We start from the raw sequence: 121,896 nt of genomic DNA on the forward strand, positions 1-121,896 counted from the left end.
ACTAATCTGAGGAGAAAGGTAACGCTAAATTCTTACCTATTGCTCATGTCAGAAGTAATAGAGGGAACCCAAGCAGATAAATGGCTCAGTCTGGCAATAACAGTCGTGTCAGATTCTGACAGTCTTAAGTGCTTTAGGATTTAATGAAGCTGTGACTTCAAATGTCATTCACAGAAGGTAAAAATCAGTGCTTGCCTTTCAATCATTCCCAGTAAAATACATCTCATGATGTATTAATAGAATATTGTGTTGTAGGTTTCATGTAAAGACTGAAGCAAAGTTGAAAGCATGTATTATCTTAGTTCAGGCTTTCCGCTAAACAGATGTCAACCTCTTTAGACACTAGTCTAGTATGTAGTGGTAGGTGGGCTGGCTTCCTATCAGAAGACTGATACCTACTTGTTTGACATCAACAGATGTCACATTTTAAACACGCAAAACTCTACTTTCGGCAAAAGAATTTATATAGCCTGTTAGCATGCTAAAGTATAACCAGGTTTGCTTTCCTATTGGGAAACTGAAATTTTGAAGTTAGAGAATGTTATCAAGTTGTCTACAAATCTTGCATTTCTATGATTGAATTTCACAGTGAAGATGGTAAGAATTGTTTTCTGGTATGGGTTTTTTTTGGTAACATGATGTTGATTTGGAGACGATTTTCACTTAGAAAAAGGTCTCTGAAAAATCTGACAGAAAAGCAATACATAAAGATATATAAAGAATATACTCAGCTTGGAGCTGAATATATTCACTGATATTGCTAAAGTTTCCATGAAAACTTTGTACAGGTTTGTTTAGTAGTAATAAGATATATATACCACACTACATGCAGCTTTGATTTAGAAGGAAAGGGATGTTTTTTTAAGAGGTGGTTTTAGAAAGCCTTTCAAATTGCTAGTCAGGATATTATTAGAGAAAGTAGTGTGCAGAATCAAGACTTCCATCTGCAGGTGTTTCTTTCTTCTTTCTATGTTTATACATATTTTTTTCACAGTATTGTATAAACTGATTTTTATTTTGCTCTTTTGTGTTGCATTGCTTATGAATATGTCTTCTTTTTCTTCCTTAAAGTGCAGATTTATCATTTTCCTCTCTCCCATTGTTATCATGGATAAACTTTCCTGACACTAAGTTAGGCCTCTATATAAAGCTGAGAACCAAAAAGCAGCATCTGCATACCTTGGGAAGGAGAGTTCTAGGGTAGTTCATAGAGGGGAAGATGCCAATGGCTTCCAGAGGTCCCACTGGGATGGGACCTGGGCAGCCCCTCATTTCTGACCCCCAGGCAGGATCTCACTCATACCATCAGCTTCAGCATGCCCATGCCACCCACCCACAGGTACAAAAAAATGTTCTCTGTGCAGAAGCCAAGCTGGCGCTGCAGTTTGCTACCCAGCACTGGAACACCCATGCACCTGAGCACATCCCCTTCCTTAGGGATATGGTTTAGTGGGGACTGCTAGCGTTAGGTCAGAGGTTGGACTCGATGATCTTGAGGTCTCTTCCAACCTAGAAATTCTGTGAAATTCCTCCACCCAGCTCTCTGGCCACTGGTGTGGCCACTGTCAGAATGGTTGCTGGCCCTATAGAAGATTATATGAGAAAATATGTATAGCCAACAACTTATATGTTGGGGCGCAGTTCATTTCAGTAAGTGCCTAAATCCATTAGCTCAGTCTTACCATGTAGACCCACAGTAAAGTGATTAAAAGGAGAAAAAAAGCCCTCATAAAATTACCAGCAGCCCAGAGAACTATATCCAGTATCTTTGTCTACTTGCAAACCCCATAACCTAGTAATTAAAAAGGTAAAGTATGGGCCATTAAATTCCTGCATTGCTGATGTAATTTGCTATGTTTCATTATGCAGTGTATTATTTTATGTCCCCCATTAAGCCAAATAGAGATCACATCTCTGAAAAGTAATGTAATTCCTCCTTAGCGTGATTGAGATTAGATACCAATTATAATCAGATATTAAGGATTAGCCACATAAAATTAAAGTATTATTCAGCTCCATAAAACCAGCAAAGAAAAGGTACTTTTTAGTGACAAAATGTAGGCCTTTATTCTAATCATTTCAGTTTGCTTTGCAAAGTTATACATTTTGTTTGAAATATGGAATGCAGGTCACCTATAGCATTGACGGCTGTATCAGAAGTTTTAAAATGACAGAATCACCTGTTGACCTGGATAACCCAACTTCGAGCTTCAACGTTGGAAAGTGCTTTGTCACTGCCCAGAAAGGAACATACTTCGATGGAACAGGCTTTGCCAAAACAGGTAGCAAACAGCAATTTTGCTGATAGGCAAAGAACAAAGGAAGAGGAGATGTTTTCAAAAATGTCTACTATTGCTACCTAACTCCTGTTGACTGGAGGCAAAGTGAGACCAGAATATGAAAATCCCACTTACAGTTTTTAATTATCTTGCCTAGGGATGGAATATATGACTTTCTAGCAAGGTCTCACTCAAAGTGCAGCCACCATAACTGTTTCTTACATGATTTCATATGAAATGGAGTGCGTTAATAATGCTAAGTTATACAAGGTAACTACCTTGCATTAATGGCAACGCATTGTGTGATTATTAGGAATAATGTAATTAAGTACCTTTCTTCATTTTATTACACTTTCCCTTTTCTCTCCAAGTTGGTGCATACAGAGTGGGAACAGATCTGCTAGTGGAATTTGAATTCCGCACAACACAGATGAATGGTGTGCTCCTAGGAGTAAGCAGCCAGAAAATGGATGGGCTTGGCATCGAATTAGTGGATGGAAAAGTAAGTAGAAAGCAGTTTTAACTCTTTGTAAATGTTCTTTTTTCAATATCATGACTTGCCACTTTCCATACATCCAGAGGTTCTTACACTTTTACAAACATATTCTAAAAGATTCTGTAACACTTGACTTTCCCAAAACTGCAACATCCATACTTAAATTTGAACAGGAAATGTTTTGAGGAAAGCCTTCATCATTAATAATACTAGTTTCCTATGTGTATCTTTTATTTCAGTCTGTTAAACCAGTCGGTATTCTATTATTATAAGGAGCTGTTTAGACAGTACATAGAAAGGGGATTCAAAAACTAAGACAAACAAGAAAAATAACAAACTCTACAACAGGTTTGCACATTTCCATTCTATTTATATGAGTGACATGATGCAGACCCTCCCTGAGACTATGCAGGAGGACAGCAATTGACACAATGTTATTAAATCAGAGCATTAGAGTGTGAAGTCTGAGTGTGTTGATTTTAAATACACAGACATAAAAAAAGAACTGTGTAACTGTTTTGAGAAATATCTCACTTTGATGTCATGCTTTTCAGGTGATGTTCCATGTTGACAATGGTGCAGGCCGATTCTCTGCTATCTATGAGCCTCATGCACCAAACAGATTGTGTGATGGGCAGTGGCACAAGGTTGTTGCAAACAAGATCAAACACCGTTTAGAGCTGACTGTAGATGACACACAAGTGGATGGTAACAGTCCAAACAGAGCCTCGACCTCAGCAGACACTAACGACCCTGTCTTTGTTGGAGGATATCCTGGTAAGCATTTAAGGCATAGGTAATGCTTTACTTGTGCTCTAGCAATGCTGCCTTGGTAATGTTGTAAATGCAATTAGGACTAGTATGCTGAAGTTGGTGGATAAGAATACCTAAGTTTGTATCACTTGGCATGGATGCTTGTTTCTGCACCCAGCTGCATTTCAGAATTAGAAGTTCTGCAGCACTACAGGATTCTCACCAGTCCCCCCTGCCCAGTCTCAAACAGAGATGCTGTCATAGAGGAGCAGGCAAACTTTCTGCCTTCTGCTGCTCACAATGCACACAGCCTCCCTGTTAAAACTTTCTCTTTTAATAACCAAAATAACAGTATTTGGCAACTTAAATTTACTGAAAGAAAACATACCCTTGAGGAGGCAAGGCACTGTGTGTACACGAGCATGTTAAATATGAGGAATTGAGGAATGTGGACAACAGCTTGCACAGAGTTGAGAGAACACCTTTTCCTGATGAATATTTTCACTGTAGAGCCTAGTGACCCTATAGAAACTACGAAAAAAGAAACTAATCAAAATTAGTTTCAGTAATACTCAGTAGTCTGGAAGTCCTTGAGATATCTTGTTTCTAGCAGAGGTAATTGAACAGGATTCATAACTGGGCTGAGCTCTTCAGCTAGCTTCATCTTTCACTATGCTGACAATGAATGCTAGTTGATCTGTTCAGAGGAAATCAACAGGCTTGTCTAATAGCAGTTTGCTTTCTGAAGACACAGATAAGGTTTTTGCAAACTGTCAATTCTGCTGTATTTACAATAAAGTTTCTCTCTAGTTGGCAATCAAAAGAATTAAGTAAATTTGCAATGTGTGTCTGTTCTAGAGCAAATACGGGAAGACTCCTCTTAAGTAAATTCCTACATGATTTTAGGAGATAGTGCCAGAGATTGAGCAAGGAGGTCAATTACTGGTTATCCATAGAAACCATTACTCATCTTCTGCTACCACCCTTCCCTATACAAGAATGTTCAAGGTTGCTTGAACTAGTGGAAACACATCCGATGTGAAACACTGCAATGCTGTGGCCAGCCAGTCCATACCAGCATAAAGTATTTCTGTAACCCTTAGTTGTATCAATCACACATATTTGTACTGGAGCGTATCCCTGTAGCCACTTTTTCACTTGGAAGAAAAGAGAGCGACAAGTTCAGCCATGAATTATGAATTTCAAAAAATTGAGATAAAGATTTTCAGTGTTCCAGTCAAACCAACCCTCACTTCTGTCACTGTCCATTCACAGTAGGATAGTCCCCTCCTTTGTTCACAACGGGTCTCCCTGCAGCCCTGATGATGTAGCAGAGCCATCCAGCCAGGGTGATAGCAAAGTCTTGTGGCTTTTTTTTTTTTTTTTTTTTCCTCTCGGTTGGAAACAGAAGTGACAAGAGTGCTGAGGTGCTAACAGGCTGACTTCCCACCCCTGCCATCAGAGTGATTCCAAGGAATGTTTATCAATATGATAACGAGAACTTAATATACATAATTTATACATACATATAAAGAGTATGCAAAAAGAAAGAAAGAAAAGGAAAGAAGAGTGTTTGAAAACTTCTTTATATGACAGCTGAAGCACATGGTTGAGGAAATGACTTTCTCAAGATACTAGGGCTAATGAATATTGCATCACTTTTGGCCTTTTTTTCCCCCCCCTTTTCCTCTGCTATGTTGTGGATAAATACCTTAGAAGTTGGCAGGATGAGCATGTAACTATCATACACCACTTGTAGGTAACAAACTGTCATTCGGCCATTTTGTTTCACTTACCTATTTTCCTGATTTATATAATTTACAATGGCAGTTTAAACATCCTCAGATTCTGCCACTGTCATTCTAGGACAGGAAAAAGAAGGAAGACTGGATTGTTACTATTACATTAAGGATTTATCATATTCGTTCATAATGTTTGTCAGTTTTTGAGAATATTAGATGATATAGAGCAAATAAAACACTATATATGTACATATATATCTCACTGGGGATATTTATTCTTTGGCAGGACTGTTGTAGAACAACCTGAAGTAGCAACTCAAACTTATCTAATTCCTTTTGCCTTTTTTTCCTCCCTCAGATGGTGTGACCCAATTTGGGCTGACCACTAATATCCGTTTTAAAGGATGTATTCGATTTCTGAAGCTCACCAAGGGTACCGCTAAAGCTCAAGAGATTAACTTTAGCAAAGCTTTGGAGCTGAAGGGTGTTCAACCAGTGTCATGTCCTGCAAACTAACTGTCATTCAGCTGATATGGGTCTGTTTGTATAAGCATCTCAGATTAAAAACAAAACAAAAATATATATATACACTGCATTCATAATAAAATGCCTTTATGCAATATTTGGGTAGTGTTTGTGGTATATTCAAATGGCTATTTCAAAGTACCTCCCAAACAGAATGCCAGAAGTAATCTTCTCCCTGTCTTTCATTAAGGGTGTAAAGAAATATTTTTTTCCTACCTCTTTCATTGTAGCTTGGAATGGAAGTGTTTCAGCATAATTCTGCTGAGTGAGACCATGCAGGATGTTCCTTTGCTGTGGAAATTACATTCATTTTCTGTTCTTAATACAGTGCACTTGCATACATACATACCTCTGTCCTTCACTAAAAAACAAAACAAACAAACAAAAAAACTTACTTCCAAAAAGCTTGCTGTGGTCACTCCCAAGATTCATTAGAAATTTTCTGTGATCATAATATTTCCTATGAAAATTGCACTGAGAAAATGTTAAGTTTTATGTATTCTATGTGGCTGCAGTCATGCTATGGCCTTGGAATTAAGTGCAGGGAAGGAAAATGTTTCTGCTTGCTTGGTTTATATGGCCTTACTATAGAAAAACATTGCACCTAAAATTTCTGCTGTGTTATATGAACAGCACTGAGTTTTAACAGAGACTATGAAGTAGAAGGATCCTCGAGATTCCTAGCATGGTACATATTGCTAATCTTTACTGTCATCTATTTAATCAAACCCTTAATATAAAAGCAGCTTCCAAAGTTAGACTCTAATGATCCATGCCGTCCATTTGTGAGATATTCTGAAAGCATCAGCCATCCCAGATCTCCCTTAAATAAAACTTAGAGAACTCGGTGAATAGCAGTTTAAACATCAGTAAGATGATAAAAGTTGCTTTCCTGATTCTCACTAAAATGCCAAATCCTGGTGATTTTCCCCTATATGTTTTAGAGGACTATGAAATCATCGCTGAAGTGAGGATTATCTTTTCAAATTGTCAAACTTTACTTTGCAAAGGTTGTGCTTGGACATGCAGAGAATACACTGTACAAATATAAAAACAACTACCTTCAGAAAAGACTGCAACAGCAGAAGAAAAACCTAGCAGTTTACACTCAGCAGTAAAACAACACAACCACACAATTAAAAGGAAAGTGATTTTTTGTTCCCCCCACAGTGAGCTTGAATATACTTTTTCAGAATTTCTGACATGCCTGGAAAAAGGATGCATACGATATTTGCAAAATTGTGCTGCCAGAGAGCAGTCCTGCAGGGGTGCTTTGTATTTTACAAACAACCTCTTTGGCATTCAATTTTTTCTCTAAACTGCCACAGGAGAAAACTTTAAACTGTGAAAGTACATTAAAGAGATGGTAATAAATGTGTTCATTGCCACTCCAATGATTTGGGGATTCTAACATTCATCAGATACACCTGGAAAAAAAAAATATCTAACTCCTGGGAAGCCCTGAAGTAATTGACTTCAGTAAGTATTTCTAGTTTTCACTTGCAGTTGGTCTTTTAATATTAACAAACAGTTAATGGTTGTGCAACTTTAATGGACATTTGATGTGTTCATTAAAGCATGCATTTGTCTCAGAAAAAGCCTAATTATGGGAAATGTACTGTATTACTATAACTTCTACCCTTTCCTATCATGACTAACAAACACACCATAAAACATGCATATGTTTATTTTATTATTTCTAATGTTCCTTGCATTTTGCCTACTCTCATGCATATAATGTTTCAGGACAGCTTGAAAAGCTTAAGAAAAATAGGTGATAACATTTCAAAAAGCTGAATAGTTCCAAAATTATTGTCAAATGTGAATAAATGAAGCTCCAAGACTTACTTGTGGAAGGTATTATTGGGATGAATTTCACACAAAGCCTTGACAAGCCATGCCATTTGGCCCACCACACACAGAGACATTTGCTAGTTTAAAGATTCCCCAGATGCTAGCTTCTATTCAGCATGTTGGATTTTTTTTTTAACATAAGCTTGCTTGCAAAGTATTATAAGTTTTTCAGACTTGAGGACACAAGGGAAATTCAGACAACTGAGACTAGAATGCCAGGAATTAATTCCACATCCTTCCTCAGAGGCAAGGAATTGCCACTGGTCTGCTCAGCCCTACATTTGCAATGGTCTTTCACATAAAGATGGCTTTGCCTTAGAAACAAATACTGGAGTTTCTGCATTAACGGAATGGGGGAGAAAAGGCCTTTATGTTCTGTGCTCTATTGAGTTATTTCTCCCTTGCATGGCCTGGGAGGAATGTGTGGGACAGAGCAAAAACAATGAAACAATGAACATTATTACTTTTCTTAAACTTTTGTGTGGAAAGAAGCAACCAGCTGCTGTTCTTGGCTAAAAGAAATAAATTCAATATGCTGAAACAACAGCTACTTTAGCAAATGGACAAGTTAAAATCAAATTGCAAAACTGCCTATTTTTTTTTTCATAGATCATTGAGTGGGTGCATCAAATACTGCTAGAAAAGCTTTTTGCCTTTAAAGATTCAGTAGACTATCTGGGAGTGATCCCAGCTGCCTACTATTACCTTTTGCTATACGACAGATTCATAGATTGGTAGGTTCCCAATAGAGACTCAAAATACCTGAAAACAGAAGATTTTGAGCCTCAGAGCTATATTCAAACTGCTAGATAGAGACTACATCAGTGTTGAATGTGCCAAAAGCAGTCATATCTTCCCAATTTAGCACTGTAATCTAACATACATCTATAAAATAGAAGTATTCAAAACCTTATTTAGGAGGATTTTTTTTGCATTTGGAAGTTTTTACTTATTTTTTTTTTTTTGTGCATGCATTAAATAGTTTTCACTGCTAAAGTTCAAAGCCAGAAAAAATTCACACAGGTGATTTTAAAATTGTATTTAAGATTAACCTTTTTGAGTGTGGTCACCTTGAGGCTTTTATGACAAAGATTCACTCTGCAAATGGGACAAATGTTTGTTCATCTCTAGCCTTAGCAAAACTGCTATGTATAAAAAAGTTGTACTTTCACTTTCAAATATACAAATACAAATATACAAATGTTTTGTAAAGAGCAATATACCTGTGCTTTCTACCTCATCACACTTTCTTCTCTTTATAGAAGTTCATGAAGAGTGAACTGTTTTGTTGTCATAGTATTGTTCTTTAGAGCACACAAGAAAAACTTAAAATACTTAAAAATACAAACCATTTTTCATTTGTTTTGACATAGAAAATATGAGGATGCCAATTCCAGCTTTCCCTTAATCAGACCAACAAGAAAAAGTGTATGCCACACATTTCGTGAGAACTGATCTACTGAAGGACCTACAAAAGATCACCATCCCCACACACATGACAGTTTCTAATCCTTTAAAGACTTTGCCATTTTCATCTGCCTAAGAGTTTATGAAAACCTATAAAACTCTTCTGAAAATATCCTATGCAATCAAGAAGATTATTTTCAGAAAATTGAATGAGGTGCTATAGCTGGACCACTGGATTTTTTAGTCTAATTTTTTTTTAAACTGCATTTTCCAATATCAAAACCCTAGCAGTTCTTCAGTCAACCATCAAGTCTTACAGTATACATATGAGCTGAACTTCTGGTGTAAGTATGTAAGAAACATCACCTTTACTGTCTCATGCTTCATAAACAGACACAAAACTATCCAGAATTTTCTATAGAATTTCTTAAATATACTGCTGATGTGTCACGCAGACCCCAAATTATTCAGTCTCTATATTGCCATGGTGTTATTCTTCATACTCAAGAGTATACATAATTTCTTCAGGTAGCTGAAATCCCAGATGATTCCTGACATTATGCATGTATTTTAACTCCAAAAATCAAACTTCTCCCATTTCAAGTTTAGTGGTCAATGTAGCATAAAATGACAGCACTTCAGGAACTTAAGTATCTAGTTTAAGCAAAGAAATAAAATTCTAGGGAGAAAAAAAAAAAAAAAAGAAATAAAAAGCTATATCAATCAGCTCTCTCATACCTCTCATGCTCCCACTGGGACCAACATCACAACCTGTAGTTCAAATCTAACACAGTCTCACAATTTTCACTTGGCTACAGAGTTATTTATGCTGAGGAGAACTGCATAAAACTTCCTTAATACTAGAGTCACTTTTTTTTCCCCTGTTTTTAGAAGGGATGTTTGAGTACAAAATTAAACCTGTGCTTTCTGCTTGCCGTTTAGTAGTTAAGACTTACTCTGCAATAATGATAATGAAAGTAGATGTCTGGCATTTGAAAGACTAACTTTTATGATGTATAGCATTGCAAAATATTCCACAAAGCTGAATAACCTGCTGTGCCATCTCCCCTTTTAATCATAATTTATTTTGACAACTTTGGTACTTCTAGTTGGCACGAGCAAGGCAGGATGACTGGCAGCTGAGGCCCTGGAGTCATCAATTTCCTGTGGTTTCCTTCATTAGGATTCTGTGCTACCATGTAACATGAATTTGATTTAACAGCCAAAGGCCTCATTCTTTCAGGAGTTTCACGTTAGTAGGAAGAGCTGGCCATGCGCGTGCCCAGGCCTGTGCATGGAGGGACCACAGGGTATGGAGTGATGCAGGCCCCGACGTCCCTCAAGGGCACAAAGAAGCGGAATAAATGAGGGCCTCTCCTCCACAGCTTTGAATGACTTGGGATTAGAGCCTTCATAGGCACTGGGATGCCTGGCAGGCCTAAGAGCACAGACTGATGTCCCTACAGTGATGCCAGTGTTTCTATCAGTTTACCCCACCTGTGGCTTCAGCAAGGATCTGAATGATACAAGTTGACTCTAATATTTCTTACGCACCATTTGTTCAGGCAACCCATCTATTTCCTTCCTCTTTTTAAAAACTTTATGTTAAACTCACATGAGGGAAAGTTATCACCCCTCTTTTTTCCTTGACTTTTTAGTTCTCTGCAAGGCAGAGAAAGATGTCCTACAGCTGAGGTGGGAGTCAATCATCAGCTGAAAGGAAATATTGCTGCTCAGAAACAAAAGATGCCATGTCAGTCTTTTGCTACTGATACCCAACCCATTTTTATTTCAAAAGGCCAAAGGAACTAATTCTAGTAAAACACAACAAGGTCTCATTTATCACCATATCAGCACATGAAGCACATGACATTTCCAGAGCTCTGCTGGCTCTGGGGCTTGTGAGCCCAGATGCTGAGGCTGATCTGTTCCTTCCACTCAACCAGCAGGGCTGCATGCCCAGAGCATGCTACGACCATGAGCAAGCAGCAAACCATGCTCACTCCAGGGGCAGCAGACCAACCCGCTTGCACTCTGGGTGTTTTACTTAATTTCATGTCACTCGTGAAAGCTTTCTGCCCAACAGGACTTGGTGGCCCTGCCACAATTCTCTATGGCACCCAATGTTAGTGTTACACTTTACTAAACACAGCAGAACCCCAGCTTAGAGAAAGACTTCCAAGTCCAAGTAATATCAAATGTTTTGATCCGTACAGAAATATCTGACCAAACAACTCACCTAAAATTCCCTAAATAGGTTCCTCAAGAAATTTCTAAGCTTCCCACAATGAAACAAATTCCCATCTCAGCAAACCTGAGATGCAAGCACAGCCACTTACATCTGTCACAGAACTGCAGCATCTTAAGAAATTAACCTTTCATACATATTCACTCAAGCACACTTCTTCCTGCTAATGGCTGTATTATTGCTACTATTCAGTCCATTTTGATAATATAGGCATTTTTTGCTCATTAAACTACAAATAGTTTAACCAAGGGGGTGAAGTTGGCTGGAATAGCCGATCAAACTGGTTGAGAATTCACTGATACTGAGGCAAGTAAAAAAAAACATATATAAAAAAATCAATGTGGCTTCTGACTGCTGCTACAAGTCTGCAGTTTTGTAGAAAATCTCAAAATAAAAAGGCCAGGGCATGGATAATACTACAGTGCATCTCTTCCAGGCCACAGTCACCTGGACAGAAGGGCCAGACAGAAAGTCCTCAGATGAAGATGAGAACTACTTGCTACAAGGGGTGGGTCTAAAGGAGAAAACCCACTTCCCACTTCACTATTGAAGGGAAAGATTACAACACACAAAACACTGAATTTGGATCTAGATAGGAGATTATACGTTCATACAGCTGTGTGGACAGTTCTGAGAGGGAAATAAGCAGGTCAGGAATGCCATTATAACAGGGCAGAGAAAAGGGTTGCTACAGCTGGGAGTACTTCAGCTGCAAATTTGCGCCAGAGCCAGATGCAAAATGGCTCACAGTGGTTTGTTTCTGGCTTTTCTCATGTAGATGACAGAAAGAAAAAGTGTACTATAAAATCCACTCAAAGTGTCTGTATATTCTCACTGTGTTGCTCACAGCTCCTGAAGATTACAGTTGTTCAACGACAAGCTAATGCTTATGGGTATACTTCAGTTTTTAAACAGTGTGCAGGGTTTGGTTTTATGGTGGTGGGTTTTTTTTGTTTGTTTTTACCAAATTATTATGGGCCAGAAAATTCAACACTGCTTTCAATTCAAAAATAAAAAATAAAAAAATAAAGAAAATTGTTGAAAATTCAACACTCTGTTTTATACAAATATTTATATGTATAAAGTGCCTGTCACCATATTGATAAACACTCTTTGGAACCACTCTGATGGCAGGGATAAGAACAGGAGTTGGCCTGTTGGTACCTCAGCACTTCTGTTCCCAACCAATTCAAAAAAAAAAAAGAAAAAAGCCACAAGACTGGGCTGCTTGGTGTCCATCCTACAGAGAGACCACCAAGACGATGAACAGAAGCCTGCGTCCAGACATTACGTTTCAAAATATAAACTAAAGGCAACAGCGCTGCCTTCCAGCTACGTTTAAGGATTGAGCAGTCCTTATTAACTAAAATTCAATAGAGCCACCTCAAACCTTGTAAGGCAGGGTTCAGAGAGGTACACCAACTGCATGTGCATCCGTATCAGTGCTCTAAGAACAAGTTTGCAAGGTGCTAATATATTCAGCGCAAGACTAAGGCAAGCACAGCCACAGCGATCTCACCTTAGCATACATTGTCCAGCAGGTATGTCATTTTAATCTTCTAGGTAGTTTCATGTATTTAACCAAAGTACCAGTGTGCTCTCAATTACCAGTGGGCATTGGCACATTGCATTTTTAAAGTGTCTGAAGTATTTTTCCATAAAAGACATAGGATGTTGCTGCTGCTTCGGATCTGTTAAAAGTACTAGAGCAAACAGAGAATTAAGTTTACCACTTAGCTGCCTTGTCCATGGACCATTTTCTGTCCACCTTCCCACTGAAACATTTTTGAAATAATTTTTCCTTGGGGAAAAAACAACAACCCACCTCACTAATTAATTTTTTTTTTTTTTTAATATATATCTTTACTGGCTTTTCTCTTTTCTGTGGTGATTTTGATTGAAAAAAGGTTGTTCCTCTGACTTTGTGGTGTGTGTGACATCTTTGTTACATGCTGTTTTGTGATATAAGAATAGACAATTTTGACTGCTACTTATTATTTTGCCCTAGTAATCTATAATTAATCACCTTAGTGATGACTTTTCTTTCTTTGTAGAAATACTACTTTTACTAATTTTTAAAATTATTAATTACAAAACAAAAAACTATTTGTCTATCTGCATTTTTCTACCACTTCATATGCAGCTGATTTGGGGCAAGCAAGAAAACAAAGTAAGATTTTTTCCCTACAGTCTTGAAAGATGGATGTATAGGCTTAGCTCTAGACCTAGAAACAGTCCTGTGGTAGAGAAAATCACTAACAGCTAGGGGGAGGAAATAAAAGCACACAGTAGAAAGGACTTGAAGAAGCCAAGGTTTCTGCTTTGATAGCAGCTGCCCCTACGAAACATCAGCGCGCACAGCCCTACTTGTGGGGAACATGGGAGAGGGGCTGGACAGTTTGCAAGCTTCCAGGGATTTTCAACTCACCCTTTTCAAATGTAGTGACTCCAGCTTTATGTAGGTTTCTCTCTTGTGAGCCAGTTTAAGACGACACAGCAGCACTTCGGTTTTGTTGCTGGTCAAATGCAAGCACACCTCAAGGTAAGGGCAATTTTACAATCTTGATTCATTTATCAAACCTGACAAGTACTGCATATTATGATTTCCATGTGACAGTTTGACTGTAAATTTACCCTCTGCAAGATCCTTTTATATGCATTCAAACTAATTTACCTCTTGCTGATCGAGTCCTACCTCCCTCGTAATTTTCTTAAATGCAGAGCCTAAATTGACTAAATCAAATGCATTTGCGCAAACTCAATAAACAGAGCCATTACCCACTGAAATAAGCAAGTCTCCTAAGAGCATCAAATGCTTCATTACAGTAGAAGAGTTGGCTCAAGAGCCCCACACCACTCCAGCTAACGACCATGTTTCTCTCTTCATTTCATTAGCCAGTCTGAGGCCTCCAATACTTTTTTTCCAGAAGCAGAAGTGCAAGAAGCATACATAACTTTATCAAGTACAGCAACCAAAGCAGCTAAAGCTCATTTTCCAGCATAATGAAAAGGAACCAGTGGAGAAAGATACATTTAAATATCCCTGCTAATGCATGCATTAGCTAAACCACAGTCATTCTTAAAGATCTCAACCACATAGTACACTGCCTCCATTTCGAGAGAAGGTCATAAAATTGTTGGAGCTCTGTGTCAGTACATGATGTTTACAGCAATGCAAATAGGGCTGAGTCACCTGACTATCTCAGCACCTCAAAAGGCATGTTGGTTTGCCATTGCAAAGTAACCTCTCAGAAACAAACACCCTGCCTTCAGCCACAAGTGCATTTGGGCCCTTAATGAATGATGCCCAACACAGGATCCACCTGACAAGGATGGAAATTTCTGTCACCTGCACCACAATCTACCCAAAATACTTATTAGTGTAAATTGATTGTCATGGCTTTGTAATTTAAATATCATTGTACCATTAGCAATGGAAGCTAATATCTAGTTAAGAAAACTAGTGTGGGTTCAAAAGTACTTTAAATTTCATGCTTATTGATAGTAATCTCTGAATAACACAAATACCAATAGTTTTTCTAACACAGGGAATGAAAATGCAGGGCAGTGCTGCTACACTAGGTGTTCTTGCTAGAATTCATTATGAGGGTACACCTGCAAATCCTGATGCAAAGAGGGGTTTAAGTAGCTATGTTAATTCTCAAAGTTTCAAACTAGAAACTATATTTCAACTATCCAGCTAACATGAAGGAGAAGAAAAAAAAAAAAAAAAAAAAAAGAAGAAAAAAAAAATGCTTTTACCAAAACTACTAACAAAATGCAAACATTTCTTGCTGATATGTATAAAATAAAATAAACTCAAATATATAACCAGAGCTGAAAGTCTTAAACTACCTTAAACTACCAAGCTAATTTTGGGAACAGACACATTTTTATGCAAATGATTAATAAATGTGGAATTTATGAAATGCTTATCTTTAAAATGCTTTAGAAATCCATTTTTCTATTAATAAGCAAAAGTAGTAATCTGGGCTTACTGCAAGTAGCATGCTATTGCAAACCCATAAAATCCAGGAAATTAAGTCATCCGACACATTAACTACACCATTCCTCTTCAGCTGTTTCTCCTTTGCCACTTCTGCCTTTAGTTTCCTATATGCTAATCTCCATCAAAAATTAGTAAGACACTGTTATGGTTTCTAACATAGCATGCTAAAGAATTATGTACAGATCTACCAAAAGCAGATTTTCCTTGTTCATGCCTGAGTAGCTCTGGTGTACCTTGGTCCTGAACAGTGGTAGCACTAATAAAGGAAGAGATCTTGTGACTCAGAAGTAATTATTTACTGCATGGGGTATCGATGCTCCCTAGCTCAGGTGTAAAGCACATGAAAGACCTACATGTATAAATTATCAGTGCTTTGCAACAACTATTAATTTTTTAATATTTCTGTTAAGGATTAATCCTTAATAGGAGAGGAACTGTAGGTTTGTAGGATGATAGCCAGCTGAGAACCTTGCAGCACAAGCTTAGAAACAACATCAGCAAGGCAAATCTTTTTTAAAAGTTTGGTGTGCATGGTCAATGTGTTGTACCTTATTTAACTGAGGTGTTTTATTTTTATTTTTTTTAATGGAAAAGGACATAGAAAAGGAAGGCAGGTGAGGGAAAAGAGTGTAAAGACAGTAGCACCACTGGGTGACAGCAGAGAAAACTAATATATATATACATATTTCTTTAAACAGCAGTCACCAAGAGACTTCTTACTGCTGTATTGAAATTTCAGATATCTAAAACACTACAATTAGGATCTTTAATACATCTTTTTTGTTTAATTTGCTTTTTAAGACTGCAGTTAAGATTTGCTATGGCTTGCCTGCCCAAAAAATGTGATGTGAATCCAGATGTAAGAGTTCAGGCTACTCAGCAAGGTTCTCAACTAGTAAACAAGGGAGAACAGGATTTATAAATACTATAAATAGAATTAAATTCCTGGACCTGAGTCCTGGTTTTGTGTTTTTGTTGTTTTGCTTTGCTTTCTCTTGTTGTTTTGCTTTGTGGTTGGTGTTTTTTTCAGACTTCTCAGAAAATGTACTTATTTTCTATGCTGAGCACTGGCTTTAATTTTTATAGTCTTTATATACAAACTATAGGACAGTACATAGCATAGTAGAATTTACCTGGTGGTATAGGTCCAGGATTAGTCACATCTTTCACAGCCCTCAGTCTAAGACTCAGTTCTGGATTTATCCCAGTTACAATTAGGCTTGCTTGGGCACTCAATTTATGTATCAATTTGGTGTATCCTGAGAAAATCAGTGAGGCAAATAACTAGTAAAGAGATACAGCAAGCTGCAGTGCTGTCACTGCTTAAGTTCCAGCACAGGAGTTGCGTCAAAACCCAGGTGCAGCTGGTCCATTGTTTCAGTAAAACTGATTGCAGTCATCAGCATCCCTCTGCCCCAACCCAGCTCATCCAGAACACAAGGTGTGCCACAGGTCTATAAAACAAAAATGTGCTGCAGTGGCCTAATTCCTTTATTTTCTCTGCAAGGGTGTATTAGATCACACAGCACTTTCTTTGCTGTGTACTGATACACTGCCAAGTTAAATATTGCTAACAGAGCATACACTCTGGCTGTGATACACACAAACAGCAGAAAATACTGTAGAAAGGTCTCCATGTGGACTATAGGTTGCTGTTTGGATTTGATGATCTTAAGGGGCTTTTCCAACCTAAATGATCCAAGGACTGTACAGAGACTCAGCTGCAGCCCCACACATGCACAGCATCCATATCACCTGTTCCTGCTGCTAGCAGTCCTGAATTGGAGGCAGCCCAGGTGTATCCCCAGAAATTGCAGTCTCCTTGAAGAGATGGCACAGGCAGAAATTCCCAGGGGATGGTCAGTTTGGGAGCAGTTTTGTACCATTTTTTCTTTCTGGACTGCTGCCAACACTGCCAGTGGCATACAGCTGTCAGTCACACAGGCTCTCCAAGCACATGGACAGCTTGTAGAAATCTAGTCTTACATTACACAGAGATGATATATAATCTCATAATTCTCTCCCTTACTGTGGCATGACAGCTGGCAAGCAAGTATCTCTAAAGAAGGCCCATGGCCATAACAAACCCTTTTATGCTTGTAGAGTACAAAGTGATGTTGGTTTAAAAAGCAAGATGAATTCAACCCAGTTCCATCCCTCTACTTCCTCATGCTCCTTCCCTCAAAATGGACATCCTCATCCATGGGAATTTACAAGAACTTATTTTAAAAAGGTGTGTCATCTTCATTTTTTCACAGCAGACTAGACATGCATTTATTTTCAAGTCTGTCTCCTGCTGATCGGGTTATAGTTAGTGCAATTTCAAACTAAAAAACAGAATTCATCAGTCACCACATTATCTTGAAGCCTATTTAATGGGACAAGTGCATGGAAGAGACAGCCATTGTAGCAACATAGATAAAATTACTCTATTGCTCAGAGAGCAACTGTATGGCTCTCAGGAACCACTGGTTGTTGTTTTTTTGTGTGTGTGTGTGTGGGGGGGGGTTGTTTGTTTGTTTTTGTGTTTGTTTGTGGGTTTTTTTTGATTGTTTGTTTTGTTTTGTTTTTACTTTTCTAGTTGGCTTCTCCCACTTCAAGGGAGATAGCTTACACCATGCTAAAATGACTCCTTTTGCCCTGCCCATTGAGACATTCTATTTTTTTCTCAGTTTCTGACTTTCCAGTTTCCTGTCCTCCCCCTGCCCTCTCTGTGCCTGCCCCAACAACATTCACCATGTTGTCTGCAAACCCAGCCTGAGTAAGCTGACAGAGAGCTACTGTCCCTTCAAAGCAACTGAGAAATTAGAGGAAGCACTGCAGAATCAGACACTGCAAACATATTTGAGGTAATTCACTCTGAGCAATACTCCAGCCAGCATTTTATTACTACATTTCTAAATTCCTTGCAGTTCACTATCAGACACACTATCCAATCTCTCTACTTTAAGGACTTGTTTAAAGTAATGCCAGCTGACATAGATGTAATTATTGTATGTACAGTACGTGTTAAGCTTGTCGTGGTGCTGCTTTCTCAGGAGGCTTCAGAAGACAGACCAGCATGGAGCTGTGCAGCCGGGCTTCTTGCTCAGTAGCTCTGTTTTTTCTTTTCCCCTGACAGCTATTGCTAGATGGTTCTCTTGTTGGTATTAGAAGATAGTATTAGAACTCTTCATATACTTATAAAATGGGATTAACACATTAACACAACAGCAGATAGGGTTATTTGTCAAACTTCGGTGTTGTAGCATAAACATGCATAACAGCTTATATGGAAGTAAAATTTATTACAAAGTTCTATGTGTATCCATAACCATGGAGACTACCAGGATAGTATCAACTACATTGAGAAGAGGCAAGCAGTTTGAATGCTGCAGAGCCTCCTCAATGGCTTTGACTTAGAGTATATTAAGTTTACTTACAGTCAAAGTAATTTATTATTATTATTATTATTAATATTTTTAATCTTTTCAATTCAACTTAATATCATATCAAAAACATCCACTACTGACACCCCTTCTTTGAAATGTTTCACGGTCAATTTTCAGTATGGTACTCAGTGGGATACAGTGAGAACCTCCATATTAAGAAAAAAAGGATCTATACATCTGCCCTGTTCCCCACTGGAGGTCAGTACACAGAATTAAAGGCTAACACAGCTTTCATATCTTCAACGAAATAGCAAATCCTTGTGTGAATGAATTCCAAATACTTTAATAGATTTTTTTTCTTAACTCCCCACCTTTTTCTTTTTCTTTTTTTTTTTTTATTTTTTTTTTTCCCCAGGAGCTGAAAGGTCCACAAAAGGTGCAGAATTGGCAGACAGGTAAATACCGTGTTCATGAGAGAAATTTTAAAAACCTGTAAAAATAATGTTGCTCTAAATCTTTTGCATTCATTTCTAAGCAGGTTAATGTCTGGGAATCTTTGCAGAATGAAGTTTTGGGTCTCAACATGCATCTCAGTTCTTTTTCGTGAACAGAAACTCAACCCTGCCTAAAGTGCAATTGCAGCACTTGCAGACCAAGTTACTGATAGAGCAATGTCATTAACAATGTCATCCTCTCTGTTATGGCTTCTTGATCCAGCCTAAGGATGAAGATTGGGAAAGTGTTACTAATATGCAACAAAGCACTATACAGCACACATTTCATAAGTCCTCCTTCTTTCACATGTATAAATGCTATTGACTGTGGAAGAACAGACTGATGACATTATTAAAAAATATTTTTGTTATTGGAGAACATGAATAATTTTCCCGTCAAAGACATCCTGACATATATAACACTAGTTCACTTCTGAGGCTGGGGCAAGCCAAGAAGGCCAAAACATCCTGGCTTGTATCAGAAATAGCATGGCCAGCAGGACCAAGTGATTGTCTATCCCCTGTGCTCAGCTCTGGTGAACCTGCACCTTGAGTACTGTGTTCAGCTTTGGGCCCCTCACTACAAGAAGGACACCAAGGCCTTGGAGTGTGTCCAGAGAAGGGCTACAAAGCTGGTGAAAGGCCTGGAACACAAGTCGTCTGAGGAGCAGCTGAGGGAACTGGGGTTGTTTAGTCTGGAGAAGAGGAAGCTCAGGGGAGACCTTATTGCTCTCTGAAACAACCTGGAAGGAGGTTCTAGAAGGGTGGGTGTTGGTCTCTTCTTCCAAGCAAAAAGCAATAGGACAAGAGGAAATGACCTCAAGTTATGCCAGGGGAGGTTTAGGTTGGATACTAGGAAAAATTTCTTCACTGAAAGGGTTGTGAGGCACTGGAACAGGCTGCCCACGGAAGTAGTTGAGCCACCATCCCTGCAGGTATTTAAAAGATGTGCAGATGTGGTGCTTAGGGACATGGTTTAGTGGTAGACTTGGCAGTGCTAGGTTAAGTGTTGGACTTGATTGTCTTTTGTCAAAACTAAATGATTCTATGATTCTAAGCATAAATTTTTCCCCTACTTTTTTTTTTTTTTTTTTTTTTTTTCCTACTGGCTTATAGTTGCTGTCCCCATCTTTACCGTAACCTTGGTAGTTCTCAGTGCCTTCACTGACTGGGTCTCTCCATCTTCTCTGAAGAACGTGGCCCAGGAGCCCTATAAGAACTGTGACTGTACCTAGGTCATGTTGCTCTCAAGAGCCTATGAGCTCAGCTTGGCTCTCTGTCACCACTTCCCAGTAGAGCTCATAATTTCTACCCACCTCTTCACTTCTTGGGCTGTGATACTTCACCGGTCCATTAGGACATGGGAATTGCTGCTTCCAATCAGACCCCATCTACTCCAAGCGTTCAGAGAGCAGCCACAGACATACTGGTGATACATTAGGTTCAAGGACACTTCAGTGCGCAGACCAGAGAATAATGGGTTCAGACATATTCCTGACAAGTACAGAATGGCTTATGAACATGCAGAAGAAGCTCTCTTTTGAAACTTCATCATCTCAGCATGTAGCATCCCCTCCCACAGACTGGCCTCACCTCACACTTTTTCCTAAGTAAAGGAAATCCTGTATTGAAGGCCTGTCTCCCAGAAGGAAAAAACAAACAAACAAAACCACTTTTGGGCTATACAAATACTTCAAATGAGTTTATGAAATCACAAGAAAACTTTCACCCATCTCTCCCAGCTGTTGTCATTACTCCCAGTGCTTTTAACCCAGAAGACCCCTTCTCAACAAAACAAATTACACCAGCCTCAAGCTCCTACAAGTCTCTTTGAATAGGCTATCTTGTTCAGCTTGCAGCAAACAAGATCCTACATCATGCTGCTGTCACTTCCAGCTGAAGAATGTAGCATTCAGTCCAAACCACATAACAAGCCAGTTGAAACTTCCCTTTGCTTGCTGCAACATCAGCCCCTTGTTATTTATATAAATATTCAATTTCAGATTTTGATAGATATTGATTTGACATTGTTCAGTTTCACCGAGCATTCCCCTCTGCACATGTTGTAAAACAAGGAACAGGGATGCTTCCAGTTTCATTTTGTATTACATTTCACAGCATATATCTTTTTCTAATTTTTTTCTGCCTACAAAACTGAGAAGTAATCTCATTTCCTACAGAGCTGAGCAAAGAGAATGAGAAACTCATTCTGCCACGCAGGCTATTCAAAGTGCACACTTCTGAACTGCAGGATAGGATTGGTGTCTGATCAATACAGGTGGGTGGTTTGTTGTTTGTTTGTTTGTTTTAATTTGCTTTTAATAGTTTTTGTTAGAATGTAAAATCCAAGCATCAAACTGTAGCTTTAGCAATAAAGGCACAGACCTTTTGAAAGAGTAACCACTTAAAAATGTGCTCATCTGTCTTTGAAAATTGCTTGCCCAGTTAGTTCTCTTCAGTTCCCTAAAATATTTCCAGTATAATATGAAAAGGAAGTGTTTTCCATATGCCAACTTTAGAAGCAAATTAATACAAAGCCCAGTCTTTCTTATGGATAATTTGAAGCAAATTATGCCTAATTACTGAAAATGGAATTAAAAAGAAAAAAAAGTGCTAGCTCATATAAGTTCAGTTGCTAAAAAGAATTAACTACCTGCTAACCAGTATCTCACTGTTTAAGTACCACATTGTTTAATGATCACATGGGATCATGCTCTTAGGGAAAAAAGAAAGAAAAAAAAAATAGTACGTTCATATGAAAACCTGGCCCATAAAAGTTAGAGCTGACCCATCTGTTCCTTAATAAACTTCAGTGAGACACCAGAGACAATTAGGCTGAATTCTGCTTACTTCACATTTTTCTGTTCTTCTGATATAAGATGGTTCAACTTGTTCTGTAAGGTTGTGTGTGTGTGGTTTTTTTTCCCCTTCAGAGGTAGCTAGGTAAACTCTGAGGACAGTCTGAAATGGAACAGCAAAAAGCTCTTCCTGGGGGAAGGGACACAAGAAAATGCTATATTAAGGTAAATTTGCAGGGACTTCTAGTTTATGAACAAACGCGGTACTTTTCTTCAAACTTCAAATTGCCCTCTGTCTTCTGAAATTTCTGCCCATCCCTGAGCTAAACCAGTTTTTATACACTAACCATAACTAAGGTACTGAAGACCTGGCCATTGCCATAACTTCTGAGATTAATGTTCTGTATAAAAAATCCAGCTTCTTTGTTCTCCCACCCCCTCACCAGAGACTAGACAGCAGGTGCATTGATGAGGATCAATTACACTAAAGCCAAAAGCAGATAAAAGTCACACTGAAACATGCTCAGACAAGGCATTCCTGACACAGTAAATACTTAAAAGTGATACAAAAGGTCAGAGGAGAAACACATTAATAACTTTAGAAAAGATCATTTGTACTTAAGCTATTTCATTCAGAAATGAACTGCATTTGTGAGAAGTGTGACACATGAAAAAGGATTTAAGAAAGACTGGGTAATTACAGAGGTTGTTTAACATTTCTAAGCAGGTCTTTGATGAGAATGAAGAGACAAATCTTAAGGGCACAAGGCTGCTGGTGGCTTGCAGTCACTGTAAGCCTGAATATATGGAGTGCCTGCAGAAACCTAGCTGCTGGGTTACAAATATAAAGCATACACTGCTGCCGTTCTTTGGGTCCACGTGGCACAGCTGCCTTTGAGGTCACGGGGATGCTGAAACAGCACAGGTATACTAGAAAGCAATAAAAAGGGGTAGAAGGAGGAAAAAAACTATGAGTTGGGAAAGAAAATACTTTCTGAACTGAAAGGACAAAAAAGTCGATTAGGATTCTAACAATATAAGAAGGGGAAATGTTGCATTTAATCAAGATTTTCTTTTAGTAGTAATTAATAATCAAATTGTCAGAAAGCAGAGGAACTGTGCTGGAACAAACCTTTGATGAGAAAACCAACAATCCAACAAGCCTCAGTTTCTGAAATGCCACTCAGAGGTACCCCATCAAAACAGGTGGCCTTCACAGGGACAGTTTCAGTGCAGTGCTGACCTTCCAGAGGCACTCTCTTTTAAAAAAGCAGGGAGAAAGCAGGTTTGCACTTCACTTTTGCTCATTTTGGTTCTTCAGCGAGCTCTCAGGGCCGTAGGGTCAGGGGTGCTGGCAAGTGTTTGTGTGCTTTCAAATGTGACCTGGAGCCCTGAAGGAGAGCTGCTGCAGATGAGAGCTGAGGACTGGCAATGCAAGGAGTGAGTGGTTTGAAACTTTCGCTGCATCTTCTGATGCAGCCTGTTAAGGAGACAAAAACCTCAGTCTCAAGAGGCACTGTGTTTCACACAACATTAAGCACAGAAATTACAAAGCCCTATTTAGGAAGCACAATTCCGCCTGCCTCGGTACACCAAAGCACACCTTGACATAAACTGTCGTGCTGCTAAGGTGCCAGGGTCCCAGCCACTTTATTTAAGTGAATCCCATGAGAGAATTGCTGTGCTTTTGTGAACTGGGAGCTGCTCCAGGACGGAGTCCATCAGAAACTGGCTGCAAAACTTAAAAGTAAAATATTTAAAAGGTAAAGAAAAGCAGAGCTGCCCACAGGTGAGAATCACATCCTTTGAGTAGCACACTACAGGGAAGGTGTTACAGGGCAATAGAAAGGTCTTACGGCTGCATTGACATGTCTGAAGCAAAATTTACATTTATATATATTTAAGACAGCATTCAAAGGCAAACTGCACAGGGATCTGGACACTCTTGAACTCCTTCTACCATGTACAAAATGCTACAATAGTGCAAAGGAGCAGGCCAACAATGCTGCTCCTACAAAATATATCCATAATCATGGCAGAAGCTTCAAAGCACAGGTCTTGACACTGCAGCACGGAAAAGATGAGCAGTCTAGGCACAGTGATTCCCCAAGGGTCTCGAGACAACCATGAAGCTTGTCACCAAGGCACTCCAACAGTGTCAGCACCTGCAACATCCCTGGCTCAGCTTGTGTGAGAAGCAGAGGTTCACATTCCAGGTGCTAGAAACCAACGGAGTCCACCTGAACTGCTCCACTTGTTCCTTAGCTAAAAATACATGAAGTTACCATCTCTGTGGTGGAGCTGATGTAGCAAGAAGCCTCATAGTGAGAGATCAAGTTAATGAATATGGAAGTCATTCTGTAAATGGGGTCAGGACAGTGGCCCTTGTTCTTAGAAGGGCAGACAATACTGTGAGCTATCGCTGAAACTGTTCCTATCTGTGACTTTTGAGACTAAATGGCCTAAAGGGTTAAAAACCTCATAAGCTGTGAAGAAAGATATGAGGAGAGGGGATCTGTTTTATGGTCTATACCTTTACAAACAAAAAGTAGACTAGGTAGTAAGTTAAAGACTGCACCACCAGTGGTAGCATTCTCTGGAATGCACCTTACAATATTACAAGAAGTGATACAGAAGGTCCCATGGCATCTGAGGAAATTTCTGGAACAGAAGGAAGAGAGGAAAAATTGTACAAGAAAAATATTTTTTACCTAAGTCCATAAAGAACCATGTTGCTACCACTTTCAAGGTTATGGGAAAATTTTAAATCAAAGGCACATGTAGAAGAGCATACTGGAGTGACATCACCTACAGAAAAGCTCCACAATTTCAAATAAAGGCAAGTGACAGAGTGGAGCAGAAGAGTGCCATTTAACAGGGGGGAGAGAGAGAGGGAAATATGACCAGAGGTCTTTAAATAAATATATATATATATATATATAATTATATACACACACACCTGGTTTTGATTAAGAATATTATTACTGTGGGGATATCAAAAAACGGGGTGGGGAGGGAAGGGAGCAGAGGGAGGACTAATATGCTGCAGAACGTAGTAATCATAGATACAAATTCCATACACGAGGGAGAGATGTGGATTTACAGAGAAATAACAGATAGCCTATGGACTCAAATCCTAGGCAGAGAAAGGAAGAACATGCTGTTCTGACCCAGCCATGAGCATACCACTGACTGTCACATACTGGAAGAGGCTTGGAGATCAGAGAAGCTGCAATTAAAAATAAAATTAAGAAAATTAACACTAGCTACTTACCAGCACCAGATGGTCGTCACCCACAAATTAAGAAGAATTCAAGTGACACAGCTGAATTGCTAGCTGTAGTAAACCTTTCCTGAAGAGCACAGTTCTGTAAGGTCATGACTCCCGAACCTGTTGGAGAGTTTTTGAGGAAGTCCATAGTACATGGATGAGAAAGATCTCCCCCCAAAAAATAGTCAACAAAAGTCTTAATTAAGAAATTAAGTTGCTGGAAGGGTGGAAGAAGATTGGAAGAAAAAGTTCTCACATGGATAAACATCTGTTTACGAAGTAAAAAAAGGTACAAACACACGGTCTCACTGCAGGCAGGTGTAATGCTCAGGTTCATGCCCTTCAACACAGCCACAACCAGTCTGGAGGTGGGAGTGAATAAGTGAAGCAATAAAGGTGGTTGCTAATATTGAATTACTGAAGGTTTTAAATAAACTACAGAGAACTCCAGATGGACCTCATGACACTGGTGACCTCAGGACTGACTAGTGAAAAAATGACAGATGAAATTCAGTGTTGGTAAGTTTTGCAATTAATAGGGGAAAAAAAAGGTCTTCAACAGCATACACAGTGATTGACTTTTAACTGTCCACCAGCAGACAGGAAAGATCACTGATTTAATACAAATAATAATAATGAAAAAGTCAACTTGGCGATTAAAAATGCACACACACACACACAAAATCATTAAGGTACAGAGAACAACAGAATTGCTATAAACCACTGCACACTCACCTTCTGAAAACGTGCAACTGGAAAGTACCTTTCTGATTTCCCCTAACTTGAAAGGACAGAGCAAAACAAGAAAAGGTTCGGACTAGAGCAGTGTAGATGACCAAATTTCTGGAATGGTTTCTGCACATAGGACAATGAAAAGAGCTGCAACTCTGACCAGAGAAAAGATAAAACCAAGAAGGCCTAAGAAACTGTAAGAGACATTACAAAGTTGAACACGTAGGACTGTTTACTGTGTGAGGAAGTCCCTTCCAAAGGGACAACACACAGTTAACTGAAAAACTTATTTCCACAGGATGTGGTGAATGCCATCAGCTTGCAGGGGTTCAAAAGCAATTAAACACACTTTTTGCATATTGCTAATGGGCTTTATAAAAATTGGGAGGGCTAAAATTAGTTAAAAGTAAAGGTAGAGATAAATGAAAAATAGCCACTCTAATCAGTATTGCCCACACAGCATTTTTTAAGAGAATCTTTAGGATATTATTTTATAAGATTAAGGACATCTCACCTGTACAATGGCTCGAGAGACAACACACAATAAACATACATGGGAGACACCATCAGTCCTGTCTTCATTAGCATATCAAAATATGCCTTTTAGAATTCAGGCTACACCATAACTACAGGTAAAATTCAGGAGATTTTTTTTTTTTTTCCCTAGCCCTACCAACAGTGTTTTGGACTTGCTTGGCAAGTCTTTCATTCTTAAGTTGATTCCTCTTACAATGATCCAAGCAGATTTAAGCAACTAGAAATTCTTAAGAAAAACGAAGATCATACTGTTGTAATCATGTGTATTTCATATTTACTCCCAAAACATCCACATTGTGGTTGTACAGAAAAATACTTCTAATTATACTCACTTTTCACTATTCCCAACTATAGCCTTCAATGAGAAAAGGAAAAAAAAAAAAAAAAAAACACAATTTAAAAAGAAGGAAACAAGCAAAGCACACACACCATCTAGAGGGGAACATTTCCTCACTCCAGGCTGACTGGGGCATGGGTGTTCTCTGCTTTCAGCTCTTCCTAGAAGACATCTGGTGAAGCATTTCTGCATGGATGACAGTAACATTTGGTCTACAGAATTGTCAACTTGGAAGGAACTGGAATAATCAAGAAGTACTCTATTTCATATTCACACAAAGATATTATTTTTTTCCAGAATAATTCTCTCTACCATGTAGCCAAGCGGAACGGAAGCAAAATCAGAATACCTTCCCTGCAGTATTTGTATTTTGTTACAATTGTATTTTATTACAAAAAAAAAAAAAAAAAAAGTTTTTTCTTTTTTTTTTTTTTTTATAGGAAAGGTTAAATGACTAAAAAGGGTTTTGCATAGTATGTTTTCTGACCTCTTTTTGCAAAAAAATATATCTGAACTTGTAACTATGCCAGAATTGCCCTTTGTCTCCCTGCTAAACCCAATGAAAAGAAAGTCTTTTTTTTTTTTTTTTTTTTTTTGGTTCAAAATAGTAAATTAAAAGCACAAGCACAGGTTTTAGCTAGGATTCCAAGACTGCACAATAATGGTTTCACAAAGTTGCTCTTATCTCTATCATCCTTATACCCCTACGAGATACAGCTTATTTGAAGATCAAGTATTTTAAACAAAACACAACATCCCTGATGGATGTCACTTGGCTGCATCCCAAGATTTTACAGTCAGAAAAGCAAAATACTGTACTGAGTAAGCATGAGACTGCACAGAAGAAAAGGAGCCAGACTGGAATACTGAGATAGGCAATTCTCAGCTCTGTCTTTCACGGATGTGCAGCTCCCCACAATGAGAGCCTCAACACCTTTTCACCTACTCAGGCTGTGGTTCCTGCTGGAAGAAAAAAAAAAAAAAAAAATAAAATAAAAAAAAAATCCTCTGTTCATGCAGACTTAAGCAGATTCATAAATAAGGATGGTTTCTGGCAGAGGATGAGCATCCAGAGTAAGAGTTTGGGAGCTCATTTGCTTTACATCTTATACAACAAAATGTGGGAACATACAATATCATTAAGGCAATTATAGTAGGTTACATATACAAAGTTTCAGACTAATCCAAAATCAGAAGGCAAGACTTAAATTAATTATCTCTTCTTGGATTAAGGAAAAAAAGTGAATAAGCAATAAACTGTTTTCCAGGTGCTAATTTAATGCAGCCCAAGGCTTGGACCCTCAATCAGATGCTTGAGCTTTTCTGAACAACTATGTGTTCCTTCATTTATTCTGGATCACTTGGAGCAAGTTACACATTTGCACGTTGACGACCAGCAAAGGCTACTCCAGTAACTCACATAAGCTTGTGAGATTCTTCTGCGCAATTCAGTCCTCGCAGTTTCACCACATCCAGACAACTGGACACTACAGTTGTACATCACTGAGGCATCACCGCAGATAAATGAGTTACGCACCTTGTGACTATCTGCAGGTATAATGAAAACATTAATTTAAATACCTCAGTTTAGGAAGTCAAAGGGCTGCCAGTACAGAAGTCGGGAAGCACAGCACAAAAACAGACAGGAACACACGAGTGACCACTGGTAGAGGGCACATCTCTATATGGTATTTTAACTGAGCACTATATGGTATTTTAAACTCTCACCTTCTCCAGCAGGTATTGATTCACTACTATTTATGTTGCCAAAGAGATGACTAGAGGTTATCAGAGGTGTGTAACCAGTGTTGCAGCTCCCGGCATTCTCAGCGCGTACCCAGCAGAGGTGTGCATGCAAGCGCCAGCCCTGGGCTGCCACGTGCTGCTCCCACACCGTGGGGAACACCGAGCAGAGGCAGTGGAGCTACACAGTCAGTCACAGACACACCAGGGGCAGACACGTGGCTGGCCATGCCCTGCACAACGGGGAGGTATGGGCATGCATCCACCATGGATCCAGCCCCTCGCTTGCAATCCCAGCATAGCAGTGAATTAGGACGGATGGCAAACACACCTTCATGTAACCACATAGTAGCTTCTCTGCTCTGAAAACCCAGAGAATCCCATGGGAAAGAAACCCACAGCTGGCTTACCTGCAGGACCTGATCCGGTGGCTAAACACACAAGCACAGGAGCTGAGACAACTGAAGCAGAAATTAGACGTTTTTGAGAGCAATGCATTACAGAGGTATAATGGTAAGAAATACTGGTAAAATACACAGACTTTGGCTCTCAGCATGAATGAATGCTGCTTATTGGTCTTATGGAGACAGTAAAAGAACATCAGATCCTTTCAGTTATCCCAAAAGTGAGCAAGCAGGGAGCAATAACATCTGTAGAGATTTTGAACCAGCACTTCCGCATCATTCAGAACAACTTGAAAGGCAAGTTTTGTTCCTGCTACTCCTTGTGAAATCTACCGTTTCATACTGGCCTGTTTCAGATCTGATCTTTGTCCAGGATGGAGGTAACTCCCAAGAGACCTACAAGAAGAGGGAGCAGACACAGTGCCACCCACCTCCCAGGTAACTGCATTAACTGCGGGCACAGCTCAGCAGGGAGGGTGTGCGTTTAGGCGCTGAGCCCAAAAGGGAGGAGCCACACTAATCAGAAGCTATGGAGAAGCTGCACCACAAAAGCCAGCCCACGAGAACAGCTGCAGCACAAGCAGCAATTACTCGCAACAAGACAGCAAGGAAGCCTCCTAAGACTTTAAGGCAGGCGAGGGCTTTCACGAGCATGGGCAATGCTAACTGCCTCTGGGCTCCTTCCACAGTCAGAGCACCCACACGTCCACTCTCCTGCCTCTGTTCCAGTGCTTAAATAAAGGTTGAATTTATGCTGTCATCCTTCCTTTGATCAAAGGACTTGTCTTGCCTCTGTCTTCCTTCCAGTTGCCTCGTTTTATGAAGCTTGTAGAAATTTAATTATTTTTGAGACATTCCCTTCCCCCACTCCCTTTGCCAAAAATGATTGAAGTCTGCCAGCAGATTCAAAAGTAATTAGGGGAAGACACACACAGGCAGTGAGATTACCCCAGACACCTTTCCTTTGGAAACCAGGCTAAAAACCACAGTATTGTATTTATTAAAACAGTCCCCTGAAGTCAGATTTGTGATTGCTTAAGTCCCATTATTGGCGATACAGCAGATTTTTAAAACAGTTTTTGGAGGATTATATTCGGTTTCTACAAATCAGATTGATTTCGCCCCTTCTGGCTGCAGGCAAGCCATTTATGAACAGTTTTCCCATCTGCTAAATGGAGATGAGAAGTACTTACCTGTCTCAGATGCAGTCTGTGTGCAAACACAAATAATGGTTTTAAGATCCTATAAGCATTTCTCTACATAAAAAAAAAATATTGTGAACACTGCTATAAAATTAGTGCAATACACATTTCATTCTTTTTGCGTGGCTGCAACCTTTCAGAAATAGAAGTACAACAGAGATCTAATCCTTAGATATATTTACGTGCCTTAGAGGAAATCACTCAGCAAATCTCTCACCAAGTTAGATTTCTGCTGCAATTTAACTCTTAAATGCTTACTAAATGTGTGTGTTTTATTGAAGCTTTCCAGAAACACCGGGTAGATGGCATCAGAGGGGACCACTGAGGCCCCTGCTCCAGCTGGGCCGCCCTGAGCAGGGTGCCCAGGTGGCCTCTGGAGGTCTCGGAGAAGGGCAGCCCAGAAGCCATGGAGGTGGCAGGCAGCTGGGGGCTGGTGGCACTTAATTCTTGGGTGCTGAGGGGTAGAGAGACAAAGGTTTCAGTGGGCACCCAGCAGGCAGCTGGTCCCTTGCCTCTCAAGGTGTTACCTCAGGGTGCTGGGCAGCCTGCATGGCCTGCTGCGGCCTTCACCCCTGGGGCTGTGAGGCTGCTGTTAACATACCGAGCAGGCTCTCTCTTCACACACAAAACTACAAAACTACCTGCAAAGATGTAAACTGTGAAATTACAAAGCAACCGCCGCTTGGTGTCGTTTGTGTTTTGCATGCTAACACAATAAATGAGAAGAGAATTCAGAAAAAAAAACATATTTAATTATAAAAGAGCTTTTTAAATTAAAAAAGATAATGGCACTAAACCAGAAACAAAGTTATTTAAAAGATCATAGCCAGAGGGTGGTTGTAATTTTACGCTGAAACTGTACAGCTGTTCTATCCTCTGCACTTTGCTCCTGCTTAAAATAACAGCTAGCACTGCAGTAGCAAGCAATCTTTTACAGAACTATAAAGAACACACATCATTTTTGTATTACATGACAAAACATCTTCTATTTATTACATTAGATTCATAAATATTTACCTAAGTATTTCACCGTTTCTCTGTCCCTTACGTTCAAAGGACAGCGAGTGTGTTTTGTTCTATTGACAAAAACTATTTGTTTCACGGGGTTTGCCCATAATGGCACAGTGCAACAGCATGTAGGGGTGCCCGACAAGATGGAGCAGCAGGGGCAGTACAACCACATTAGAACAATTTCGCATTTCATTCACCCTGCAGTTGAGAATCCTTCCCTACATGCTCTCCCTATCAAGACAGCTGTTAAAAAACAATAAATACTTACACCCCTCAAATTGTTCGTACGCTGTGGATAACTAATCAGTAGGTGCCTAATTTTTTGATGACCTTTCAGAGTTTTCTTTCACTGCTTGTACAGAAAATGGAGAGTTCCAGTGGTTGTTTTGGGAACAGCACAGGGCCCATATCCAAAGCTCAGCAGAAAGGCCCTTGATTCCTTTAATCAGCTTTGATCAAGTCAAAAAAAAAAAATGTAATCCAGTCCTTGATTGTATGTAGAATATTCCCTAAGAGGTCAATATAATCGTGTGTGCATTGAAAGAAAATACTTAGCTCCTAAGCTATAATTTCACAGTAGTTACTTCAGGTAGTCAGCACACAGGTATGAGCACTTAAGCACTGGTGAGCTAGTTTTCAAATAAATTGTAAAGCGGTACACAGGTTAGTGAGCCCAAAGCATTGCTGTGGGACCTGCGCTCTGAAGCTACAGTCCACAGCTCTTCGTGCTGCAATAAGCCATGTCAGTCTATAATTCATTATCAGCGAATTCCACAGGGAGCTTTCAGTCTTTCCCTTGCAAAGAGAAGGATTTGCAATTGTTCATTGTTGGATTATTAATTTTTAAGTGGTTTAGACAGTATCAGTCAAGGAAATCAGGACTTGATTTCTAGCCTCATCTATGATAGCCCAGATGGTAGATAACATCCAAAAAGCCTACATAAACTCCACAGCAGACCTTTACACTTATTTTGAGTGAAAGGTTGGTGGTTTGCTAGCTATGAAACCAAGCCTACAGTTTCTCTCCACAGCTATTTTATTTTATTAATCCTGAAAGTTTTTATTGTGCTAGTAATTGGCAGGTTTTGGCAGTTCACAAAATGCTCTGCATTCTATCAGATGTCCTAAAAACCTGGAACCAGTTTATGCAACGTCTGCATTATCACTGCTGAAAAACCTAGAGGTCTTTCTAGTAGATGACAATATTCCAGAAAGGACACTGCCAGGAGTGGTGAGCTTCAAAATTACTCACCTTGTCATATGGTCCTATTAAAAAAATAGTATCAAGAATACAATCAACCAGAATAAGAATAAAAAATATTTAAAATATCTAGCAAAAAAGCTGCATAGAAAGCATTTTCACAGTCGTTGTTGTTGTTGTTTTTTTTCCAAATAGTTTTTTTTTTTCATTTAGAAAGTGAAAAAATTAGGATTTCCAAAGACGAAATATATTGTGTTGCAGGTTTTTCCTGTGAATTTCACACTTACTTGGGAAACAGTTTTAAATATTTTTAATACTGTACCATCCAGAAGTGCTGATCAGGATTTGGTTCTCCAGTGTAATAACACTGCAAAAACCTACATGAACACACACTTCTACACAAACAGATTGTAAATCTCTAATATAAAGAGGTTAAGCATCTGTTTGAAAAATAAATTCTTCCGAAACAAAGCCTACCAGATGGGCGTATCATCAAGGTAGATTAGTGCCATTAAAATATTTAACTGACTTATTCTCATAACACAGTTTTCCCACTCATTTGTTATCTCTGATATTTTGCTGTAAGTAAAAGTGAAAATTTACTGGTAATCACTGTTGGGTTTCCACCACCTTATTTTTTTAAACAAGGTAGTTTTCTATTAATACATATAATACAGTTGAATGTCGAAAGGACAAGCTATCCCTTTGAAACATTCAGCATTAAAAGTCCACAGGTTGTTTGTTCTTTTGCCATTTGTTGTGAGCTTAACTCTGCTTAGGTTTTATAACCCACTCAGCATTTGGGTTGAGCTGGTATAGGTCCTTCATGTAGGTATCATCATCAAGGCAACGTTCCCCTAGGAAGAAGAAAAAAAAAAAAAAAAAAGGTGTGTGGTTACATTAGTATCAACAACAACAACAAAATGAAATTATTTTCAAAGTTGCTGCTGTGATCCACTTAGTTTTTTAAGCTACCTCTGTGGTATTTAACAATGGACAACACAGCTAAAGCCTAGAAGCGCTCTTATCCTTCCCATGTCTAGGGGAAGAAGTGGAGCAGAGATGGAGGGAAGGAGGGAGGAAAGAAAGCAGGGACGAACTTCCTACAGCTTGGGGAAGCTGTAGGAAGTTCAACTTTGTGGCACTGTGTCTGATTCTTCATGCAGACCAGGTGCATGGGAGCTCCCCTGTGTGAAGGTTTTAAAAAAAGAAAGCAGGGTCCTGGTTCTCTTGTGGTTAATTCAAATTTGCATGGAAGCCCACTAAATTTCAGGTTATTCTCCCTTTCTGAAATAGAAAGTTTGAGCAAGGTTTGTCCTTGCTAAGAAGGCATTACTCCCCATCCTGCTCGTCTTGGTTAGTACTTCTGGATAGCACTTGCAATGGTTACTATCAAAGGAGGGAAAAGCAGGACAATGGTTTTGGTGCACTACAAGCAATTAATTTATGTCGAGTAGCTATGACGAAAATACCATATGCTGATCCAGCAAGATCTGCTTACTCCCCCCATTACCCCACAGGCAAAGCATCATCTCATGCATTTGCAGATGTGCATCACAGCTCCTCTTCTACTCTGCCGTGCAAGCGGTTGGGCTAAATGGCTCGCAACCTCTTTAATGTGCCAGCCAGACGTTTTTGAAATATGTTCTCCTAAAGCAGGAGGCAAGAAGAGGTGCTACACTGCAGCCAGGTCTGCCTGCCAGCTGTCTGGACACCCTGCTCACTGCAGGCAAGCCAGCAAGACTCCCTGCTTGAGTAGGCTCCCTCTGCTCTCTCCACCCCCTCTCAATGCCAGGTCCTGTCCTTCCTCTGGCATTTTTATCCCAGCCTGTGTGCCATGTATCACCCATGTTTCTGGACCAGCCCCTCAATGGGAGCACAGGGACAGTGAGTTATCATTTCTGTATTCATTCCTGGTCACAAAGCAATAGCAGAAGTTCTGCGCAGTGCCTGGAAGCCTTACAGTGTACTGAGTACTCAAAAAAAATAAAGTCCGGAGAATTCACCAGCCCCATCTGCTAGGGGAAAGGATGGCAGCATTGCTCATGTTGTAATTATGAGTGGAAGCACAGAAGTGTATTATGAGCCTGTCAAGTCTTCTCCCATTTTGGCTCCCTGTGCATGAGTCAGTCCCATTGGGCAGAAGAAAAGAAACAGAAGATCAGGACAGCTGCTTTTACCTGTACAGCAGGTAAAAATCAGGGAGCTTCTCTTATCTCAGCTGAGAGCATTAATAAAGACTAGCATTTGTAAGAGGTGATTAAAGTTAAAATTGTCTGTTAATAAGTCATTCAGACCAAGGAAGCATCTAAACTTTCTAACCGACTCCATAATAAAAATAAATAAATAAATCTACAACCGGCCACATATTTGCTCCAAGAGAGACGTATAGTTTCCGTCACATGTTTAAGTGATACTAGCTTGTTCCCGTTTCACAGGAGTTCTGTTGCAAAAACTTTTTCTAAAACAGTAACACCTCTATGTAATAAAAGAGATAGTCCCCTCCTTTAAAACAGTTGTACATCTGGGAGCACAAGCTGTTTAACAGGCACGGCAAATGTGCATACATACTGGATATGCAAGAGAGCAGATAATATGTTCATCTGGCATCCGCATATCTTAGTAACTTATTTTTTGCCTTCAGACTTTGTAAAAACACTAAAACATATCTTCTGTAGGGAAAGTAAGAAAGTGTTATTTTTTATTTAAATTTAATTTTTTCAGTTTAGAAAAACTGATTTAAAGTAGTAGAAAGATAAAAGGGAAGAACGCTAAAAACAGCAATTATATACAGGATTTTAAATTGCAGAGTACAAAAGTACTGGGTATTCATGGAATTTTAAAGCTTCAAATAAAGTATAAAAGGCCATGCTTCAAAAGGAAAAAGCAAATGTAAGATGTTCAATACAATACAGAAGTTCAGTACAGAAGTGTTTTCTAGTTTTTTTTTGGTTTGTTTTCTCAGTATAAGAAAAATACTGTGATTGGGAACTGATTCCTAGTGTAAAAGTACTTTTGCATTCATCAAAGGAAATTTTAGAACTGCTTTCAAAATCATCCTTTGGACTTAACCTTGCTGATCTGCTATTTGCTTTAATCAATGGTTACACAGAGCAGGATAGACTAACTGTCCTTCATCACTAGGTCACTTTTCTGTTTCAGTGGTTATTTCCCTGTAGGAACCTGCAAGCAAAACTCTAATGCAGAGCTTAAAGGGCTGTAAGTTCATTTATTACGCCTCAATACAAAGAGATGAAGAAGATGAACTTCAAGCACCTTTCTATTCAACCTTTTTATGCTTCTTCATTGTACATATGTACCAGGAACACCTGTAACAGCAGCCATCTTCCTCTAGGAGAGATAATAATGTACTACTAATATGATGATCATATCACCTTTTCTGCTTCCTTCTCCCCAAGGTTAACTTTCTGTCTCAGTGTCAGGGAGAATTAGGGATGTGAATAAATGCAATCACTCAGTGAAGTGCACGGACAAAGCGCCAAGCAATCTTATTATAGCAAGAGAAGTTGTTCAGAAGCCATCCTTACCAATATTTCCTCCTATTTCATAAAGAAAGACCTCTTCTTTCTTGAGTGTTTGAACATTTCCACTGTCAGAAACAGAAAACACTGATTAACTGTATTGCAAAAGAGCTTGTGCACCAACCACTGAGACACGTCTGGGAGAAGTTATGCTAATTAAGATTAGCAGTGGACCAGTTGTAAACCCTTTGTGTTTATACTCATTTCGTGATACAGTAAGTGAACAAGAATACCCATGCATGCCAGTGCAAATGAATAGTCCTGCAAGTGAGCAATAAACTACAGAAAAGGCATAACAAGATAGGCATGAAGAAACTGTGGATTTTAGAAAAGCATTCCATTGTTATTAGCAAGCAGCCCGATATTTACCCTCTAATTTTTCTTTCACTGCTGCTGAAAAAATAAGTACTCCCCTTACACACTTCACATTTCTGAAAAAGCCAAGTGGTTGGGTAGGGGAAACCACATTCTTGCTGTTTATAATTTTGATGCAACTAAAAGTAGTAAAAAAACAGACAGTGGAAGAATAAAGTCCCCAAATTATCAAGAGATTTTATTTTTCTCACTGCTTAACTGTAATAAAATATGCTTTGGTGCAGCCAGAAAATAGCTTTCTGTCAAAAGTTTAAGCCCCTGTAAACAGCATTTAGGAAAAAGTGGCTTATTGATCTCAACCAGAGCATCATGTTATTCCTTTAGCATGAATAGTTATATATGATGCACGTGTGTTAATTCTTTGATGTTAAGTCTATTCTGATTTCTTACTATGCCCATATATATATATATATATATGTGTATATAGTAGATGTAAAAGCTTGATTAAAACTTTTCCCTTTCTAAATGGATTTGGATGACTCAAATGTAGCTTTCCTTTAAATAAATGCACAAGCAACATTTTCACATATTTATATTCCAAAACCTATAATACAGTTATATATAAATGGATTTTTAATTAAATGCTTTATTTCTCTTTTTCTCATTTCTTTCTCCGACTTACCTTTTGGAGATCCTTCCTACTTCCAGAACGTTACAAACGTATTCCTTACCCATCAGACTAAATAGCAGTTAATCTTCTATTAATAGCACTCATGCATTCCTGAAGGCTTCATGAGTTTTAGTGGTATTAGAAACACTAGGTTAATTCCTCACACATGTATTCTAACAGGATAGATTTGACCCTAAGATTCATGAACTCATTTGGATTCAAAGTGTTTTAAGACTTTTTTCCTTGAAAGAAAATATGAAAATCCACTTTTCCTGATAAGTTAAGAAAATAAAAATATGTTTGTACCTTTTCTGGCTGAGAAACCTGGCTACTATATCACTGGCTTTCAGTTCTTCTGTCAGCTGTATTGCCATGGAAACTTTCGAAAGATGAGGCGCTTGCACCCGTATCACTCCCTGAGGAACATCAGCCTGTAAAGCAATAATGGTGTTGGAACAAAGCTGCTAGCAGCTGGCTTTGATGAGTTTCTCGAAATACAGTATGGAATAAGTAACAGTACAGTGCTCTGTAAGTGCACTCCACTACTGTCTACTGCACTTCGCTGCAGAAATATGAGAACTACACAGAAATTCAGTAAATTACATCAGAACTTCAAATCTCTTTTTAACAGCAAGAAAAACTTTAGAAAAAAAAAAAAAAAAGAACAGTAGTATTTAATTATTTTTCAAATATGTTAAGAATAACAATAACAAATACCACTCTATTAAGAACACTCTTAGGTATGATAAGAAGCGCATAAGATTGATATGGAAAAGACTTGCTGTAGGCATGAATGCCAGGCAACTCTTCCATACCACCCCTATGAAAACTTCCACGAGAAACCTTTCCATTTTCATTTAAACTGATCTTCATGGAGGAAAAAAAAAATCACAAAGTATTCATGGGTCATTCTACTTTAAATGATTCCTCTTTTCAGGAAGTATCGTTTCCTTTTAACACAAGTATTCACTACAGCAGCTTTTTATCTCTACTTTTTTATTCTCCAGAATACATTCTGATAGCCAACCTGCAGGTATGACTACATAATGGATTTGTATTTTATTTCTACTCAGAAATCCTTGATGATGAATATCAGTCATATTACTTACAGAGAAAGAGGGCTCCAAAGGATGTTTTTTCGGTTCAACTTACAGTACAAGCAATTGAAATCACAGAAGGCGTAATTTAGTTGTGAATAAGGTCCTAATTTCTGTTCCTGAAAATCTTAAGGTAATTTTTCTATTCGTATTACCATTTACCAGAATGTATTCATTTTGATAGGAAAAGAAATGTAAAACTATCAGTAGCCAAGGTTGATTATGACAGTCCATTCCCTTCTTTTTTTTTTCCCCACTGTTTACTGCAATTTTAAGGCTGAACATTTCTTCTTCCAAAATCAACGAACAAATCTGGGCACCTAGGAATCTAGAATAGTTTCTCTGAAACCATCTGAACTAGACTAATAGACAACAAGTGTAACTGTGATCAGAATCAGAAGCACAGCTTCACAGCACAGCTTGAGAAAGGCTCATTAACATACATAGGTGATTTGCTATGGTAAGTAATTTTAACCAGACAATCCTTCTGTATCTGGTCCTTTTATTATCAATTTTAAAAATAATGGACATAATAATGTCTATTTATGTTTATTTATGTCTAAACCATTAAGAATTAGCAAACTGAGAATTTCATAGTAAACATGCAATCAAAGATTCATCAGGCTGCAGCTGATCTCAAAAAGCAATTCCCTGTATCTATCTTTAAGGCCTCCACCTATTGAAATAATGGCTGTAGCTATTCACTAGAAAGCTAACTCCTGTTTAAACATCTTTTACCATTTTTTCAAACTGTTGGGATCATACTTTCTGGCAAAAGGAAAGGAAACTTTCAAGGATGCAAAGGTTATTTAATAACTGGTCTTTCATGAAATTCAGCGTGGTAAATTTTTTTCATTTTAGTACACAATTCTGTGTTAGTTTGTCTAATGGGACATGGATTAGCAGGAACCTATATTTTTAGTTAACAATCTGGAATTACAGTGGACAACAAATTCAGCAAGGGTCAATAAATTTATACTGTGAAAATTCAAACATGTTATACAAACGGAATGGCTATAGGACACATTGGTTTTTCTAACCTGTGTTAGTGACACCCAGTACCATCGCATTGTGCCACCAACACGACTGCTATTTTGGAACAATAATGACAGGAATATAGTGCCAGATGGTATAAATCTGGCTATGCTAATAGTTAAATACCTAGTCCTGAGAGCATCTTTCTTTGCCTGGCTTTGGGCACAACGCACACCAACAGCAACATAAAGACTTGCTCCCTAACACAAACATGGGCTGTAGAGCTGTATGTGTAGGTGCTCTAAAAAGCAATCAGCCTTCATGAGCCCCATTAACTGCTCTTCCTGCTGTACAGAGATTTTGCCCCAAATCTGCTCCCCTTGCACAATAATTTCTGTTTAACCTCTGTCTTAAAAGAAGAAATGTCATTGAGTGAAAGGCCTCATCAGAGATGAGATGAAATTTTATCCTTTATGCAGATTAACAAGTGAGCTGATTGTCATTGAGAATGCTGATACTGTGATATTTCTGAACATTATGGAAGTGACACAAGCTCTGGTTGTATATGTTTTAACTACATGTGGTACCATAACATGTGGTAGAAAATAGCAACTTTCACTTAGGTTTTATTCAGCTGCAAGCAGGATGATTAACTTCTAAAAGTTACAAACAGCTTTCTCCAGAGCGGTGATTCACCAAAAGTTTAAGTACCTCACTTGCCAACTAAGAGTGGAGTTCAGTTCACAAACTGCACAGTTAGATCACCTCAATTTCAAATTAAGTCAATTCAAAATAAAAAAAAAAAAAAAAAAAAAAGAAAAGAAAAAAAAAAAGTGTGTTTTGTTTTCTTAAAGAACTGAGTTAATTTTAGCTATATGGAAAAATGTATAAAAGTCATTTAGAATGAAGCCATTTCATATTTGGGAATACGATTTTAAGAGTACTTGTTCTCAGGCACCCAAGTTATGGAATGCTTTGAATAAGAATGAAGGATTTCACAAAAAATCTACCATTTAATTTTGCAGTGAATCCCCAGAGATTTCTAGGGCTTAAAGAAAATTCTTTAAAAGCAACTTTACATTTATGTTTGGGGATGAAGTTTGGGTAAGTATTACATGACATTCCAGTCTTAGCTCTCTAGTGGATTAAAAAGGCATATTTTACTACAAAAATCAACAGCACTGAATTATAAAAAATCCTCTGAGGATTGCAAAGGCACTTGCCTATTTCAGTGTATTTGCTGTTATTTCCATGTTGAACAGGGGATGGCAGCATTTCTTTAAGTGTCAGCTCATGTTAATTCAACTGAATTGTATTCAAAGAATCCTCTTTTTATTAGACAGTATAAAACAAATATCAATATTTAATTAGCTTTATTTTAAAATTGTAGATAATATCAGATTCTGTGTATAGATTCCTTCAAATATATTCAAGTAAATATGAAAATATACCTAGGTATCACCCAAGGAATTAATTCATTTCGGACAATTAACGATGTGTCAAATAATGCATACAAAAGGAACCTTATTTAGGTATAGACAGGATATAGGTATATGGTTCTAGCAGATGTTGGCTGCAAATAAGGATCCATCTTTTTTCAGGTTAAAAAAAAAAAAAAAAAAAAAAAAGAAAAAGTATGCTTATAGGATCAAACCAGGCAGATCCGGCAGATATTACAATATATTCACCATATTCTATTTTTTATCTTAATATGATGTTAACAAACTGCTTTTAGCAGAATATGACAACCCCCTTTTTTTTTTTTTTTTTTTAGTAAGAGTTTGCCATGCACATGCTTGATGAGATTCTGACCAATGCATTTTTACAAGCTACCACAAGATGTCTCTAATTCACCGGAATCTTCAATATGACCTCAACCCATAAAACAGTACTTTTGTAGCACCTTAATACAGTAAGTATTCCGTATGTTATGGGGTCACATATACTTGATTCTATCTGTATTTAAAATATTGGAAAAACGTATTTCAAATGCATTATAATTTAGATGCTATTCTGTATAGTCTAATAAGCTTTATCAATTGTAATTATTAACTTCATTAAGATTGTAAATAATAAGCAATTTCAAGAAGCATGAGATATATTTTTGAAAAGTCAGTGGGAGGAGCTCAATTAAAATACTTCTGAAGTAAAGGAAAATAATGACACTATATTGCCAAGGAACTTTTTTTGTATTTTTTCAAGAGTTATGAACTCTTGTTCATAATGTGTACATGCCTTGACATCATTGATGAGCATAGCAGTAGTCACTTACTGAACTAAAGGTTGTATTCACATGGGTAAGTTGGGAGTGGACACTTGGACAATAGCTAATTAAGAAGCAGTTTATCAGTTTTCACATTTGTATTGTCTTTTGTTGTTGGTAGTGGTTTTGTTTGGTTTTGCTTGTTGGTTTTATTTTGAGGGGGATAGAAGGAGAGGAGAAGGGGATAGCAGCTGTGCATGCTCTAGCATGCTTCACATTACCAGGAATACTTAAATTCACTGAGACAGAGCTCAGTGGTGTGGGAGCTCCTATGGGCGTGAGAATTAAATACCAGCTTAGTTTCCAAACACTGTTAAATATGAAATACTGCAACCTTGTAGAGAGTTTGCGTTTTGTTTTGTTTTTAAGTAAACACACAGAGTTCCGTTAGACAGAAATGCATCTAAACCTTGGTACAACAACAAGTGTCACAACACTTGTTCTCTCTATAAATACTGACCTAACCTACTACTGTTTCAGATGCCCAAATTGAAACGATCTATGGGATTATCATTTTTCAAATAGAAATATTAGAAATAGGAAAAAAATAAAAATAATAAAGATAAAATAAAGAAAAAATAGAAATAAAAAAATAGAAATAGAAATATTTTGAAAAATAGGGAGAAAAAATAAACAGCCCAACCTTCCAAATGTGCCATGCTGGTAACCCATAACTATGAAACCCATATATTAACCTGCTATTTATTGAAACTCTGTGATAAATAAATGCAGATATTCTCTCAGCTATAGCCTCTTTTTCACTAGAGATGGTAATCTTATTAATATAGTATTTCAGATATGTTTCCTTACATCGTTAGGGACCTTGTCCTGTTTCTCATGCTTTTCACGGTCATAAGCCATCTTTTTCAGAAGTTTCTTCATAGCTTTGTCTTTTTTCTCCTTCTTTTGGCTTTCGGCATTTTGTTTTCTCACTTGGTTAACAAGAAACTTGGGAATCTAGATGAATATAGATAGTAAGGTATATACATCACTTCCATAACTTATCAAACATTGTAAATTTACAGATTGTTAAGTAGAACTGGAAAAAAAAATATCTATTTCTAGTAGAAATTAGATTCAAATAATACAAAGCTGTGAAACAATTTAAAAAACGCTACGCTAGTGATATTATATTCAATTCAATAAGCTCTCAGAGGAAGAGAGTTAGAATCATAGTGTTTTTACTCTCCTTAGGAAAAAAAAAAAAAAAACATTCAGCACATTTTACATTGTGCCATGGCGGTAGTAACTATTCCACATTTGCAGCAAAAGACAAGATTGTTTAAAGTTCCTGATGGACAGCAAAGCTTGAAGTTCTCCAGTCTGTCTAAGTGAGAGCTTTGCTTGAGAACCATGACACAAGTTCATGTTTTTATTAAAGCATGTTTTATATAATACAAAGTCTGGCCCAAAAGAGAAATGGACTAAAACACCATGTGTGCTATGAATATCTCTAAGCAGAAAAGAATAAATTCCTTGTAACAATGCCTACCAATAGGCCAAATACAAGGATTCCCCAAGGACTTATTTTTGAGTTCACTTATACTGAATACTAAAACTCTGACCATCAGACCTTAACTCCACCACAATATGTAAATATGATTCTGTTACACTCCTATCTTGCTACCTATGAGCAAGGCCCCAGCTGGATGGGGCTGATCTTTCTTTAAATCATGGAAATAAGTTCACTTTACTTCTTTGTTCAGATGCCTTGTTTGTGAAATTTATGTATTTTTTCCCCGCTTAGGAGTACACTTACTGTCCAGAGGAGTTTTTGGTGCTGAATCATAAAGCGCATGACATTTGCTGTTCCAGCTGCCATAACAAACTCGCTTTGCTCAATAGTCTTTGAGCCAAACCCATGAAATGTGAAAAGGTTTGGGGCCATCACCATTGCAACATTGTTTAGCGTCATTTTATTTTTGTCTCGATGATCAATTACCCTCTGGAGGAATTCAAGCAGTACCTGAAATTACAGCAGAACTTAAAGCTCAGCTTTGCACAAGAAAAAGCCAGAATGAAACATGATGCTACACATTCTTGGAAAAATCTATTTATACCTTATAAAACTACATTAAAGCAATTAGAATAAGAAATGTGGATATGCTCCTTCACAAGACTGCAATGCAAGTTTTCTTTAAGTAATGAAGTAAATAATTCTTGTTAATTTTGTGGATAACATTTTTCAAAAATATTCAAGTGACTTTGAAGCCCTGTAGAGTAAGACTGCTTATGTAGGTGCATAAGTATCATCACACAGATACTTTTGAAAACATTACTATTGGCTTTTCTTAAATAGAAAGTGAACACAATAATGCCAGCTGTCATGGAAACATGGAATAGATAGTTCAGTGAGGTACACAACTCATGAGTAAACCGCACTGCATTGTGAATGAGAGGTAGCCAGTTACAAACCATCAGTCTTCAATTAATTCGGTTCCAGATATTTGTAACCCAAGCCAGGAACCCTCCTGAGTGCTTCCTCACAGTAAATAACTCAAAAAGGAAGCTATGTTTAAACAATAAGAACTAATAGGGTTTTTTTGGCTATAGTAGAAGATACTCTGCATTCCATACAAATCCTGCAAATTCATTTTTCATTGTAGCAAAATAGTAAGCACATTCTGAAAAAGATGGCTGGCTTTGCTACAAAAGGACAAGCCCAAATTGGATGTTTCCAAGAGTGATGTGCTGCAAGTATCAATAGGAAGTGTAAGTTTCTTGCTTATTGGGTTGAAACACACAACATGGGCAAAAGTGAAGAATGAAACAAAAGAGCTAAACCTATTTCATAAAATGCAAATGTTCAGCCATAGTATTATAATCCTTTTTTTTCTTTCTTTCTTTTTTGCATTGCAAATAATAACTGCTGCTGCTAAAATAAGGAAAAAACTTGTAAGAGAAGAAGTCATTCACTGTGAGATGATTATTGCAATCTGGAAAAATTTCAAATCATACTTTTAAAGTCATTTGGGAGAAATTAGGGTCCTAAGTCATGGGTTGTTTTTTTGTTGTTGTTGTTGTTGTTTGTTTTGTTTTTTAAAGTTCTGAGAAATAAAATTAAAAAAAAAAAAAGAAAAAGAAAGAAAGAAAGAATCATTAATTCCAGCATTAACTTTGAACTCAAAAGAAGGATGCTAAAAGACAACACTGTTTGTCATAGTGCATAGTGGGTTCACAGAAACAGACAAAAGTGCAGGAAAAAAGCATTAGCAATTCTAACCTTCAGAGTGTCTCTGTTTGCTTCAGGTAGAAGGATAACCAAAAGATTCAAAGCTTGCAGCTGTTGTTTCTTCGTTGGAAGATCTGCCATTGAAGCACATGAACATTTTAAAATTATCATTTGTCAATTTGTCAAACAGCATGATTTTAAAGTGGAAACCTCTTGTAAAATGCTGAACGCATACATATGGCTTGTTGTGATAGTATGACAAAGGACTGGCAGATCCTTCTTTTCTGATACTCATTTCCAAATGGTCTCATATGATTCAGTTGCTGTATGACTCAAAAATCTTCTGGCAGTCCTTTTTAGACACCTTGTGATTCTTTATTTTGCAGCATTATGAAGTAAAACTAGTCAGCTAATGGTTCCTCCCTTTTCAAGCCTGTGCCCCAGCATACAACAGGGTATCTTTAAAATTGCTGTCACAGTTTGTCTGACTGCCTAAACAGTTGCACTGTCTCCCAGGTCACCGCCGCAAAAGGAATACCATGGGTTGCTGAGTAAGGCAGGTCTCCAGTAACAACATCAGCAGCAGCTGCAGTGGCAAACCAGTGGAATAAAGACAATAGCAGAGAAGCTTAACACATATCTGCAGCAGTAAATGTCATACTAAACGTGGCAAGCTTTAAGTAAAGAAGAATACCATTGCTTCTGCCATCTACCCAACTGCTAGGTGGTGAGTCATTCAGCCAAGATGCTGGATGAGTGCATCCCCCAATTTCTCTGCCTCCTCCCTAGGAGGGTTTCTAAATCCTGCCGGTGTGGAGCAGTGGAAAGTCCCAGCTCTCTTAGGTTTGTTGTTGTGGTAAACTTCCTCCTGTCATGCCTTTGGGAAAGTGCTCTTGCAAGTCTTCTCAGCAGATTCCTAACAATCAAGCCATACATAACGCAGGTGAAGAAGGGGGTACCTGCACCCGACCGAGTTTTATTACACTATTTCAAAGCTCAACAGGGCTGTTTTTGTGTATTCTAATGGGATTCCAACTGAACTGCTATTTCAAATACATTTCTTCCAAAACTGTTTGGGAGATACAGCCAACAAAAAGTTCATCTATGAAACAAAAAACAGCTTGCTGACTACTTTCTACCATAATAAAAAGTAGGGATATGAATAAATTAGTGGCAAATTATATAGTCATTTAAAACATACAAGCAGTGACAACAGTGTACCTGTGTGCTTAGAAAGACATACAATAAAAGCGAGGATTAAATTTAGTTCCAAAACCCCATGCCACAATGCTCAAAAAGCAATAAGAACCAACCTTTTATTTGGAAATTAAGTAAAAACACAACTGCAAAACAATTAAAATTCATTACTTAAATCATGGTTTTCCATCTGTTTACCTAAATAACGTTTTACTTTTAGTTCTTTAAGTTATTTAAATTAACAAGCTAGGTTGTTTAAATTAAGTCATTTAAATATTAAAAGTCTAACCACACTAATTAAACACACTCTTGAAAAATTCTGTTTACTGTCACAAAGATGGCCCTTTTTCTCTAACACCTAATCTCACTGCATGCACACAATGGGCAGACAATTTAAACAATAGTAGGCTATGAAGTGTTATGTCTGGTTTATATCATATCCTTTGGCTCCATGTATGTTGCATCCTGTTACCTAAGTATTTTCTGGGTAAGTAAAACCACATAAGCCTTCAGACAGCTCAGGAGTGGCAAGCAGAAACCACCCTGGCTCCAATCAGTATCTGCTAAGTGGAACAACCTTGAGGAGCTGTTAGCTGCCAGCATCACTTGAAAACATTCTGGCCTGCTTTAATTTGCTGCTCATCGCTGCAAAATCAACACCACTATGTAACAGGCTTAAGCTCCAGCTCCTATGCACACCAACTGAATGGCCTGTGACCTTGAGAAGAGCTCTCATACTGGAGAGTGAAACAGCCAACAGTTAAGATTGACTGCCTGTCCACGGGAATTCCCTGAAAGTACCCTTAGAAATGAGCCATCATTCAGCCTACAAGAAGACAGGAAAAGATTTGTCTCAAACCAACACTCCTGTGTTGGCTGGAGAGCTAACGTCTGTGGATCATCACTCCACAAAGCTGCTTTCTTTCTATTACAACCAGTATGCTTACTGTCTTGGTGACCAGTTGGCAAGGAGGACATTTTCACAGGAACTTACTGATCTCAAGGGATCAAGGATGACCAGCAGTTCTGACAATTCTGGTCTAGCTTTTCCTGTTTAAAATGGATAAAATATCCTCCATGACTATGTTAAACAGTATAAACTACCGTTTGTTGGATTTTCTGCAGAACTATTGTATCTTTGCTATTGTTTTCTTTTGAAACAAATATTGTTTTGAAACAAATATTGTTAAATAATTTTCTTATAACTCATCTATAATAGTTCTAAAGACTATTAGAAGCATATTAGAAAATGACAGCGTGCTTTTATGTGTAAATTACCAAAGTAGATGTTTCATGAAAAATGGTATTTGTACATTAGCAAAAATGTACCCATCTTTTTTGATGAGAAGTCCTATTTGTTCTTTTTTGGTTTCACAGAATATTAATGAAAATACTGTTGTAGCAAAGCACTTCTCTGCACTGGTATCACTTCTTTGCAACTGAGACAGAAAGGACACTACTCACTCTGTACATCTTGGAAAGCTTTGAGATATTCTACAGTTAGGAGTGGCTGAGGCAGTTCACGGATGAAGAATTTTAAAAGACTTGCTGCATCATGTTGCTTTACATTTTCCCAGTTGAAAGTCCCTTCATAAAATTTTGCTTCCAGTTCTTGGCAAAGAGTCTGAAAGGCAGTAGACATAGAGAGTACCAATAACATTTGTCTGCTGGAAGTTATACCTTATATACATGGCAATATTTTCCTTACTTTGAAAGGGAAGAAAAAAAAGGAATATCTGAAATATCACTTAACTCCAGCTGCCACCGATCTTTTGCTACAAAAAGTTAAATTGGAGATCAGAAGCACTGAATGCAAACAAGTAGTAATAGGCAGCAGACTGCCAAACTATACAGGAAGAAACCCATGGGCCTGCCTCAGGGCCATATGGAATATAAGAACCAGATACCATATTCATTCATGTAAGAGTTATGGCTTCTCCTCCTCCCAAGAAATATTAAGATGTGGCTGTCATACTCAACCATCCTGAAACTACATACCAAAGGGTACTGATTTAATGTATGCATGACAATCTTCTTAGATAAATATGGCAATTATGCACACTGACATGCAGTTTCTTATCAAAACATACATTAAGGTGGGGCTCGTTCTCTTTTTAAAGTAAAGAGAAACGATTAGGATGACAGGATAGCTGGATGTCTTGCCATCTGTAGGGAACTTCATGCCTTGGGACACATAGACCTTTGTTTAGCATTGGATGTCAAGCTCTCTATGGAAGGGGACTGCAAAATATGTTGTTAAGAAGCAGAATAAACAGCATGATAGTCTCAATGACACCTTGTAAACCCCGCTCTTGTGACAGTACTACAACTGAACTACAAGCGATATTAAGCATGGGAACACTGCAATGTCCGAGCTGTTCTTAGTCCCCACATAAGCACCAGTCTCATTGCATGCACTTCATTTGTTTCCCAGTCTGGCAGAGCAGGAATCGGCCTCGGAATCCCTGTCCCAGAGAGGCCAGTGGCCCTGCAGGCACCTCTCAGCAAGCCTCTCCCTTCTTCTTGCCTAAGTTCTTCCAGACAGAGAACAAGACACGTGCTTGTTTTGCAAAGAATGTGAGACAAAGTGAGGGAAAATGCTACGGAAGAATGTGGCCTTAATTATTTATCTGGACAAGAAGGGCACATTGGATAGAGAGTACTAAATACATTTTTAAGATACAGTTCTCACTGAATTTAACTTTGTCTGAATGGAAAATGGATCTATTTCCAAAGAAAATGTGGACACTGAGATTGACATGAAAATTGGATGTTCTCAACTGTCCTCGGGGAAGATCTTCTGTCTCCAGGGATTACATAGGAGGTTCAAGAGTTGTAAGATACTAACTCAGATGTCTAAAGTCAAGTGGGTATCATTTCCTTCCCATCAACAAAAGCAAGCCTTAGAAAGGAAGATGAAAATTTCCACTCTAAGCCTCTCCAGCTCTTCCACCCACATTTAGACTAAATCACCGTGGCTAATACAGAATTAAACTACTAGATAAAACGGATTGTTTTATCAAAGAGACAAGAGCAGAAATGTCAACTATGCATCCTAAAGGACCAACTCTTAGGTTTTACAGTAAATGTATTCAACTATAGGGTATTGTAAATATGCAGTATATTTTCTTAATTATAAGTCTAAAATCTATAGAGTAAGATAGTGAATTTTTTTCTCTTCATATTGTTTACACCGTTCTGTGAAGATACATAAGAAGGAATATTTTTTTCTACAGGAGAAAAAAAGTTATATAATTTAATTATATAAATTATAAAATAAAAAATTATAATGTAAATTTTATTATATAACTTAATAAAATTAGAGAAAACATTGGTCCTTCAGTATGCCAAACTCTTTGTTTTCCTATAAAGTTTTCCATTTAAATAAGTAAAAGAATGTAACATCTTTGCTAACAAAACAATTACTTAATTCAAAGAAGCAGCTTCTGCAAATAAATAAGCAAAAAACTAATGAAAGTCAAATAGTTAATGATCCTCTGCCTGGGAAATTGTATTAAACTGATAAAGATCAAAGGATAAACAAATAAACAAAATCATTCCAGTATGCAGAACTGATGAAGAGTGAAAAATAAATAATGAAGGAAACTTGTAAAAAACCCTCATAGTTACTGGTAAATAAACAAAGCCAGTTTCCGTAATATTCCCTTCTTTCAGTTGTTTCTAATGAACCAGCTGCTGGACAAAGTTTGACATGACGGAGGCTGGCAGATGTCTTCAGACAGCTGAATCCACTTAAATTATCCTTTCTATTTAGCATTTAAAGCCAGCACAGACCATCTTTTTAACACATTGACTCTTGGCGTGAATCATACTGTGTATTTAGTTTCCTGCATTAAGGCAAATACTGGGGAAGAGTCTGTGTGTAATTGGCACTCACTCTGCAAAGTGTCAGCGTGAACGGACGTGCCTAACAAGATTGTGCTTAGAGAGCTGAGCACTTACATTGCTGTTCATAAAAATAAATCTAAGGGGTTCTTCAGTGCATGTTGGCTGCCTTGCCCTGTAACACGGGTTAAGTCTAGCTATTAAAGCAGGCTCACAATGCCAGAAAAAAGCTTTCTCCTGGGGTTGAAAGACTGTGTATGAACTGTTCAGATGATTAAGCTAGTTCAGGGAAAAAGCAAGAGACTGGAAAGTTTGTGCCAAGAATTAATGAGATTTTGGCACAAATGAATTTGAAACATAGCCTTGACTCTGCTTCCAACTTGAACTCTCCCCAAAACTACGCTGGATCAAACCATCAGCTTCCTGCTAATATAACCCAGTTTTCTTTCTGAAGAGATTTTGCTTTCTGTTTTTGAAGATTTTAATAACAACCTGGCATTAAAATATATTTTCATGACTAAATACAATCACTGAGTGCAGATAAGCTTTTGAAGGTGCTGAGAATCCATGCAATGCTTTACCTTTACTCTTGTTGCAACTCCTGGTATTCGAAGAAGTCCTTCTGTTTCCAGAGTTGCCTCTTCTATCTGGGAAATCAGCTGTCAAACACAAACCAAATTGCATGAACAAAGATGCCAATTAAAAATTACTCATAGATAGTTCTACTATACTGGAATATTTATGTACTCATATGTGTGTGTACAAACATATATTACATGTAGGCACACAAACACAGTTTAGAAATGGATTAGAGTTGTTGTAGATGTACAATAAAACCTTTAATATGGTTCTCGGCTCATGCATTTTGTGAACACAATTAAAGAGTTTGTCTATTTTATTAAAAAAAAAAAAAACTGTATTGTCTACAGACCTCCTTCAGAGACTGAAGCAGGTTTTTTGCAAAACTACTCAGGCTTCAAAAATAAATCCCAACTACTACCCCTGTTAAAATGTTGATTCAAAATAATTACAGTAAAATTAGAGACACAGTACTAACTTTCTCACAAATACTCTTCTTTACAACTTTACCAGAGAGGATCTAAGTATTTTTACTTAGTACTGATATCTAAGTATCCTGGAACACACCAGTAATCATTCACAATACTCATACATTGGAGAGCAATTGCAACAAAAAGCATTCTCAATTCATTTAAGTCAAAACATGCAAAACATCACATTTACTAAATTAGTAAGTAAAGCTGAATGAAAGTTAAAATAGCTTTGACTGGATAAAGCTTTGCTACAGGGAGCAAATAAATTCAGGACAAAATGTTATTTGATTGTCATTTGCAGGTATGGAACAAGTTGACTTGTTTGTGCCTATTTACCTTTTGAAAAATCAGTGGGATCTTGGTGCCTGGCACCTTCTTCTGATCCTGTTCCAGTAAAACTGACAGTGGGACACCAAACAAGCCAGAGTCTGAAGAAGAAAGCAAAAGAAACTGAGATATTATCCTCCTCTGTTCCAACACACGAGGCGATGGTATAAAACTGTATTTTTGAAGTGATAATCCTATTCAATACATTCAGAGCTATTGACCTTTTGTTCAAAGCGTTTAAATGTCCTTGTCAACCAAGTTATTACACAAAACATTGTGGCTAAAGTGACTCATTCACCTTTTCCTTCAACCATGCATTAGGACTCTTCTGTTTAGACTTCAAAGTGCCATCCACATATTCTGCAGTACAGTGAAACAAATTGCATGAATGAACCATCTGCATGATTCTGGTTTGCAGAATGATTGTAAGGGCGAACATGGAATACAGATCTTCACCATTCAGTGCAAGTTATTATAGTCAAGATACAAAAGGCATGAGTAAAATATCCCAAAATTTGGCTACTAAAATTAAACATGTAGATATTACCTAGTGTTACTCTCAACACCTCCCTACAAGAGTTTCAAAGAAGCACTTTTCAACCCTTCAAGTATTTTTTTTTCAACACCTTGTTGAAATTGTTTTTCCAGTTGTTGAAAAGCAAAAGTATGGTTAAGTCTGGGCTGGAAAATGGCTTTTACAAGGTGCTAAGGTAGCACAAATAAAAAATAAAAAGAAACCGAGTCTCAGTTAATCTAGCCTTCATGCAAAACTAGCCTTAGTCTTAAAGTAAATGGGACACCCATGTGATTATGGCCCAGCTGAATAGAAGAGAATGACTTCTGAAACACTGCTATACCAGCAACTACTAACCCAAAGTCAGTTGCCAAAGAACTCTGTCAAAAGTACTGACGACTGCTGAGTGCGCCATTTTTCTGAAACGGCATATAACATTACATGTACCTAAAAGCTCCTGTGTGGTATGATGCCATGCCAGTATTGAAAACAGAACAGCTGTAATTACTAAAAAGATGTCAGCCCTTGAGGGAATGTGACATATATATATCTAAGAAACATAACCTTAAGTGCCAAATCAGGGAGTTCTTGTATCTCTAGCGGAATAAAAAGTCTACCAATACAGTATGTAGACTCATACATAGACCCAATAGCCATACCCCATAGTTTTTATCATCTTGACAATCTTGTCGATACAGTTTCTATTGAGATGAAGTTGGAGAGCAAACTGTAGGAGGCCAATTAAAAGGCCAAGTTGGCAACAGCACAGCATTCCACAGAAGAATCATGTTTTCATCATCTTTATGTACACAAGCACAAAAGGGAACAGCCAATATATCCACCCTTGCACAAATCAATTAGCCAAACATTTCCTGAATGAAGAGGACGGGGACAGGTAGAACAACAAGGCACTGAAATCATTACACTGCAAAAGCAGACTTGTAGAGGAAGAAGGCTGACATGTCATTGTCTTTTTCCTACACATTTTGGTAAGTCTAGGCCATCTTTTTAATTTGGGGAAAAACAGGGTTTTTAACCAATTCAGTACTCTTCATGACTGCCTGTCATTTAGATAATAATGCTATGAGTAAAACTCAAAAAACTATAAGATTTGGCAAGAAGAATTAATTAAAACTAAGACCCAAAATATAAGAAAATGTTTTGTCTCTTCCCTGTGTATTAGTAATAGCACAAGCACTTCTGCGAGAAGAAAATACATTTAAGGGACCAATGTCTCTTAGCTGTTTCTGCATGTCGTTGGCATTTAAGAAATTATTTTCTACTACTGTAAACCCAATATAGTATTCTGAAGAATCTATTGTACCTTGCTACGTAGCTCTCAATCTCCTCAGTTGCTTTTAATTATTTAAACTAAGCTATTGCACTGCCATGTTCACTGAACCTTGAGAACAGGGTTTTGGCGAAAGCAGACTTGTGATTAACCAATAACACATTTCAAGCTCATGTAAAACGTTTAGCAGAAGCCAGGAATACAGAAAACAAACAAAGCACTGAAAATCTCTAGCATCTTGAAATTGGTTTCCATGTATATTAAGTTCCCAAGAAAAGCACTGTGATTATATCTATGCTTCATGGGCTTGAAGATCAAAATGACATGTTGCAACTGCCTCAAAATCCTCTGCAAAAGCCCCAAACTTCCACTTGGTATGATGCCACTCAGAGCAAAAACCGCATTCTGGCCTTAGTAATATCGGATGGGCATGGCTATGTAATACAGCAAAGTCTGTACCAGAGATAACAGGAAAGCAGGTGACAAAGGCTCCCAGCATCTCTAGTCAAGGATAAGGAAAACAAAAAGTCAGGTAGGAGTGGCACAGTACCTAGCTTCATGAGAGCAGAAGAATACCCACAAAAAACACAAACACATACTCTCCCAGCAAATATATGATCATACTAATTTCTGTGAAGCGATTCCTCCTGTACACCATGCTACTGAGAGGAAGGTACCCCTTCCTCTCTCCTTGTTTATCTGCTCTGTATCTGGCCTGAGTTTTAACTTAATACAGAAAGCACATTCCCTTAGCTAGAGTGACTTTGTGCATGAACTTGCCTAAAATGTGCCTTGAGTCAAGGTGTATAATTAAATGCTGTTTAGTATCTATATTATTATTTCTATATTAATACAAATTTTCTCCAGGGAAGTCATAAATAACCAGATACATTTGTTTCACTGGATTAAAACAGACCAATTTGTTTCAGAATATGAAACACTTACCTTTGGTTTTGATTTTTGCAGCTTTTTGCTGCTTGAATTCTGTCCCAAGTACATCATAGAGAGCAGTCAATTCAATCAGTGCTAAAGAACAGACTTTCTTCATGTCCTGAGGGGCAAGGTCACCAATCTTTGTTGTACCCGTTTTGTCCTTTGGCAGTCTGAAATTCTAAAAGCAGAGATTTGTAGCACAGTGAATAATCCAAATCATAACAAATTACTTAGCTCCAAGGCTGTGCTTCCTCCAGGGCCCAACCTTTTCATTGTGAAGCCTGCGGCTACTGTGTCATGGAAGAATCCCACAAATAGTTTGCAAAGCAGGCAATTTTAAAGTCATAGGAGGATTTAGGTTCCTAGTAACTTCTGGAGTTCATCTAATCCAACTACTCAGTCAAGCAAACCTAAACCTCCAGTAACAGAAATTCTGAAGCCACCATGGGCACCCATTTCAGTGCTTAACACTCCCATGGGGACTTTTTCATTGCAGAACAGAATTTCCCTTGTTGCCATTTATAGCCATTGCCTCTTGTCCTTTCACTGGGCATCTCCAACAAGAGATTGGCTTTGTCTTGCTTGTAAACTCCACCCACCTACCCAGCCACTTTCTGCATCCTTTTGCAATTTATAGCAGTGGAAATATCTGTCCATGCACAATCCTACGCATGTACAATTGGGATAGAAATCCCTCTGTGCTTATCCACACAAAATAACACATTTGACTGCCATAGAATAAAGGGCTTCCCTTATTAGGGAAAGGGGAACTGCAATAATAGATTATTTCTATTGCAATAAATACTCAGAAGCAGTAGCCACACACCAATGTAAATAACTGAGTTCAGATGGGGGGAGTGGAGGGAGAACTGGATGGAGAGCAAAAATGAGAGGGGGAGAGAGAGAGAGAGAGCTCTATGAGTTTCCTAGCTCATAGAACTTTTTTAACTCCATCCTTCACCAGCAGCCTTCTAAGTAAGACAGCTGCCTGTGCCTGACATTAGCAGATGCATGACTCAAAGCAGGAACGTTGACAAGCCTTCCTCTCCACTTGGAAAGAAAAAACATTGTACTGCAGAATGATTTTCTCATCCTGTACAGACCCAGTGATAGCACAGATGAATTGGTAGCTATGGTACATGGCTACAATGGTACATACTTAAACTGTACATAAATATAATTTACAAATTGTAGATATGTAGTCAGCCTCCTGCCTTAATGTTTCGTTGATTTTCACAAAGGCCAGGTCAGATGGGCCTTTAGCAACCTGGTCTAGTGGGAGAGGGATTGAAAATCCCATGGCAGAGGGATTGAAACTGGATGATCTTTAAGGTCCCTTCCAGCCCAAATCATTCTGTGAGTCTCTATGACTATATGTAGTCCATGACTGTATGTAGTACACACACATATATGTATACAGTACTAAACTAGACTGTAGTTCTCACTTCCTTGTTACAAGCTGCATTACAGAAACGAGACTCAAACAATTCAGAACCTATTTCTAAATAGTCACTAGTGTCTGGTTTATAATGTTTAAACTAGGATACAAGGGGTAATTACTACTCAAAGAACTGCATATGTCTTTATCTAAATTAAGTGTTTGAAGAACTGTGAAACATTATTACTTCAGTCACTACATTTACTCATATGTGTTTGGATACGCGGTTAGACAAAAGAGATGTCTTTTGCAGGAGTCACTAGTTTACAGGTCACATGTAACTTCATGCTCATGAACTGTTAGGCAAAGAGAGGTCCATAAAGAGATGCCTGAAGATCACTGACAGAACACCTTGGAGGATCTTCCCTAGTATCTATTTTGATTCTTTCTGAATGAGCCTTTTGTTTGAGGTGGAAAGTAAAACAGCATGAAGGAATCCTTAGCTTCCCACCACTTCACTTAAGACTTCTATAGACCATTCTGCTCTTCATTTTCATCCCTCACGTATGTGCACTGGATAACTACGCAACTTTTCCACAAGCATTCACTAATCCTTTTCAGAAGATAATAGATATTACTACTACAGAGATAAAGCATCTCACCTCAGACAGATGAAGGGTCTGTAAACGAATGAACTAAGGACAGAGTTTGTGTACAACTAAGCCAGTATTCCAGCTTAATATTACGAGTCAATTATTGTGTACACATAAAGTGGGTTTTCCTAGAACAATGACATAACTAGGCATAAAAGTCGTAATTTCCATGTTATTGAGAATACTGCTCCCAAAATTGAGTTATCTTGAGAAGTTTTATCCCCACAGAGCTCCATCCAACAATATACTTTTAAACCTAATTCACCCAGTATCAGATAAATATCATCCAACCAATACCACCAACTAGTGAAAACAAACAATGAGAGCAATAAATAGGAAACATGTACCAGGGGAAGAGTGTCACCACCTCCACTTTTGCACATTTTGCCTACTGAGCTGTCTTTGGTATTAGCTGCCTGTTCTGCAAAGGGTATCTCCAAATTTAAGTCAGTTTCTGAAAACTGCATGTCTTGAGGTGGGGTCTTCTGCTCATTAGTTCCAACACTGAACTTAGAACCTGAAAACAAAGTAGAAAAAAAAATAATCAACATCAGCAGGGTTGAGCATCACTCATTGCATGAGTAAGCATTTTAAAACATGGAAATTAATCCTGTGCAAGGGATAAACTTTCTAGTTACAAACATACTGGCCTCTGCATTTTTTTCCAGCTGAAAATTCGGCTTCTTACAAGGTTCCATCTCTTAAAGTTGTTTTTTTTTCTAGAATAATTCTGCCAAAGCATGGAGTATTCTAGTATTTTTCTATTATGAAAAGATTAAGAAATCTACCTCAAATAAACAGCAGATTACCAGGATCTTCCAAAGCCAAATGGCTCTGGCATCAGAAGTTTCTTGCCATCGCTTTCCAGCCTCAAACACTGCAATATCATGCAAACAAAACAGCTTTTTTTTTTTTTTTTTTTTTTTTTCTGCTGTCACAATTTAGAAGCAAAACACCATGTTTATTCTACAATCCAAAACGTTAACATCACAAAATCACAGAGTGTCTGAGGTGGGAAAGGAACCTCTGGAGGTCATCTGGTCCAAACCCCTGCTCAAACATAGTCACCTAGAGCCACTTGTTCAAGACCATCTTCTGAAGATCTCCAGGGAGGGAGACTCCACAGCTTCTCTGGTGAACCTGTGCCATTGATGATATTTAGACAGAACCTCCTGTGTTCCAGTTTGTGCCTGCTGCCTCTTGGCAATGGGCAGCACTCATAAGAGCATGGCTCTGTCCTCTTTGTATCTTCCCTTCAGTTATTCATAAACGTTGATAAAATCTCACTGAGCTTTCTCCTCTTGAGGCTAAACAGTCCCAGCTCTCTCAGCCTTTCCTCATAGGAGAGGCACTTCAGACCCTTCATCATCTTCATGGTCCTTCATTGGACTCTCTCCAGTATGTCCATGTCCCTCTTGTACTGGGAAGCCCAAAACTGGACACAATACTCCAGGTGTGACCTCACCAGTGCTGAACAGAAGAGGTAAAAGATCACCTCCCTTGACCTGCTGGCAACACTCCTCCTAATGCAGCCCAGGATACCATTAGTCTTTTTTGACACAAGAGCAAATTACTGGCTCATGTTTCAAGTTGGTGTCCACGAAGACCCTCAGGTCCCTTTCTGCAGAGCTGCTTTCCTGCTTGGTGGCACCCAGAATATCCTGGCGCCTGGCGTTGTTCCTCCCCAGTTTCTGGACTTTGCATTTCCCCTTACTGAACTTCATGAGGTTCCTGCCAGCACATTTCTCCAGTCTGTCAAGGCCACTCTGCATGGCAGCACGTTCCTCTGGTGTAACAGCCACTCCCCCCAGTTTTGTGTCACCTGCAAACTTGCTAAGGGTACACTCATCCAGATTACTACTGAAGGTGTTATGTGGGACTGGAGTATTGACCCCTGGAGTCAACTGATTCCTGCTATTGACTGAGTCCCAACTAGATCTTGTGCCACTGCCCACCACCTGTTCTGCAAACAGATCCCTGGGCCTAGCCATTTCCAATCCACCCTATCCACTTATCCATCCCATGCATCTGCAAGTAACGTCTGGGAATAGTGGACGCTACACAGATCATGTTGCTGTCCTGACATTCCTGTCCTCACCTCAGTCTGAAGAGTCTAGGTTCCTCAAATCTGTCTTGACATGCTTCATGATACAGGGAAGGAGTAAGTACAGAACAAACACCTTACTTCTCTTTCTTTGTTCTTTATACACCAGTTAAACACTAGAAAAATCCGGAATATTTTTTGTTTAAAAAAAAAAAAAGGAAAAAGGAAAAAGAAAAAAAAAAAAACAGAAGGTAAAATCTGGAGAGGCAGTTCTGCTTTTAGAAAAACAAGTGTACTTCTACACATGAAATCAACTATAGATTTTCAGTCCAAAGTTAAAAGATATTGGGAAAGAAGCAAAAGGGAAATTATATTGTAAATAGATTAGTAACGCAGCACCAAAGATGACTTAGCCAGATAAAGATTCTGATCTCTCCAGCATTACTTGTGATGTAGTATTTCTTAAAGGATATAGCCCAGATTAAGTTATTCCTACAATACATTCCAAATACCTTGATGTATTTGTGTTTGAATTCAAATTTCCTAAAGCCAGAGCAAATATAAGCAAATTAATACTGCTCGTTTCAACGGGACCATCATTCCGCCTCTAACTCCTACCGACAGGAGAATGCAGTCTATTCAAAGATAGCATGCAATAAGCAGAGAAAAAGTGGGAGGAAAACAGACATGAGTTGAGGAGAACCATCAGCAGTGAACATGCTTTTGTATATGAATATGGTGTAACATAACAAACTAATTTCTTTACACCACTGTGGGAAATTTTTGCATGGCCTGGAATAACCATGCTAAACAAGGCCAGAAAATCTCCCAGAGAATAGTTAGAGCTGCAGCAACATTTGACCTTGAAGCAGGGGAAAGGCTGTGGTTGGGCTGATTAAGGGAAAAGGCATCAGGGAAGTGCTGCCCTACATTGATACTTCCACAGGCCTGATAAAAAGCTGAGCTGCAAACGTACAACCCAAATAACATATAAATTTAACACACACACACACACAAAAAAAAAAGCAACTTGATTTTTTCTTCTGAACTGTATCTCTGTAACTGAAAGACAACACATAAGACAAGACTAGTCACTGCTGTGCTTTAGTGAATTTACCTCCATCTGCTAGGGCAAAACTCAGGGGTTCTGATAGACAGGCAAATGGCTGAAGCCACCAATAGCCACTACCCAGCAGGGCACAATGTTTAATGCAGCCACTCCCACTTCAATTTAATTGATCTGGAGCTAATACAGTTCCAGAAAGACGAGAGGTAGATTTGAGTTAAGGTGTTTGGCTCTACTTACAGCCAAGCAATATTGTAAGAAACAGAATAAAACACTTCCGAAATGAACCTGTTGTGGATTTCCAGTTTCTCTTTTCACAGTGGCATCTGTTCACTCTCACTAAGAGAGTGAAAAGAAAGACTCCTGAGGCATACACTGCAGATTAAGCTGATCCTGAAACTAGAGCCACTGCTTTCAGTAAACAGATATGTGAGACCTCAGGAACCAAACATATCCAAGGTCAAACTCTTCTCTGGCTTCCATGTCCTTATACCTACATATATCATGTAAGTTGTTTAATGCAGATGAACTGAAGGAAAACAGTTCACTGTCACCCCAAGACTTCTACCAAGCTATTGTTGCCTGTACATGACCTACATACTTCCTACCAGCATGGGACAGATCTGATGTTAACAAACAATAAAGCAGTAGATCCTGTTTCAGACCTCTGGTCATACTAGGCACTGTCTAAAGCAGATGTCTTGGTAATGATGTGTACATTTTAAAAGTCTGACTGCTTCTGTTGCAGGGAGTTTCCTCTTTATTGTATAGCCTTGTTCCCGTTGTTGTGCATTTATTAACTAGGAAGCAGCTGTAAGAGGAAGCAGCTTCAGTGTTGTGTCAACCTGCCAACTGCATGCAGTATTTCATGAAAAATACAAATGTGATACAGAAAACATAAATATTGTCTATGAGGATGTGGTTGCCATATTTTAAATTAGCCCTATACTCTTTCCCCGGTTCAAAGTGCTATTTTAAAGATCCCGTACATTGAAGGGAATTCTTCAGGAGTGGGCTGGGGAGTTGGGCTTGGGGTTTCTTTTTAATGGGACATGAAAATATTAGAAGTGCCAACCTTGTTATTTCCTTGTTTTGCTAGAGAATGCTAGAGTATAGAGTAGCCATTAAGCTATACTCATAGATCGTAATTGATAATTGGAAATGTAGAATGGCTGTTGTGTTTTTTTAACTGACAAAACACCTATTTATAATGCTAATTCATAGCTGACTTTTAAATAGAGAATATATGTTTGCAATCTTTTCACTAGCACTCTATCACTCCAGCCATATATTCTTTATCATGTAAAATGAAAAGCAGAAACAAACTCAATTAAAAAAATACAACCATATTTCAGTCTTTTTTCCTATCAAGAAGCAAGTATTACAGCTCTTTTCCCTCATATTACACCTACTACGTTAAATTCTTTCATCCATTTGCCACATCATTAAGCTTTGAGGTTGCCCTTATACAGAGGTTTTATCTAACATTCTTCCCTTGCAGCTAACCCACTGCATTTAGGAGGACAATTAAGAGTCCCACAGTAAACCGACTTTTGCTGTTCCCCTATTTAAGCTAATGAGTATTTAGCTTTACATCTGTTTATTCTTTGCTTTTTATTTCTTGAGATGTTTCAGCCACGTGTACATTTATTCCTTTTCACAAGCACCCAAAGAGAATTGTATTTTTTCTTTTGTAGATGTTGAACATATTGCTAGCTTTTCAGGATCTCAGTGAGTGTTGTGGATTGTTAAAATGATAACATATTTTGTCAGCTTAATACACAATTCTAGATTTTCTTTTCTTTTTTTTTTTTTTTTTTTTTTCTTGAAGATATTTCTTGTACCTACAGGAAACAAAGAAACATCAGAGCTAATAAATAAGGGTCCTTCCAAAAAAACTCAAATATACATTTATTAACAGAAGAAGCACAGGAACTTATTAAACCACTGCACTTGATCAGGATCAGGCAGAAAAGAATGAAAACATAATGGTTTTGTACTATCCTCCGAGTCTGCTTACATTATTCAGACAACAAACAAGGTGTGTCAGACAGACAAGAAAGGAGGAATGAGCACAGGTTCACACAACTCATGTACACTCAGCCTGGCAGAAGCACTTGAGAATGCTGCACTCAAGTACTAAATTAGAAGCAGAGTCATCACCTTTGGAGAAGTGCCAAAGAGCCTTCATTCACTCCAGCAGTTTTAAGAAATCCAACAAAATCTCCATTTAAGCTCTGTCTTATGTCTGAGATGGTGTTCACATTTTTCAGGTGAAACTGGCAGTACTTCTTTGTTAAAGGGGGTTTCCATTTTAATATAATGCCTTTGGATTTAGATTTCATAAATATTTAGTATCTCTGAAATATAAAGCCCTGTTTACCTTTTGCCTTAAATTCATTCACTGTTTGTATAACACTAATTAGCCCATCATTCTGGAGGAAAGATCACAGCACAGCAGTGAAACAGGTGCAGTGCTTTTAGCACTACTAAACTTCGATGTTTTTTTCTTCCTGCTCTAATCTTGGGAGCAGAGCCCACTTTAGCATGTTGACAGGAGCAGAAGTGTATTAGGATGGAAGAAGGCTGCATTTGCCATCCACATCACAATCTGTGCTGTGAAGAGATAGCATATGGGATTTGCCTTTCAGAATTTCCCATTTCTGCAGGGTTCATCAGGGCCACTGGAAAAAAAAGAACCAGATGTGATAAAAATTCTGTAATAATTGCTTGGTAATTTTCCAGCTCTGAGTCCTACAGTGCAGTTTATTGACACAAGCACCAGGCATCTCTTCCTTCCCTTCTGCTGAACCAGCAGCCTGGCAGTCTTCCCAGGTTTTGTTTTTTTTTTTTTTTTTACAGTTCTTATTCCAGTGAGGTTTGCTAAGAGTGAGGAAGGGAAGGATTAACAACACTTCTGGAAACGCACAGTTTTAGTGATATTTAGAGCTGTTTAGTGATATTTAGAGCATCTCTCCCAATTCAGCTTCTAAGCATATCTTGTATTGTTTGTTACTGTGGGGTTTTTTTTTAAGTTTAATCCTAAAGCAATTATTTTTTTTCCAGAAAACTACAGGTCAGTATTCTAAAAGTGGAGCACAAGTTTATTTGGTGGCTTAATTACAGATAAGTAACTTGTATTAGGTAACTAGATCTACCTGCCTGACTATTTAAGGAGATTAGGGTCCCATATGATACCTACATGTACATGCTATCCAGTCTCCCAGAAGGAGGGGGAAAAAAAGACATATAAACAATGCAGAAAAGCAATTAAGCATCTTAAAGCTTAAATGTCTGCCAGCTAATGTGTTGGTTATTACAGTGACACGTATATATAGAGCAATATAGTGCTACCCCAACGCAAAGATGAGGGTAAGATACAGGGCAACATTCTTATATTTTTTTTGTATTGCCACTGAAGAACAGCACAAAGCTTTGTCAAAGTCTTTCATCAAAATTCATGCTCTCAAAACAGAAACTATGGATTCAGCCAAGGACTTCTGTTATGCTCTGTCCTACATGGCAGTGAGAGGGAGGGGGAAGTTCTGCAGGTCTTCCATGGGTACTGCACTGCTCATGCATAATCACATGCTGTTGAACCAACCCAATCCTACACACACAGAATGCTAATTCCTTTACATTTTCCTTAAAAAGGTAAGCAGCTTTTTTCTTCTGTTTTTCCTTCATTTTGAGCTGCAGACATACAGCCAGTTCTCGCCTTTATTGTATATTTATAGTCCATTTGTTTTTGCTCTCTTGTATGCACTGATGAGCTTATGTATAATAGTGCTTCATTTCCTGTACTGTACAGTAGAGATAAACCAGAAGGGATAAATTAAGGATCAGGAAAGACCTAAGCATAAGCTATGGGAGGAGAATTCTCCCAGATGACTTCATTATAAGATGATCACTGGTAAAAAACAAGGTTTCCCAGATGGCTCAAAAGACACAACCTACAGCCACACTTAAAAACTTTATAAGTGCACAACAACACAGGCTAGACCAGGATTTCTCATATGAATTTCATTTTACTTTGCTGAAAATATACTTGAAATACGGACCTATGTAGTAGATCGTGAAATTGAAAGACTACGAACAGAAGAGGAAAAAAATCCACAAGATTTCTGTCTGGCATTACCTTTTGTTTCATCCTGTGTTCCACTTCTGTTTTCAGTTGTTCTTACAGCTGAGGGTTCATTTTCATCACAGACCTAAGAAAGGAACAATAAATATAAATATGCATGCCTATAAAGACCAGATAAGAGGTTGCAGAAACTCCACTGACTCTCTGCAGGATTAAAACACATACTCCTGCAATCCAAGAATATGCAGAAGCACATCTGCGTGTTTCAGTTGAAATCCTTTTGACAATGTCTAAGGGGATCTGAAATCTAGGTAATTAAGACAGCAGTAATTAAGTCCTTTCTCCCTCTTCCTAAAATAATAAGTGGGTATAAGAAGACTTAATTTTCCAGTGTTGCAAGGGATAAGAACATGTAGTTTTTGACCTGAAGCCACAGTTTGCTGGAAAGGCAATATGACTGCTCAGAAAATTATTACTGTTCCATGTACAGTAGTAGACTGTAGACTGGGAAACACACAAATAAGCAGACTGGGAAACTGTCAAGGAACCAAAAGTCTAGCTTCTCTTTGGCAGGAATACGTCAGGAAATAGCAGAAACATCACAATACTGCCTATTGTTTTACCTTTCCTCCTGCCTTCCCCCAGGTGAAGGGAGGTTGCAGGATTTTCAGAGACTATTATTAAACTGGAATGACTAAACTGGAATGACAGCTGTAGATGGCTTCAGTCCTTTTTTTGTTATAAAGCTTTTTAATGATGGGAGAGTGATAAAGTTCTGAAACAAGTTACCTAGAGAGGTTGTACAAAGTATCTCACTACAGGCTTTCTGTGACAGATTAGATAAATAAGGACAAGCAATGATTTCAGAATAATTACCTTGCTTTGAAGAAAGGAATGCAGTATAGCTTTGAGGGCTTAGATTTATATTATTTTATTGCAGTCAGGGAGTGAGGTTTAGAAGGATTTTATATTTTATTTTTAACTCATTTCTATATTTAATCAGTATCCTGACCTATTGTGTACATCTTACATGGCTACAATCATCTGTCTGCTTATATTACTTCTCTTTGATATCATCAGTATTAAAACACATAGTTTAAAAGAAACAGAAGTCTACAGAACACTGTAACATATGATTTTGAGACATTACAATATGTAGTTTAAAAAGGAACATGAGTATTTCTTGTACTTGACTGAAATAACATACTTGAAAGGGAAATTATACTGCTTTAAGCTATATGATGTTTTACCTAAATCACTCTTTTATTTGATCTTGTAATTTTTAGATGTAGTCAATTCCAAAACAGATCCTGGAAATCTTTTATGGAGTTACTATCTCTTCTGTAAACATAAGCAAAGCAGAATAGCAAAAGGGAAGTTTTGCCTCCAGAATACACATTTGAGCCTACAAACATTCCCCACTACCATTTCATCTCTGCTGAATTTGAAAGGAGCTGCCCAAGGAGAGGAAGCAGTTGCGGGAGGGAGGAAATGAACTCCTCTCTGAATCCACCATGCTTCCCCTGCCACATGGCAGCAGCAGGAGAAAGAATGAGGGATGGGGCTAGGATCTGGTAAACTAGCGGTGTACTGCCAACCAGCCCGTTTCTCCTAGCAGTTGAAGATCCAGTTGCTTTGGGGGAGAGTAGAGAGGACAGACATGCTTCTCTGCAGAAGAGGAATTCTAATTATAGTCTCTGTTTCCCTCCTTCCCCTTTCCTGCATGAGGAAGAAGAACTCCTCTGTTCATTAAACCACAAGGGGAAACGAGTCTCTTCAGGACCTGTCAGAGCAGCTCACCACATGCAGTTTAATGACATAGGGGGGCCCTGGGAGTCAGCATAGGGGTCTAGCCCCCAAAATAATAAGCATAAACACCTAGCCGAAAAAAAAAAAAAAAAAAAAAAGAGGCAGTTAGGTTGGTGTCACTTTATTTCCTTTAAAAAAAAAAAAAAAAAGAAATAGAAGAAAAAGGAAAAAAAAAATAAAAAAAGAAAAAGAAACAAGCTAACAAATTCACCAGTAAATATAAGCCATATCATTCCCTATATGGCAGACCTCTCAGAATGACTGTAGGCATTACCACCTAAAGTGTAGGCTTCTGTTTGTTCTTTGGGTGTTTGTTGTCATGATTTTTGTGCCTGGGTTAAAACTAAATCCAAGAAGTTTCATGACCACAGAGTTGTTTTATCTATTCCCTTTGAGAAGCAAAAGACCAACATACATACTCATTTCTACATACTAAAATTGCTTAATGCAATGTCAACTCTGGACCAATGCTATCCCCATAATTGCAGTAAGAATTTCCCTTGAAAACTGGTAAAAAGTTGCACATAAATCTTCTCGAAATTGCCCTTTTGTGTCTGTCTCCCTCTCCTCTCCTCCCACCCCTACCTGTCCCTGTCTCCTATCTGTAAGCATCAAAGAAATGACAGCCAGGAACTTACTTTTTCCTTTGGGTCGCTTTGTAGCCTGAAGATATCTCTGACATCAGGAATCTGATGGTGTTTGTTCTTTTTCCTCAAGGTTTGTGTGACAGTCTCTACTCGCTTTTCTACTGCTGCTTTCTGGGTTCGGGTCAATGTGGACAGGAACACCATGCTTTCTTGGGAATCACCCGTGCTCTCAGCAAACAGATTGGACAGACCTGCTTCCTTCAACCATTCTTCTTCCAGTTCTCCCTCTGAGCCAGGCAAAGAGAAAAGAGCATAAATGTTGGCTTTCCAGTATTGTTAAGCACAGCAGATTATGATGACATGATATAACTACTGCAGTTCACAGAGAAAGGTCCACAGGAATACACAATACAGGACAATTTTTTACAGTATCACGACCTGGAAAAAAGCTGTTGTTTGTAAAGTGCTTCAAAAGAGTTAACATATCATATCAAGGCTTTTAAAATGGTTAATCCAATACAGATTGCTATGGGACAATTTTTGTCATAACTGACAGCACTTCTATTAAATCATATACCATTTTACAAAAGTTACCTAGATAAAAATGTGTATGGGAAAGCCTGAAAGCCTCTGATCATTGCTGCTTCATTGATTTTTAGTTCAAACCTCCATCTTTTTAGCTCCTTTACTGACATGGTTCTGCCCAGTTTTCTCAATGCATTAATCCTACATCTCTCCACTAGCTCAATTTAATGAAGGACAAACCAGGTTACAGGAGTCACCTTAATGCTATTTTTTAATCAGTTCTTACAACATGCTCTCCAGACTGCTGACAGCCCATAAAATGATTGTTGCTTTAGTCTTACAGTTGGTAAGGCATCCTTCCTTGACAGATCACTGCACATGAAGGAGAAAAAAGCCACTAAATACAGTCACCTATGGCAAAACTTCCACTTCTGAAATAAGTATGTCTCTAATAATACCTTTTTAAAATATATATATATATATTGACACTAATTTCTGTCAGTAGCAGTCTAGTTTGTGCTGAATGCCAACCACCCTCTCAAACTTTCAAGCAACATTTCAATGTACAAGCTATCTAAAAGTGCTTCTAAGCAGGCCTGTCAACTTCACTACTGACTGTAGTTTCCCTCAGTGCCCAGTATGCATGTATGTCTGAGGGGGTATATGAGTATTAACAGCGTTCAGAAAACAGATACAAAATTTTAAGTATGAATTTTGCAATGGCTGTGCCACCAAATCCTGACTCTCTAACAACTCACAGATTTTGGTATTAGGGCTAAGAAAGGAGGTCTATGTCTATTCTCCACAGCAGACCTGAGCAAGGCATACCTTGTCTCTCCCCTGCCTTGCCTTTGCATGGCTGTGTCTCAAGCCCCCTTCCTGGCCAGCCCATGGGCCAGATGCAGTGTCTCACACGTTCAGGAGCATTCGTTCAAATGAGGTGCTACACATAAGGCAAGGTGTGCAGCACAGCAACATCTGTTCAAGCTCATCAACTCAGCTGAGCTGAGTTTGGCTTCATGCTTGGGCTTCGTGCCAGCGCTGCCAGATTCAGCAGCTGGAGCTGGAGGTAACTAGGGGAAGAAGGCTATATATAAGTAAAAAGGAAATGGTGGGTTTGGGAGTGCAGAGCCTGAAGGCACATCAGCATCACTGAGCTGGAGTAAGAAAAGAGACTCATGCAATGCAGAACAAGCTCTGCTGGAGCCACACGAAAATGCTAAGCTCACCATTTTAATTTATTGAGTCTGTGGCCTTCTTGTAAGAATCAGAGGGGCACATACTGCAGTGTTGAAAAAAAATCTATTTGAGAGAAGAGTGGAATTAAGGATGTTACTTTTCTGTTCTCTGATATGACCAAAAAAAAAAAAAAAAAGGGAAATTGCTCAACTTATTCTAAGATCATGCCCTCAGGAATGATGCTTCAGAGACACAAAACCAATACAACTGAACAGACAAAAAAGTTTAGAAGTTACTCACTAAACTTGAGCAGTTAATCATTGGCTTGTGTCCTTTTAAGCATGAGGTTTCAATCCACAAGAGCTACAATAACAAACAATAACTTACACAAAGTAAACTGCAAAATAAGCTTTATGATTCTTACGATCTGCACATACAGGCATCTTTCTCGTTTTCTGCAAATACTGTTTAAAGTAAAGCCAGCCTTTTACTTATTTCTGATACAGTTCACTTTCAGTGCGCTGTCTATTTCTGGTGTTATGTATTAGAAACAACCAAATTTTCAACAGTGCATGTTCAACAGAGCCCCTTTTTTCATCTAAATGTGTTTGGTAGGTGCCATCTCTTGAAATAACACTTAAAGAAAATCCCTAAATCAGCACACTGGTAATCATTCACAACAATATTTTTCATTACCATCTGGCTCTTTCACTACAAGCGCTTCTCGTTCCTCATGATTATTTCTTCTGGTTTCATGGATGTTTTCAATTTCCTTAAAATAATCATCCAAAGACAGTTCATCCAAGGAGTCCTGGGAACCTGAGCGGTCAAATGACGCTCCATCCGGGGTCTTCTTGGAATTGTCATGGTTCATTGTATACTGGCCAGAACGACGGCTATTAACATTAAACAGAAAGCAATTCTTTGTTAGTATTTTAAAATACAGGATATCTTAATACCTCTGAAGGCAGTTAGCAATCAACTGTGTCAAAGTATCAAAGCAAGCTACCACCAACAAGCAAACCAAGATATTTAAAATTACTTTCAGTATCTAGAATATATTTTGAATTTAACCTTCCTGCTATACATATCCCCCAATCTGGAATGTCACAGGAGTCTGTTTAAAGAAGAAATAACAATTCCGAGTTCTGGTAATCGTAGTTATATCAAATCTCTAATTCAACTCGCAACAGTCAGTTCTACTAACTTCATGGTATGTATCTTCCCAGCACAACTGTTCATGAAGAATTTTTGAAAAGCACTTTTCTTCATGAGTAAGTTCTTATAGCTTGACAGTACCCCTAGGTTTTGCTTTGCTTTTCTATTTCTCTCTCTCTTTTTTTTTTTTTTCTCATGTTTAGCCTGCTACCTATGACGTTAATTATAAGTGTGAAAGGACAAAGTAGAAGTACTGAAGTTATGGTTTGTGAACTGGTGAGTCTAAATGTCTGATCAAGGTTACTCTTTGTTTCTTTCTATCTTGCTTCCTCTTTGACTGAAAGCCTACCATTTTTATAGTTTGATGTTACCAGTTTCCAGTACACCCTGCAAAATGTATCTTCAGAAAGCAATCTTTCATCTTAATCACAGCTGCCATTAGAAAAACAAAACCAACAAGCCTAAACCTCTAGGTCTAATCTTGACCCCGTTAAGCCACGGGCAAAAATTACCAGTGGTCCAGCAAAGAACTCATCTTAAAAAGTGCAAAGGTTGTTATGACGTAACTGAAACTGCAGGTCATCCCTAGAGTCAAATATACCAAAATAGAAGCCACAAACTGATTTATAGTATCATAAAGAACATGTGGATTACAGGATTAGCAACCTCATCTAACTTCAAAATTGGTCCTACTCTGCGTGGAGGCAGACTGGACCAGATGACCTCTAGCAGTCCTTTCTAAATCAAGGTACTCCACTACTACGCCAGTATATCCAAATTCTTCCTTGTATTAAAAAATACTAAGTTCTTAACACTTCAGGAACAGTTTCAGATGTATTTCATGCCTGAATTTCTCTCCATATTTAAAAAAAGCAGGGTTATATTTGGGGTTAAGTAATAAATATCAGTTATCCCAAGAGAAAAACACAGCAAAAATCAAACTTTGCACATTTATTGCAATGTAAACCCAGTAAAGTAAGTCAGTCCTACCTTCCCATTTGGGTGACTTTGCAAGTTTATCTAGAATTAAAACAGAAGCACCTAGTTCCTACGTTTTATCTTGGGACAACTGACCCTTTTTAGTTACCCCTAAGTAAGAAAAACCATACCTTTCTCTCGAAGATAAGCCCCTTGTGTGTCCAGCTCACAGATCCTTTCACACCATACGTGCTTGATTCTCTGATAAGAAATCCTAACTATATGGACTTTGCCTTTAAAGGTAAAGAGCCTTATGGAACCACTATCAGTTTCCACCCGCCCTACCTCTCTGCTCCAGATACAAGTTAATAAATGACGATGAATTACGAAGATAATATGCACCCCAACACCATTCGGGATCCTGTCCCTACATGAATGCCCAAGAAAAAATACATAAAGGAGAATTAGGCTTGTGCCCCAATGGCAATAACAACACCTTGCAGTGAGTGCTGACCAGTAAGTACAATTTCTCCATGCATCTGACTTGGTCCTTAACCCTTTCCTTATAGACGTGTCCTGTTCCTGGTCTGGGCTGCTTGTGAATCCAACAGCAATTATGTAAAATGATGGGCATAGAGGTACGTCAAAAGCATCCTCAGAAGCCGGAGCAGGGGCAGTGCAGCCACTCGGAAAGCTGGCTGGGCTTTCAGGCATGGCTCAGCCTTCCTGCCTCAGACAGCCAAACATGCTGGATCCTTCCCAGGAGCAGACTCTGTACATTTGAACTGCCGAGAAAGGGAGGTCAGATTGCAGCTTATCGTCTCTCTCTCCGGTCAACCATTCAAAGCTGCTTGGCAGGTTTTTGGTGGCCTTTCACCTTTGGAACAACAACCTGCTCTGGCTGACCCACCTCTGCTGAAATTTAACCACCGCCATGCACCATGCAAATGGGAAAGCCAACAGACAGGATAGAGTAAAAGCATGCACTCTGGGGGCACTCTGCCAATTTGAGGTATGATCATCTGCAGCAGGCCACACATCCAAGGAAATGCTCATCCTGTCCTTCCAGAAAAGGAAGCTCCTTAGCTTCCCCAGATTAAATCACACCTCAGAGAAGAGAAGACTGTGCCCTGAAATGCACAGCTGGCATCTGGCACAAAGACTCAAGGCCATCTTCAGGGTCCCGTGAGCATTTACTGCATATCAAAAACACTCCCTTAATTCTCAGAGACTGCACCCTTCAATGACAGCTCTCGAGTTTGCTCTAGATGAACAAATGTAAGCTCCTTTTCTTCTAAGGCTTTCCACAGCCCAACCTCTCCATCTCCCGTTGATGAATCAGCACAGCACCTCCCAGCTTTGCCCAGGCCATAATGCCGACCGGCACTATGAAAGCCATCACTGAGAAGCACGTGAGCAACCAGGAAAGACTCCTGAGAAATGCTTGCATGGAAACGTCACTGCTCTGCTACGAATCTCTCCTCCACCTTCCATTTAGCCTTCAGGCCTACTAAAGCTATTGGGCCAGAGGTGGCAGCACTCGGGCTGGTCAGGAGCTGAGGCCGCAGATCATCACGCTGCTCACACCCTCCTCACTCCTCCTTTTTATTGCCTGGTCTGACGCTATCAATCTGCTAGCTCCAATTTCTGTTTAGGTGGCGAACCCTTTCAAAGCCATCTTGTTCTGCACGTCTCCACACCCACAATTAACATTTCTATGGGCCAGGACATAAATAGGCTCACGTTGCAAAAGAAAATTCCTAAAACCTCAGCTGATAAAGTAGGTCAGATCTTCATGCACTTTGCTTGGTTCCAGTTTCTTTGCATGTCCTACAAGAGAAGGATGCCAGTGAAGCAGTATTTGGTGTGTATGTAATCTGCAAAGCAATGGTGCCAGGCATCCTCATCTCTGCCTGTCCTATAACCTCTGGGCAAAATAAGGCACAACCAAGAGGAAGAGCCACTGACAATAATGAGCACACCTTGATACCATACGGTTGGCATAGAGGAAAAAGACAAAAAAAAAAAAGCACAATAAAGGTTGTCAATTAAGATTTTCATTTTTACATATCTATCGACAAGACCAAAACATGGGACTTCCAATGAGACTTTCTGATAAATTCAATCCTTTTTCAAAAATACACTTAGCAAGCACTAGTTGTGTATCAAAAAATAAAAACACATAGGTGGGAACAAGTTACAATCAAGAAAAAAAGAGAGAAGGGGAAAAGCAATATTAGAATCATCTTAGTAAGAAGATTCTAAACAACCTAGAAGAAAGACATTTTAAAAAATATTTCATCTCACATTGACAGTGAGATTCATAAAATATCAAGCTTGAAAAATTATCAGTAGGAAATAAACACAGTCCATTTAAAAAAAAAAAAAAAAGAAGTCCAACTATTACTCTGGCTGCAGGAAATATGGAAATATGTCGCTTCTCCAGCATGTTCTGAGGTTTTCAGTTGTTCAGCTTTTCTGTTTAAAATTTGAAGAACTGCTGCTTTCCACATGTACTTTCAAGGAAACCTCTTTTCTTCCCCCCAGAAAATGTAAACCTCTGCTAATAAACACAGTCACTTAAACTGATTTTCAAACTTATTTAGCATTCCAGATTACTAAGTGGTAAGCTCACTCTCCAACAGGTTTTCCCCAGAAAACACTTGTTTCCATTAAGGTCTTAGCTAACAACACACTTGAACTCCATTAAAATCTTATTAACATCTATTTCTAATTACTAGTAAATAGTTCACCCTCCAGATAGCTTTACAGGGCGTAGTGTAATACTCGCATTTCCAAACTATACAGTCAACTCTGACCTCTGAAACTCAGACACATGCTCTTCACAGTCGATGAAGATTTTTGCCTACTTATCTCAGTACAAAACTGAGCCTCCCAGTAGAAAACCCATTCTTCAATATAATTAAACATTCCTTGATTGCAGTCTCTTACCAGAGATATCTTCTTATCCCACCCACCAGAGATGCATTTATTTATTAGGAACATGAAGGATGTAAGACGAGGCACTCCAGCTCTTCCAGAGGGGAGCCATTAAAAACAATTCTTGTAACAAACGCCGCTCGTTATACACTTCGTAGAATTATGAGGACACAATTTATATGGAAAGAAACCAGATTTGGATTATTTCACTAAGCACTGAGAAGCCTCATGTTGTGGCAAGTACTTACCAGAGAAGAATTGTATGTAAATATTTTCTTAGGCCTTCCTTTGGTGACCAACTGCTTCCTTTCTCAGCATGCAAGAAAATGTGACCCTTCACATTAATCACTGTTTTACACAGTTAAAAAAAATCTTCTTCAGGTTCTGTCAGTCTGAGTTTTAATTCATCAATAGCCACTTTATACTGTAATTGTATTTCTTCCCCACAAAAATCTTTCCTATGAAATCTTAACCTCCCGTCTGTTTCATTGCACATTTAGCAGTTCATAGCTGATACCTATCACAGGTAAACCACACTAACTGATTAATCTCCAGCTGTTAAAGTGCACTTTCACCGGTGTTACTGATAAATTCGGTTCAAGGAAAGCTAATTTCACCTTTACTTCCATTCTTCTCCCTTAAGGAATATGGATTATGTTGTATTTTAAAACAGTGAGTGATGAGGAAAAGATAGCTTTGTCATTCCTGCAGTACTAGCCACTAATTCTGGAACTGAGTATGATCTTTCTTTCTGCATCACTATGCAAGTATAATAATTGTATGGTATCCCTATATACTATATATATGGATGTATATGCATATACAGATGTGTAAATATACTAAAAGGTGGTCGATGTGTAAATATACTAATAAATATACAATATATGTGTAAATTAGATGTGTAATACACTAAAAGGTAGAAATGCTAAATGCAAGAATGTTCATAGTCAGAAAAACTAGGGGATACATTGGTGAACCAAACAGAATAGCTTAACAGTTTTGAAAGAGAAGTGGAGTTCCTCTGACACTATTACTACAGGAAAGCTCACTGACTACAGTAAAGGACAAAATCCAGCTTCTACAGGCTGTGTGAACATAGAACAGAAAAACTCCAGTCCCTATAATCTGTCATTTTCTTCCTGAAAAAAATAAAATAAAATGCAAGAATGGATGAAATGCAAGTGAAAGGGAGGAGTGGGAAACACTTTTTCTAAACTTAAATTGTGAATTTCTATAGTGATCTTTTCTTCCACCTGTTTTTCACAAATATTTGAATAAAAAATTCAGGCCTCATTCATTCCCAAATAAAAACTGTCACAACTATAGAAGTATCACAGCTGAAACAGGGGAAGAGACCACCTGATTAACTACTGAGTTTTGATTAGGATTAGTTTGGATTTGGCTTTTGGGGGTTAAACAAACATGGTCCTTTTACACAGCTGCCTAACAAAGCCTATGGGAGTCTTAATATTGTCTTCAAACAGGCTCTATTAGTTAACTTTTGTCACTGAGAACAATGAAGAAAAAAGAAAAAAAAAAGCATTGCACTAGCAAGCAATATAATTACTTGTCAGACTGGATTATTACATCTACTAAAACTGTACGCTGAAAATACAATCTTCACATTCTTGACCTTAAAAGCTTCTTTAAGTAAGCCTGGCCATAAACCATTGCTATTGGGGTTCTGGTACACGCACCATGTTGAGCACCACAGCCACTTTAAACATACTGTGTCACCCCCATAAAACAGCACTTTGCTGACTACAGCTATAAGTCAGCAGCAACTTCTGAAACGCCCAAGCAAATAGAGTCATCACTTCCAAAGCCAGTGTCCATTTGGCCATTTCCATAAAAGCTATTAATAGCAGCATTGTAGACCCAGTACACCATACTTCAGCTGATACTGGGGGTCACTGGTGCTGAGCATCATACAAACCCACGGTTAGAGTTAACAACCTGATAAACAAGGTACACAAAGGCTGTGAGAAAGGAAAAGAGGGGTGGGTACTTGGCCTGAAGAGCTGAAGCATGCTATTCAAATTCATTGTGCAAATCAGTGACACAAACAAGAATAATACTCGGATCTCTGGAGTCTTTCTCTTTCCCCATGGACCAGTGAGCTTTAAAGATTGAGATCTGACCCACAGTGAGCTGCAAGGCAGATAAAAGGAAGCACTTTTGCTGTGTGTTTGTGATAAACTCCAGCACCACGTCTATAAATAGAGCAGCTCTCTTAAAACAGACTTATCTTGTCTGTTACAAAGGAGCGACAAAGTTAAGAGTGATTCTCATAAGTAATTTTTAGTTTGTACAAAGGCTAAGTAGATTTAAACAACCAATGAAAACAATTTTTTTTTTAAAAAGCAACCTTTGGGTACTGTGACCCATTTTGGTAACTAATTACTGAGCAAATCACATGCATGGGATGCTGAGCTCTTAAATATAAATACAGGACTTCCCAAGTCCTTTGCAAACTTAATGAACAATGAAAAAGATAAGGAGAGGGAAACAATGTGGTCTCCAGTCCAACTTTACATCCCAAGAGCTGCACTACAGAAGCAAGGGACTAAGAAAAGCTCCCCCATCCCTCTCCTCCTTTCAAGAAGCCAAGTAGCACTACAGGGAAAACAGACTTCCCATCTGAATTAACTAGGAACGCCCTAATCTAGTGGTTGCAGCAGTTGCCTGGCTGGAGCATCCCATTCTCTGAGATGCCTGCCTGGGAAGTGACCTACAGACCCTCCCACAGCCACGGCACCTAGCAGAGGCATTCTCATCTTTCACAGTTTCTAGACAAAGCTAGACGAACAACCCAAATGATCAGCTACAAAAATAAAGACCTTGATTCCAAGAACATGTTAAATCAATAATATTTATTATTAAATCACTTATTCTAATTGGTTTCTACCTGATCTTTAAGAAATTTAAAGCAACCCCTCAGCAATACATAATGAGACCCAAGTCTGGACAGTGATATCCAATACAAAGATATTTCTCACCCCGTTTAAAGTGCTTCCTAACTTTTAGAAGGCATTACAGAAACTTCAGCCTGAGCTTGAACTTCTGCTTTTTATTCTAGCTTAGATCTTGCCATTTGTTGCAGCAACTGCATCCTTTTCTTCCCACCTCTTCTAATTCTTGTTCTTTCTACGACTTACCACACTCTCCTGCAACTTGGTATTTTCAAGAAGCCATAAAGGACAAAGATAACAGTAACAAACCAACATCCAGTATTTTCGGTGAACTGACATTCAGCACTCCTTTTCCCACAACTTAAGACTTTTCTTATAGCTACTTTATGACCTTATGGGAAATTCTGAATGTCAATTGTTACCGAACTTGCACAGATCCCCCTTATGCTCCAAAGAAAAGCTAGAGAAGTAGGAAGTGAGGCAAAGTTCTGTTCCCCTTCCAGAGAGTACAAAGTGATTTCAAAGAGGGTGTAAAACAGAGCTAACTTTCTAAGTGAGCACAAAAAGGGCTGAGCAAGGAGAATTGGGTCTCTTAGGATTTCTTCTAATACCTTCAGCTGCTGCTACTACCTGCTCAAAACTGTAGAGATTAGGGAAAAAAAAAAAAAAAAAGAGCTGTCATTTTAAACACCTCTATAAATAATAAATGCCAAACTTAGGGCTGCCAGACTACAGGCCTAAAAAGTATATATATACACACACATACACTATACTGTTTCTTGACATATCCTCATTACTGTACTATTTATCCTATACTGCTTCCAGATACATCCTCATTATATTTAAGTAAGATTTTACCTTATTGAGCATGACCTTTCCCTCTCCTTTCACAACCCCAACCTGTCACTGCAGAAAACAGGAAGGAAACTGTAGCAATAATCAGAATACTGTACCTATTATTGTGGCAACTATTAGAATATTACACTTACTATTCTAATCCATTACACCAAAGATAGGAGAGTGCAGATACTATGCCAAAAACTAATCTGCCCGAACTATATGCAACATTTCTTAGCTAAGAAGATTAAAATATTTCATGACATTTCCTTTAATAGGACATCTTGTTCCTACAGAGCCACTTAGACTCCATCTATATTCTACTTCTGATTAGGTAAATTATAATTATGGTAAACTGATATACATACACACTCTATCTAAAATGGTGTATAGATTACTGGCCTCTGTGTATGTATACGTGAAATAATTTATTATCAAAACAGGTGTTATAACTGTAACAGATACGCTTTTAGAACATTTGCAAAAAAAAATAAAAGTTATTTGATTTGCCATTCCAGATTCTTTAGTGATAAATGTGATCTTGTTCCACTTCCCAAAAAAGAAGAATTACAATTCTGGATTGAAAACTGCAGCCACGAAGCCAGTCCCCCATAAAATGACAAAACTAGTTGCATTTCCCCGTTTTTTGGTGACTGTTGTATTCCAGTGTCTGTACTGTTCAACAGTCTCAATGCAGCCTTTTAGCTTTTATTCCGCGACCATAAAATACAGACACCTGCTTATATTATATGTTCTCTACAACTCTCATGCTGCTTATTGGAAAAAATATTCAAATACATCATATACATTTTTAAAGTACACTTTTTGTGTAATCTTCTAAGAGAACCACTGTAACTAATCTTCCAACGAAGAGAATAAAACCTGTGTGAGATTACTTCAGGCTCTACAAATATCAAAGAGTATAAAATAAGAAGTGAAATAGATACAGTATTTGTAATTCCATTATTGAGAGGCACAGAGGGGGAAGATTTAAATAATTTATTTTTCTTTTCACAGTGGAAAAAAAAATAAGGATGTCAACAAAGCCTGATTTAAGCTATCCTGGCAAATACCACGGCCATCTACTAAAGAACAGCTACAGCCATGAAATGATATCAGAGGCACTTTTGTGCCTTTAAAAGCAATTAGCTCTTTAAAAGCATTAGCTCTTACCATGTTAAAAGACCTATTAATTAGACCTATAACCCTGTTAGTTACTAATATAAAGCCTACAGCACAATTCAGTCATTTTGTTTATGCTTGAAGGAAGTTGGCACACATTCCCAGTCACTTTATTACAACATAATCCTTACATTCAGTATAAACTGTAAATGAATTTGCATGAGCGTCCCCAAACAGCAGGCAAGAAAAGCCATGCAAGAGTCTCAAGACATTTCGTAAGGAAACTGTTCTCATTAACCAAGCAAGCCACCAGCGAGACTAAGTGGGTAAGTGTACAGAAGCTGGAAGAGACTGCCTGCAGAAATAACCACTGACAAGGCAGGATACGGGCCTGTCCAGAAACAAGCCAAGTGCCAACAAGGTCAATAAATACCCGTAAAGGCAAGAGGACAGGGGGGAGAGAGGCCTCAAGGGCACTGCTAGGGACACGCAGCGTGGGCTAGGTCAGGTTCAAGGATCAGGAAGAAGGCGTTTGCAACCCAGCCTCCTAGGCCAAAGGACATCAGTTTCAAAAGTGGTCACTGTGGTTTCACCTGCTCTTGGAGGAGCAAACACACACAAAAAAAAAGCTGTGTACATATGTTACTGCACATGAGACAAACATGCTTGGTGGAACATCTCTACTAGGTGCCACACAGAAAGTGCCACAGCAAAGGCAGAGGGCAACGCAAATTGCCCTGATCCAGCTGTGTCTTTCACATGGCCCCTTCCCAAACAGCCCCTGTCACTTCAGCAGAAGAAAAGAGATTGAGAAAGGCCCCCACGCACAATTCTCACATTTTGTGTTTGAGGGTAACTGCTAAAAAGCCAGGACTCTCCAGAACCTTTGCAACTTCTCCTTTCCTACCCCATCCCTTTTTCTAAGCAGATTCCCAGGGAATACCTGCTGCAGGGATGTAGCAGCTAAATTGCGGGCAGCCCTCTCTGTCACATGCACTAATGAGCACTTAGAAAGGCTTGGTGTCCTATGACCCAGCAGGAACCCCACTAAAGAAAAAAAAATACATTAATATATTCCCCCCCACCACCTCATATAGCTGATAGCCTCTGCATGTCAGCAGACAAACAGGGAAGCAGAAAGCTTCTCAGAAGCACAGATTCTGTCCTTCTCTCCCCCCCTCTGCTACCATCTCTGTTTTCCAAATATTGGCAGAAAAAGCATAAAAATGCAATTTTTTTCCAACCAAGCTCTCTGCAAAGCTTTAATGGTTTTTGTATGAAAAAAAAAAATCCATCCTTTTACTTACAAATTAAGTATACAGATGTACAGCTACCAATTTGAATATGCAAATGCTTTCATGTGCAGGTTTGGAAACTAGCAAGAACCATGTCATGAAAGCCTGGTCTGTAATTTAAGAGCTCTGGCTGCTCAATTGTTTCACTCCCACAGCTTAGAAAAAACTTTCCATGTTCAGTGGAAATGTCCTCTAATCCAGAATGGAGGTGACACCGAAGAAGACGCAACAGGTTTTCTGATGTCCAGTTCGCAAGAAGCAATGGGCAGTAATTACCGAGAGTAAATTCATCTCTTCTCATAGTTTGGGTCTCCCTCGCTGGGATGTCACCAGCCACTTAATGACTGCCACAGCCTTCACAACTGCACTTTCTGGTAACGAGGTCTGGGCATCAGCAGTGGAATACAATGACAGAACTTCCAACAGCAAGGTCTGAAAAGAGGCTTTGTTTTGTTCCATGAGAGGGGACAAGCAAAGAGAACACAATAGAAAATAAACGATAGGGGCAAAAACAGAGAAGAAACAAATGCTGGAAATTAAGAAAAATTAAACAGAAAACATGCAGAGTAAATAACCAATTATTTAATAGGACCAACTATTCAAAATGAAAAATAAACCTTACAAAATAATCCTGTATGTATTTTGTTATTAGTTGGTCTAGAATTTTACACATATAACCCTTGTTTTTCCTGTTTCCTCTAAAAGCATTACATTCTGATTTTATTTTTTTTGGAACAAACAGACTCTTCCATGTGGGCACATGGGCAGCAAGTTCATCAAAACTTAACACACTTGTGGAAGATGATGTCAGAAGGCAAGAGGGAACGTTCAAAACTGTTCAGAAGGGGAAGGCTGATAGTCACAGCCTGCAAAGGTTGTTGGCTCTGCAGCTGAAAGAAATGTGCTGCTTTGTAAAATAAGGAATTACATGTTTTAAGAATTATAGAGACTAAAGAACAAAAGAGTTCTTATCAACTTTAGTTTAAACTACATTTATTAAAACAAGGGTGCGGCCAAGGACTGCAAGAATTCTGGGATTTAAGTATTAACTACTGCTATTAAATTAAAAAAAAATGCTTTATAAATAAAAGATAATTCTTAACAGAAGTTGTTTAGGAAAATTGTTTGTTTTACTTCCTAACCAACACCCCTTTCTTTACCAGCATCTTACAAACACGAAAGATAACACTTTCTAAATCACCATGTATGTGCTATATATATGTGGTTTTTCAGCTGATAACATTCTCCGTGATTACCGTTCTATTTTGGAAGATGGCAATTAGTTATATAAAGCAATGCTGTAACAAAGTATCAATCACTCCTTTCAAAATGATTGCATCACTAATATTAGCTGCAACTCTTACCCTAGATGCCCAAAAAAAACACTTGAGTGCAGGGACAACTGCCAGCATAAATGCATGTGAAAAATTATGTTGTACTCTTTTAACTGTCCTGATGTAGCTATAGGTTAAATCCCTGACTTCAACTTTAGACATATTCCTTTGTGTAAACAGGGTAAAAATAACACTTATTTGTAACACTAGGAAGCTATGATTATCAACCCCAGTAATAATCACGGAAAATGAAATACAGTGCTTCATATAAAACACCCTAGAACTCAAATTAGATGCAATCTATATGCCAGTGTTTCTATAAACTCCTATTTTCTTTTGCTGTATGTACATACAGTGTGTACAAAAGAACAAGAAAATGTGATGTGCTCAAGTATTACATTCCATCATTTTTCATTACAGGACCAAGCTCCCAATGCTAGACATCTGTGCTTCACATTACCAGACACATCTACAAATAAATACCAGATGTTTTTATACCAAATCATATGTGCATAGAAAAAAAAATGCTGTGTGCAATATTAAGTCACATGCAAAAATTCCATTCTAATTAATTTGAAAGCATCATATTATGACAGTGGCCCAAGCTTGCAATTCAGAGGAAAGGGAAAGGAGGAAACAGCCAGCCTGAGTGGATGCACAGAGCAGTGACATTTCTAGACAGGGAAGGGAACAAGATCTGAGGCAACACTGAGCAGAAGCTGCAGGGCACCCTGCAAGTCCGATCCTGGCTCCAAACCTGCACTGCCCGACAGCTCTGTCCTGTCCCCATCCCTCACACCACCTTGCCATGTTGGGCACTGGCATTCCAGCTGTGAAGTGCTCCCTGAGGTTCCCTAAGCACTAGGGGTGCACCCTGCGTCACAGCAGAACCAGCACATACCAACAGGGCTGGGGAGGCAGTGAAGGAAGCAAATATCTCAGAGCCTGATCTGAGCAACAAGTACATCCTTCGAGTTCAGACAAGGTGACACAGCTCAGCACCTTCCTACCAGGCATACTAAATTAAAAACATCCTTAATGTTTTCTTGTTGTTGTTGTCTGGTTGTTGTTGTTTGGTTTTTTGTTTGTTTGTTTTTCAATGGAAAATGCATTCTTGCAATCTTGGTTTTTTTGGATACAGGAAATATTTGGATACAAGAAATTTTTTGGATACAAGAAGTAGCCAAGTAGCCAACTAAGTAGCCAACTGTGTCTCAAAAGATAAAGAACAATTCCCTCAGCAAACAAGGCAAAGTCTTACATACTTATGAAGACTGTACAAGTGCCAATAGGTTAACACAGAAATGGAAGCATACACTTGTTAGCATCAAAGGGGTTTAAAAGCTACAGTGTAAGTTAACAAAACAATGGCAAGGGAACTATAAATCTCATTCAGAAGTTAACCAATTAGAATGATTTCTAATGCCTTCTAAAAATAAATGACCTTTTTTTTTTTTTTAACAAGTATATACAATATTGTCTCAAATGAGGTAACACACTGAAGTTGTCTCTTCCACAGAGTGCCCCGAGTAATGCTCTTCAGATGCAATTCCTTCTCTGTTCACGCTGTCTTCACACCAGAGCAACCTTGGAGTATCCCAGGGCAGATATGCCCAAGGGCAACACCTCCAGGCCATTCCGCCCTTTACAGTAACTTGCAAGGCTCCAACACCACCTTCTGAGCACCCTTCTTGGAGTGCCACAAATCCACAGCCTGAAAAAGCATGTGCCAGACCCTGCGATGTGCCAGATCCCTCCATACTCACAGGCAGGGCTCTTCAAAGACAGCACAACAGGAAGGCAGCCAGCCTGTCACACACCCAGGGTTATTCAGGGGAGATAGAAGGGTATCATTGTTAACTAGGAGAGACAACATGGGAGAGGTCCAGCCACCAGGTCTGTCAGAGGATTGTATGACAATATTTAGCAGAGTCAACTAGATGCAAAACTCAAGCACACCACCTGCTCTGTGCAAGTCACCACCCTCCCAGGCCACAGCAGACAGCATTTCTTTATTCAGAAACAGCGACAGGTCAACATCCACAGAAAGAGCATCAGCATGACTTCAGCACAGTACCTCCACCAACAGCTAGGCTTTCTTCTGATGGAGGTCTCCATCAGACATCCAAGACAATGCTGTGACCCTTTGAGCAGCTAAGCCACCTCTCACAAAAAATCCATTGCCACTGTTTTTTCCTTTCCATTACTCATTCACATTGACACAGCAGAGGACTTGGATTCCCCAGCTGTGCAAAGGACTTAGTCTGGCCCTCGTCATTAGATTTTCAGGACAGTCACATCTGTCTAGCAGTTACCCACATGTGAGTCTGCCACAGCTGTGTATGCCAGCCACCTTGGCTTTCTTCCAAGCTATGAAGCCAGAGAAACTTGGGCAGGAAGACCTTGGTATGTCCTGCAGAAGGAACATGCAAGACATTTTGGTTGTATCTCCTCAGCTTTAATAATTTCCTCAGTATTACGGAGAGCCCACTCAGACAGATGATGACAGGTGGAGTCCCACTTACCCTGCAGCACCAACTTGGTGACAACCATGCAGAGCAGGAGCTTCTGAGAAAGGAAAACATGGGGCATGAGGGATCCTTGGTAAAGGAAAGAAGACAAAGTAACACCCTCTTCTGTTGTCAGGGTCACAGGCCTCCTCCTTAGGACACTAGATGGATGTAGATGCCCTTTAAAAAGCCTGGGACAACTGGTTGTCCCATGGCCCCTCAGTGCAGCAGTACTCTCCCACCCTTCTCAGATGGCAACCAGCTGGAAGCAGGCTGGGCAGCACACGGAGCTCAGACAGCAGCAGTAAGATGGTGGACTTCATGAGGTAAAGTTGCCAAGCTATTGACTGACAGACCACCCTGGTGGACAGCTATTGATGAGGGATACAATAAACTTTGGGAGGAAAGCCTGAGACATGTGTTCTGTACCTCCCAGAGCTAATGAGGCCAGCCTCCAGCCAGCTTTCATATCAATAGATGAATGCCCTGCTCCTGATCCAGAAGACGAAGAGGCTCTCTGGGAGTTGCTAGCAATGGGCCTGCATCACCACATTTGGCAGAGGCAGTGCCAATTCCTGCCTCCAGCAATTCAGCCGTGTCCACAACACGCCTGAGAGAAACTCTGCTGGACTTGTTCAGCACCAAGCAATGTAACCTAACTTCTGGGACAGACACTGGCCACACCAGTGCGCATATGTTTCTGCCTGCCCCCTCCTTCGGAGGAGGCACCAGCCCCTTCTCTCACACAAGCTGCAGCTGGCAGCCACATGCTGGTAGGTAAAATCCACCACGCAGCTGTTGAAGGACAGCAGCAAGCAGGGCCTTACAGCACCTCACTCCATACGCAGTAAAGATTGAAAGGTCCTTGCTAGAGGCACTTGGGGACCTGCTGTGCAGATGCAGACAAAGCATTTTCACCACTTGCATGGCCTTTGGGGGTTCAGTGGGGCCAAAGACCACACTCAATAGCATGCCTCTGGTGTAATGGTATCTTCATATTGAATTCTAAATACCAGCTGAAGAATCCCTGCTTTATGCTTTCACAGTCACAGAAGAATAGCCCATTGTAGCCTAGAAGCTCAGGGGTCCCACCACGAAATGTGGAAGCTGTGGGGATTCTTTTCTCATGCTGAAAAGGCTATACAAGGGCCAGATGGATTCCATATCATCCTAAATGATATAGAACTTCATTTAAAAGTGACTTAATTTTAAAAATGCTATTGGCCAAATTCTGACTGCAGAGCTTTTTACATCTCCTTTAGAGCTCAGCTGTCCCTTCACTGAAAAGATCTTTTGATTCACTGGTGGTTTTCTCCCCATTTATCCATGCTGCTGCAGCCCACCCCTTACGCTGTTCATTATCTCTCATGAAAGTCCCATGCACACACACTCTGAGAAGCCACCACAGATACAGGGAGGATGTGAAAAGCCACCATCGATACAGGAAGGAAAACAAAATGGTCACTTTGCATCCAAGTAACACTCAGGTATTTCCAAGGCAATGCCTGCAGCAGGAAGATGGTGGATTGCTACAGAATAGGAAGCTTGGAGAAGACCTCTGTTGCTACCAGAAATACAGTGCTTCACATAAAGCACGTTAAACCTCAAATAAGGCACAATCCATTCGCCCATGCTGCTATAAACTCCTGTTTTGTTTTGCCATATGTACATACAGCGTGTACAGAAGCACAAGAGCAATGTTATGTACTCTCAACTACTACCACCTGTGATTGTACACAGATGCAGAAGATGTGCTCCAGCAATTCCATAAACTTGTTGTTGTGTACGGTAAAAATACTTTACACATTACATGCATTATTGCAAGTTATTTCCTTGTTTAAAGTACTACCAATGGCTTCTGGAGACAGCAGCAGCTTGAAATGGGACAAAGGACTGTCTCCAGCTGGCTCAGAACAAGCCACAGAATCAAAACACGATAGTTGAAGATAAAAATAGAAGCTTTAAAGGATTACAATTTCCTCATTGATTACTGTAAGCTGCAGAAATGTTGCTCCTACTTTGAGAAGCATCTGAAGCTTTCAGAGTATGCTTCACTGAACAGTTTTGTTTTTCTACCTTATGTCAAAAAATCTTATTTCATACTAATATTTTGACTGATAAATTTCATCAGTGTTCAGAAGAATCTTAATATAACTTAAACTACTGGTGAGTACAAATTCTTAAAAACAAATGGAAAATAATTCAATTATAAGGAACATATTGGCATAAATGTTTCTTTGAATTCAAAAATGGGGAATGCTTCTAAGAAATAAAATGAAGGATAAGAAGTATGTTCAGCTTTCTGTAACATGTTCAGTTTCTCATGCCCACAGTGTGGTGGTATAATGGAATAACTTACTTAAATAAGTCACCTAGGAAGCTTTGGATGAAAGTGATAGTTGAATAGCCTTTTTAACTGGAACAATGGTATGTAAAATGAAAAATTGCCCAGTTACCTCTCATTTTTCGACTTCCAGCTTCCCAAATATTCTTATGAACAGGTTTGGTTTGTGGCTTTTTATTTTCTTGCCTTTTTTTCCCCAAAGATCTGACAATATTATGGAGTATCTGGTGAACACCAGAAAACTTTTTCAGTTTTAATAGCTTTTAGGCAGCTGTCCACTTTTTTGAACAAAATATATTAGCATATTCAGACGCAACCTTGGCTTTTCTGTTTAAAAAGAACAATAACTCCTACTAGTGATTTGTGCAAGATAACCTACTTGGAGAAAAAACCTCTAAGCAGTTGAAGCTTTATTGGATCAAAGCTGAATTACAAGTTTATTGGAAAATATCTATGTGAGAATACTCAGAGGGTGAGAAAGAAATAGGAATCAGAAAGCTCCAAGAAAGTAACATGAGAGAGCATAGTACAAAAGGCACCAGTCTTGTCCAGAATCAGAGGCTGTGCACCTGTGTCAACACCACACCACACACAGGGGAAAAAAGAAACGGAAAAACAAAAGACCAACCCGGGCTGAAGGAAAGGTTTCCCAGTTTAGGCTCAAAACACATGAATGCAGACAACTGTGTGTCTTTGGGGATGGAAGCAACATACCTATCAACTGGGCAGGCTCACGCTGGTGCTCAGCTAAGGTCTGGGCACACTGCAATGGCCACGTGCCCCCAGCACATCCTGATGATCTGCCCACTGCAGGGGGCCTGGCATTCAAGGGACAGGGAACACCTCAGTGCTGAAAAGCAACCAAGAGCTGGGCTCCAGCCTCCTATGAAAATCTAGGTACAGCATTAGATTATAATACACCATTTGAAAGGTTTGAAAAGACTGCCACGTAAAGTTGCTTATGCTGAATTAGTCTTTGTTGTCCCATCCCACACTGTCCCCTGCCCTTTTGCTCACTGGCATGGTCCTGTGCAGATGTGCTGACCCACTGTCTGGCTCCAGCTGCATTTTTCATACCATCTGCTAGCTGCTAACTGTTACCTACTAATTAACAGCGTATCTTAGCAGCTTCTTCGAAAGTATACAACAGAAACTGAAGTTGTGCCTTTCAGAGATTAAATATATACATATACTTAAATTGAAACTTAACAGAAATCGTAACAGCCTATATCGAGGTCTGTGTTTAGTGAAATCTGCGTCAAATAATTCTGCAAACAAACAGCGAGTGAAAATGTCTAAGAGAATGTGTCCCTCACACTTCCTAAGAGATGACTAAACTTTAACAATCACTTCAAAAGTTCAAGAAAGGCCCCAAAACCAAAAGACTGACAGCATTGCACACGTTTTACTACCATATGTCTTCATAAGCTGTTTTCTGAAGTACGAAGTGCCAAATACCACATTTCACAGCATGAAGCTCATAAAGTTTCCCATAAACTTTCATGAGCATCTTCTACTTACACAGAGAAAAAAAGATCATATTTCAGTTTGTGCTTGTATGCACATAAGAAATTCACACAAATATGTATTTTTCTAAGCTTTAACCTCAAAGCAGAACAAGTATCACAGTGCAAATGTCCTTCTCCGAAAAACAAAGGCAGGAAGAATTTGGGTCACCGGACAGATGCTTGAACATTTTAATTAGTGCATAATATTTTTACTGACATTTGTAATAATGTCTTATTATTTAATGCCTTAGTCTCTTTTACCCTTAAATTAGAAAATATTACTGTGATGGAAAGTTAGGTTGTGTTTCTTATAGGAAATCCTATGAGTAATTCTGACTATTCTTATTTACGATACTGCTTCAATGTACTTACTGCGTGCACTATGAAACTAAAGCGACCTTACTAGTGCAAAGTTCAGAGCAAAGAAAGGTGTGTTTAAACAAGGCATCAATCAGCAAACTTTCACAAGCTTATCAACTAATAACCAACTACAATTTAGAAGTTGCGATTTAATTTACCTCATTACAGCGTGTGGGAATCAAAGCTGGGGTTTTGTTTCTTTTTTGAGAAGCACGCTGCACTGTGCAATTAGCACATGGTGAGGGGAAGGCAAGCTCTCCACAGCTCCGTAGTAAGGGTGTGGGTGCTCCACAGTATTCCCCGCCAGGGAATGCCACTGGATCCCAAGGATCTCTCCTCGTGCTGCAACGTGCCTTTTGCAGGCAGAGGACATGCACTCTACTGAATCACCGAATGGCATGAGTCAGGGCAAAATTAGCCAGAGGTTAAGTTTACACCAGCTTTAGAGTGGCTGCTAAAGGACAAAATGTACCTGAACTGACTAAAAACCTGCCAGTACAAAGCTAAGCCACCAAATTATCTTTTTAACAAATCTGAACTGATAGAATTAAATTATATCCCATTAACGTCTTACAAGATACGGCCATAGCCAGTACCAGGACTCATAAAAATGAGTTCTCTAGTCAAATCACAGCCCTATAATGAACACATTAAGCTGACACAGATGTAGGCTGCTGCCAGAGGGTTCTGTCAAATCCTTCCTTTTCTGTGGGTTTCTATAACTTCCCTTGTGTCAGCACTATCACTGATGCAGTCACTTGCTGAGTCAGGTTAAGAAACCAATCTGTCTAAAAACAACTCTTGTGAAAAATACTGCTTTCAGATGGATTTTTTTTTCTTGATCCAGCTCAGCCTCGTTCGATCAGACCAGAAATGTCAATGCCGGGGCAAAGAAAAAAAAAAATATAGGTGAAAGGTGGAAGGAAACTCCATTTTCAGTGATGTCCCCACTCTTTTCAGCTCATCCCAGCCTAATTGGCCGTAACCTGCACCACTGTCACTGCACATCAAAACTTCTGCTGATCTGAACCCTCTGAGGCTTCTGAGATGAAAATAAAAAGTTTCAGTAAGTAGTAAATATCTCCTGAGATAACAGTTTGAATGGAACAAGAAGATGTTTCTCAAGACTACTGGCATATAGGCTCCTCAGAAGATGACGCAGCTTAGCAGAACACAGCCACCCTCTGAGAACAGGAACGATGGGAATGATTTTTCCCACAAAAGCAATGCTGTTACTAGTGTTCCCTTACCTGGCTATGGCAAAGGAAATCACAAGGTGAGGCTCCAGAAGTTGCACTAAGAATGTCGTTAGACCTATAATCCTCTTAGCAGCTGCCAAGAGAGAAAGCATTTTCCACTGGCCCATGGTAACCATAGCTCTGGTCTCCCACTGTGACTGCTAAATGAGTACTGGCTTTGTAGATGAGTATTCACCAGTACTTCCTTGCTGTTGAGCAGCTGAGGCTTTCGCTTACTGCACCAAGTTCCTTCCTTTGTATCTGGGATCACAAGCTCATGACCATGGCTGTAACCACAGTTGCTATATCACCCCTTGGGTGATACAAACACGCAAGAACTTCCCGTTTTTTTTTGTCCAGTTACAATCTAGCTTTGCACTCTCTCAAACTAGTCACAAATCTCTGTTATCTCTTGATATAGTATACTCCTGGACCTTGATGTTGTATTTTACTAAAAGCAAAGAATTTCTCATGGAGGGAACATTTCAACAGTAGCCTCAAGTCCAGCCAACTATTGTTCTGATGATTACACAGCAATCAGCTAAAAATAATCAACTGATTAAAAATAATAAAAAAATAAACATTTTACTAAGTGCCATATCACTAAATGTTGACAAAACAATTCTTACACATCCTCTTAAGTATTCTCCTGGTTTTCAAACAGGAAGTAAAGTTAAAACATCTAACTTCCCTAAGTCCAAGTGAAAGCTGTCCGGGTGATTTAGGGACTGGTGGACAGGAAGAAGAGGTAGTCTGAGGAGTGGCAAATTGAGGATTTGTACTGATGCTAAGTCAAGCAAAACACACCAACTGTTCTGCTGCAGTTTGGCACTGAGTATGCATGATGAGATATTTATTTATGTGCTGAAGACAGCATTATTCTTACCTTGTTACTTTCTCATGTGTGAGATACCTTCAATCATATTTCTAAGTATGCTAAAAGCATCCACTTTTGCTCCTCCTCTAATACTTCACCCCAAATCGCTTTACTCTTACAGCAATAACACAGGCCACGCAAAGTGAATATTCCAATACATTTTTATGAATTTGTTGCCTTTTGGTCTAAGAAGCCTCCTTAGGAAGAAATGGTGTTGTAGGAAGAACACAGGTAAAGTCTCTGAAACTCTCCTGAAAGCATTTCAAGACTAACGGGACTGGGATGTTGTAGCAGGAGGAGCAGGGAACAGACTCACAGAACAAGGGTGAATAAGGAAGAGGTGATCCTCACAGGACAGTATCAGTAGGTATCTAGCCTTTGCTGTGCTCACATTTACTCTGTTGAAATACAAGACAGTTGGCACAAAACAATAAGCAAAGAGCAAGCGCATAGCTTTAGCTCTCTCAGGAAGGCAGAAGGGTAACTTGCTCGTGTGCTCAACCCATTACATTGGTTGGGTTGTCACCAAAAATATATCCCAGAAGACAGTGGCTAAAATTGTACTTCATAAAATAAATCAATTTTTTTTTTACACAACCAAACACTTTAAAAACAAAAACCCTACATTTTTCTTACTTGTTTGGCTAGAAGTATTTAAATTCCCTGCCTGCACACAATTATTTTGAGATCAGGATTCCAAGGCAGAGAGAGGTTCACTGAAAAACAAACAGACATCACAAAACAGCTTGTTGTCACGCTGGAAATGCTCAAAACTTACTAGTGTGGAATTTTTCTTCCCCTGGCCAAGTTCATGTACTGAGTTTGGAGTGACAGTCAGTGACCCATACATAACAGGAATCTGCAATGCCACTCACAGCGGGAACTTCTCTGTATCAGTTACTGTAATTACGGCTTCAGTTCAGCTGTAGCATTCTGATTCACAGAGGAAAAAAAATGAAGGCACACACTCAGTAAGTCTAGCAAAAAAGCATAACTATAGAGCTGGGTACTCACAGACCTCTCTGAAGCATGTATGAACAGCCTTTTAAAACCTTACCTCTTTCAGCTCTAAACTCTCTGGTGACAGCTATGAAACAAGAGTAAATTATTGGCAATAACAGTTTCAATCTTTTCAATCGAGCGCCAGTAACAGCAGACGGAAAAAAACATTAGTCTTGATCAAAACCTAATTCACAAATTCTGCTTTTCAAAGAAAAAAAAAAGAGATGCAAATAAGAAATATTAATTCGATGCCACGTTTAGAGCTAATGTTGAAGTTCAAATTTACAAGGCTCCTCTGGCACTTTGCTCATCAGAAGTTCAGTTGCATTCTAACTTTACATAAAGTCTACATGCTTGTAACAGCACATCTAGTAATATCCTGTATTATGCTTTCTATCATCTAGATTTGTACACACTCAAGAAAGCTGTTAATTAAAGTGTTCAAAAGGCTTTTATGCTTCACATTCCTTATAGTTGGCATCTCATTCTCTGTATCTCATTAAACTGAAAAAGAAAGCCAGTATATGGCAAGCCACATCCTCTGTTCTGTTACACAGCTCCACCGATTCAGCACAGTTATTTTCACTTGATACCTATTTAAGGGCCTGACCAGCAGTGGAACTGAATAGACTATTTTCACAGATAGCAAAGGGCATTAAATCCAATCTAAATCCATGACACAGAATGATCCAGGTCAGTTACTGAATTGAGCTTATTGAAATAATGTTGTTTTATAACACTGACAGATGTCAAATGGATATCTAAGTGCATGAACCAGGGACCGTGTCTGCATAATGAGGACTGCCCTGAAAAAGAAGGGCTTGAGAAAAGTGCAAAGGACATGAAATTTGAGGTGAGTTCCAACAGGATGCTTAGGAAAACAACCATGCCTGCAACTAGATGAGGTGCTAATTAGCATCGTGGCAGTGACTTTACCTGTGTGGGTGACACTCATGAGACTGACACTGAATTACTTGTTGTAATTCAGGCTGGGAAGGCAAAATAGTGGGACACATGTAAAAAAGGATGCTGAAAATTGAAGAAACTAAAGAAAAGAGTCACAAAAAAAGTGTTTTTAGACTGAAGAAACAAAGATGCTCAAAAATAATTACTTATTTAGTCTACAAAAATAAAATTGAGCAGCAGCTTGATTTAACAGACAGCTGAAGGGCTTTTTACTCTATTGGAAGCACATAGCAAGAACCAAAAGCAGAAGCCAGATAAATTCAAAGAAGAAAGAAAGTGCAAACTGGGGAGGGAGTAACTCAAGGGAGACAGGAATCTGGAAGCAGGAAATGGTGGGCTACCACATCTTGCTGTCTGTAGATCAAGTTAGTGGGATTAATACACTGGTAACTAAGCAACACGTTCAGGGTCTGCAGTACGCTACATATTTATACATGCATAAAGCACAGGAGACACAAAAGCAATTCTAAACAAAGAAACTTAGCACGCTGTTGCCTATCAGCTCTATTTGAATATGTAGGCACGGGACAATAAATGCTGTTCAAATTAGCTGGCAAATTCAAGGCAGAAAAGATTTTTCTAAGGTATTTGTACTCACGTAGAGCCTGTACAGTTAGATAAAACATTGCTATGATTTTGTGAAGTCAGCTGTAGTGTGATACATCTTTGCTTTGAATAAAAGTAAGCACCACATGGCAGCTACTGTGCTGGGGACTCCGTATTGGCATCATGGCAGACAGGTTACAGGGGGTAGCAACAACGAATGCTGTGATGATACAGAAAACCCCAAATCTGTGCTGTGCTAATAGCTTGCAAAAGAAATTGCAACAGGCTCTGCCACCCCAAGCCCATTGTTATAATCAGCTTGTGAGTTTGTTGCTCACACACTGAGCATTACATGCATCTCTCACAGTGCTTTAGTCCTTCAAACTGGATTTCACTGGATTTCAATTCCAAGAGTGAGTCACTGGTGGGAAAAGAGAGGGAAAGGAATGAGAGCTTTTCTCTCTGAAGGAATGAGAACAGAAACTGCCCTTCAAAGAAGGCATGAATTCATATTCACTACTAGAATTCTTATTGGCCTGAGTTGCAAACTATTAAATCTTCAGATTAAACTGAGAGAATACTTGAGCAATGAAAGGTGATCAAACTGTGAGTGATTTAGACCAAAGCTGCCTGTAGAAAACATTAAGTATTTTATGCCCCTCACTTGTCACCCATCCCAACAGTCAACACAGATACAACAACCACTAAGTCACTAAAACCCATATTTACGAAGATAAAAAATAAATATTTTCTTTTATGCACACTTGCGCAGTAATCCACAAAAATGGGCTCTTCTCCACAACAAAACCTAACCGTGACCCCCTCCTCTACTGCCACATGCTTCCGAGCTTCAGCTGACATCTCCCAGATTCACGTGGGTTCAGCAGTGAGTAAGACAGTGAATCTCCAGCATTCTTTTGAATTACAGCATTCTGCCATTGCTGGCAGGTGTCATTTGGCAGAAGGGACCTGAGGAGGTGGAACCTTCTCTTTTCCAGCACTTTTCCAGGATTACAGCACTCTCTCCAGAACTGGTCTGGGTTTTAGTTCCATCTAAGAGAAACTGGGCTTGTAGTTCTCACTTTGCAAGCCAGTGCTGTCAAACCAAATGCTTTGAAGATTTAAAAACAGCAAATACGTGAGGGTGCACATAGGTACATGATCTGTGAGGAAGAGCCATGTTCTAGTCTTTATGAGATGCTGCAGTCCTTCTTAAGAAGTCACTGGCAACATGAAGATTTACAGGACCTTTGGGAGCATGTGATATTAAGAAGGCACTGGCTTGCAAAGCTTCAAAAACTCAAACTGGTATTCTGCAATTAGATTAAGAAGTGCAATGAAGTGGCAGCAAAAGTGCACATGCTGGCTGCTTATGAGAAAGCATGGTGAGGTGACTCATTGGAAACATACAGGGAGACTGTGACTCACATGACAATTTGGTGCAGCCAGGGAGACAATACAGAAAGACAGCCTCTGAGATATGGCAAAAGTAAGGGAGACAAAAGCAAAGTCAACTTGCAGAGGCCATCACATTTAGAATCATTTATCTGTCACTCAGTTTGCATTTTAAGCTCAGCTCTTGAAAATGCTCTGCTGCAGAATTTTATTTTCCTCACACACATGCATGCAGTTAGTTTTGCATGCATCTAGCTATTTGCAATTTTTTTTATATCCTATTCCCCACCTATTCAATACTCCAGACCTGGCCTTCACCTTATAATCACTTAAAAGATATTCTCAGCTGCATATATACATACGCACATTCACATACACATTCATTCTTGAACAGGAACAGTCCTGCAGAGGCCTGTCTGGATGAGACTGTTGTCTAACCGTAAGCACAAGGAACCCTATGAAAAGACTGTTTTAACCTGAAATGCCTGTGTGTGGCTGGCAAATATGACGGAGGACCTGCAACTCCTTCTGCTACAGAACATGGGGTAAAATCCCCAGCAAGAAACCTAAGCAGCACTGGATGTCTATGCTTAGGTACGTCAATTTCACATTTCTCTCATGCATGAGGCTTACATGACTGCAAGGGGCCAAAGTGGCCGCTCAAACAGTAATGGGCGAGTTACTTGATTCACTCTTATTTTCCACAGTCCATTTAACATCAAGCAGTTCCACTGGCAAAATAAGAAAAATGCCCATGCACGGACACCATAAAAAAGGGAGACAACACAAAAATGCAAGCAGCAAGACAGCCAATAAAGCAATAATGTATCTAACGGGTTAAAGCTGATAAGTGAAAAACAAGCAGAAAACAAGCAGTATGGAGGAGAGCTATTAAAATTAAACTTGACTGGGTAACCTGATGTTGTGATTTCTCTAAGGAAGTTCTTAGATAAATACTTAGGTATACCACAGAAATCACCCATAATCAGTATCTTAAATATAAGAAGATGTTCCTTTAACTATTACTTTTAATATAAGCTGTAAGATAAATTCTATGGTAAAGACAGCTCTGATGCTATTTTATGCATCGTCCCTGTCAAGACAACATTGTCTTAAATTGTCAAACTTGGAAGTAATCACTTTGGAGCTGTTCTAGATTTTAGCCTGATGAACCAATAGTAGGGTAAGACTTTTTTACAGGAAGTATTTCACAGGCTCATTGTGCCTTTAAAGGGCCAGAAGAGAATGGTAAAGTAGCTCAACAATCTATTAGATCAGTGAAATTCTGCAGTTCTATGAAGCAGGACTTCTTGTATGCCTGAAGAAAAACAAATGGTTAGGGAACATAGTTTCCTAGGCTGCCACTTTATCTGGAGCACAGCCAATGCATTGCTTTTTCCAGGATGCACCAGTGCCATGCTTCTCCAACAGTCAAAATACAATGCAGTCTCCAATGCTCATTGTTTCGAATGCCCTCGAAAAAAGAAAAAAAAAAATCAACATAGCTGACCATAAGTATTTCCAAAAAGGTTGCTTCATTACAACACAAACAGCTGGCGCTGTATTACATGTGCTCTGATCCCTGTTGAAAATCACAGAGTTTTCGAGGCAGCAGAGGGGTGGGTACGTAGTGATACGGAAAGCTGTGACATGGAAAGAGAGGCAGCCTTCTGGATCTTAGCTGAGAGAGCTCAATGACAAACGTGCACAGTCTGAAGCTGTAACGCTGCCAGCGGCGGAGCTCAGGCAAACTAAGCGTGGGAACCCCTTGTCCTACCCAGCTCTAATGTACACATTTCTAATGCTGCAATTAAGAAGGGAGACTGCTTCTCACCTTTACTCCCCCCACACACTCTTAGTTACGAGGACGGGAGCACCCCAACAAACACAGGGCCGTGGCAGTGCTGTTGCAGCACTCGGTCAGGCTGCACTGCTCGGTTCGGTTCTTGCCTTTGCCGTGAACTCTTGGCGTGACACACCACGGCGCATCGCTTATCTTTTGTCCAGGGTGACATCCAGCACTTCCTTCTATCTTTTTTTAATGAGATAATAATCAATTTGGTCGGACACGCTCTACTCGGGCACGCGCGTAAGTCATGTGCCGGTGCCGATACCGCCCCGGTTTCAGCCGGCTTCCCCGCGTTAGTGAAAGTCCCATCTTTATCAAAGGGACCTTTGTGGCCACTTCCAGCAAGGCCAGGACAGACGGAGCGAAGACAAAACTTCTTCCCTCTCGGCAGCCTCTGCTTAGCGCCAGGGCACCGCGCGGGTTACACACCGCCCGCTGCAGCCGCCCTGCTCCCCACCACCACCTTTCGAGCTGTCAACACCTCCCGCAACTTTCCCTCGGCCTCACCTGCGCTTCCTTCAGCGCACCCCGCCACAACAACCACAACAAACACCCCCCACCACCACCAGCACCGAGCACTCAGCCCCGCAGACAGCCGGCCGAAGCCCCCCCGGGGCCGCTCCCCGCCGCCTCCCGCCCGGTGCCCGCAGCCCGGCCCCGGAGGCGCTTCCCCGGGCTCCCCGCGGGGCCGCCGCCGCCGCTCACCCGCCGGGGGCGCCGCCGCCGCCGCTGGGGTGGTAGGCGGTGAGCACCACGCCGCGGGAGCCGGGCAGCCAGCTCATGCTGCCATCCCCTCTGCCGGCGCCCGGGCGGAGCGGGGCGGCTCGCCACGGCTCGGCACAGCGGGGCAGGGCCGCCCACGGCAGCGCCTCCTGCGGCCGGCCGCCGCCGGGCCCCTCCTCCGCCACCGCCACCGCCACCACCGCCACCGCCGCGGGTGCTCCCATGGCACGCCATGGTTACCAACATGGCGGTGCGCGGCGGGGTCAGGGCAGGACAGCGGCAGCCGGGCTGCCTCTCCTGCTGTCCCCCAGCCCCCCCGTCCGAATCGCTTTTATTGCCACTAGGAAACGGGCTGGCTGCAGTGCTGGCGTAACTATCGCGTTCCCTTTGCCCTTCTGCAGCTGCCCTGCTTGCAGTTGGGTGTATGAAAAACTCAGCGCGGGGCTACGTGAGGTGCTCTGGTGCATTTAGGTACCTCGAGGGCCCGACCTTAATGTACTTAAAGCATCTGCAGGGCAGTAATTTTGACCTGCAGTCACTGGAAAATTGCTCCCAGTGAAGAATCCAAGAGCAAGAACTTCCCGTCATGTCTGAGTGGGACCAGTGTGTCCTTCAGGGCCCTCCACACACCTGGAGCTATTGACTTTGTTCGTGGGTGATACCCAGACATAACCGAATTTTGTCATTGACTTAAGCAGATAACTTTATCCATGTTTCTTCTTAAAAGGGTGGCCTTTTATGGAACACCAAAGCAGCTGTCCCTTATTTCTTTGAAATGGATAACGTCCCCATGAAATGTTGAGGACACTCTCAGCATGACAAGCACAGGAACGTGCTGCAGAGTTCAACAGCCCAACCATTACAGAGGGGCCTTTTCACTTCTTCCACCACTGAAGGTCAGCTCTGCTTTGTTTTAGGTGCATACAAAGAGTTGAGTGCAGGGGTGGGTTTTAACAAAACCTGACTCTCCCAGGGCTTCTGTACAATGTTTTATCAGCAGGCAGCTGGCCAAAGTGTTTTGACTAAAATGGTTTTGTACATAAATTGACAATTTTTAATCAAAGTTTTCAAATTTAAACAAAAAATTAATGAAAACAGGAAGTAGTACTAATAAGCTTTTCAGATATGTATTACGATAAAGGAGAAGAGATATATGAAATAAGTGGAAATTTTTATCCAGCTGTCTCAGGGCAGATCTCCTATGCACACCAAAGGCTGTGCATGCTGCCCCACCTCCCAAGAAGTCATCTGTTTCCAAAGGGTAAAAGCAAAGGCACAGCCACTGTGCTTGCTACTTCAGCAGTGCAGCAGTGTCTCAGTGGCCCAGCTGCAACAGCTGAAGTATCAGTATGCACCAAAAGCAGTGCATTGGGACAAGTTACCTGTGTAACTTGCCAAAAAGCAAGGATATGAAAACACTGTAAAACTTAGAGCTATGAGAAGATTTCCTTGTACCCTCAGCACACACGTACAGCACTCTACATCTCTCAGGCTGTGTCAGAAAGGCAAAAACTGGGGCCTGATTTCTCACACACAGACACAAACAAGACCCATCTCTTTTCACTACTCACGTTAGAAGCACATCAGCATGAGACAAGAAAGCACCCTGTTAATATATGCCACTACACCTATTTACTGTTGCCTTTGGCTCTGTCTTTAAATGCATGTGTGGCTAATTGTTGAACAGCCTATGCAGAATACAAAATTATTTTGTTAAGGACCCAACCTTTTCCATTTAAACTAAAACAAGAAAACTAAAAATGTAAATGAAATGAAATTGCCTTAGGACCTGGCAGTTTCTAAAATCTTCAGCTAGCTGTTTGCATGCCAAATACTCTACTTAGTTGTAAAACTTCCTTTAAAGAATAGATTAAAAAAAAAAAAAAAGTAAAAATATTTAAAGCATTCTGAGTTTAATGAGTGCTTGCCAAAACCCAATGCCCAAAAGAATATATATTAGGTGCTATAAGAGTAAAAATATAAAGTATTTATCCTTTGATAAGCATCTTAAAATAAATTATAATTAGGATACACCATATTTCCGCTGTAAAAAGAATGAAGCACAATGTACCAGCATGGCATCAGAAGGAACTGGTAAAAGAAAAAATTGCAACAAATGGAAAATGGGGAGAAGGGTTGCATGCTGCCGAGTCCACAGGGGAATAGTGGAGGCTGATAAAGAATGGCAAAACCCAGACTGAGTTTACAGTCATCAGCTGGAGAATAAGCACGCTTTTGTAAGTGTATCACAAGGAGGGTTGGAAAAGGACCAAGAAAAAAAAGAAGTTCTATTAATAAATAAGAATAGAGACTAAATTACTGATAACTCAGAAATAACAGAGATAGCAATTCCCTTCTTTAAATCTGTCTTTAGTATGACATGTTTCAAATGTGCTGAGCATGCAACAGCTCCTGTGGATTTAAGAGCTTAACTCCAGGCACGCTTTTTTCTTTACTCTGGGTGACAGCTTGATAGGATCAAACTCTGTCCTGTTATGACAGCATAACTCCAGCACAGTTTAGTTTTCTTTGCTGAAATCATTCTGGAGGCAGATAAATAATCTAGATCTACAGATGCATTATTGCTGTAAACTGACAAGAATATCACCACTCTTTCACCGGTCTGTCCTCTGCCTAAACCAATTTATACTCAGTAATTATCAAGTTTGCAGTTGCAATTCTTGTTCTTAACAAGGTACAGGTATACTTATTTAAAAAGCAAGGTTACTTGTTATCAGCTAGATAAGAATGCAACATTTGAGGCATATAGCTTTATGTGGTAGAAAGAGATATAATTGAGAAAGGAGATTACAAATCAGGCTGTCTTACTGCTGAACCCAGGACTCCTTCAAAGAGTTCAAATATTTAGATTAAGATGTCATGAAGTACCCTTACACTTAATATAATCAGTCACCAGGGCCAAGCAGTGCAGGATTCTAATGCTTAGTGTTTTCTTCACAAAGCAATTGCTAAAAAGAAAATGCCTCATCAGCACCATTCTTCACCACGGTTTTATAAGGACCGAATATATATTTGTTCAACATCTGTTTTTCACTCTTTACTGCAAAATGATTTTTTTTCCTTTTTTTTTTTTTTAATAAAAAAAAGTTCAAAACTACATTGATTTTTTTTTTAATTATTATTTCCAGGTGATGGCTGATTTTACACATTTCATGTTCTTGATGATGCAGCAATTATCAGCAGGTAAAAATGCAGTCTACTGAATTTTACTGAGTACTGCATTTTACTGCTTCTACTGAGAAGCACTGGTTTGAGGAAATTATAACAGATAAGCTTAGAAGTTCCAATTCACAGACTGACTTCAACAGCCCAGCACGGATTTATTTCTGCTGAGCTCCAGAGATCCCCTTAGAAGCAATACTGTAGTGTTCAGACAACAAGTGCAGAGCTGCAGTGAATGGACAACTGTACCTCAGGACTTGTAAAATACATTTGTAATGACCCAGTGCAGGAGAGTTTCATCCTTTCCCTAGCATTACCTACTGTAAAATTTGTTCAGAGAGATCTTCAACTAAGAAAATGCCTCAGTCAGCTCCCTCACCTAATTCACATTCAAATAAAATGGCAGCATTTCCATTGTCCAAATTATGTTTCCAGGATTCCAGCTAACAGCCAGAAAAGGCATGAAGCAGAAAGTTGTTCATACATTGTAAGATGAAGTCTAACACTAGCTAAGCTTCATACCCCACGTGGTGGTGCACTTCACTACACAAAGAACCGCACACTTTAACAGAGTTCTGCAGCCGTTAATGAGCAACGCGAGCAGCAATATGGGAAAGAATATTATATACAGGAAAGATATTCTTTCCTATCATATATAGGAAATTTATATTTCCTGTAGTACAGGAAAGAATATTACACACACAGGGTATGATTTCTGCTGTTTAACACTTTATGTCTATATCTGTGCAAGTGATTTTAGGCTCCACTAGAAGTCCGTGAAAGAAATTCACTTTTAGTGGGTAGAATCATTTGACCTACGTCATCCATCCACTTTAGGACATGAAGATGAATCACGCTCTATAACTGTCTGTTTCCTTCCACAGGCTAGAAAGATAAACTAGATGAGTAGGTCACATGCAGATGTCCACATCTATCAGATAAACTACATCTTTACTGTTTTTATGCTGCCTGTGAACATATAGAAGACATTGTTCATTTACAATGTGCAACATACGGCATATAAAATGTGGAGTACTCAATACTTTGAAATGTCCTAGTATGTAGGAGATGTTTTAGATCAGCTTAGCTACCCCGAGTATCAAAATGGGGATGAAGTCACACGTGCATGTTTACACAGAAAGTAAATTTGCATACAGAAATCTGATAACATCCTTGCTAGCCTGCACATCATGAATATTTCTGACAGTCTGATCCTTCAAACTAACGTGCATCCCACATTCAATTTTTCCATAGCATTCTTTATGGAAAAAATATGTCCAATACTACCAGAAGACAGCTCAGTATGAGGGGGAATTTTGTAGGCAACACAGAACTGACACAGAAGCAACCGCACAGACACAACAGTGCGTATGAGAAACAACCGCCTCCTGGCTTTCTGCAAGTGCTGGCCTTCTCCCTCACTGCCCTCCACACACAAATTTGAACAGCTGGCTTGTTTCAAACTTCAGCAAAAAGAAAAGAAGAAAAGAAGAGGGGGAGAAACTTCACACCTTCCTCTCTTTTCCTGCAAGTTGCTCTGAAATGTATCTGGTGCACTCTGGTGGCTGCTTTGGTAATTCTTAATGTGATGAATGCAAAAGGTGAAACAGTAATTACTGATGCCGTTTTTGAGATTATCCATGTGAAGACTAATGAGCATATGAATTTATTCCAGTTTGATTTTTCTTGAACGCACCCCCTGGAGAAATTCAGGTCTCACCCATCACAGTCCATCTGTTTACCTTACGAAAATCACAGGGAGTTTTGATTGCATGAGGTTCTCATCTCATCTGCTTTAATGTTTTCGCTCATGGTCAGACAGCTGCTGAATTTTACCCAGAGGCATATCAGTTTCAGTAGTGGTAATTTATCCACATTTATTTGCTGTGTGACCTTGCACAATCCTCATATTCATGCTTGCCTCCCTTCTATCCATGTAACGCGGCTAATAATATCCAACTATTTATGAAGGTTATTCACCATACGTTGAATTACAGTAAAAAGTACCAAAAGTGCAATGTATTATTTCCTGTTGCTTTACTATGATGACTTTTTTTTGGTGTGTGATTTAAAAGGGATAAAGTGGCATGGGTTTCTGTATTCAGGAGCACAGGGAACAAATGATAAATCTATTACACTTTGTAGTATCTAAACATGAGGTATAGGACTTATGGGGAAAACTTAATACCACAACTGAAGTTTCATACCACTTTTGAAAAGTTATTATCAGTGTTGGGGGCTAAGGGTTTTTCACTGGTGACTCTGAAAGCCTGCTTTCTCTTGAAATAGTTTGATACAAATTTTAGTTGTTTAAACTATCACTTCACATATGCCATTAATTCTGAAATGACACCGTATTTTCAGCATGTGATGGGCTCAGTCTTTATTAATGCTCCCAAAGGGTCACTTAGACGTGGAACAGGTAGATACATTCTCCAAGTGTACGAAAATAAAGACCAAGGAAAAACTCTGCTGCATGGTATCTATGTTTCTGAACAATCCTGTCTTAAGAATTAAGGCAGCTCTATAACACTCCCCAAAGAGTTTGTTTTTTTTCCCTGTGTTAAACATGTTACATGCTTTAACTTTTTTGTCAGAGAGAAATCTTCTATTCTCCTGACCATCTTTCTTGCCTTTTTCTGCATCTGTTCCAATGTGAATCAATCTTCCCTGAGCATTGGTGTCCTGAACTCTGTAGAGCAACTGGTATCTTGCACAATGTCAGAAGCACTATATTGTGGAAAACATTAGCTTTTTGCATGGCTATGTCACATTGGTGCTCACAGTCCTCCTATGACCAACTTGAACGTACATGTGTATGATACATTTCGAGCAGATTTGCTGACCAGTTTGCACATTAGAGCACACATGGGAAGGTCATTCCAAAACCTGTTAGGGATACATGCACACTGGTGGGGGGCATTCATTTTTTGTTGTGAGGCTGCTGTCATATGAAAGCCAGAAATCCCAGTTCCGTCTCTCCTCCTAGATAATACACCTAACACTGAAACCACTGGAGACACAGGAGTGGAGAAGGTTCCCATAACTCATAACTCTACCTCTCCTATCCTTTAAATTAGGCATTAAATTGCTACATACAGCATTTGGGTGTAACTGGACAGACGGAATGGCTAGCCCAAGTTTCATCAAGTGAAATGAGGATGAGCAAGTGTGGAGAACCTACATGAAACAACAACACAATTTGCTGCTTTAAAAAGCAGGCTGTCTGTCACCCAGCTTCACAGCCTGTACCAGCTATTCCCCCCGACTGCTTTAGATCAGGATTGAGTGGATTTTTTTCACTCTACATCTCACTGGGATTTTTTTTCACTCTACATCTGGCTGGGAAGTTGAAGCCATGCTCCCTCTTGCACACATCCTCTGCGTCAGCCTGCTTTTTGACTCTGTGCTCTTCTCTTCATGAACCTTCTAATTTTGCTGCTGTCTGCAGATTTCATCACAGCACAGAAACATCTGGTGGAGTAAAACATGCAGTAGCAATGACAGAGATTATTTTCTTGGTTTAGTCAGAAAAACTCATGAACTTTGTGACAAAATCCTAAACCAAGTAAGCCAGAGCTATCCAGAAATGTAGCTGCTAGGCTGGCAACAAGCGCTTCAGAACAATGAAAGAAACAACTGCCTGAGTCATCAGCTGCGTGAAAGAAAATGATTGCTCTTTAAAGGCTTTTAAACTGAAGCTTTCCCAGTAAACTTCAAGTTTACCTAGAACAAAGTATTTTTAGTTATTTCTTACAGATATGAAAAAGAAAAATACTTATTCTGCAACATTCTCTTTCACCCAAAACATTTTCTTAAATGTTTCCCTCTCCCTTATTTTACACAGTTGAATCCAAGTCAGAGACTGTTCATATGGAATATTTCAAGCTGTCAATATTTGTATTATTTTGCTATTTTGAATTGAAACAGTCTTCTGAATCCAACATAAATTCACAAATGGTTTGCATCAACTCAGAACTGCATTTTCCAGGAATTCAGCTAAATTGCAAAAGAAGGCCACCACACTTCAACTACATGTAAAGTCCTAACTACAGTTTGAGAAATATCACATTAATGGGGCAACATCTCTTAAAACTGTACATATCAGAGACAAAACAGAAGTGAGGAATTAAAGTCCCCATATTTCCCCTTTTTTATCAGTTTAATAGGCTCATTTCTGTTATTCTAGCATTCTGCAAATATACTCAACACAACCAAATATTTAACTATGACTTTTGCACAAATTCACTTTGACAGCAATGCTTAGCACTTGTAATTTTGAATTAAATAATACGATATTTGGAAGTCTTTTCCAATAGGTTTATTGCAAAAAGGACTGACCAAATTTAGAACAAAGAAATCCACAAGCATAAACTGCAGGAATAAAACTGATCATTTGTTTTTGATAGTACTCCTGATGCTTTTTATTTGCTCTTCATAACTATTCAAAATGTAACTCGCTTGAATGAAAGCTATAAAGAAAACTAATGTGAACACTTGTGCAAGAACTTTTACAATAAATAAATACTTGAGTGCTTGTTTAGTTCTTTGTGATTGAAAACAGCCCATGAGAAAGATGAAAAAATACCAGTCATACAGCAAGAAAAATAAACTCAAAGCAAGCTTATCGCTGTACCTATGAGTGTATAGGTACAGCTATATTGCTATATGTACCTAGCAATAACTTAAAAGTTCGTAAGTATTTCTAGGCTGATGCATTGCCACACACACTATTCACAAGCAATTTTAAAGAAAGCATCAAAATCATAGCCTCTAAGGCCTTTGTCCTCTACGGGTTTATTTGTGACAGTCACAAATGAATAAATTCAATAAATATTCATTGTAGCTAATTTGCTCATCTCTGTCTGCAGGGAGATTGTGACAGACAGGTTTGCGCTGCAATGTTCAGAGCTGTAGAAGTAGAAGGCAAGAATAGAGTACCAGCGCTGTGTGTTTTGGAAGCAATAGTTGATGTTACAGAAGGCTAAACTTGAAAGTTTGCCTACAGCAGAATATAATCTGTGTAGTTTCTGCAGGAAAAACATAACATTTACAGTTCAGTTGGAAGATATTCACAAGAAATGGTATTTATGTTACAGCAGTCAGATTCACTTTGATATAAATCAATATAGGATCTTGTTATTTAATAACTCACGTGATGTACAATACTGTTCACCATATGTCCAAAAAAAAAAAAAAAAAAAGAAAAAAAAAAGAAAAAAAAAAAGAAAAAAAAAAAAGAAAAAAGAAACAGAAGCATCCTATAAATAAGCATGCATATAAGGAAACATTTTCTATATATGCATGTGTAATACACATAACATACAAAACTGGCCAAGCCTCCTGAAATGTCAGTCTATAAGGATGTAGTGTGTGTGGCTTCACTATGAGCTTTGTCCACATACCCAGCACAAGGGAAAGCAGCCCTGGAGCAGCTCTGAAGCACACAACTGTCACCAGAGCATGGGGCAAGGAAGGCTCCTTGTTGTCACTTAAAGAACAAGGGAAATGGTGCTCCTAACCTAGATCAGGGGAGGCATTCATTTAACCCGGAGATAAAAAGCAGTTCCCAGGATCAGAGCCCACCATCCCTCCTGCACTTTCAGGTATTTTTGCTAAGTACAAAATCAAGTTGCCAGCAGGCATTACGATCTGGTCACTAGTACTTCCATCTCAGAATTCACATCAGTCCATCACAGTTTCTTGGCAGGGAACAGATTCTCTGCAAATATGAAATAATCATTAGGTTCTCTTTTCCAACCTTCCTCAACCATAAAAGAAAGCTCAGTGTTAATTTACATGATGTGAACGTGTGTATGACAGACAGGGGCAAGGAACTGAGGAGCGCATTTTGTGTTAATGAAAGGTGACGTTTTTGAAAGGGTGCATCTATTCCAGCCACAGCATCATCTCTTTATCAGTAAGTATGCATATTGACAATCCCTGAAGAGTAAGCCAGCTATAAAAACTCTTTTATCTATTTCCAAACTAATCTTCTACCATCTTTAAAACTGTACTGCAAGAAGTAAGCACTTTCAGTAATATAAGGTGGGTATTTCACAAATTCTCACTGAAAAGATTCATTTTGTATGTGAGCGTGCATGGCAATTAAAATTTGGCAGAATATATTACCTACAAAAGAGAGATTTCTGATACCATCAGCTCTGCCGCTCTTGAGGGAATTTAGCACCTACTTCATGTAATGCTATTCTGGGACATTTTGTAGAAGTGCACATGGGGATGGTCACCCACCGAAGCTTTCCTCCAGTTGCCACCCGCTGGCTGACATCCAAAGGCTTCAACCACGCACACAGGTTACTCCACCACTGCTTCACCACAGTCTACAATTTGCTCAGAATTTTAACTGTGACATTAACAAGTATCATAAAAGTATCATTTATATTAGCTCAGCAGGTTAGAGTAATCAGGTAGTACTCACTGTTACTAATTACACTGTGCTTTGCTTCTGTCTGTGCTATCACGCCTAATCTAGGTTTAGGAGGACAAGCTACAGTGTGTTAAGGTGAAAGACAACTCAAAAACCTGGCAAAACCAGCACATGTGCCCCATACAAACAAGCAAGGCTCGGATACTGTCCAAATGTTTTCCCTCACTCATTGACTGTATATGCAGACATACAATGACCAGCATTTGCTTCCAAATTTTGTAATTGCCTAATCGACATAACCAGATAATTGTGATAGGTTCTTAGTAGAGACAGATAAGACAAAAAGTGATAAATACACAAAAGATAAATTGATAAATGATATGATAAATGCATATGTCATAAGACTAGAAACTAACAGATTTCCACAGCTGGGATCATCAGTGCTTGTGAAGAAGGTAGCCTTACTTAATCAAAGCATGAAAAAGCCTTGGAAATGAGGTTAAAAATGACAGGACAGTAGCATTTAGCTTTTCTGTAGCTAGAACATGTGAAGCAAAACGTTGACCTCAGCAGGGTTAGAGCCTAAACTTTTACTGTTTCCTGGGACTAAGATTTCAGCCCCGAGTTCCCATCCTGACACCAGGCTGCCTCATGCTCCTCTTGGAGAGGATTCGGGAGAGATAAGCAATGCAGCACTACACCGAAAGCACAGCTCTGCCTCAGGACTTGCTACGTTTATCTGTGATCAGCTGCTGCAGGAGAGTCTCATCCTCTCCCCAGCATTATCTGCCATGACGTTTGTACAGGAAGATTTTAAACTGGCTTCTACAAGGACTTCAGTGCCCTTTCTTTGCCACTAATTAAAGCAGTGCTGGGTGCAGCTGGAGCACTGACTGGTCCCCTGTCAGTGTGGGCTTGTGAATTCTCTTCTGAGGAATAAAGACATTACTAGAGTAAATTGCTTGGCCTCACTTTGAGTTTTGGATTCACAAAACATTTGTAATGTTTAAAGTGCTTTTTCTTTGTTTTTCTGTTCACTGGAGATAATTTTAGGACAAACAAGTATTTTCCAATTCTGCTTTTTATTTGTGCTTTTTGGTTAGATCACCGTTTGATTTATTTAAACTTCACTCTTTGCAGTCCATAGGTCTTTTATGAAACAGCAACACGATCAGATACTTACATCTCCCTTTCCTTGGTTAAATATATAGGAGGGAGGAAGGAACAGAAACCTGAAACTTCATAAGGATTCATTCGCTTACAATTCTTCCCCCCAGTACTTCCACTGAAATGATGAGATCACCAAGGGTTAGCTCATCTTCATACTCAGAAAGAAATTTCCTGTCACGTTCATCACAACAGTACCCAGTTTTGGAGCACTTCCCAAAAGAATTAGATGAATTACTGAAAGGGGGCTTTCTCATTGGGTCCTGGTACAATTTAACTTTGCACTTCTATTCTTCCAGAATTGGTAAAGGAAAAAATGAGAAAAAAAAAATAAAGGAGGGGAAAAAAAAGCAGACCCTAGTGTAGATGCAGTTTTATCAACATAAGAGTACTAGTAACTAATTTAATACCCGTTTGGGTAAGTAGGTGGCTGTACCAATCCAAAGTGGCTGTACCAATCCATATTTGCAGTAGGTCTTTTAGTAAAACAGCTATTGTTAATAAACATTCACATTTCACTCTAACATAGTCTGGTTTTCAAGAGTGCAGAAACACAGAAATTACTCACAGAAATTAGGAGAATTAATCCTCAGCCATCAAACTCTCAGTTTTAGTTTTACCCAAGAATAAGCACAGAGATCATGTCTGTATGCTGTTTCTGGGGCTCCTGGCCAAGTTCCTTGCAACTGTGTCTTCATGAATAAAAAGTTAAGGGGAAAAAGCTGCATGCTTGCCAAAATAATCCTTCTGGTTTTTCTTTTCCTGCTACTTTCTTCTCTTCAATTGCTTTGGGGCATCACTAAAAATATAGAATTGCTATAAAAGATTATTGTTATTTATGAACAGATTTCAAGCTGAAGATTATTTCCTTTTCATAGCCCTAGTTTGAGAGCTATCTATTTGTGGAAACATCAAGTTCTACAATATTATCTATGCAAAGTGCATTTCATTACAGTAATCATAGGAAGATGCTTTCACAAGGAATCTGCACAACGTTTAATGTGTGCTGTAATGTTATGCAGAAATATGTATTAGAGTATATAACCATAATAGTTATAGAAGTGTTAAGTGCTGCCTAAAGTACTTGTTACAAGGGTGAAAATGGAACTCTGCTTTTCCCCATGAAGCAAATGCATCATTTGTTAACAGCCAACAAGCTGCGAAACTGGAGTAACTTCAGGGCACTGTCATATTCTGCACCACGACTGGCAGCCTCCGAATCCTGCTCCAGTCCGTGGAACTCCCTACATCCAGCTATTCAGAATATTGGAACTATTTAATCAACCTAATTTCTCGTTCATTTGATTGCAGATAAGTACTTTAATGAACAGCAAGGGTAATACTTTAAAATGAAGCTTTGTAACAATTGCAAGTGTACTGTGTATTGTTCATATTTGGGGATGGATATATATAGCATATACAAAAAATATATATAGCATATACGAAAGGCATATGAATATTGGAAATATATATAGCATATACAAAAAGCATATGAATATTGGGAATATACTTACAAATATAGCAATGGCATTTTCTGTACTGTACTTTGTGTATGTCAGAAATTCTTTTAAGCCATAACAGTACATGACGAACTCCTCTGGCATAACATAAGCTTACTGAAGTAAACAATGCACATTGATAGTAAAATAAAACTATTGCCTAAGTCACACAGCCACACCACTTTTGCAGTTAAGAGGCTGATTGCCCCCAACACCTAAACAAAATATAATGGAAGCTGTGTTTATGTTAAACAATATCAATATTCAAACTATATTAAATACCATTTATAACTCAGGGGTCATACATGTAACCCTAGCAATATTGCCATCAGCTATTATTATAGTACAAAGGGGGGGGGGGGGGGGGAAAGCAGGGAAGGTAGTCTGCAAGTGAAGCCTGGGTCCTAAGCAAAATACAAATGTTGAAGGGGAAAAAAAAATAAATAAATAAAAAGAAATCCCAATAGATTGTTCACTGTCTTTTCCTGTACAAGAACTAAGGGGAATTAACTATAGCTAAGATGAAAAAGCAGATTCAAAACAGACAGAAGGTGGTGGTATTTCCCACAGAGTGTCATTGTGCCGTGGAATTGCTTGCCATTGGGTGTTGTGGAGGCTAAAAGCTTACAGAGGCTCAAGACAAGACTGGAGATGCTGGCAGAAAAGAAATCCATTGAATATCACCAAATCTGTAGGAAGAAAATCTGACTCAGGAACTGCCTGGCAGCATATGTTTGCAAGCTGGTGAAAGCAGCGCGAATGTCAGCCCGTCTTTAAAAGATGCCCATACAGGAGTTTTAAGTGTTGATAGGACACCACATATACAGACTTCTGGTCCAATCCAATAAAGCAAATTTTGTGTTCAAATTGCTTGCAAAAGCAATTCTGTTTCCTTGCACCAATAAAAATAGTGTAAATGTGTATTGTATGAATGACAAAAAGTTATGATACAGTATATGGTACAGTAGCAAAAAGACAACAAAACAAAAAAAGCCCAAACCTTTATTATACTGCATTTTAAAAATTAACTTTTTTTTTTTTTTTTTAAGTAACATACATTGTTAACTTGGTGAGTGAGTTCCTTAAACTTCCTGAGGATAAAACTTTCTCATTAGATTTAAAAGCACCACCACTGAAGAAAATCTGGATCACATTTAATCTGCTGTGGACACAATCAACTCTCAGGAACTCAGCGCTCAACCTGGGCCCTGTGATGCATAGCTCGCCCTGCTCCCGCATCGCAGAGATGAAGCAATTCTTCAATTCTAGCCCTGTAGCTGAAGCATTTTAAGCACAGAATAACACTGACAGTGCACTTATCTGCAGAACACAGGCCCCTTTCTCAATTGCAAGCCAGGTTTTTAGCTCACAAGGGATGTTCGGTGTTATCTTTATTCAGTGAATTATGTATTAGCTAAGTAAACCTGTATTTAAATTTTAATGGAGCATTTTAGTCAGGCGAAACTGTTGTATTTACACCCTGATTGGAAATGTAAATATCAAAAATGTCAATGGACAAATAAAAAGATGTCCTCTGCACTCCAAATTTCTGAGTGATATTTTGAGTTAAACAATTACAACTCCCAAATACATTTTGCTAGGGCGAAATGTACAAATATTAAGAATACCTCTGAATTGAAGACTTTCTTAAATAATTCTATTCTCACTATAAAATGTCAGTATATATTTACAGCTCCCATGTCCTTCAAAAAATTACATTCTCACACATCCCCAGAGCTCATAACGCTGCCCACACTGATGTGCACAGACTGTCCTGCTGACTGTTTGTTTCCGGTGTTATGTTTGAGACAGTAGGGACACAACCTAAGAACGCACTTTAAATAAACTGTATTTCCTTCAGACTAAACTGAGATAGATGGTACAAATAAAAGAAACCCTCCTGAGAATACTCACAAGAACTCAGCTGTTTAAAGATGACACTAAATACAGTTTACACAACAGGCCTTCAACATAAGCAGAGTATTATGTATTTTGTTTCCCTCCATTTTATCCCTAAACATTTGATCACTTTTTATACATTCTGCAGTGTCATAAAAATGCCTGTAATATTTAATTGTATATTACAATTACACTAGTGCTTGTAATATTTTTATTTTGCCCCTACTATTCATATTTGCACACAGCCTCATTATTAGAAGCAGCTAGTACCAAAGAGCACTGCAGAATCCAGTGCTTTGCTAGGCTAACAATCCTTGCATGAATGTTACCTGAGTGTGTCCAAAGAATCCTCTTATTTACAAACTTGTTGCACAAACTCCAGAGCATGATTCTAGAAGTGAACGAGAAGTTCAGTCCCTGCCCATTCAGTCCACAGCATGTTCCAGCCATGGAGATCACGGGGTTCAAACACAAATAATTCTGCTTTTCACTCTGTGAATGTGCTAGGAAGAGCAGAAAGTGGAGTAAGACCATCTGTACTCTCAGTTCTACCATTAGGAATATCTCGTGTCCCAGGGAGCAGTTTTGCTTTCACTTCTCATAACAGTCACTGGGCTGGTAGCAAGTGGATCCGGGGAGAGCTTGCCCATGAGCCCAGCTCCCCCAGCACAGGGAGTCCTGCTGCTGGACGTTAAGAAATGGCTTTGAGCATTTCTGCTGCCAGCAATAGGATTTTTAAAATAATTGTCCAGAGCAGAGCATAAGAGTTCCCAAACTGACAGTGACATAATCCTTCTCCCCATTTCAGTGTATTAAAGAGAGCTGTATCCTCAGGACAATCTACAGCACAAATACACAGCGCTGGGTAGCAGTGGATGCAAAACAGGTGCTCTTCATTGCCAGTGATTCTCTGTCGATATATCCATCCCTACTTCGAATTCACATGAAATTACAATAAAGTATTTCATAGGATCCTTCAGTTCTGAGTTTCTGCTCTTAAGACATATAAAATTATTTGCCTGACTTGAAATGTGGATTTTTTTCCCCTCTCCTCTGTCCACGCCTGCACTTCATTGTGTTCCCAAGCTAAATTCAGAAAACATCAATAGAGAAGAACAGGATCTTAATGCAAAGTTCTCTCACCTCACAACCAACACCAACACTGGTCATTCTTCTGTATATCCCCTGCTCAATAAGAGATTTTTTTTTTAAATATTATCTACTAAGAGTTCATTTATACATTACATTATAACATTAAAAATGTTTCATCTTCTGATTTCAAGAAATAATTTGTTATTTAGGTAACTTTTTTTTTAATCTCCAATACCAAATTTATTTGATATATGTGAGCATAGCAACAGCTGTCAGTCAAATCAGTTTCAATCTGTCCCACGGTCCAACGGTGTCAACACCAAACAAGTGAGTTAAAGACCTTCAAGCTTCACCAACGTATTACAGCAATTTGAAGCTCAGGGAACACTTTAGGCAAATGCAGCCTAACGTCAGGAAGGCAGCAGCTAGCAGGAAATGTGGAGAAAGCAGCCTGCAACAGAGGATCTTCCAGCTCCAGGAGCTTCAGAAGACCCTGCCAGCTTCCCCCTTGGCCTCCCGCCAAGAGCGGAAATTACAGTGTCATGACACGCAACGCTTACTCTTCTTTTTTCTTCTTATGTGCACCAAATGTCTGTTTTATTTCTCATAACATGTTTTGGGTTCTGCTGTCCTACTTGATGCCCTCCTATCTATAGATATATTTTTTAAAAATGGTGTAGAACAACATTGGTTCTTTGGATTCTTATTCTGCAGATGACAAAAATAAACAATAGTATATGTAATATGGGTATACATTAAGAATACATTGCATTAAATATGCATATTTAAGGAAACATAAAGTACAACCGGAACACATAACACTGAGATTGCAATGGCACAAGAAACAATCTACCAGAATTTTTCCATTAACGCAAACAGGAAACAGTTGTTGTCAGATGGCAGCATGATGCCAGCAGTCAAAAATGAGTGATTACAAAATTCAAGTCATCCTAATCCTAGTGCAGAAGCATTAATAGAGGCTTTTCTTTCATCACAAATGAGTAATGCAGCTAACCTCTGACACTAGCCTGAACTTCTGACTTACCTAAGAAAGCTGTGTTCTGTTGCCAGTAGTGCAATAGATGAAGTAATGTTTCCATTAGCAAAAATATCTTGCAGGATTTATAAATCTGATATAAATCTCAAGATGAGTAGCAACACAAAGCCAAAAACATTTAAATGGTATCTCTGCATTGGGTCTAAAGACATCTTTTAAAAAAAAAAAAAAAAAAAAAACACCCCATACTGCACTTAAATCTATTATATACAGGTCAACAAGATTTCCTCTTTATCAAATTGAAATTGACCTTCTACCCTGCCGAGTGAAAGAGTTCCACATAATTTGTCAAGGACATAGACTGCAGGGGGAGTTCAGCCTATATGAGGGAGCTCACTGCATGCAAACGGCTCTTGCTTAGGAGCAGAAATAGGAGCAGTCCTGAAAGACTGTGAAAAGAAAGATGCTCTAAACTGTCATCTACTCAAACACTCCTGTCCTGCTCTTTCCTCATTTCATGTCTTCTTCCTCCTGTAACAATGAAGGACTTTGCTGATCCCATCTGTAGCAAGTGTATGTACCTGTGCACACATTCCTATTTTAAAGGATTAGTCTTAAAAACAACTTCTTACACCATCACAATTATATTTTAAAAATATATATTTTAATGCACTATTATAATCTACATTTTGAGAAGCGGCAATGTTATTATTACTGTTATGACAGAGGTCATCTTTACATTCTTTCAGTTTTGTTTCATCAGTTGTTATTGACCGTATTAGGCATATCACATAGCAGATAGCAGAGTGCCACTATGACCCTGCAGGGAACAAAAGCTAAGGACAAATTTGCTGCTGCAAGTAATTCAAAGGATTATCACACAGCCCAATCCTTAAATTTTATTAGAAATTGATCCCCTAACTGAATTAACTATCCACAGCAGGTTTTTATCCAAATTACGTTTACTTCTTAAGTTTGTCTAGAAGCAGATGGCAGTCTTTAAAGATTATTGGAGATATAAACCTTTCTATCTCATATATATAATTACAAATCAGTATCGGGTCTCTAATTTGTAGACAGCATGCGCTTTTCTCTGGCTATGGAATCTTCTGTCATTACGCCCAGGTCTAATTGCATTTACTGTCATACTAGCAAAATGTAGCATTTATCTAAGAGGTTAATCTACTGCTAGTGTTGGCTACGAAATGTGGGACCATATGCTTTCCTACTATGAAGAGCAGAGGACCAAAACTGTTTAAGCAGAATTAGAATTTCCTATAGGGCAAACGCATGGGAGACCAATTCTCCTCTAGCACCCACCTTTTGCTCTAATCCCACACCAGTAGGACACAGGGGAGAAGGTCGGTCCCACAGTTCACTTACGTGGCAAAGACTCAATTTAATCATCCAAGACAGATTGAAACTGGTTCTAAAACACATTTCTCCCCTAGCTGTCAGAATGTTACCACAACTGTAATCGTCTTTCTGCACATGCATCTGCACATCTGATCAATTAGGATTATAACGCATGCCTGCTTGCAAGAGTCAATGGCCTTTCTATCAGGGACTGGCTTAAAGAGACTGCCTTCCTCACAGAGGAAATGGTAAGGACTGTGAAGCACAAAATAATGCACATTCCTTCAAATTGCAGTGGCAATTTGGTTTAAAATTCCTATTTAGAAGGTGCCTAGTCTTCTTTCCACTGAACATTACTGGTGCAGTATACACTCTTTGTTCCCTTCTGTGTCCAAATGGAAGTATTATGACGCTGGGTGTCACCTCTTCTTGTGATCACTTGAATAAGCGTAAACTTCCAGCAAGGGTCCTGATTCTCAGCTGAAGCAATTCACTTTCAAGTGATCCATCACCCTGGCCATCAGATAAATAGATATCTCTCTCCTGCTTAGACTGGCTGTAAGTAAGAAACAAAGAGGATTTTTAATTCTGTGAATAACATTTGCCTGGATTTTAAGCTAATTTTTGTGAGGACATGAAGCCTTCATGAGGAGGGCCTCAATTCTTAAACCTGCAACATTTACTGAATGCCTATGACTACTTCCTTTTTGCTGGACATCTTTGAGTTGAGTTTGCCTCCAAATGTCATTTTAGCCGCTTGTTCTTACTTGTATTCTATGTTTAGGCCTGGGTGGGCATTTTTAATTAGCATGCATTTCTGTTCCCTCATTGCTTGTTGCTGCTACTCTCAGTGGGAAGAGTATTTTTTACAGCAGCTACTACATACTGTTTTTTGTTTGTTTGTTTGTTTTTACAAAGTCACCAACTTCTTGCCATAACACTGCTTGACTTGTGTATCAGTAATTCCAGAAAATGACTCAGTCTCTAATTACTCCATCTGATAATTATTCAAGTTCCCACAGCTCAGTGGGAAACATAGCTAAGAGCTGTTATGGTTTGCTGACTTTCAGTACGTAAAATGTACTTGCCTACATAATTTCTTTGGTGGATTTTCTAAAAATTTTTGCTGTACTTCCAGCTTCTCACTTAAATCTCTGATCTCATTTTGATCTTCCTGCTACAGAGAGAAAAAATTGGTCAAGTGATGCAAGTGATTCCCTTCAAGCTAATGGATTCCAATGGCTACATGGGCTTAGTTTTTTGTTTGGAGATTAGGAAGGTGGTTTTGAAAGTCTAAAAGAGGAATAAAGCTGATAAAAACTTGTATTTAATACATGATAGGAATCAAGTATCCAACGATTCTACTGACCAGTGTTGCAGCAAATAAGAAATGGGATTATTTGGCTGTTCAATTACTCGTTGCAGTCAGTTTTGCTGATGAGCGGCTGCAGCTGAGAGGTTAAGTCAGCGAAGACAGAAGAAAATAAGTATTTGATCAGGAAGAGCAAGGGAATAATGGTGTATGTGCATCTAGGAGAGTTATTATTGTTTTATTTCCTAACAGAATGATGGAAATGATTACTCAGCTATCGCAGATGTTCCCCTCACTGGCAGGGTCCTGCTAAAGGGCAGAGCCTCCACCTCCAGACAGTAATAGCGTCCCTCTCCCTCCCTACTGCACCTGGCAAGCCTGGTGAAAAACTGCAATGGTGTTTCCTGAGCTCTGTGAATCCTCCCACCTTTGTGTAGTTTTGGGAGGTATCGCACAGAGATGAAATGGCAGAAATGAAACGCTGAAAACAAACTGGTGATAGCCTTCTTTAATCAAAGAGCTGTCCTATAAACAGATGAGAGTCACCACCATATCAGCCATGTTTAATTGAGACAGCTGGATGGGCACTCAATTTAGTTTCAAATTTTTTTGTCATCTGACATAAATTGGTTAGAAAGTGGTTTAAGCTACTTCAAAGTAGCTATAATCACATACCATCTTTTAGAGCCAATTGTGCTGATGAAAGAGGCTGACATCTTTGTAGAGCTGATAGATTTCAGTAATCATTTTTAGTCATTATAACCTGAATTAACTGCTTGAATACTGTGTCTTTTCTAACACAGAATTTTGCTGAGTGAACACATTTTTTCATCCTATGTCACTTTAAAAAAGAAACAAGGTTTCAGGCTTACATATTGATGATATCAAGACCTTGAGTTCTCTGTTTTACAGCCTCACCATGGGCTTCTCATATGTTCAGTATCCTCCAAGGAAAACAAGGTGGCAGTTCCATAAAGACAACTGACAAGTGTGCAGTATCTTCAGTTGAAAAAAATAAATAGATTTATCTAAACACTATACTTGATATGAGCAAAATACCTACAAGAAAAGGGGAAAAAGAACAAGAAAGCTGTGTCCTGGAGGTCAAAAAGCATAGGAGTAAAATGAGAACTGCCAAAAGTTGAGTCTTGACAGCTGACAGGTCCTGAAACTTAGGAGTTTAAATTAAAACAAATGTATACTACTCTATGACAGTACAGAGAAAAAGGGAACTGACATTGCAGTGAAGTTGTTACACAGTAAGAATGGAATTGCAATAAAAAATAGTGTTAGCATGTCCACCTCAAAAAAAGCAAACTTTCTGACTCAGTTTTCTATAAAGGGAATGACAGCAAAAGCCAGACAACTGATGAAAATGTGTGTGTAACACGAAATCACATTTAAGACAGAAGCAAAGTTTTAAGTCCTGGTTTCGGCTAGGATAGAGTTAGTTTTCCTCCAAGTAACTGGTAGGGTGCTATGTTTTGGATTAGGATGAGAAGAGTGTAAATAACATGCTGATGTTTTAATTGTTGCAGAGCAGTGCTTACAGTAAGCCAAGGACCTTTCAGCTTCTCGCTCTGTCCTGCCAGCAGGTGCAGCAGGAGCTGGGAGGGGACAGACCCAGGAAAGCTGTTCCATATCATCTCATGTTATGCTAAACAATATATAGGGGTGGCTAGCCAGAATTGGGGGGGGGGAGGGGCATCTGCTCAGGGATAGGCTGGGCATCGGTCAGCGGGTGGTAAGCAATTGCATTGTGCATCACTTGTTTCGTACACATTATTAGTAGTAGTATCATTATTATTATTATTTTCCTGTCTTTATCTCAACCCACAGGCTTCACTTTCCCATTTGTCTCCCTCATCCCAGAGAGGGAAGGGGAAGGGTGAACCAATGGCTGTGTGGTGCTTAGCTGCTGGCCAGGATAAACCACAACATTTGGTAAAATTAATTCAGACCAAATAGATAATCTCTCACCATTAATAATGAAACAGTTCACCTATAAAATGGGGAATTCAGTAGTAGGTCATTAAAAATATATATATATCACCTCAAGTGATCTTGTCACATTAAGATGAGGGGATCTGGCCTCAAGTTGCACCAAGGGAGGTTTAGGCTGGATATTAGAAGAAATTTTTGTACTGAAAGAGTTGTGAGGCATTGTAATAGGCTGCCCAGGGACGTGGTTGAGTCACCATCCCTGAAGAGCTTCAAGAAATGTGTAGATTTAGAACTTACCAGCATTGTTTAGTGGTGGACTTCAGTACTAGGTTAAAGGTTGGACTGGATGACTAGGCAAGGCAAGAGCAACAAGGCTGGTGAAGGGTCTGAAGAACAAGTCTTACGAGGAACAGCTGAGGGAGCTGGGCTTGTTCAGCCTGGAGAAGAGGAGGCTCAGGGGTGACCTTATTGCTCTCTACAGGTACCTTAAAGGAGGCTGTAGCGAGGTGGGGTTGGTCAATTCTCCCACATGCCTAGTGACAGGGGAATGGGTTAAAGTTGCACAAGGGGAGGTTTAGGTTGGATATTAGGAAGAACTTATTTACTGAAAGGGTTGCTAGGCATTGGAACAGGCTGCCCAGGGAAGTGGTTGAGTCACCATCCCTGGAGGTCTTTAAAAGATGTTTAGATGTAGAGCTTAGTGATATGGTTTAGTGGAGGACTGGTTAGTGCTAGGTCAGAGGTTGGACTCGGTGATCTTGGAGGTCTCTTCCAACCTAGATGATTCTGTATGACTTAGAGGTCTTTTCCAAATGGGATGATTCTACAATTTTATTTTCTGAATTATATATATTATGCTAACACTCTTGGGTAGAGAAAAACTGTGGTCTTGGCAACTTTAGAGTTATTACTCAGAGCTCTACAGAGTGCAAGTCTCTTAAAGAACTTTGAATGAAATAATATTCTGAGATGAAGAGGGAAATGGAAAAGTGTGATAAATACAGCATAGCTTTACCAAGGTAAATAGAGAGTTTGGTAGTAAAATAGTTTTATTAAAAAGGTGGGATACAACCAATGTAACTTTTATGGACCTCAGTATCGCATTTGTTATTAAACCACATAAGGATCACAGTTACATACACAGTTGCATAAATAAGAGATTGGGAGCGATGCAAGTTTATAAACTGGGGAAAGAATTGGCTGAAAAGAGATAGCATTATATTATATGGAAAAATGAATTGATACGTTGGGGGAAGAGAAGGCTTCCTATTGAAATTTCTCAATGTTGCTTCTTACTAATCATCTTGTTATTTAACGTTTTTGTTAATAACTTTGGCACAAAAAGAAAAATGTGAAATTTGCTGATAGCATGAAATTAGGAATATCAATTTCGAGAAAGTCCAGGCTATTGTACAGGAAAAATAGATGAATAAAAGGACTGCAAAAAATAAACATGAGACACAAATGTATGTATATAAGACTAAATAACTAGATTTTGTGCTATAAACCAGGGGACTCCTCAGTTTGAAATGAGAGATATTAATTGTTCATAAGACAGCCATGAGACCATACAATGCATATACAACATATACAACAGCACCGTACAACAATACAAAAGAAATAAAGAAAAAACTACATATGTAGTCCTACTATGTGTCAGGCTAGATAGCAAAGTGTTAATATCATCAAACACTGATGAGGTATTGCTTAAAATTATAGTGTCACCTCTGATCACTCTTAATCAAGAAAGATGTATTCAAACATGGAACGATCACGTGGGAAAGTAAAGAATTACTCTGTATGAGCAACTAAGAAGCAAGGATAATATAGCTGATTTTGCTGCCTGTGAGTACTCACAAATACAGAAACCTTGGATGAGATTAATTTAGAGAACATCAATACAAAAGAAACGCACAGAAACCTTCTATTGATAACTGTAGCTTGAAAGTTAGAAATCCATTCCTAAATATCTAGAAGAGCAAAGTTTCAGAACAGCCATCCAGAAAGGCTAAGAACTTAATCTTCTTAATCTTTAAAAAAGCTCAGTATGCTTATCAAATCAAGTCAACTAGAGGTTGCAGCCTTTTTTTTCTTTTTTTTTTTCCTTTTTTTTTTTTTTTTTTTTTTCTTTTAAAAAACCACAAGGTAGGATTTAGGGAGCTCTAGGAAGTTCTTCCCAACTTTGCATCCTCTTGTGCTATGTTCCTACACTAGGGTGGAAGAAGCAACAGCAAGTAAGTACATCAAATAAAAAGCAAACAAAGAAACAAAATCTTATGTTACAGATACTTATTGTTTGTAAACAAAATGAACTCAAAAACTTCAGAAGTCAATAAAGTCACTTCAGGAATATGCGTTCTGTTAGGTTGTGTTCATTTACAATTTCACAGATGGAATAAAATTATGTACAATAAAATCATACCTTTGATTTTATTTCTTTGTAGAAATCAAAGGCCAGGCAGTGGTCCATGCAGACCATTTGCATACTAGCGCAAGGGCAGAAGGAGCTATACAATGATACCTATGCTGTGTAACCTCACCTGAGGCACCCAGAAGAACCCTATGTAGTCTTCATTGTCCACCAGGGATGGCCAAGCTGGTACCAAGTCCCCAGAAGAGTGGAGGCAGGGACACCCAGCTGGACTCAGGAATCCCAACAGTTTCCTGGGTTGCCCTAAAAGGGGCATGAAACTTCTTAAAAAGAAGTTCCATACGGAAACAAGTCATCCAAGTATGGTCAACATTAATAGCAAACCAAGAGGGCCAGACTATGTGCTTTCGTAGCAACAACGGCTTCAACCTCTAAACAGGAGGAAGACTCATACTGCTTCCTCAGCCTCTCTGCTCCTTCCTCAAGCTAACTAACAGCCACACAACAAGGTGCTGGAGCAGCAGTAGTGCCCCATCTAAACCTAGTCCCAGGGTCCTTTGAGAAAAATTTGCCAGACCTGCCAGAAATATTCCTCAGGCAGTGTTCAGTCCATCAGCCACATCTTGAACCATACAGACCCCAGATCATGGACTTTTATGAAGCAAATTAAGTCTGTACTCATACCAAAACCCTGTACAACCTGGTGAGACCTCTCGGTGAGCATAAAGATGTTGTAATCAGAGGGCTGGAAGAAAATGGGACTGACAGCCCTACCAGAAGTATTATTTGCTGACCAACTTTTTAAAAATATAAAAATTGCACATATCAGGGGTCTCACGACCACTCTGAGAAAAATAATGGTTTATTTGTTGATGTTTAAATTAACAATCTTGCTGCATTTCATGCGGCCACTTTCTGAGGCGGGTTATAAAAACAGGTAATTTGTAACAAATATTGCATTTCCAAAAAAGCACTTCAAGTCTGGGGCTGTTCTTTTCTACCCATGTAGCTTAATTATTTAATTTTTTCTAAAATAGAAACTGTACCTAACATAAATATGCTTCAATTCAAATTTCTGCAGTACAATTTACTGTGGAAATATCCTTGGTAGCTTCAAATGTTCACTCCCCTGATAAATGTCTTACATTCACGGGTCTATGTCTTTGTCTTCAGCTTGTGTTGCTTGGTGTGCTCTGGAGCTGTTCTATCTGCCGCTGTCTCTTTTGTCTGTTGTTCTCAGGAATCACTGCTCATCTCATTTTTGTATAGTGCTCTGCTTTCACATGGTGTGTGATCTTTATTTATGTGGAGATAATTATGTAAAGCATATTTATATGAAAACATCCCACCCTTGATCATAACTCAGTGTTTTTTACAATTATTTTCTTGGCTGATCCATTCCCATTCAGTGAGCCTGCTTTTGTCTGACTGAAGCCAATTAGAAGTTTATGGCCGAACTGAATGGGAACTGTTGCTGTTGACTTAAACGGGTACAGTCATCCTCTGTAAGGGCTAATTAGTCAAGGTAAGAGACCAAGTACTGCTACATGGTTTCTTCTAGCAACTATGACTGCTGTATTTCGGTGTATTTACTTCTGATTTTCAGAAAGGGCGTTTTTCAGAATTGCTATATAGTACCCAAGGGTGCAATATTTTTCCTGTAGCTTTGGGATCCTTTTTTTTGGCAATGATGTCAAATTAAAAGCTAAAAAAGATTCATATGATTCCTATATTTCTGCTAACTGTGCAAGTCCTGTAGCAATTTGAATTAATTATCCGTTTTTCAGTAAGTATTAAATTAAGGGCATAATTATGATTCCCAGAGGATCTGATTATAACCATTGTTTAGGCTGCTCAATGTACTATTTTATTGGCATAGTTTAATCTTGTCACAAGCTGTATTTTTCTCAACTTAGTAGGTACAGTCCTTCACATTCAAATATTTTTTTCTTATGACATTATTAGCACAACAGTTATTCACTTAACTGTGGTAGAACCTTGAAATCCAATTCATGAACCAGGCCTCGTTGGTTAAGTATTTACACAGAATAAAAAGATGACAGCTGACCCAAGCACCTTACCATTTAACTGTATGCTGCACTCATGGGGAGACAATGCTGACAATAAGCATTTTTCCCAGCACTCCAGCTGCCTATCAATTCTTCACTCAGTAAAATAGCTATTTTTTCTATTTCCTTGCTGTTACTTTTTTTTTAATTTACTATTTCCATTCTCATGTAAATTAAAAAAATATTATTTCATGGCTAACCAGAAGCCTACTAAGATGGTTTAATCAGAGCTCGTAAAGTATACTATTTAATGAATATGCTATACAATCTCATGTTTACGCACTCTCTTTCGTATTCCACTGTTTTCTGGGGTCGTAGTTATCCTGCTGGCCACTTGCCAATGGAAGCACAGAATAAGCCCACTATAACGCTGAATAGTTGCTGTTTGTGCCTGAATGGCATCGCCCGAAATACACAGGACCTATCAGTCATAATTTCGTGTGGTGGATGGACAAAAATTGTGCTAGACGCAATTGTGCTAGAAGCAAGCTGCACTGTAAGCCTGCAGATGACAGAGTACCCTTCCCCTCTCTGCCCAGAGCGAAATTATGATCTCTCTCGCTGAAGAGTACTGGTACCAGGGAACACCTTGTCCTCGTTCATGTCCTTCCAGCTACCTCCACTATTTGCTACTCCAGCGATACTCAGTGAAATATTTGTCCCCTTTTTAGCTGTGACAAATGAAAACTTGTCCTAATTCACATTTATTCAGCACTATAATATTCAGTTTCTTAGCATGGTGCATTTACTGAGACCCCTTTGCAGCAACATCTCCAACAGCTCTGCCTCCCCCATGAAAGCAAGTAGGCTGGACATTTAAACACCTAACCCTAATTCTATGCACTTTGTTCGGTCAGTACTAAAACAACCAAATTGTGCCTTCAGAGGGGCCACTGGCCACCCATTTGTTACATTTCCAGACATGCACATTTTCAGACACTCGCAGCTGATGCTCATTCAGCATGAGAAGAGCTTTCTGTAAGTTTGGTAAACCTGTAAGTTTGGAAAACTTTGGTAAACTTCTGCATCCTTTCTCATGATACCTACAAAACACCCAACAGTGATGGGGCTGCTGATGGTTCAAGAAATTAACTGCATTGTTTCGCTGCATCCCCTCTTCTGCCTGCATTATTTGCTGCTTCCTAATTCAGATGATTTTTTATTTTTTTTTGGTTATTATCTGATGGATATATAGCAACCAAAACCATGACGCTCTGGTTCAAAAGCAGCAGCATCATGCTGCTAAGCAAGCAACCACTGCCCAGCAGGAGAAGGGAGGCAGGGGAAGGTGCCGGCAAAGGTTTTTCCTGCCCAAATGCCTTCTGCGTTTGCCCAAGCGCCAGGTGGGGACATCCCTGCCCGCACCACCTGCGCTTCTGTCTCAGCCCGAGCTCCCTCCTGCGACACTTTTCGCCTTCGGACCTCTTGCGAAACCCTCGGGCACCTGTGCGGGCGAGGAAAACTCCGGCTCCCGCCCGCCACCCGGGAGGCGCAGGCTCGCCAGTGTGTCCCTGCCCGTCCCGTCCCGCCCCCGGCCCGTACCTCAGGTGCAGGTAATGCACCAGCTTCGTCACCACCGTCACCATCCCGCCGCCGGGACGCCTTCTCCGCCGCCGCCGCCGCCCTGGGATGCTCCCCGGGGCTGCCGCCCGCCTGCCCGCTGCCCCCCGCCCTGCCCCGCTCCGGGAGGCCGGCCCGGCCCGGAGGCGGAGCCGCCGCCGCCGCCATCTCCCGCCCCGCGGCCTGGCACGGGGCCGTGAGGATCACCCTGCTCCAGCCCCCTGCCATGGGCCGGGACACCTCCACCAGACCAGGTTGCTCAAATCTCTGTCCTTGAACACCTCCAGGGATG

General features: G+C 39.2%; 2 protein-coding genes across 4 annotated transcripts in view; one reads left to right on the forward strand and one right to left on the reverse strand.

Annotated features, from left to right (window-relative positions):
• LAMA2 (laminin subunit alpha 2) overlaps positions 1–5,890 on the forward strand; it is a 356,269-nt gene extending 350,379 nt beyond the window's left edge. The window contains 4 exon segments of the mRNA XM_032185008.1: positions 2,129–2,282; positions 2,651–2,781; positions 3,330–3,552; positions 5,629–5,890. Of these exon segments, the coding sequence (XP_032040899.1) occupies positions 2,129–2,282; positions 2,651–2,781; positions 3,330–3,552; positions 5,629–5,786 (666 nt within the window). The 3' untranslated portion in view covers positions 5,787–5,890.
• Positions 5,891–30,975: 25,085 nt separating this feature from the next.
• ARHGAP18 (Rho GTPase activating protein 18) lies at positions 30,976–121,674 on the reverse strand. 3 transcript variants are annotated; one of them, XM_032184157.1, is made up of 15 exons: positions 121,587–121,674; positions 67,630–67,829; positions 65,281–65,516; positions 62,888–62,960; positions 55,987–56,156; positions 53,621–53,786; positions 50,880–50,971; positions 50,073–50,150; positions 47,110–47,269; positions 44,500–44,582; positions 43,036–43,242; positions 42,087–42,233; positions 37,248–37,372; positions 35,963–36,024; positions 30,976–33,271 (listed from the first exon to the last, which is right to left on the reverse strand). In XM_032184157.1, exons 1-15 carry the CDS (start codon positions 121,628–121,630, stop codon positions 33,180–33,182), a joined length of 1,935 nt encoding a protein of 644 aa, XP_032040048.1. In that variant the 5' UTR covers positions 121,631–121,674; the 3' UTR covers positions 30,976–33,179. The 3 variants fall into 3 exon arrangements, with proteins under 3 accessions (XP_032040048.1, XP_032040047.1, XP_032040049.1); XM_032184156.1 differs by lacking the exon at positions 121,587–121,674 and adding an exon at positions 94,750–94,868; XM_032184158.1 differs by lacking the exon at positions 121,587–121,674 and adding an exon at positions 89,065–89,114.
• Between the last annotated feature and the right edge of the window lie 222 nt (positions 121,675–121,896).

The sequence above is a fragment of the Aythya fuligula genome, chromosome 3 (genome assembly GCF_009819795.1).
Source record: "Aythya fuligula isolate bAytFul2 chromosome 3, bAytFul2.pri, whole genome shotgun sequence".
In the NCBI taxonomy this organism is placed as follows: domain Eukaryota; kingdom Metazoa; phylum Chordata; class Aves; order Anseriformes; family Anatidae; genus Aythya; species Aythya fuligula.

What these genes read in the sequence shown, in the direction of transcription:
- ARHGAP18 (XM_032184156.1), bottom strand. Translation starts at nt 94,826, where the DNA reads ATGAGCTGGCTGCCCGGCTCCCGCGGCGTGGTGCTCACCGCCTACCAC. An exon ending in AGCTTTCCAAGATGTACAGA is followed by an intron (nt 44,583 to 47,109) that starts GTGAGTAGTGTC and finishes CTTCAATGGCAG; the next exon opens with ATCTTCCAACGAAGAAACAA. An exon ending in CAAACAGAGACACTCTGAAG is followed by an intron (nt 43,243 to 44,499) that starts GTTAGAATTGCT and finishes CTGTAATTTCAG; the next exon opens with GTACTGCTTGAATTCCTCCA.